The sequence below is a fragment of the Castor canadensis genome, chromosome 4 (genome assembly GCF_047511655.1).
Source record: "Castor canadensis chromosome 4, mCasCan1.hap1v2, whole genome shotgun sequence".
NCBI classification, from domain to species: Eukaryota; Metazoa; Chordata; class Mammalia; order Rodentia; family Castoridae; genus Castor; species Castor canadensis.
This window is the reverse complement of record NC_133389.1, coordinates 156,946,374-157,090,552: the sequence shown is the minus strand read 5'-3', so window position 1 is coordinate 157,090,552 and position 144,179 is coordinate 156,946,374. Positions and strand designations below refer to the sequence as shown.

The 144,179-nt window shown below is 38.6% G+C and overlaps 3 protein-coding genes across 12 annotated transcripts; 2 read left to right on the top strand and 1 right to left on the bottom strand.

Moving 5' to 3' along the window:
* The first annotated feature begins 45,332 nt into the window (after positions 1–45,332).
* Mettl21a (methyltransferase 21A, HSPA lysine) lies at positions 45,333–56,355 on the top strand. Of its 7 annotated transcripts, XM_074071570.1 has the most exons (5): positions 46,309–47,163; positions 48,999–49,110; positions 50,254–50,290; positions 51,221–51,290; positions 55,083–55,245. In XM_074071570.1, the coding sequence occupies exons 1-5, from the start codon at positions 47,017–47,019 to the stop codon at positions 55,092–55,094; spliced, it is 378 nt and encodes a 125-aa protein (XP_073927671.1). In that variant the 5' UTR covers positions 46,309–47,016; the 3' UTR covers positions 55,095–55,245. The 7 variants fall into 7 exon arrangements, 6 of the variants coding, with proteins under 6 accessions (XP_020027830.2, XP_073927671.1, XP_020027831.2 ...); XM_020172241.2 differs by lacking the exons at positions 50,254–50,290; positions 51,221–51,290 and adding an exon at positions 45,333–45,455 and having other exon boundaries at positions 46,988–47,163; positions 55,083–56,355; XR_002212909.2 differs by lacking the exons at positions 50,254–50,290; positions 51,221–51,290 and adding an exon at positions 53,390–53,636 and having other exon boundaries at positions 46,313–47,163; positions 55,083–55,212.
* A 6,085-nt stretch (positions 56,356–62,440) lies between these two features.
* Positions 62,441–122,210, bottom strand: Creb1 (cAMP responsive element binding protein 1). 4 transcript variants are annotated; one of them, XM_074071568.1, is made up of 9 exons: positions 122,104–122,210; positions 103,633–103,754; positions 97,998–98,144; positions 97,189–97,230; positions 90,410–90,510; positions 87,576–87,718; positions 83,796–83,978; positions 81,733–81,883; positions 62,441–68,572 (listed from the first exon to the last, which is right to left on the bottom strand). In XM_074071568.1, the coding sequence occupies exons 2-9, from the start codon at positions 103,744–103,746 to the stop codon at positions 68,428–68,430; spliced, it is 1,026 nt and encodes a 341-aa protein (XP_073927669.1). In that variant the 5' UTR covers positions 103,747–103,754; positions 122,104–122,210; the 3' UTR covers positions 62,441–68,427. The 4 variants fall into 4 exon arrangements, with proteins under 4 accessions (XP_073927669.1, XP_020027823.1, XP_020027824.1 ...); XM_020172234.2 differs by having other exon boundaries at positions 121,988–122,125; XM_020172235.2 differs by lacking the exon at positions 97,189–97,230 and having other exon boundaries at positions 121,988–122,125.
* LOC109691947 (thymosin beta-10-like) lies at positions 113,107–113,734 on the top strand. Its single transcript, XM_074071572.1, has one exon. The coding sequence runs from the start codon at positions 113,541–113,543 to the stop codon at positions 113,652–113,654; it is 114 nt and encodes a 37-aa protein (XP_073927673.1). The 5' UTR covers positions 113,107–113,540; the 3' UTR covers positions 113,655–113,734.
* Positions 122,211–144,179: the final 21,969 nt, after the last annotated feature.

Here is a 144,179-nt window from a genome sequence, read left to right as displayed (position 1 = left end):
TTCAGTATAGCTAATATAAGCTAATGAAAATTACATATAAATAAATAAAAGCATGATGCAGTAGTCCCAAAGAGGGAAAAATGTTATAGGTGTCTGTTGCCCAACGATGTGAATATAGTTAACACTGCTATACTATATACTCAGTAATTTTTAAGATGGGAAATTAAGCCGGGCAATAGTGGCTCACTCCTATAATCCTTAGTTACTCAGGAGGCAGGGATCAGGGGGATCGTGTTTCAAAACCTGCTTGCTCCAGGTTTCAAGCCAGTTTCAAATAGTTCATGAGACCCTATCTCGAAAATACCCAACACAAAACAGGGCTGGTAGAGTGGCTCAAGTGGTAGAGCACCTGTTTAACAAGCATGAAGCCCTGAGTTTAAACCCCAGTATTGCCACAAAAAAAAGATGGTAAGATAAATATTGTAGATTTTTTAAAACTCACAATTAAACATAAAAACAGAGCAGGCATGGTACTACCTGATTGCACTCTCATCTACTTGGGAGGCTGAGACAGGAGGATCACTTGAGTGTAAGATTTCAAGGCCAACATAGTGAGACCAGATCTCAAGAAGAAATAAAAAATAAGTGCTCTCTTTGGGTTTCCAAGTGGCTTATGCTGCTATGCATTTCCCCTGAAAGCTGTATAAACTTTTTTAATGTGACTGTGTTTTATCTAGAAATGTTAGTGTTTGCAGTGGGAAGAGTTGTGTGGAACACTTGAAATTTGTAGTGGGAACAGTTGCCTCAGCTGGATGTCAGGTCACCAGATGAGGAGCTTTCTAGACAACAGCCTCTCAGATTCCAGAGGCACAGCATGCCAAAAGAGGTCAGTCCTTATCAACAGTTAGATCATCTATATATGTTTTCCAATTTTTCACTTTTAAAAATAAATTCAAGGCTCTTCCTGTATGACACCATGATCCTGACTTCCTCAAATTCTTCATTGGATAGAAGTGATCTCAGAATGTCATCTTTCAGATGTGTTAAGGTGGACAAAAAGACTGTACTTGTGATCTTCTTAGACACTCTCTGAAGACACCCTCAACTCCAAACCACTGTCAAGTCTCTAAAAAGTAAATGCAACAAGAGAAAACTAGATTTACTTCCTATATCTTTCCCAAGATTTTCCTTGTGATTCATTGCCCAGTGCAGTCTCACCCATATGAGACATGGTTTGTGAAGTATGTGCTATAGTTGCTCAGTTAGGAAAATGACGGGGCTTCTTCCCCCATCACAAGTGCAATCCTGAGCTTGTGAAAGAGCTCGAGAAAGGAAAATGGAAACCTACCTTAATGGGGCACCCTTAACCTTGTGTCTCTTCAGGCTGGTGGCCTCTTTGGCTCCTGAGATCCCCAGGGTGTGTGTCCACTTTTTTCTTATTGGTGGTGATAAATTTAAGAGGTGGGGGCTAGATACAAATAAGTATGATCCAGGGGCCATTCAGTGATTGGTAGGTTCTGATTTTAATTTATATTACTTAAATGAGTTTTCTATTATTGTTACTACCATTATTAATTATTACTATTATTAAGACAGGGTCTTGCTGTGTATCCCAGGGTGACCTGGAACTTGCTATGTAGGCCAGGCTGTCCTCAAACTCATGATCTGCTTCGGCCTCCTGAGTGGTAGAATTACAGGTATGTGTCACCATACCTGGTTTAAAATTACTTTTTTTTTCTTAACAAATTTTGTTTCTTGCTGTGTAGAACACTGCAAGACATTTGTAAGCTTCTGTTGTCATGTGCCACCTCACTGAAGGGAGTCATTACTCCTCTATTTACTTCACTGGAGAGGCTGCCCAGTGCTAAAGGCAGGGCTGTAGGCCCTCATGTGTCATGGCACCCTCAGCCTGCCCACTGGGGGAACCTGGGGCAACTCGGTAAGGCACTGATCTGAAATCTTCCATGACTTGGATTTTATTCATGACTTTAATCCAGCAACTCTCTCTAAACGTTCTCTCTCTTAGCTCAATAGATGACTCTAACCCTCTCATTTCACCTCCTCCATATCTCAGTTCCACCACTACCGAAATTCTCACACATGCCACTGCCTTACCACCATAAATCTTCCCCTTTTTGTTCCTGAAGTGAACCTAGATGGGCTTTCACATAGCTGACTGCACGTTTATCACTTGGGCTTATGTTGTTGACCATGGCTATAATCTAAGTGATAGCAGATGAACCCATATGATTCATGCAGGAATGGTAGGAATGACTGTGACAAATCGTTGGAAAGACAAACATTACTTTGTACCTCACTTGTGATGGGAAAATGGTCAATCATGCATAAGGCACGTGAATTTGTTGGGCTGGTGTGGTAATAATGGGACACTGCAGATTCTTCTCACATTATGATAATAGCTTTATTGCATATTAGCCGTTGTCATTTATTGCTTGCTAGGCCTATAAAAACTGAAAAGAGCATATTATGTCTTGACCGGCTGACTTGAATTTGTGATTTATTTGACCAGAAATGTGCCCTCTAACCATGGCACTTTGGCTTATGGTCATAGTTGGCTTAACAATAAATTAAAAAACATAATTAGACAGCACTCAGGTCATAATTAGATGGCTACTTCACTAAATTAGAATTTCTAATTTGGTCATTTATTTTAGGGCAAAACTCTGCTTGAGTTTTGATTTTTCTTCTGTAACTTTATAAACGTTCTGCAGATTAAGTCAAAAGGGCAAACTAGGTAATTAAAAGGCCATGACATCTCTTCAAATTGCTTCAGCCGTGAGAAGAAAGTTCTGTCTAGAATTACATGTAGAGATGTCAGAATGAGGAAGTGGCAGGCAGACAAGAAGGAAGGAGCTGTGGTATAAAAACGAAAAGAACTGTTGGCAACAGAAGATGGGAGGAGGACAGAGGCCTGGTCCTCAGATCAGCCTCTGTCCTCTGACCTGCAATAGTGGTACAGCATCAGTACAAAGAGGACACGAGAGAAATGGATCTCCATGGTAATGACACCGAGGGGTGGCTGGTATGTACTGTGGGTAGGGACAGTCTGGGATAGGCTATAAGGAGGGAGCAATGGAACCTGGCAGGAAAAAAGTAATTTTGAGTTGGGAGTATCAATTTATTCACTGTGCATGACAGATATATTGGACCTGATTTAAAATCCCGCCCCATAAATTTTTTTAAACGTTTTTTTTAATCAGGTGATTGATTGAGACTTGGACAATGACTATTAGGAGTGAGAAGAGGTGGGAAATTACAGGTTTTATTTTAGAGTCTAATTAGAAAACCTTGACTAGACACAACATGAAAAATGAGAAGGATTTAACAAAGCCAGAAGCTGAAAAAATGATGAAGTGATAAAAAAAACCCCACTAAGGCTGGAGGAGTGCTCACATGCTTGTACACCTGCCTAGCAAGTGTGAGGCCCTGAGTTCAACCACCAGTACTACCAAACCAAACCAAGGTAACCAACCAAACAAAAAAACACGGAACACCCTCAAATTATATTTCTCCTAGCACTTGAACCTTTTCAAAATTCACTCTTGCAAGGTAATCTTCAAAATATTCAAAAATATTTTCCATTTAATGACTGTCAAAGAACTATTGATTTCCAATGTGGGCTGTTTCTCCACAAACAAACAATTCTATTACAGGGAGGATATACAAAATAACTTAAGAGTTATCATTTTTCTCTTCCTTTGCTCTGTGTTCCCTTTCCTTCCTTTTTCCTCTCTTCCTGAGCAAGTCGTTCCCAAAGCTATCTGAAGGACAAGGTGAGGCATTTGCTCCCTGTGGTGGGCGCAGTGGAGCGTGGGGAGCCATGAAGGCCCAGCGTGGGGCACAGGAGTCTGAGCAGAGTGAGAAGGGCTCCCCTCTGGGGGGAGTCCTAACTTTAGTTCCCCAATGGAGGGAAGGAGCATCTTCATAGGAAGGTGGTTAGATGTAGTCAGGGTGGGGTCCTTACCTCAGTAGAGTCAGAAGATTGGATTACCAGATGCTGTGGTTTGAATGTGTACCCCAAAGTTCACGTATTGGACTTCATCAATTCACAAGTTGATGGTGTTCGGGGTGGGGCCTCTAGACATAATTAGAGTTAGATGAGATCATGAGGCTGGGGCTCCCATGATGATTAGTGGCTTTATAAGAAAAGGAAGAGACCCTGAGTGCACAGCAGTCTCCTGCTACAGTGTTATAACACAGCAAAACTATCCTACCCTGACACCAGCACCTTAGCATTGAACTTCCTAGCGTCCAGAACTGTGAAAAGTAAATTTATTTTCTTTATATAAATTACCCAGTTTGAGGCTTTCTGTCATAATGGAAGACAACTGGTTAAGACACCAGAATTCAGACATAAAAGCCAATAAACACAACACTCATTTAAATTTGAATTTCAGATAAAAAAATGAATAATTTTTAGCATAAGTAGGTCCCAAATCATGCATGCATTATTCGTGGTTTATTTGAAATTGAAGTCTAACTGGGCAACCTGTATTTTTTCCTGACAACTCTATGAGGAGGGGCATCCACACAGCGGGTAATCTGTATGGGGTGCTGAGTTTAGGTGGGCAAGGAAGCCATCTGGTAGGCATCAACAACAGAAAGGCCGAATGGGAACAGAGGAGAAAAAGCACAGGTGCTGGAGACAAGTAACAGAGGCATGAGATTTCTCGGGCTGCCATTACAATTTTCCACAAAGTCAGGGGCTTCAGACAACAGAAATTTATTCTCTCAGAGCTCTGAAGGGCAAAAGTCTGAAATCAAGATGTCTATAGGTTGGGCTACCCCAAAGGTTCTGAGGAGAATCCTTGTTTCTTCCAGTTTCTGGTGACTCCAGACATTCCTTGGCTTTTGACTGCCAAACTCCAATCACTGGTGGAATTTTATACATCTCCTTTTTTCTCTGTGCATCTCATCTCTTACAAGGATACTTGTCATCAGATTTAGGACCTGCCCAGATAATCTAGGATGATCTTCATTTCCAGATCCTTAATTTAATAACATCTGTAAAGTCTCCTTGCCATGAAGAATAATGTGTTCATAGGTCTGGGACTAGAACATGGGTACATTTGGGGAAAGTTGGCATTCTGCCTACCAAGTTTTCCCTTTCCCCTGAATTTTTTAATCCCCCAGGGATTCCCCAACCTGGCTGGAGCCTCCCTTTCCAACACGGGTTTTCTCAAGTGCCTTACTCACACCTCTGAACTTCCAGTGCCACCTCCTCTTCTTCCATTCTAAATCCTACCCACCACCAGTCCCAGTCCCTTCGTAAAGTCTTCCCAGGTCATCCAGCCCAGAGAGAGCCTCCCAAATCCCATTGCATTCAGTAGTTGCAACATTCATTTTGTGAATACTCTGCCTTACTCTCATGTGTGAGTCCTTGCATACATGCTGAATGCATGAGCTATCAGGTCATAAGCAAATTGATAGCCATGACTAGTGCTACTTTCTAACCCAGGGTTGCAGAGCAGTTGAGGGGCAATATATAGCAAGAAAGAAAAGGAGAGAAAAGTCCAAGAACCTCAGAGTACAGCGCTTCCCAGAGTTCCCTCTGTTTCCTTACTTTAGAGAAACACTAGTTTATCTTCCCCCTCTCACAATTCGTATGTTGAAAACCTAGTCCGTGGTGTGATGGTTTTAGGAGTTGGGGCCTTTGGGAAGTGATTAAGTCATAGGGCAGAGCCCTCTTGAATGGGGTTAGTGCCCTGAAAAAGAGGTCATGAAGCGCTGCCTTGCCACTTCCACCGTGTGAGCATAGAGAGAACATACTATTTATTAGGCAAAAGGTGGGCCCTTGTCAGACACCAAAGCTGCAGGCACCTTGCTCTTGGACGCCCCAATTCAGAACTGTGAGAAATAAATTTCTCTTGTCCATAAGCCACCCAGTCAGTGGTATTTTGTTATAGCAGCTCAAACAAGTTCAGTCACTCCTGCAAAAACACGCCAGCAGCAAGGGATCTTGTCGTCACTTGGAGCCAGCGCCATTGATAACTTTCAGGTTTTGCCTTGCACCCTTTCTGTCTAATTTCTCATGCTCTCTTGGTACTACCTGTGTGTATGGCCAACAGAGCCTTCAGAGACTCTACCAGCCCTTCTGCAAAATGCTCTGGCCACTTGATCTTCCTTCTAGTCATCAGGGCCTAGAGAGGGTGGGACAGAAGTGAGGAGGCTCTCAGGCCCTCTCACTTTGCCTCATGATGGCATTCTTCACAAGCTGGGGCCTTCTTTAATTTAAGCACCATGTTATTTACTGGCTGGACTCTTTTTGTTTATTTTTTAGGGTTTTGGAGGGGAGGTTTAGGGTTCCAGCTTGGGTTACTCTTATCTTACCCCATAAGATGGATATCATAGTGTGTCACTAAATCTTAGTTGATGATAATTACTTTCTGAAAATAAATGTTTTTACTTTAATATTAATAGTTAGAAAAAGTATCATTACTAGAGCATTCCGCTCATCAGTGAATAGCATTCATTGAATAGTCATTCCTGGTCAAAGGTGGGGGAGCAGAACACTGCAGGCTACTTTTGGTCTTATGATTCTAGCTATTGGCCAGAAGTTCACATTAACAGACACACCCATAAAATGCTCTCTGTTGTTTCACACTTATGACAGAAGGGTTGAAACCTTTTTTATAAAAAAAAAATTTGACAAACATTTAATATTGGAACCGTTTGCTGGGTTTTGGTGAAATAAATAGATGAAATAAGAAACAGGCTTGGCCATCCATGAACAATAAGGCGTGAACACAGAGAGCTTCACAAGAACTATTTCAGGCATCCCTTCTGACTCACCACTGGTGATAGATTGGGCCTTAGACCAAGAAAAACTAAACTCAAGATTAAAAAAAAAAAGTCCTTTCAACTCACTGGGCAGAGAACCAAAACTAAACTTCTCAGGTTTTAGATAACATTACGAAGAATCTTTACAGATTATATATTTGTTCTTGTAGCAATGAAAACCTTTTTCTGTGTTTGTAGTTAAGTGCTGCTTCTAAGAGTGTCATTTTAATTTGGATATAGATGTGGGTTTTTGCTTGTGTTCACTTGTAGAGGATAAATATGTAACTTCCTCCTCCCTTTGGGGAAAAAAAATCAGGAAGGAACTTAAATACAAGGCTTTTCCTCCCATTTTACATTCAAACTTGTCTTACAGGAAATGAACAAATAGTGATTCTCAAATATAACATTGTACTTCTCTGTGCTGTAGTTCAAAAAAGAGCTTTACAGGAATTTCGTGTGTTCCGGAAGTTGAGATTTGAAGGACAAATAGGAAACTTAGACTTTTCATTTCCTGTAGAATAAATGACAAACTCCTTGGCCTAACATTTAGGATCTGTGAAATCTCATCCCAGCTCATTCGCAACTTTTCCTGCATCCATTCTCACTCCACGTGCCCAGCAGTGTCCTGGGAATTATGAAGAATATTATTTCCATGCTTTTGGGGGAAGGCTCCTGAGATGCCCTTTTATCTCTTCTTTCTGCCCTAGTTCTACTGCTAAAATCCCCATATATTTAGGTCCATCGTCAAAGAAAAGGCATTCATAAAGCCTCCCTCTCACCAACCTCCATAGCAGAATTTCCCTTTCCTTCTTAGTATTCATAATTTTCTATAATTAAGAGTTGCTTCTTCTGTAATCAGAAATAAGAACTAAAATAAAATATGATCACAACTTTTTTGAAGAGGGCAAGACATTCTTTCACAGCCGAGTGCTGGTGGCTCACGCCTGTAATCCAGCTACTCAGCAGGCGGACATCAGGATAGCAGTCTGAAGCCAGCCCTAGGCAAATAGTTTTCAAGACCCTATCTCAAAAAAAAAAAAAAAAAAAGGAACAACAACAAAAAAAAAACAAAACAAAAAACCCAACAACAAAACAGGGCTGACAGAGTAGCTCAAGTGGTAAGATCATTTGCCTAGCAAGTGTGAAGCCCTGAGTTCAAATCCCAATGCTGCCAAAAAAAGAAAATTCTTTCAGAAGAATTCATACCTCTAAACATAATAACAGCAACAAGTTGTAAATTACAGTCAGCATAGTAAGCGCTAACAAGACATAAAGTTTGTCCAATAAATTGCAAATATTTTTTTCTTTTTCTAAAATGATAATTTTTAAAAAGAATAATATGTGTGTGGTGGTACCTGCCTGTAATCCCAACACTTGGAAGACTGAGGCAGGAGGATTGAAAGTTTGAGGCCAGCTTTGCTACACAGTGAGACCCTATCTCAAAGAAACCAAAGGCTCAGGATAGAGCTCAGTGATAGAATGCTTGGTTAGCATGCATGAGGTCCTGAGTTTGATCCCTGGCACTGCAAAAGTAATAATTATATTTATGGAATGGGTGGAAAAGCATTAAAGACCTAGAATTATCTTAATAAAACAAATGGATGTCACTTATAATAAGAAAAATCATGGCTTTCAGTAAGTTGACCCTGGTGGAGAGGAAAGATTGAATGGTCCCATGCAGCTGCTGGGAATTCCTTTATTTATTTATTTATTTATTGTTGGGACTAGGTTTGAACTCAGGGCTTTGTGCTAACAAAGCCAGCACTCTACTTGAGCCACTCTTCAGGCCATTTGCTCTGGTTATTTTGGAAATGGTGTTTTGAGAACTATTTGCCTGGACTGGCCTCAAACTGCATTCCTACCCATCTCAGCCTCCCAAGTAGCCAGAATAACAGGAGTGAGCCACTAGTACCTGACAGGAATTACTTTTATTCCAGAGACTTATTTTTTCACTTCGACTGGAATTACTTTTATTCCAGGGACTTTTTCTTATCTTTTCACTTTGGCTGGTATTGGTTGCTTTTTATCATCGTTTGGTGAGGCAGAGAAACAAACTCTACAGGCTGTGAACTCTGACCCTTGATAGCCTTTGTTTTGCCATTCTTTATAGCACAGAGTGCATCAAACATTATTTCAGCGTAGAAAACGAGCATGAGTGTGAGACCTTCTATGTAGATTTTGGCAATTTAGTGTTTGACGTATTAGCCAGAGCAATCAGGAAAGAGGAAAAAAGAAAAGGGATACAAATAGGAAAGGAAGAAGTCAGTTATCTCTACTTGCAGATAATATGATCCTATTCTTAAAAGACCCTAGGACTAGAGATATAGTTCTAGTAGCAGAGTGGTTGCCTGGCAAGCACAAGGCCTTAAGTTCAAAACTCCAGAATAGCAAAAAAAAAAAACCTCAAATATTTCACCAAAAATCTCTTGGAGCTGATAAACACTTCAAAATCAGCATACAAAAATCAATAGCTTTCCTATATACCGATAACTAACATGTGAGAAAGAAATCAGAAAAATAATTTTATTCACAATAGCCTCAAAAACAAATTAAATACCTGGAAATAAAGACCTCTACACTGAAGACTATAAAATGATTAAGAAAGAAATAGAAGATACAAGAACAGAAATCCTCCCATGTTTGTTGATTATACAAATTAATATTGTAAGATTACTGAAAGCACTCTGTAGATTCAAAATTCTAATCTCCATCAAAATTCCAATGCCATTTGTCTCAGAAATAGAAAATCAATCCTAAAGTCCATATGGAAGCATAAAAGACCCCAAATAACCAAAGCAATCCTGAGAAAATGGAGCATTTCTAAATGTCTCACAATATCTGACTTCAAATTATACAATAGAGCCATAGTAACATAAGTAGCATGGCACTGGCACAAGAACAGACATGTAGACCAGTGGAACAGAACAGAAAACTCAGAAATAAAGCTACAGCACTATAGATATCTGATTTTCCACAAAGGTGCCAAAAACATATATTGGAGAAAAGGCAGCTTCTTCAACAATTGATGTTGGGTGGGTATCTACGTGTTGTAGAGGCTGAAAGTGGATCCCTCTCCTCCTGTACAAATATCAATTCAAAATGGATCAGTGATCTTAATGTGGTGAAAATCCTGTGTGGCACAGCCAGCAAGGCATATCCTGCCTTGGGAAAAAAGCTCATTGGCTGTTTTTTTGTTTTTTTTTTTTTCTTTCTCTCAACAAGACAGAACATCAATTAGAATCAAACTCTGTGACATCCTGGACTCCCTAACCCGTGGAAAGCCTCCCTATGCCACGCCAATTCTCCCTGCCAGCTGGTTCCAAATCTGCTTGCGTGAATCTGCAGAATGAACAGGTGAGCATCACATCACGTGTGACTCCCTTACCCACCCCCCAAGAACGTAATCCAGTGCAACCCCTGGGCAGACTGAACCCTTTCCCTCCCCAAAAAACTGAAAAGCATAAACAGTGAACTGTAATCTAATACTGGCAGTGGAGGTGGGGGTGGAATGCTGAACCTGCCCCAGAGAACAGGGATGGGGCAAGGAACCAAACCCTCAGTGCCAAACAAACGAATGTGGAAAAGCAACAAAGGCTGACAGTGGGGTGGGGCAACAAGCTAACCTCCCAGAGGAGCCACTGGCACCCAGCAAAGGTCAGGAGAGGCACAAAGGCTGAGAGTGGGGGTGAGGTGACAAGCCCACCTCCCCAAGCGGGGTAGGTGGTGCATCCCAGAGCTGATCTCATGGGACAGAGGGCAGTATTCAAAACTGAATTGCCCCACCTTGCTGAGGGAGAAGCTGACCAAACAGAGTTGCAGCTGAAGGGCAACACAGCTGCTACCTGATGAAAACAACAACAGCTCTGACCACCCTGCACAAACTGGCAGTGAGTTACCTCAGCTCCCAATTGTAACTTGCCCTGTGGACAGAAAGAACCAAATACTAATACAAGCCAGTCACCTGGTAAGACCACATTAGATCTCCCACTTGGATGCCAATACCAGGATTGGATGCCCAAGGAATAATTCCAGAACTTTTACCAAAAGACTAAACTTTTTGTTGTTCCTGTACCTGTTTTTTTTTCTGTATTTTTAATGTCACCATCACTATTTTCTTATCCCTATTCTTACCCTCTTTGCTTTCCTTCCTTTTCCTGTGCTACAATCCATTGTTCTCCCCCCACTACTCTTTCTGCCCCTTCTCATCTACTCTCTCCTCATCTTCACTTCCCTCTTCTATCTTCCCTAACCTGTCACCACATTACCCCTCCCTCCTATACACTCACCACCTGCTGACTAGCCTACTGTACCAACTGTACAAAATTGCAGGATCCCCTGCCATCCCTGACACAAGCACCCTCCACTACAACAGAAATATATCTCCCCCCACACAAGGGCCACAAAATCCAGCAGCCCCCATATCTCTTCCCCCATCCACCCACCCTATTTCCCACCCCATTTCCCAACCCACCCTTTTTAGTGCCACCTTTATCAATACCCAAATTCCTATATCTAGCCTAATAACCATTAACCCCCCAACTCCCACTGTTTATAGATATTATCACCAAGGGGTTTTCTATATAATATGTAAACAACTGGTCTGGCATTGAACCTGTGAATTTGTTATTGCTAAATTATACCTCTAGGCCAGGGACAGAAAGAGCACATCAACCTAGCTAACAATCAAGTCAGTCACAACACAAAAACTAAATCAAGGGAAAGAAAACAGGCAATTAAAACCTCCAACTAGCCTATCAAGAATATAGCTGCACATTACCAAGTGGAGCAATGGGAAGAATAAGAAGTGGTGGAAACCACACTCCTCAAAAAAAATAATTCTATAAAGGATTCAGTGGGAAATGAAGAAAATGGATACCCAGTTCCTGACCCAACAAAATGATAAATGCCACTCAGGAGCCCGGTGACACCCACAAAAAAAAAAACCTCAAAGAGATAATCTTGGCAGAAATAACTGAGAAATTCATGGAAAAGATACTAGACATGGTTAACCAGAATGGACAAGATGCACTGAAGAAATTTCAAGACAGCAAAAATAAAGAACATGAGAAGACACAAAATAAATAAATGAACTTAGAGAGGACTTCAACAAACACCAGAGTGAAACAAAGGACACTATAAAAAGAGAGATACATGAATTAAAGATGACAATACAAAATACAAAAGAGGCATTGAACAAAGATATGGAAAACCTCAGGAAAAAAAGAATCAAAATAAAAAGTCCCTTAGTCAAACAAAAAACACAGTGGAAGGCTACTCCAGCAGACTAGAACAAGTGGAAGACAGAATCTCAGAACTAAAAGATAAAATAGAAATTAAAGAAAAAACAGAAGAAATCTTAGTCAAACAACTCAAGAGCTGTGAAAGGAATATGCAACAACTCAGCGACTTCATCAAAAATCTAAATCTGAGAATCATGGGCATTGAAGAAGGAGAAGAGGTGTAAGCAAAAGGAATATATAATATATTCAATAAAATAATAACAGAAAATGTCCCAAATCTCAAGAAAGTTTTGCCCATTCAGGTACAGGAAGCCTCCAGGACACCAAACAGACTTACCAAAATAGAACCTCCCCATGGCATATTATCATTAAAACAATAAGCACAGAGAACAGAGAAAGAATATTGAAGGCTGTAAGAGAGAAAAAACAAATAACATATAAAGGTAAACGCATCAGAATAACAGCAGATTTCTCAACAGAAACCTTAAAAGCAAAGAAGGGCATGGAGTGAGGTATTTAGGGCCCTGAATGAAAATAATTTCAGCTCTAGGATACTCTACCCAGCAAAACTATCATTCAGAATTGATGGAGCAATAAAAATCTTCCACAGTAAACAGAAACTAAAACAATATATGACCACGAAGCCACCACTACAGAAGATTCTACAAGGAATTCTGCACACAGAAGATGAAAACAAACAAAACCACAAGAGGATAGGCAGTATTAAACCACAGAAGGAAAGACAAGTAATCAGAGAGGAACACTGATTAAGCTGCACACAATCAAATCCTTAAACAATAAAAACAACTAAATGGCAGGAATCACCATATACCTATCAATACTAACACTGAATGTTAACAGACTCAACTCCCCGATCAAAAGACACCATTTGGCAAACTGGATTAAAAAGGAAGATCTGACAATCTGTTGTTTACAAGAGACCCTCTTTTTTTTTTTCATTTTTCTTTTATTATTCATATGTCCATACAAGGCTTGGTTCATTTCTCCCCCCTGCCCCCACCCCCTCCCTTACCACCCACTCCGCCCCCTCCCTCTTCCCCCCCCTCAATACCCAGCAGAAACTATTTTGCCCTTATTTCTAATTTTGTTGTAGAGAGAGTATAAGCAATAATAGGAAGGAACAAGGGTTTTTGCTGGTTGAGATAAGGATAGCTATACAGGGCATTGACTCACATTGATTTCCTGTGCGTGGGTGTTACCTTCTAGGTTAATTCTTTTTGATCTAACCTTTAGAGACCCTCTTATTGACAGAAATAAATACTGGCTTACAAGTTATGGAAACAGCCAAGATGCCCCACTACTGATGAATGGATTAAGAAAATGTGGTATTTATACACAATGGAATTTTATGCAGCCATGAAGAAGAACGAAATGTAATCACTCGCTGATAAATGGATGGAAGTGGAGAACATCATTCTGAGTGAGGTTAGTCTGGCCCAAAAGACCAAAAATCGTATGTTCTCCCTCATATGTGGACATTAGATCAAGGGCAAACACAACAAGGGGATTGGACTTTGAGCACATGATAAAAGTGAGAGCACACAAGGGAGGGGTGAGGATAGGTAAGACACCTAAAAAACCAGACAGCTTTTGTTGCCCTCAATGCAGAGAAACTAAAGCAGATACTTTAAAGCAACTGAGGCCAATAGGAGAAGGGGACCAGGAACTAGAGAAAAGTTTAGATCAAAAAGAATTAACCTAGAAGGTAACACACATGCACAGGAAATCAATGTGAGTCAACTCCCTGTATAGCTATCCTTATCTCAACTAGCAAAAACCCTTGTTCCTTCCTATTATTGCTTATACTCTCTCTACAACAAAATTAGAGATAAGGGCAAAATAGTTTCTGCCAGGGAGTGAGGGGGTGGGGGGAGAAGGAGGGGACGGGGGGGTGATGGGTAAGGAGGGGAAGGGGGTGAAAATGACCCAAACATTGTTTGCACATATGAATTAAAAAAATAATAATATAAATAAATACTGGCTTAGGGTGAAAGGCTGGAAGAAGATTTACCAAGCCAGTGTTCCCCCAAAGCAAGCAGGAGTAGTGATACTTGTGTCAGATAAAGTAGACTTCAAACTTACATTGGTCAAAGTAGACAAAGGACACTTAGTACTAATAAAAGGGGCAATACATCAAAAGGAAATAACAATGTTAACCTATATGCACCCAATGTCAGTGCACCCAATTTCATCAAATACACACTAAAGAACTTAAAAGCACATATAGACCCCAACACAGTAGTAGTGGGAGACTTTATTAGCCCTCTCTCATCAATACATAGGTCATCCAAACAAAAAAACAACAAAGAAATCCTAGAACTAAACGACATCATAAATCAAATGGACCTAACTGATATCTACAGAATATTTCATCCAACAACAGCACAATATACATTCTTCTCAGCAGCCCATGGAACTTTCTCCAAAATAGATCATATCTTAAGACACAAAGCAAGCAGCCCAAACAATGTATATACATATGAGTATATGTAAAAGTGATAAAAAACTATTAAAAAAATCTTTATGTAAGACTTGAAACTACTACAGGAAATCATAGGTAAAACACTTGATGATACAGGTACAGGCAGTGACTCTGAATAGGATTCCAATTGCTCAGGAAATAAGAGCAAGAATTGACAAACTGGTTGCATCAAATTAAAAATCTTTTGCACATGAAAGGAAATAAACACCAGAGTGAAGAGACAGCCTACTGAATAGGAGAAAATATTTGTCAGCTATTCATTGGACAAAGAATATAGAGTTCAAAATACTAAAAAATCCAAATTGTTCAATTAATAAATGGGTCAATGAATTGAACAGGTGTCAAAAAATTACAAATGGGCAATAAATACATAAAGAAATGTTCAACATTCTTAGCCACAAAGAAAAATGCAAATCAAAACCACATTGAGATTCCATCTCCTCCCAGTCAGAATGGCTATTATCAAGAAAACAAACAATAAAAAATGCTGGTAAGGGCCAAAGAACACATGAAAAATGCTCACCATCTCTAGCAATAAAGGAAATGCAAACTAAAACCACACTAAGATTCCACCTCACCCCTGTTAGAATAGCCATCATTAGCAACACCACCAACAACAGGTGTTGGCGAGGATGCAGGGGAAAAAGGAACCCTCTTACACTGTTGGTGGGAATGCAAACTAGTACAACCACTCTGGAAAAAAATTTGGAGGCTACTTAAAAAGCTAAACATTGATCTACCATTTGATCCAGCAATACCACTCTTGGGGATATACCCAAAAGACTGTGACACAGGTTACTCCAGAGGCACCTGCACACCCATGTTTATTGTGGCACTATTCACAATAGCCAAGTTATGGAAACAGCCAAGATGCCCCACTACTGATGAATCGATTAAGAAAATGTGCTATCTATACACAATGGAATTTTTTATGCAGCCATGAAGAAGAACGAAATGTTATCATTTGCTGGTAAATGGATGGAATTGGAGAACATCATTCTGAGTGAGGTTAGTCTGGCCCAAAAGACCAAAAATCATATGTTCTCCCTCATATGTGGACATTAGATCAAGGGCAAACACAACAAGGGGATTGGACTTTGAGCACATGATAAAAGCAAGAGCACACAAGGGAGGGGTGAGGATAGGTAAGACACCTAAAAAATTAGCTAGCATTTGTTGCCCTCAACGCAGAGAAACTAAAGCAGATACCTTAAAAGCAACTGATGCCAATAGGAAAAGGGGACCAGGAACTAGAGAAAAGGTGAGATCAAAAAGAATTAACCTAGAAGGTAACACACACGCACAGGAAATCAATGTGAGTCAATGCCCTGTATAGCTATCCTTATCTCAACTAGCAAAAACCCTTGGTCCTTCCTATTATTGCTTATACTCTCTCTTCAACAAAATTAGAGATAAGGGCAAAATAGGGGTGGGGGGGAGAGGGAGGGAGCGGAGTGGGTGGTAAGGGAGGGGGTGGGGGCAGGGGGGAGAAATGTCCCAAGCATTGTATGCACATATGAATAAAAAAAAATGTTGATAAGGATGGAGGGGAGCCCTTCATATACTGTTAGTGGGAGTGTAAATAAGTACAGCCGCTATGAAAATTAGTGTGGCGGTTTCTCTAAAACTAAAATTACAACTACAATATGATCCTGCTCTACCACTCCTTGGCATCTATCCAAAGGACTGTAAGTCAGCAGGGAACTGTTTTGGGGGGAGGGTGGAAGCCAACAGGAGGGAGAGGGTGAAAAGAGAGGGTGATAGAAGGGTGAATATGGTTGAAGTGGTTCATATGCATGTTTGAAAATAGAATTAAACCTATTAAAAGTTGTAAAAAAGGAAGGCCAGAGGGATAAGAAAGAGTAATGAAAGCTGAATTAGATCTAATGTGTTATATGACTGTATGAAAATATGACAATGAAGCCTGTTTGTACAATTAATATATGCTAATTTAAAGAAAAAATTGATTAGCAAAAAAAAAAGAAAATCACATACTAATGGGAGATTTTTTAAATGACAAATTAATGAATGCCATGTTCCTATAAATTTTCCTCAAATTTATATATGATTTAATGCAAATGTTAATAAAACTTTAATGTGACTTTAAGTTTAGCGAAATGAAGTGAAATTTATTGAGAAAAATGAAACGAGATTTAAAACATATTTTGAAAAAAGAATGCAGTGGGACTCATTCTACTGATATTAAGACATATAAAAGCTATAATAAAGCCGAAAGTCTTGGAAGATGATTAAAGAGGTAAATTAATAGAACAGAGAAGGAAACTCAGAAATAAATGCAATTATGTATGACACCTTAGTAAATGATAATGAGAAAAGAATGGATTTTCAAAAAATGGTGAGCAATTTTTAGCTCCTTAAAAAGAAGCTCCTCACTTGATAATAAAATGTTTGAAATCAAAAGTAGAACAACAGTAAAATTTTTAAAGTAGAAAAATGAATATCAAATATTGGAGAAGAGAGTTCTTTAAGGTGAAAAGCAAGATTAGCAATCAAAAATGGAGTGAATGAATATTTGGCTACATGAGCCCCAAACTTTTGCATATTAAATACAAGCAGAATTAATCAACTGATATGCAGCAGAATGCTATAACTGGTTCAGAAAGCATAATGCAAGTAGCTGTATAATAAGAAACAAACAAAAAAATGGCTCAGTGGAAAGAGCTAGATTGCAGCTGAGTACCTGCTGCCCTTGCCTTCTGACACCAGCACTTTCATTCCCACTGATTAGTGAATCTTAAGTGTGCAGCATCCAGCACAGAACCTTGAGGGAGGGGTGAGGGCTCCCTCATGTGATGGGAGACTGAAAAAGAAGGTTGGACACCCATTGCTTAGAGCCATTGGATCATAGGAAGCTGTGGAAACCAGCAAGCAAGGTCAAAGACACAGTCTGGGGTAGTGATGGAATCTGTGATGTCTAATTTCAAAGACAGGAATACCAAAATACTACTGCGCTCCTCCTTCTGACATGGAGTCCCAGGCTGCTGTGCGGAGAGAAGAAATATTGCCAGGTACCAAGTGGTGAGAATGATAGGAAAGGGAATTATAAAAAAATAAAATAAAAAACTAAAACTCCACTCAAAAGGAGACTCTTTCAAAGTAGAATCCAAAGCCACATTAAAATGTCTAACATAAGAAAAAGTATAAACCCTACCTTCCCAATTGGAACATGAATTCACTTGAACTAAAGTTGTTTGTGGAAACTGTTTGATAAGAAATTGAAAATGAAATGACTGAATTTATGATGCTCAAAGGGATAAATGAAGATATTCCTTTCCATTAAAAAAGAACATGATAGCATGACACAAAGATTTAATAATAAAATAAGAAACAGGATGATTTGAAAGTGCTTTAGTTTTGCAATGAAAAGGTTCTGGAGATGTGTTGCGCCATGATGAGAACATACTTACACCACTGAACTCTACACCTGAGGATGATTAAGATGGTAACTGTTATGCTATGTGTTTTTTTTTTTTTTTGATACAATAAAAAATACTAGCTCTGACCCCCAGCAATTCCAGTTTAATTTCTCGGTAGTATAGGCAGAATGGGGAGGGAACTGGATTTTTCCAGCTTCCTAGGTGATTTTAATGTGTAGCTAAAGAGAAAACCACTTAGAGACTCATTTAAAACAAAGCCAAAGCCATGTGAATCTGGAAAAAAAATTTTTTTAAGGGATGGGAGAGAGTATGTCTGGAAGTATGTAAGAGAGCTGTATGGCAAATATAGAAATAGAACAAATGCTCCAGTGAAAGCCAGTGTAGCAGTTCCTGATATTGGACAAAACGGAATTTGAAGCAAAAACTTAGATAAGAAGGGTCATACATTATAATAAAGGGAGGGTAGAATCAGGTTCGATCATAAATTTGTATGTACCTAACAACATAGTTCTAAAACATATAAAGCAAAAACTGACCGAATGAAAAGGAAAGAGAAATCCAAAATCACGAGGTAAAATGTTTTAACATTTTTATCAGAAACTATTTAACCCAAGGGATAAAAAAAAAAACTCCTTAGGAAGGAGTTAGACTATTTAGAGAATAACAATTAATGAGCTACCTGGCAGGGATGTAGAGACTCCTGAAACTGGTAGGCAGAGTATGTTTATTCTTTTCACAAACACATGAAACAATTATGAAAGTTTACCTCATACAAGGTCACAAAGTAAGTTTCCACAGGACCTCTCCATGTGGCTAGTTCGAGCTTCCCACAGCATAATGGCTTCAGAAAAGTTAAATTTAAATTGTGATACAGGGCGCCAAGAGAGACTCTTCCAAGAGTGGATGTTCTCTACTGAGACCTGGGCACAGAAACCAGCATAGTCACAACCACTTCTACTGTATTCTATTTATCAGGACAGATGAAAAACCCGCCCAGATTGCAGGGGGGCGGGGACAGAGACTGCACATCTTGACAGGAGGGAGTGATAAAGAATGAGTAGCCATCTTTAATCTGCAGAAGGATGGCAGACCAAATGGATAAAATCTCCATTATTCTTGAGGATGGGCTATCTGCAGGGTGAGTGACTGGCAGTTTCTATCCTGGGTGTGCCCAAGTTCCATCTCCATGAGCATGTGATTGTTTAGGGCAGGGAGAGCAGGACATCTTGATGACAGTCCCACTAAGCACATGCAATGGGGGAGTGGTAATTCCCCAAAAGAAAATCAAAGCATTTCATCACAAGAAGGCGAACAGGTACCACAGAGGTTAGAAAAAAAAAGTCTGCCTCAGATATTTATTGGTTTCTTTGTTGTTTTAAATCTATTTTTGTCCAAAGTGAGAATTTTCATAGTAACCCACTGTCCTCATATTCTTTCACACCTAAAACACTTGCAGAGAAGCTAGGCTCTGTGGCAGGGACTGAAGAAGAATCAGTCATGGAGTTACCCTTGAGTGTTCCCTCTCTGGTTGAGGGAAAAAGACAGAGGAAATAACAGTCACATCAGAAAGGAGACATTGCCATAAGGGGCACAGATAAAAAGTGCTCTGGAAATTTAGAAACAAGGGAGATTACTTCCAGCTGCACCCTTAATTACATGCTGTCCCCAACATCTCTGGTGCTGTTGTTTGTCTAGTTATTGACTCCAATTTTGGTTGAGCAGCAGCAAAGCAGTCACACCAAACAATTCACTGTGCTGCTTCTTCTCCCCAACACACATGGTGCATCCTCCAAGGCAGGGCTGGAGAAGTCACTTGGCATATGGCCAAGGTTGATATCTATAGGCTTAAGAATAACGGTTTCTACAGAGAATGTCAGTCATCGGAATAAAGCCCGTAACAAAGTAGGCTTTTATTAGCTTACTAATATTTTTTCTTCAATACCTTAAACAAAATAGGAAATTCAAAGTGATAGATAAAAAAAAGATTACTTTTCTCTATTTTCAACTGTCCCCCCACCCCAGTAGGAAAGGCCTTACTTTCCTGTTTTCAATTACTGTCATGGGTGTGTTCTTTCACCTTGGCTATGTAGAAACGTGAAAGGTAATCACCTGCAACAGTAAAACACACCTCAGGGGTGTGGACCCATCATACAGTAATCTCAGGTTTCTTTGTACAGGCATATCAGAGTATCAGCTTTTGGCATCACTTCCAAGTCTTTCTGAAAAACTATGATTCCTTTTTTAGTTTCTTCTTTTTAAATGACAGATGGTTAGGAAATATCTTCTTTGCTCTTGTAATTATTTTCCCCAGTTTTTCTCCATTAAACAGCAATTACTCTCATGCATAATCTTGCTAAGTAGTTATTTTCTAGCTCCTGAAGAGAACAATCACAGTGAATGTTATTCATCTTATGTACTGTGTGGTTTTGCTCAGTGTGAAATTTCTACTGAATATAATTTGTACCACAGTAACTAATGCAGGCGCTTAAACATTGCTGATGGTTATTTTTTTTTAAGTGGACCAAATTTTCTGATGAAGCATTCATCTGTTTTATGAAGAGTACTTTTCCTGGACTCTATCTGAAAGTACCTTTAAAGAGAAATTAAAAATGTTACTAGCATATTATCAAATATTTTCCAAGGGAGAGGTGGTGTGAGAAATCTTTTTTTTTTTTAGTTGAAACATCTCACATTTATGTCATGCTAAGCAGTTTACAAAACATGTAAATTATCTGCTTTGTAGGAAAGTAAAACCCCTTCTAAATTTACTTCTTAATGCTAGCAATATTGAGAACAATTTACATTTTATCAAAAGACTTTATATAGATTTAACAAGTATGTAAGTGAAGTCCTAGAAAAATATCAGAAAACAGAAAAAGCGGTTATGATGTCTACAGGAATTATCACTATTTGAGCTTGGAAGCAATAAATGAAATATCACAAGACAAAAGCAAGGCATTTGATCATCTGTAAATTGTAATATTAAAGGTGATGTTTACAAGCAACATTATTTTATGAAAAGTCATTCATGATTAATTTAGGAGAAATAACTCCTGGCCTTTGGCATTCACCAATGACCACATTTCACAGATAATTCTATTAGCTAATGACATACAAAATTACTCAACAAAATTTTGTTGCGTCAAAATTTGAATTGTGCTGAGAGTATAGTATGCCTGACAGAGTCTGTCACTAGAATGTATCCCCACTGACTCTGCTTTGGTCTATTTGTGCTACTACAATAACTGGGTAATTTATAAAGAACAAAAATTTAAATGAAGAACAAAAATTTATTTCCTAACGTCTGGAGACTGGAAAGTCCCAGATCAAGCATAGACAGCATGGTTGGCTGGTGAAGGCTCAATCTCTGCTCCCAAGATGGCGCCTTGAATGCCTCATCCTCTGCAGAAGACACACTGTGTCCTCACATGGCAGAAAATGACAAGACGAAAGGGAGGAACTCAGATTGTCAAAGTTTTTTATAAGGACATCTAAATACCATTCAGAAGAGTTCCATGCTCATGATTTAATCATCTCTGCAAGACGCTGCCTCTTAATACTGCTACTTTGGCAACTATGTTTCAAGACATGAATTTTGGAGGGTATACACTTTCAAACCATAGCAGACCTCCCAGCACTTGAATTTCAGCATGTCATTGTCCTTCTCACTCACTTATCGTGACACACACTGACCTCCAGAAGTCACATACTAGTGCATTTGTACAAAGGAAAGTATTTGCTATCACAGTGTTTCTTAAATGTTGAAATTCAAAAAGGTCTTACCCACAGAGAACATCATTCCTGGAAAACTCCGTAGAATGGAGGTAAAAGAAAGATAAATAGGAAGCCAATGGGTTTCTGGAGACAGTTTCCATATCAGGACTCTCTAGTTGGTTTAGGGGAATTGCAACTTTGAACATAAATGACAGTATTCAAGGGCATCAATGCTACTATAAAAAAAGAAGAGGCTGACAACCCTTTCCTGCTGTCACAATCACAAGCTAGTTGATGTGAATTCCTGATGATGAGTTTTTTATACTCAGCTGTCTTTGCAGCAGTATGGGTAACAGGCCATGCTAGACAATGCCCAGAATCACCCAGCCAGGCAGTGTCCGTGATTATACACCTCAGACATAATGATAGTGGTTCCCAGCCACTCCTGCATTCCTGAGTGCTGCCACATCTCCTTCCTGTTTCTCTCTGGGCCTGTCCCACCCTTATCAGTGCATGTCTGGACTCTCTCAGGCCCTCTAAATAGTCTCCAGGTTCCAGTCTGTTCCACCAGCACCTGTGGAACACATCCCTCACAGGTACTGCTGAAAGTGCAGGGGTGGGCAAATGGGCCTCTATCCTACCCCTCTAAACCCCTCCAGGGAACGGCTCATTGCCTTCAGGAGTCTGTTCCCAGTTCTTCACTGTCACCCCACGCTCTGGTCTTCAGCCTCTTTCCCCACCTTTCACCTCTCATCCTTCCCTCTGGAGAAATGAGGCCACTGAGTGTCCTTACAGGAGGGTACCTGCGTGTTTTTTTCCTGACGGAAGTCCCCCTCCTACCCTCAGTGCAGATTAACTCTTAGGGCAAAACCTACTTCTGACAGAAAGAAACATTACCTTGAGGGAGTTACATTCTAGAAACCTTCTCTCACCATATTCCATAGCAACCTCTTCCCCAACAAGCATAGCTGGATTCTCCTTCCTCTGGACCATCAGTTTACTTGTGTGCAAGACTGATCACACAGATTTGTGATTTTTCTTCATTATCTGCACCTCACCATCTTCAGCGACTACCCTCATAAACTCCTTAAGGGCTGGAACCAAAGATAATATTTAATTTTTAAAATTCCAGAACCTACAATGGGGACTGCCGTGTGACGTATTGGTAACTATTTTTAGAAGGAAGGAAGGAAGTTTGGTGGGTAGAAGGGTGGTAGAAGGGCAAGGAGGCACCAAGGGAGACCGGACCAGGCTTCTCCTCTGTCCTGCCTGATGCTGTGCTGCTGGCACTTTGCTCATGGCCAGAGGATTTCATGTGGCCATCAGTTGGCTGCACTCAGGCCTCATGGAAATCCTATCTCTATTTCCAAAGCTAAACAAACATTCCCTACTCTTCTGCTTCCAGCTGTGGGACCCAAAAGGGGGCTTCCATCCGGGACAGCACACTGATAGGCCAACATTTTCTGGCAACTGTGCCGATCAAGCCTTGGGTTACTGAGAGAGAGCTTCCATTTACAGCTATGTCCCTGTCAGCCAACACACAAAGGCGTCCAGGTGTGGAACCACATTCCAGCCTCTTTCCAGACCTGTGAGAAAGGAGTTAAGATCCTGCTTTTCTAATGAGGAGAACAAGACTCAGCCAGGATTCTAGCCCACTTTCTTCTGCCAAGGCCATGCTCTGATGATTATACCATGACACCTCAAAGTTGGAGCCTTCTGAGATTAACAATACTGGTTGGAATAATTGCAGTCACATGTAGCTTAACGATGGGAATACGTTCTGAGATGTGTCATTACGCACTTTTGTCATTGTGGAGCAGCATAGAGTGTGCACACACAGACCTAGATGGTATAGACCAGTCACTCAGAGACAGTAAATGTGGGGGATGTGAGGCTGCTGGTGGTAGAACATGGCATGTTGTTTTCCAGTGAGTTCTTTTAGTTTAGAGGGCGTACACTCTAAAATAACAAACAGTATAGTAAGCAAATTAGTAACATAGTCAGTTATTATCATTATCAAGTATTTTGTAACTATTCCTAATGTGCTGATCTTTTTACAACTTGGAGCGCAGTGGGTTTTTTATACCAGCATCACCACAAACACTTGGGTAATGCATTGTGCTGCCTTTTTTTTTTTTTTTTGGAGGTACTGGAGTTTGAACTCAGGGACTTATATTTACTAGACAGGCACTCTTGCCTCTTGAGCACTCTGCCAGCCATTTTTGGGGGATGAGATTTTTTGAGATGGGGTCTTGAGAACTGTTTGCCTGGGGCTGGTTTCAAACTAAGATCCTCCTGATCTCTGCCTCCCAAGTAGCTAGGATTACAGGCATGAGCCACCAGCACCCGGCATGCATTGTGCTTCGATGCCACCAGGTGACGGGTTTTTTCAGCTGCATTATAATCTTATGAGACCACCCTTGTATGTATGACACACCGTCATTGACAAACATTCTTTTGTGGCATGTGACCGTATTTGTGAGTCATACACTGTATAGTTCATCCACCTAGAGGCTTTTAGGGTGGGGAGATGTCTTACAGACCATCTTATCTATTCCTCTTGTTTTATAAATGAGGATGTTGACAATTTGATAGAGTTTGTACACTGAACAGTGAATAGAATAAGTGATAAAATCATGCTTGGGTAAAGATTCTTACCAATTTGATTTTGTGACAGCTTTTCTTTCCTGAATATTAGAGCAATACAAGTTCAGAGTTGAAAAAATTAAAAGCTAGATAAAATCATAAATTAAAAATGGCCTGTGTTTTATAGTTCAATAACACTGTTACATTGGTAAGCATGACCTGAGACTTAGTTCACGGGTGCTTCATTTACGGACTTAGTAAACAGATATATTTATGAGAAGAACGCTTATATATTTATCTATCTACATGTACCTGTATTGTATATAAATGTAAATAGTTATATAAATATAAATATAAAGAGTTGGCATTATATTCTTTATAAGATGTGGTATTCTTGTGGCATTTTATTTTGTTTATTTTATTAAAATTCTCTATAATTTTTTAAGTGATGGAAGGATTTTTTACCATAATCAGTGAGTAATAGTCTCTCACTGGAAAAAAAAAAGCATTAAAATATGTAATTCCAAAATAAGAACTACCCATTATCTCATCACCTAGAGAGAAATATCACTGGTGACATGTTGACTTCTGTGAGGGGCAGGGGGTTTGTTTTTCTTCTATTTGTACTTAAGTATTTTCCTCTTAAGACCAGTAGAACAGACATTTTAAATTCTTAATACATTTTACCAAATTGTTTTATAGAAAGTTGATTCTAATTTGTACCATCAGTGAGTGAGAATGTTTATCATAATATCTTCACCAAATTTATTGGCTTTGTTTTTAAAGTTTTTGCTAATTTTATAATGGAAAAATGGTTGTAATTGTGAAGTTCTTAAAAATTGGTTGCTGTGAAAATTATTGCTTGTTTATAATTGTCTGATTTTATGGAGCAAATAAGATTAAGTATGTGATATTAGGAATTCTATATAATTAAGTTCCAGTTTATGGCATGCCTATTTATACTCTTTTAAACAAGGATAACATTTGATTAAATGTAATTTCGCAAAGCTGCATGACATTGGATAGGATCAAAAGAAGAAGAAAGAACTAGATACGGCAGAGCCTCGAGTAAAACTTCCAGAGCAGAGTTTTACCTTCTTCAAATCTATTGTTTTGTTTATTTGCCTGTTTATTTCCTACCATGTTAAAAAAAAAAAAAAGCGAGGTGGGGAGAGAGCAAACATTTTGATGCAGCACAGAGCAAAATGGTCAGATCCACTGGCAATCAGAATTTCTGAAATGCTCTACATGGGTATACTTTGAGGCTACAACTGCTTTGTAGGCTTGTCCACTGGAGACATGATTCCCAGAACACCAAAATTGCAAAGCTAATCAAATGCAGAAACAGATCATTTCTAGCCCACTTACTGCCCTCCTAAGCATCCCCAATGCTGACGCCTATCCCTCCTGGTACTTCAAAAAGTTTTAAAATAAATATTTATGCCAGTTAAATTTCTAGTATGAAAGATACGCCATTGTTGACCCTAGTATTATGGTTGCACTGTTGGAGCGGAAGGAAAATAACATTTGTGGAATGTCTGTGTGTGCGTGTGGCAGAGGGGCTGGGGGGGACACACAGTATTTAAAGTCCACAGCCCTGAGAAGGCTCCTCTTCCCTACCTGAGGGGTGGCACAGCTGGTGTGTGATGTCACTGTCTAAGGCTACCTTTGGCATCTCTAGATAACTATGTGAGACAATCCTGGAAGAAGGGGAGCAAGAGTGAAGTGGAAATTCTGGACTGCATTTCATAAACAACAAGACACATGGGAACAAGTGGGAAATTTTGGAATCTGTTACAGCCTGTGACTGCAACGTGATGCTGTCATTAGTGTTGCCATCTGAAAAATAAGATCCCTTCATACTGAATGCATTTTCTGGTCTGTGACTCCTTGTCAGCCATCAATGCTATCATTGTTCTGAGGCTTTTGTGTTAAAAATGAAAGACAGTAATGATAATGGAAGAATGGAATTCAAACTCTTTCTCGTGACATTCAGGCCCTAGATAGCAGGGCTCTAAGTAGCCTTTGAAACCTGACCTCTCTCCTGTGCAAAAACGAGTACTGGACACTCTTTCCCCACAGTCATGCATCATATTTTATTAGTTCTGGTCACACCATCTGGAATGCTGCTCTTTTTAAGCCTATCTGGCAATCTGGCAGTCAATCAAGGATCATCTCAAACGTGACTTCCTCATGACATTTCTCTCCCTTGGATGCCTGCAGAGTTTCCTCCATTACCATCCGCCCCCCCCCCACCCCGCAAGATCTGTATGTTGGTTAATCAATGAGTTTACATTGAGATTTCATAATCATTCAGAGACCATAGTTTATATTAAGATTTACTCTTGGTATTGTTTATTAGTGGATTTGGACAAATTTGTAATTATGTGTACCCACCATGATAGTTCCATTCAAAGTATTTCCACTGTGCAAAAAATCCTCCCTGTCATTCCTTCCTGTCTGCCTACCTACCTGCAACTGCTGGTCTTTTTACTGTCTTCATAGTTTTGCCTTTTCCAGTAGGTTATGTAGTTAGAATTACACAGTAGATTGTAGATTGGCTTCTTTCACTTATGAATATGCATTTAAGGCTCCTCTGTGCCTTCTCAGCTTGATAGTTCTTTTCCTTTCAGTGCTAAATAATATTCCATTGTGCGGAGGTATCACAGTTTATCCACTGACCTGCTGAAGGACCTCTTGCTTCCAAGTTTTGGCAATTATGAAAAAGTTTCTGTACACATCTGTGTGCAGAGTTTTGTGTGGACATAAAAATTTTAGCTCCTTTAGGTAAACCTCAAGAAGCACCATCATTGGGTTATACAGCAAGAGTGTGGTTCATTTTGTAAGAAATTGCCAGTCTTCCACAGTGGTTGTACCATTTTCTATTCTTACCAGCAATGAATGAGAGTTCTGGTTGCTCCACACCCTGGTCAGCAATTGGTATGGCTGTCGTTCTGGACTTGGCCATTGTGCCATGTTGATAGCGGTGTCTCATTGTCATTATAATGTACATTTCCTTTATGTCACGTGACATGAAACACCTTATATATGCTCATTTGTCATCTGTATCTTCTCTTTGGTGAGGTGTCTCTGAAGGTCTTTAGTCCATTTTTTTTTTAACCCAGTCCTTTGCTTCCTTATTGCTGAGTTTTGAGAGTATTTTGTATCTCCAGGCCCCACCCTGGGAAGGAAAAAAGAGTTCTTTGTGTACTTTGCATATCAATCTTTAATCAGATATACTTTTTGAAAATATTTTCTTGAGCTGGGGATGTAGCTCAGTGGTATAGTGTTTGCCTAGTACGTGCAAAGGGGCTGAGTTCAATCCCAGAGCTACAAAAAAAAAAACCCATATTTTCTACCAGTCTGTGGATTGTCTTCTCATTTTCTTTCACAAAGCAGAGTTTTTAATTTTAATGAAGTCCACCTTAGCACTTTTTTTCATGGATCATGACTGTGGCGTTGTATCTTAAAAGCCATCATTACTCAAGTTTATCTAGATTTTCCTCCTGTCATCATCTGGAAGATTTATAGTTTTGTGGTTTTTTTTTTTTTTTTTTTGGTGGTATTGGGATTTGAACTCAAGGCCTCATGCTTGCTAGGCAGGTGCTCTACCACTTGAGCCACATGTCCTGCATAGTTTTGCGTTTTACCTTTAAATATTTGATCCATTTTGTGGAGGGTACAAGGTAACAAGGTATATATGTAGATTCTTTTTTTTTTTTTGGCAGTACTGGGGCTTGAACTCAGGGCCTCATGTTTGCTAAGCTACTAGGCAGGTGCTCTTCCACTTGAGCCACTCCATCAGCCCTTTTTCATGTTGGGTATTTTTGAGGTAGGGGGCTCACAAACTATTTGCCTGGTCTGGCTTCGAACTGCAATCCACCTGATCTCTGCTTCCTGAGTACTAGGATTATAGGTGTGAGTCACCAGCATCTGTTTGTGTGTGTGTGTGTGTGTGTGTGTGTGTTTTGTTGTTGTATGTGGGTGTCAGTCATTTCAACATTTCTTGGAAGATTATTTTTTTCCTAGCACTTGGGAGTCTAAGGCAGGAGGATCACAAGTTCAAGTCCAGCCTAGGCTGCATAGTGAGACCCTGTTGATCCCCCTGCCACCCTCCCCCCAATGACTATATTTGCTCCATTGAATTTTCTTTGCTCTTTTGTTAAGTCAATTGCCTGTATTTATTTGGGCCTGCTTCTGGGTTCTCCATTCTGTTCTATTACATTATTTATCCACTCCTTGGCTGATAACACACTGTCTTGATTACTGCAGCTTGAAGTTGGGCAGTAGTCAGTCCTCCAGCCCTGTTCTTCTCCTTCAATATTATGCGGGTTGTTCAGGTTCTTCTGCCTCCTCAGTACTAAGAGGTCGGGTTGTTGATTCCCGTAAAGCAATTTGTTGGGATTGTGTTTGGCTTTGTGTTGGATGTGTACATTATGTTGGGAAGCTCTGACATCTATATATCTACCCGCAAACTTGGACTATCTAACCACTTATTTAATCTTTCTGATAAGGGTTCTTTGAAGGTAGACGCTACATTCTGCACAGAATGAATGTCAGAGGCCTCGCTCCAGCCTGGTCCTGCCTTCACTACTGTGGACTCGTTGAAGAGAAGTGACCCACGTACCAGGAACTATGCTGGCTGATAGCTTGCATCCAGGTGTGGCTGCCTGACTTGCTCTTAATGAAATGAAAGTAATGGGTTTCATTTCTGGGTGGGGTGATTTAAGAAATGGTCATGCTGCTGGGCGCCAATGGCTCACGCCTCTAATCCTAGCTACTTGGGAGGCTGAGATTGGGAAGGTCGCTGTTTGAGCCCCAGCCCAGGCAAATAGTTCACAAGACCCCATCTCCAAAATAACCAGAGCAAAATGGGCTGGAGGTTTGACTCAAGTGGTAGAGCACCTGCTTTACAACCTTGAAGCCCTGAGTTCAACAATCTCCCCCTACCAGTCGTACCAAAGTGGGGGAAAAAAGAGAGAGAGAAAGAAATGGTCATGCTTTCTTCACTCTTTTTCCCCTTCACTGGTTTGAAATAGAAATAGAAACTTTCATGTCCTCCAAGGCAGCAGGAGCTCAAGATATATGATCTTGGGTCACTGGATCATCTCTGACCTAAAACAGTATATTTGTGCTGTTGAGTGAAATAAACGTTCACTGGGTAAGCCTCGGTGATCTAATGTCTTATTTCTTACAGAGGTAGAGCCCTTTCCCTGACTAATACGTTCATATATTAGATACTCAAAAAGTGTTTATTAAATTGAACTAAAAATTCAGTGACAAATGGAAGGAAAATATAAATTAAACTGTTAGAAGGTACTTTGAGATATCTGACAACATCAAAACATTCTTCCCATATTATTTTGGAGGTATTACTGAAAAAGAGTGCTTTCTCTCTCAAGTCATTCATTTTACATGGTAAGCATTTACACTTTGGGATCTGTTGTCACTTTGTTCTTGGCAAAGAGAAAATAAGATGTTTTGAGAACTAATGGTCATTCTGGTAGAATGCGGATGCCAAGTTTTCTTCTAGTTATGTGAGCCAGATGGCATAACTGTGAACAAATAATGGCAGGATGAAAGCAATTTCTTTTTGATTGTCAGATACTTGGGTCTGATTTACATAATTAGTAAAAAGGGGCCCTGGGCCAACAGCACTCCATACACACTCCAATTTGTCTTTCACTCTAGAGTCATGTTGTTATTGCTGGTATTATTTCTGAGGTTGAGCTAAGTCCTAAAAAAGGGGGCATCCATTAGTCCAAGCCCTAACTGTCCTCGGGCCCAAGGAAGATTGAGTCATCAGACATCCAAGTTCAATTTCAGCTTAATTCAGTATGATTGAATATTGTGTTAGAATACTAGAACCTATAGCTTAGAGAATAAGAAGGAAGAGATAATGTAACCAAAAATTTGACATACAGGCTCCTTCCTTTCTTTCTTCCTCCCTCCCTCCTTTCTTTCTTTCCTTCCTTCCTTCCTCCCTCCCTTCCTTCCTCCCTTCCTCCCTTCCTTCCTCCATCCCTTCCTCCCTCCCTTCCTTCCTCCCTTCCTCCTTTCCTTCCTCCCTTCTTTCCTTCCTCCCTTTCTCCCTTCCTTCCTCCCTTCCTCCCTTCCTCCCTCGCTTCCTTCCTTCTTCTTTCCTCTTTTGTTTGGAGGTACTTTGTAATCTCCTTTCAGAGTGCTTTTTTTTTAACCTCATTAACTCAACTTATTTTTCCTCCATCTCAACAAACAAGCTTCCAATAGAGCTGAGTTCAGAGACATTTTCTTATGATTTATCATTATGTCTAGATTGTTTGATTTAGCTGCCTGGCATACTGTACCACCAGACTGTTTGTTATAAGACATGCTAGAGAGCTTGTATACATTCGTTTTTGAGAGTTTCTTCCAAATATGAACCATGCTTTCTGATAGCAAGTGGACTAATGATGATGTTGACCTAATTGGAAAACCCACTAGAGAGTTCTAAAAATCAAAATTGATGTACTAAGTCACAACCACATTCCCAAGAATGAAATTAGCTAAGTTGAAAATAAAATATCAGAGTGCGTGACAGTAGTAGTTACAGTAATAGTGTTACAGTGGTGGGTAAATATCAACTCCTAAAACTTCTTTTTTTTGGCAGCACTAGGGTTTGAACTGAGGGCCTCATGCTTGTGAGGCAGGCACTTTATCATGTAAGCCACTCTGCCCACCCATGAGACTTCTATTTAAGTTGTTCTCTGTCATTATGTACTAAGAGGTAAAGTAAAATACTTCTTAGTGGGGTTGCAGTCAAAAAGTTTAAAATCCATTGATTTGGTAGTTGTTTTTCAGATTATTTTTGAATTTAAATTTTAACTCTCTATTGTTGGGGTTTCTTGGGGAGAAAGGAGAAGGCTGGTGGAGTTGCCCAAGTGGTAGAGAGCCTGCCTAACAAGCCTGAGGCCCTGAGTTCAAACCCCAGTACTGTAAAAAACAAACAAACCAATAAATATGGGTAAAATGAATGTGTTTTAATAGCAGCTTTTGAATATTTTTAAAATCTTTATATACTAATTTGATTATTTCCATGTGAAAATCCCCCAAGAAGAAATTGATGAGAAGGTGGAGTTTTATATATATATATATATATATATATATATTTTTTTTTTTTTTTTTTTTTTTTTCCAAATTACTTTTGCCAACTGCCACTCCCACTGGGTACATGGGAGTTGCCTCTTCCCTACCCTGGCCCACTGCTGACTTGTTTAAATCTACATAGGTGACAACTGACAAACAGGGCATTCTTACAGCTTTCATGCACGTTTCTTGTGGACAAATATGTTGAACCTTTTGAGGTCTTCAGCTATTTCTCTTCCTCGATCAGCAGAAACACATCAATGTGGGAAGGAGAGATGATCTCTGAGTTCCAGGGGGCTGTACGCTGGGGCTGTGCAGGGAGTGAAAGGGCCATCTTGGGGGTTGTCCCAATCCATCTGCTTTTGAGGCTATCTCACAGGGTAGCTTAGTCAGGACCTGCCCAGTGCTATTAGCGTGCTTCACAGTGATCCAATCAGGTAAATGATTTATATCCCATCATACCGTGTAAACGTGTAATTTCTCCACACAAAGAAACAGACATGCAAAATAACGGAGAAACTAAAATAATAAAAGTAACAACATACAAAGAGAGGTCAGGAGGGAATTTCTTCCCAGAAAAATTACTACCAAGTGTTTTCACGGCAATATTTTTCCCTAAAGAAATAAAGAGGGGGAGGATAAACAGAGAGAATGAAGAAGGGCAAGTATGGTGGAGGTACTTTGTATGCGTGTATGAAAATTGAACAGTGAAACCTGAGGAAATTATTCTAAGAAGGAGAGGAGAGGGAAGGGAGTGAGGGAGGATGATAGGGAGGATGACTCTAATTAAGATACATCATAAGAACATATCTAAACATCACAATAAAACCCCCTGTACAACTAATATATGCTAAGAAAAAGAAAAAGAAAATCCTCCAATAGCTTTTAGTTGAAATGAGGTCAGGATGAGGGCCCTGAGATGCCACCCTAAAAGACTGCTGTATTAAGAAGGTCAAGAGGCTTTGGAGCAGACAGCTGGATTTGAACTCACTTTGGACTTCTGGTCTGCCACACACTAGCAGTGTGATCTTAGCATTGAGAGTTTTTGTTCATAAAGAGAGGATATGATCTCATTACCTTATAGCAATATAGTATCCAGCCACATCTTATTCTTGTCACTTGAACAACCCACAAGCCCTCCACCTCTTGTTCTTATTCATAGTTTTACTTTCTGCAGTTTCAGGAACCTTGGCCAACTATGCTTCAAAGATACTAAGTGAAAAATTCCATAAACAATAGCTACATTTTAAATTGTATGTCATTTAGGGTAGTGGAATAAAATCTTGCTCTGCCCTTTCCATCCCAGGTAGGACACAAGTCATCCCTTCGTCTAGTTTATCCACACTGTAAATGCCACCTGAGCCATCTCAGTTATTAGATTCACGGTCAGGGTATTGCAATGATTACTGCACATTTTATGTGCCCCAAAGTGCAAGAGTAGTGAGGCTGGCAATTTGGATGTGCCAAAGAGAAGCCATAAAGGGCTTCCTTAGAGTGAAAAAGTGAAAGTACTATAAGATATTGAGGGAGAGACAGAGGGAGGGAGGGAGAGGGGAGAGAGAGAGTTAAAGAGAGAAAGAGAGAGATAAAGAGAGAAAGAGAGAGATAGAGAGAGAGACTACTGGGGTCTCATGCTTGCTTGGTAGACACACTACACTTAAGCCATTCTTCTTTCCCTTTTTTGTAGTACTGAGTTTTTTTTAACTCAGGGCCTACACATAGAGCCACTCCACCAGCCCTTTTTTGTGTTGGGTTTTTTCGAGATAGGGTCTCAAGGACCTATTTGCCCAGCTGGATTCAAACCTCAATTCTCCTGCTTTCTGCCTCCTGAGAAGCTAGGATTAAAGCCTGGTCGTTTTTAAGACAGGGTCTCACTTTATGTATCTCTGCCTAGCTGGCTATAGCAGTGATATGCACAGCCATGCGTTGAGATGAGGTCTCGTGACCTTTCTGCCTGGGATTGGCCTCAAACCATGATCCTCCCATTGCTGCCTTCCAATTAGCTAGAATTCGAAGCTTGAACTATAAAAAAAAAAAAATTCTTAATCTTGAAACATGTATTAGAAAAATCAGTGCTGCATGTGATCACTCCACGTCCACAATTCAACTTTTCCTCAGGTCCTTCTACAATGTGATTGTCATCAGAATTATTTTGGCATCATCGAAAGATGACTTTTTTATTTTCATTTTTTAATTATAGCTAACTGATGTTCTAGAAATTTTCATGCACAGCAAAACACATCCCCACGCTTACTGAAGAACCTGCTGTGGGAGAAAGCGTCTCCATCCTGCTCTTTCTGTTCAAAATGTCTTTGCTCCCGGTTCAGTTCTGTAAATACAGATTTATATTTAGACTCTCTTCGAGTCTCCATATGTTCCTTCTGAAAACATGTCCTATTAAGGAATTTCAAATGTTGCTCTCTTAGAGAAATACTGAGCGAACATGACCTTACTCAGTAGGCTTGTCTGCCAGTGGCTCCATGACTGAGCCAGGAGCCAGAAAAGTCCCTCGCAGAGACTTCTGCATGTTGTTCTGTTTTTCTGGAACCCTTGCTGCTGATGACCAGAGAAAGCCAAACATGGGATCTGTGGAGGACTACTTAAGTCCCTGGAGCTCAGCCTCTCCTCGCCTTCTTCGCTTGGCCAGGTGCTGCTCTGAGGTGGGGTGTGGAGGAGGTGAAAGGGGGAGTCATGGCACCAGGGGCAAGAGAGTAAGCAGGAGAGGCAGAAGCCACGATGTCTGGGCTCACCAGGGGCAAAGCTGAGGCCCCTGGCTCCTCACATGCGGTCTTTCAAATGAGTTGAGCCTGGCCACCTCACAAGCATCAGGCCGCACGTGCTGTCAGGGAGGCTACTTACATTTGATTGAAACAGTGGCCCAGGTCAGGGGAAGAGTTTGTGAGCCAGTGAGACTGGCCCTGGGGTCCTTCAGCAGCCTTTGGGAATCACTCTGGGCCTCGATCTCATCTCTAAAGGCAGGCTAGCGTTACCTACATCACAGTGTCACAAGTGTGCATTTGGCATTTTCCTTCTGGGAGAAGCTCTCCTTTGCTCCCTGTGCTGTAAGAGTTACATGACAGGCCTGCACGGATCCGGGACATTGGAACTCAGTTGTATAGGTCACTAGGTATTCATAGGTGCATTTGCCTGCAGATAGAAGCCATGTCTTTCACCCTCTTCTCCCTCCCTAAATAAAGGGATATTTTGATCTGAGCTTTACTCATTGTTTTGTTTATCATCTTGTTTAGAACTGAGAGAAGAAAAACAACGTGATATTAATCAGTGTTTCCTCAGAGACCCCAAGAAGACTGTAAAGGAACGAAGCAAGCAGGTAAGAAGACCACAAGGAGTTGAGGGACAGTGGCCAGCTGAAGAGACAACGTCCTGCCCAAAGGGGATGGAGTGACTCACTCTAGCTCACTGCTTCCTCATGGGCACATGGACCCACCTTGGCCAGACATTTCAGATTTTTCTAAAGAAATCCAGAGATTTTGGTTTTTATCTGACACCTTCCTACTTTTAAAAAATATTGACAACCAAACCAAACAAACAACATAATACTGTCATGTGCTGGTGATTCACACCTGCAATCCTAGCTACTCAGGAGGCAGAGATCAGGAGGATTTCCGTTTGAAGCCAGCCCAGGCAAATAGTTTGTGAGACCCCCCATCTCAAAAAAAAAAAAACTTCACAAAAAAGGGCTGGCTCAAAAAACAAACAAACAAACAAACAAACCATGTCCCAAGTCTGTGTGGGACAAACAGGACACATCTGTGGGCCCCAGCTGTCAGCTCAAAGTCAGGTACGGTCCTGTGGGAAGGAGCACTGCTGTAACATTTGAGTTATTGTGGAACCACGAGCTAGCACTTTCATTTGAGAATTTACTCTTCTCATTTTGAGGGTGTATCTTTTGTTCTGACTTACTTAAAATGTACCACTTTTTACCCCCAAATTAACAACCAAGACTATGAAAAAGTCAATGCCTCCATTCCCTTCCTTGGAATGGTCAGAAGATAGACAGTCCATAGCTTCCTGCCCAAACGTGCCTGTGGATAACCCTAAATCCCGGTTATTAAGACACATGCAAATAATAAAAGTGGCTATAATCCTTCAGTATCGTTAACTCTAAGATGTTTAACAGGTAGGACATGAACTTAAAAAATTCTCACAGTGAGATGAGGAATGCTGCAATTAGTATTCATTCATTTACTAAAAAAAATTTTTTTTGGCAGTTTGGGAGATTCGATCTCAGGGCCTCGCACTTGCTAGGCAGGCGCTCTACCACTTGAGCCACACCCCTACCCCTTTTTGCTTTTGGATAATTTGGGGATAGAGTCTCCGTGCCTGGGCCGACTGGATTGCAATCCTCCTACTTACTCCTCCCGTATTGCTGGGATGATAGATGCACACCACCATGCCCAGCTTATCAGATGAGATGGGGTCTCGAGAACTCTTTGCCTGGGCTAGCCTGGAACCTCAGTCTTCCGGCTCTCCACCTCCTGAGTAGTGGGGATTACAAGTGAAAGCCACCACGCCTGGCCTTCAACAAAGAATCATTCAGCATTGTTCATCTAAAAGCCGCAGATGTGAATGCAGACTGTGTACCAGCACACAAGTTCTGGAAGCTTCTTCCCAGGCTGCTGCTTCTGTTGTGTAGCTGCACAAGATCTTTAGGCACAGCTGCAGTCATCAGGCAGCGGTGACCAAATGCCACTTCATCAGCAGAGCCGCTGTCTGGTTCTCTTCTGCGGTGAGGTCCTGTGGGGGCACTGTGATTGCAGAGAACTGGACAGGTGGTGGCCAGCGCACCTGTATCAGAGAACTTACACAGTGTCATTGCTCCACGGCACCGACCTGAGCTCAATTCCTTAAGGCTTTCTGACTGTCCTTATGACAACGCTGGCTGCGTATTAGCACTGTCAAGGGTAGCCACCTCACCCTGGGGTCACCCAGCATTCTCTGATTCACACGGGTAGTGATGATGGAGAAATGGCTGGAACTCCCCATGGGTGGAAGTTGTGGGGAGTTTTGGCACTTTGAGGGGCTCAGCCTTGTGCTGACTTCCCCCGTTGGCCTATCTTGTGCCAATTCACCTTTGGTTGTAGCAGGTCGGCTGTCAGCTTCTCTCTTCTGCCTGGGAGATTTTGCACACTCTGCTTTCCCTAGCACTTTAGGTAGTTGTTTCTTTCTGATCTTTTAAATTTCAACTTAAGTCTCACTTCCTTAGGCCCCGCTCCTTCCCCCAACTCAAATGGCCTGCCCTTGTGTGTTAGTGAAGACACATAAGGCTAACTGCAATACTGAATAGTGACAGCCAAGCAGTGACTCAGGAATCCGGCTCCTCCAGTTTGCTGGCTTCTGAGGGCGTGCAGTTGGGGACAGGGCTTTCAGGCAGGTGTCCTATGGCCCACATTCCATTGGCCGGAATGCAGGAATTTGCCCTAAAGTCATTGGAAGGGAAATTAGCCTTGCTTTCCATAGATTATTTCATTCAGTCATCACATCAAGCCTATGAGGAAACTAGTAATATGACACCCATTTTATGGATAGGACATGGAGACTTACAAAGGCTAACTGACTCACCCAAAGTCACGCAGTAAGAACTGGGATTAGAGTGCAGGGTACCAAGCCACTATGAACACACTGCCGAATCAATAGCACATCACTGGTATTTTTATATTCAGCATTAGCAGTATTCTTATGCCAGGTGTGGTGGCGCACATATATAATCCCAGCTACTTGGGCAGTGGAGATGGGAAGATCATGGTCTGAGGCCATTTGAAAAATAATTACAGCAAAAAGGCCTGGGACATGGCTCAAGTGGTAGAGCCTGCCTAGTAAGCACAGGGCCCTGAGTTCAAACCCCATTACTGCCAAAAAGGAACAAATAAAAAGTTTTTTTTTTAGATTTTTTTTTTTTTTGACTCAAGGGCTACCCCTCGAGTCACTCCACCAGCCTTTTTTTGTTGATGTTGTTTTTGGAGATAGGGTCTTGAGAACTATTTGCCTGGGGCTGGCTTCAAACCACCATCCTCCTGATCTCTGCCTCCTGAGTAGCTAGGATGACAGGTGTGAGCCGTCAGCACCCGACCCAATAATAGTTTAGACAGAGATAGTTTTGTAAGAAGGCTAGGTAAAAGTTTAGGTCAGTGGTCTTCAAAGGAGGTCTGCAGCTTCTTGGGAACACTGATACCTTTTTAGAGGATCTGCAAGATTAAAATTGTTTTTATAATAATAATAATATGTTATTTATCTTTTTCATTCTCATTCTCTCATGATGTCAATGCATAAGGGAGGAATGACTGTTACTTTTAGCTAGCAAAAATTCTCTCTCTCTCTCTCTCTCTCTCTCTTTTTCTTTTTATAATACTGGGGTTTGAACTCAGGGCCTTGTACTTGCTAGGCAAGTACCATAACCACTTGAGCCATGCCTCCAACCTGATTGTTACTGACAGTTTATTATGTTAAATTGCAACTTCTTAAAAATAATACTATAAATACAATAAATATCAGTAGATACAACGTACATAAAGAAAAGTTCTTTGGGGTGCTCATTAATTTTAAAGCCTATATTGAATCCCCAGACCAAAAGGTAAAAAGTTTGAGAACTGCCACGTGTCTTCTGATAGTTTAATCTCCATCTAGCATATAAAAATTAAGTCTCAGTTTAAAAAAAACTTTAAAAAAATATGTCTTGGCCATGTGCTGGTGGCTTATACCTGTAATCTTAGCTACTTGGAGGACTGAGATCAGGAGGATCATGATTCTAGGCTAGCCCTGGCAAAAATTTGAGAACCCATCTCAACCAATAGCTGGACACCATGGCATACCCCTGTAATCCCATGCTACACCAAAGGCTGAGATCAGAAGAATCATAGTTTGAGACCAGCCTGGGCAAAAAAGTTTTCGAGACCCCCATCTCAATGAAAAAAGCTGGGCATAGTAGTGCATACCTGTCACTCCAGCAATGGTGGGGAGCATAAAACAGAGGATTGTGGTTCAAGCCTGGGCAACAAAAACAAGACCCTATCTCCAAAATTACCTTAGCAAAATGGGCTGGAGGGGTGGATCAAGTGTAGAGCACCTGTTTAGCAAACATGAAATCCCAAGTTCAAGTCCCAGTACTACTAAAAATAAAAAAAGTACTCAAGCATTTTGAAAACTAAACTTTTAAATGGTAAATTAAAAAACAGTAAACCAGAAAAATTATCTAAATTTGCTATGAGTTGATAATAGCTGAGTCCTAAAGAGAAGGTAATTGCCATGTGCGAGAGTTATATGGGGTGATTGATGTTTTACCCCAATCACCCCTACTTTCCAGCCCTCCAAGGATGTAGACGTTACTATCATTCCATTTTTAAAAAGAGCAGCAGAAGTTGATCTTTACAGGATTGAGAACTCAGACACTGAGCCAATACCCCACACACTCCACCAACCTCCCTTGTCAGTTTCCATTATACAAATTGTGAATTTTAAACAGACTCAGTTAAAAAAATATTTTCATTAAATTTTGTCCTCATTTGTTTCTCTTTACAGCTTTGGTTGCTGACTTGTGGGTTTAACTGTCCCCTACCACTCCCCCGAACAGATGCTGAAGTCCTCATCATCCATACTTGTGAATGTGACTTTGCAAATACAGGTGTGCCTTGTTTTTCGATGGGGTATGTCCCAATAAACCAAACATAAGTTGAAAATATCATAAAGTCAAAATGCATTGAATGCACCTAACCTTCTAACATGACAGAGAGCAGCGCGGTACGTTGAGTTAATAATTCATAATAATACTTTGTTCATATCCCGCCCCCTCCCCCACCCCACCATTGTGTGGTTGACTGGACTGTGGCTGGCTGCCACTGTCCTGCATCTCAAGAAAGTGTCTTACCAAATGTTGTTAGCTTGGGGAAAAGATTAAAATTTGAAATTTGAAGTATGGTTTCTACTAAAGGCACATTACTTTCACATCACCACAACATTGAAAAATTGTAAATGGAATCACTCTAAGTTGGGGACCATGTCGTCAAGTAAAGATGAGGTGGCACTGAAGTAGTGTGGGAACTAAACTCTTTGACTCATGTCCTTGTAAGGAGAGGCACGTTTGGAGACAGATACACAGGGAGAAGATAGCCAATGAAGACTGGGGTTCTGGTGCCACAGCCAAGGAATGCCTAGGGCCACCAGAAGCCTCAAGAGGAGAAAGGATTCTTCCTAGAACCTTTGGAGGATGTGTGATCCTGCTGATTTGATTTTGGACTTCCAAACTCAGAATTTTTTTTTTTTTTTTTTTTTTTTTGCCACATTGGTCCTTCCTTTGTTATGGCAATCCTGGGAATTAATAAGTGACTCCCTGGGCTGCAGCTCAACTGAACCCAAGAGCTGAAGAATGGAGCCTCTTCCATTGCAGAAATGCTGTGGCAGGAGAGATCTCCATGAGTGACTGATGACCTGAACAGACTGAGCTCATAATTTGGTCTGGGTCCTAAACCTATTTTGATGGTCTACTTTTAGACTAAGCTCATTGAGGGTCTTAGAAACAGAATAACAAGACATTGCCTGCAATAGGAAAAGGGGACCAGGAACTAGAGAAAAGGTTAGATCAAAAAGAATTAACCTAGAAGGTAACACCCACACACAGGAAATCAATGTGAGTCAATGCCCTGTATAGCTATCCTTATCTCAACCAGCAAAACCCCTTGTTCCTTCCTATTATTGCTTATACTCTCTCTACAACAAAATTAGAGATAAGGGCAAAATAGTTTCTGCTGGGTATTGAGGGGGGGAGCGGGAGGGGGTGGAGTGGGTGGTAAGGGAGGGGGTGGGGGCAGAGGGGAGAAATGAACCAAGCCTTGTATGCACATATGAATAATAAAAGAAAAATGAAAAAAAAAAAAAAAAAAAAAAAAAAAAGACATTGCCTGAAATAACTTTCTGGAACAAGATATAAAGAAAAAAATAAGGCAGATCTTTGCACTTGACATAATAAACTTGTAGGCAAAGGGGACCCTCTAAAATGCATAGCTGTGAAGATAGTGTGCAGGCGGGGTGAGGGCAGTGGGTTTGCGGAGGAGAGAGCAGCAAAGTGGTGATCTGCTAAGGCAGAATACTGACCAATCGTGGGCAACAGGAGTCCAGGGGTGTCCTGCCCAGCTCGGGATGCACCCCTCAGCCACCTCTGTGGCGACCTCCTGCCTGCTGATGTTGGTACCTGGGCAGGAACTTGGCAGCCAGTCTAGAAATATCGAGTTTGGCTTCAGGGAAGAAAAGAAGGGTTGAGGGAGAAACAAGAAGACTACTATGCATGCTGTATTCTAAAATTCAGACAAATAAGCCAAACAATGGCAAGCAACACAAACCCTCCACAGGGTCTCCAATCCAAGACAGACTATAACCCACTGCAGAGGATGTCATGGTGAAGGTAGAGTAGAAGGAAACCATGGGCTTCTTCCTTGGGGTTCTCTCCCCAGCACCCCCAGAGACAGTCCTTTGAAGATTACCATTGAAGGCAGAGGCACTTTGGTCACCACAGTCACCTGGGATTAATTACATGAGAAGAAATTAAACAAAAGAAAAATACGGGCACTAAAGCAGATAAAGGGGTTTAGTGCGACTCGACTCTCAGGTTACAAATCCTGATTACTGGGAAAAAGCTGGTGCAATAGGCAAGAGTGAGAAATAAGCAAAAGCTAAAATGTAGTAAATGCTTAGGGCACACTGACCACTATCTTAGGCTCTGAGTACGTGTTCACTACCTTCCTCTTCACAGTAAGTCAGTGGGCTCTAGTACTATCCCCAGTCTGCAGATGAGAGAATACAGGCAGGCGTTAAGTCCAGTTTTTCAACTCCAAACTTGTTTCCTTAATTCTTGTGCTGGACTAGGTTACCAACCACATGTGACACAGTGCTTGACAAGCCTTTATACATGCTGTGAGGTGGGTTTTATTACCAGCCCCACTCTTCAGACCAAGAAACCAAAGCTCAAGGAGTTTTAGCGTCTCACCCAAAGACATAGGATTAAAGAATAGCAGGTGCCAAGTCCAGTCATTTGCTCCTGGTGAGCATAGTGAGGAGCTGAATGTCTTTGCAACACAGCTCATTGTTAAGATCAGGTTGTGAGGGTGAATATCATGGCCAGTTAGCATCACCAAATCGTGTTTATATTTTGTCTACATTATTCCTGAAAAACAAACAAAAATCAGTCCATTAGGAGTCTGGTTGTATGTCATGTACTCAAGCCAGCTTAAGGAAGAAAGGGAAAATTATCAGATTACCCTGGTATCCCATGGAGCCCAAGAATCCAGGTGTATCCCGGAAAGGCTCAAGAAAAGAAAGTCATTGGGAAACTTGCCCCAAGCTTCTGTAGGCATCTGCTCTCTGCAGACTGGCTTCTCCATTTATACAGCACTCTGATGACAGCCTCACACTGGTGTGACTTTATAACTTCTTTGTTCAAGGGACCAGCCAGTCAGACTGAATGTATTAGGATTGTTTTTCTTCTACAGAGGGAGGGAGAGAGGGAGAAAGAAAGGGAGGGAGGGAGGGAAGAGGAGAATAAGAGAGAGAAAGAGAGAGAGAGAATAAGAGAGAGAGAGAGAGAGAGAGAGAGAGAGAGAGAGAGAGAGAGAGAGAGAGAGAGAGAGAAGCAACTCGGGCTTAAGCTAATTGGGGAATTTAATGGCTCACATAATGGAAAATTCTATGTGAGTTTGATCCAGGTGGTCATAGGGCACTGTGAGGCAGCTTCTCCCATCACCAGGACCTCAATGGTTACATCCTTTGCTGGTTCAGTCTTCTTGAGACCATATGACCAACAGGACCTCCAGGCTTCTCTCCTTCAATAGGCTGGTTCTCCGAGAGCCCCAACCGGCCCCAGGCTGGCTGTGGTTAAGCTTTGTTTTAGTCACATGTCACTTCTAAACCATAAATGGCCAGATGGGAGGAATGTGCTCATTGGCCAGGCCTGGGACATGTGCCTGGTCATGGATCTGGGGCTGAGGTTAGACTACCCCAAATATATAACCTCAACAGCAAGCGTTATACAAAGCGTACTGCTCACTGGGAACAGTTCGAAGCAGATAACTCGTTTTAGCCTCAGGTTATTACCTTCCTGTATCATCATCACATTACCCGTATTTTACACATGGAGAAGTCGAGACACAAGCCCTCATAGCTAATAGATAATCTCCAACTTTTGATGGTTCAGCTTCACAGTGGTGCAAAACTGTACGCATTTAGTGAAAACAGTGCTCTGAATTTTGAATTTGGAGCTTTTCCAGGCTAATGATACATGTGGTCCGATCCTCCCTCAAGATGCTGGGCAGAAGAGAGAGCCACAGCTTCCAGTCATCCCCGTGACCGTGAGAGGAAACAGCTGATACTCTGGAGTGTTCTGTGTTGTTAGGGTATGATATTTGTCAAGCTAGGAGTATTCAATGCATTTTCAGCGTATGGTATTTCCAGCCTACGAGGAGTTTACCAGGATGTAACCACTCTGTAAGCTGAGGAGAATTTATAAATTGCAGAGTTGGGAGCTGACCCAGAATTTGGACTCCAGAAGCTGGGCTCTTGACCATTAGCAGAAGGAAAATAGATGCTGGGTAGGCAAACACAACAGATCTCCAACAACCACTCTCAATTCTTGTTCTTCAGAGAGAATTATTTACCCAGAACGGGGTTGAGTATCCACCTTGGCGAGAGTGGGGAGAGGAGAGAAGAATCAAGTTGTACCAAGGCGGCTGCTTCTACTGTGACCTCGAACATGGACTAGTTTCAGAAAACAGGAGGGACAAAAGAATAAGTGCCTTTCTACCATTATTCCTTGGTGAGGTGTCACATGATGGGGAGTTTTAGTCTTGCAGTTAAAAGTAAAAAGCTGTTGGGCAGGGAGCTTTCCTTTACCCTCCAAAGATCTGATAATGGAGTGTATGAAATAAACTGACAGTAGAGAACAGGAGAAAAGGGGTACAAATTTATTATGAACATGGGGAAAACATAGAAAGAAAAGTGAATACTCCGGAACCTGGAAGCTGGGTGACAGAAAGCAACAGAGGTGTGGGACTTCTTGGGGGAGTTAGTGACGAGAAGCTGTGGGAAGGAGACAGGAGGAAATGGATGGTGTATAAAGGTTATCTTGTTATGCTCAAAGCCTCTCAGGTAATGCAGTTTGTTTCAAGGGGGTCCTGTCAGAAGACCAGACAGAGTCCATCTGGGCAAGGGAATGACTTCCAGGCTCTCCTGTGATTCCATCTTCCCTGTTTGAAGAGCTTTCCAGGGGAGAGAGGATCGTGACTACTGTTTTCTCTTCTGGAGGATCTGTCCAAAGACCCAAAGAGATGAAGGAAATTCAGAGAAAGCCCGCTAGCATCTCCTGATCCTCAGGTGTCCTCAGTAGAAAGTAATCAGCACCCCAAGACTCCCCATTTTTTGTGCCACTCCCCAAACTTCTTTGCTGTCAACCAAAGGCCTCTGTTTGTATACTTGTATTCTACCCACCCCAAATTCTGCTTCCCACAGGGACTAAGTGTGTTGGAAGGAGTCCAGCAATTTAAAGGTGCACAGGGATTCCATGCCCTGGAGGAGGGAGACACCTGCGCATGCTCCCTGTGTGGTTCAAATGGCCCAGAAGAAAGGAGCCCAGACCACCTTTCTGTAAAGCAAAAACACAATTGCATAAATTGTCATGTGATTAAGATGCACTTGGGATAACTCACAGAAAATGCAAAAAGCGAATCTACTCTTTTACATATCCCCAGCAAGGCTGTCAATGCAGTACTGACTTCAGTTATTAGAATGCAGTTTGATAAGGCTTTGAGTCACCTTGGGCTGATTTGGCTCTGGGGCCCAGGTGGAGGGCAAGGACTGAAGTCCTTATGAGCTAGGCAGATCTCAGAAGGAGTATCCACTTTGCTGTGAACATCTTTTTAGGTAAACTAAGTAAGTGTCATGTGGCAAATGTCTTAGGTTAGTAGAGTGCTGGAGATGCTTTAAAATCACATAGATATATATCATATATAAATTATATATGATTAATATATTATATATATGATATATATATATATAGTATATATATGATTTCAGTAGAAAAATTCCTTCTCAGGAAAAAGGAATAGCAAGGTGCAGACTCTCCTGGGATGTAGGGAGAGTTAGTACTTACTAGATAGAGATCATCCCATTTAAAGTGTCAGAGGCGGAATTTATTATTTATTTGTTGATTGATTTAGTGGCACTGGGATTTGAACTCAGGGCCTCACACATGCTAGGCAGGCGCTCTTACTGCTTGAGCAGTGCGCCAGTCCTTTTTATTTGTGATTTTTTTTTTTTTTTCGGAGATAGGTCACCGAAACTATTTGCCCAGGGCTGGCTTCCCCCTGATCTCTGCCTCTTGAGTAGCTAGGATGACAGGTGTGAGCCTGCGCCCCAGGCTCAGAGGCAGAATTTAAACTTTCAAGGTTTCTCTGGCCACAAAGCTACACTTTTTCTTGTGCCTAACTCTGGCCCAAGGGAAAGGGATAGGGAGAAAGAAAAAAAGGGGACGAAAACAAGGGGAAGAAAGAGTTTTTCTTCTTTTGCTTAACAGGTAATAATTGTACATGGGCTGGAGCACGGCTCAAGTGGGAGGGCGCCTGCCTAGAAAGTGTAAAGCCCTGAGTGCAAAACCCAATTCCACCAAAAAATTGTACATATTAATGGGGTTCAGTAGGATATTTTAACACACTCATACAGGATGCACGGATCAAATCAGAGTAATTAGCATGTCTTTTAGCATGTATTTTGGCGGTAGTTGGGTTTGATAGCCCAAGAAGACATTTTAAACAGGCAAAGTTGAGGCAGAAGCAGCACGGAGCCCTGGAGGACGTAGTGGAGAAAGGGGATACTAAAGCAAAAAAGGGAGAGAAAAAGGAAAAAATAACGAGGGTAAAGACTCTCACTGGTGGTCGACAAGGTTCACCTTAAGTCACCATGGCAGCCGCTGGCCGCAGCCCTCTGCCCGCCGGGAAGGCCGTCTGGGGGGCGGGCGCGCCCCCTGCGGGCGGGGAGAGGGGACGACCGAGAGTGCGCGCCCGGAGCCCCAGGACCTGTCAACGCTCCGCCCCGCGCACGCCAACACCCGGAGCGGGGGCCGCCTCCTGCTAAGAGCTGCGGGCTGAGAATCCCCGGGAGTGCAGTCCTGGTGAGGTAGGAGGGAACGGGTCAAGGTTGGGGAAAGAAGGCAAACTTCCAAAAGCAGGATGCAGGCCCTCCACGGTCACCCCCTTTGGTGCTCACTACGGGGGCTCTCCGGGGCTTGCGAACTGGGGTCTCCAGGGCCTGAGGGCCATCGGCACCTCACACATCAAATATGGGTGCCCGGAGGAGGGCCACGAGGGCGTCGGAGTCCGCAGCAACTGCTCAGGTCAGGGTCTGGGGCCCCCGCGCGTCCCACTGCCAGCTGGACCCGCTGGACCCACTAGGTCCGTGAAAAAATGCAAACCAGGCGCCACGTGCCCACTCCCGGTCCATCCTTAGGGAATACTTTGTGACTTTTCCACTGTTGTCACCAGGCAGGCGATTACACCGATTCGGACCCCACTTTGATGACACAGGGACGAATGGGTGACCAGGCATTCTTCGGACCCAACTTTCACCCACTAACTGGCCACCTTTAAAGGCTGTAACAATCAGGCAAAACGCACAAGCGACAGAGAACCAGCAGAAGAGCACATCCGGTGCGAGGCGGGTGGCACCCCGCGCCCTCCCTCCGCCCTCAGGAAACGGACCCGGGACCTCGCAAGCGTCCCTCCGGGACCTCGCAAGCGTCCCTCCGCGACCCTCAGCGCGCGGGGACCGCGGTTCCGGCGAGGGAGGTGGGCCGGGAGCACCGGAAGTGCACGTCTCGGGGACCCGCCTCCCGCCGCCATCTGCGGCCGCTGCTCTTGCGCCGGCCGCGGGCGGGGGACGCGCGGTGCGCGCGGCCCGCGAATGCGCGTGTCCCTCGAGCGCGCGTGGGGCGGCCTGCGCGTGCCTTCTGCTCTCCGCCCAGAGGCTCGCGTGGGCCCCGAGGACTCTGGACCGCTCTCGTATCCCACTCCCGCCCCTGACGGGTTCCCGAAGCGGTGGGACCCGCGTGGAGGAAGGGCGCACCTGTCGGCCCTTTAGGAAGCCGACAGGTTTGGGGACCTCCGGGAGGCTGCCGAGCCCCGCGGCCGCTCTCTCCTCGGGGCGACTCGGACGTCCAGTGTCCAGGAAGTGGTACCGGTGTCAATCCGGCTGCGGTCAAGAGGCAGGATAAACCGTTCTCAGCTAGCCTCAGTGCAGGTTCGGCCCCACTGTTGTCACCATTGGACGCAACGACTTTAGGGCAGCTGGCCACAGCAGTAGTCGCGGCTGAGCAGGCGCTTTGGGGCCCTGCGCGGTCACCGTCGCTTTGCGCGCGGTTGTGCAGCTCCGAATCCACGCGGTGGAAACAGCGGCGTGTGCAGGACATCCTATAGTTGGAGCTTCTGGGTGGTTCTGCCCTAAGATATCATCTGTATACACGAATTCAGAGCCCAGTGTCACTTCCCGTAGACCTTGAGGAAGAGCCACTTTGAAGGAGTTAGACTTCTTGCAGCCTGTTTTTTTGTTTTTTTTTTGAACTTGGAAAACAGCCTTAGCAATCGTTTGAAGTTACTTAAGATACAAGATACGCACTTCTGGCCGTACTCACCCAGGATTGTTTTGCACAACAGGTCTCAGCAAAGGGCAGGACTCAGGCGAAATGGCCCTGGTTCCCTATGAAGAGCCCACGGGGATAGGGCTCCAGAGGTTCCACAAGCCTCTTGCGACCTTCTCCTTTGCAAACCACACGATCCAGATTTGCCAGGACTGGAGGCAGCTGGGGGTCGCGGCAGTGGTGTGGGATGCGGTAAGTAACTGAAAACACGCACACTTAATTACAAGACTGGTCTTTATTTAAAAAGGACAGATAGCCACTTTATTGAGATATAATTCTCATACCGTGTACTACACCTATTTAAAGAACACAAATTCGGGAGGGGGTGGGGGCAGGGGGGAGAAATGATCCAAGCCTTGTATGCACATATGAAAAAAAAAAACCACACAAATTCTGTTAAAATTTTTTTTAGTATATTCCTTAAATATACTAAAAATAATATGCAACCCTCATCACCTCAATTTTAAATATTTACATCACCCCAAACTCCTTTCTGTACCAGGCACTCCTTGTCCCCTCCCCCATACATAGCATTTTAAAAGAGGTCATAGAGAGCACAGAGAAAAATGACCCACCAGTAATTACCTAGTGGGAACAAGACTGAAAAGAAAGCTGGCCCACTGGCTGCTTTGAACACCACTAAGTTAGTCTTTTAAACTATGTAAAGTGACAAAACCCAAAATGAACAGCATGGCTTTCCCCCCCACCCACAGTTATTAAAAAGGTTGCAGAATTATAATTGCTTTTCTACTTTTATGTATTTTTGGGTGGCACTGGGGTTTGAACTCAAGGCTTCTTACTTACTAGGCAGGTGCTCTATGGCTTGAGCCAAACCTCCAGACATTTTTTTCTCTGGCTATTTTTGAGATGGGATCTCTCCTTTTCCCCAGGCTGACCTGGACTGAGATTCTCCTATTTTGTTTCCTCTGTAGCTGGATGAGAGGCCCACTTCACCCGCTTAGCTTTTTTCTGTTGAGATGGGGATCTTCTAAACTTTTTTTGCCTAGACTGGCCTGGAGCCATGATCCTTCCTGTCTCAGCATCCCAGGTAGCTGGGATTACAGGCTTGAGTCTCCTGGCCTAGCTGCTTTTCTACTTCTGGTGGTGACTTGGGTCCTCAACCCCTAGATCCACACCTAGGATTGGGGAAAGTGGGGCCCAAATCATGTTGAATAAATGACTGGCATAAATACAACTTTACACTCCTGACATTGTATTAGGAAGGTAGAGAAACATTTAGGAATAAAAATATGAGTAGATTCTAACCTACTAATAACCACTTCTAGGAATCCAGTTCAACGTAACTACTTGAAAACTAATCCCATAATAAGTAATAGAGGTAAATTATGAGAAACAGGACCAAGAATGCTCAAGAAGAATGGGAACTGCCAATTACGCGAGTATGTAGTGGTGAAAACCAGATTACAGTAAAAATTCCATTAATGCGAAGCAGTTCTTTTTGTAGGATTGTGAGCAAATGTTACTCATGTATCAAGTTCCAAAACCTTGGCTAAAATTTAACCTTTTGATACCTCAGACATATAGCAAGGGCGCTTGTGAGGCTAAGGTGGCCAGTGACACAGTTCAGGGAGCCTGGGGTACTTTGCTGCTTTTCTTCCCTCTAGGTAAGGTTGTCCTTGCTGACCTGAGCTAGGTTTAGGAACTGGACATTGCTTTAAAGTCACAGAGATTGTTCCAGAATAGTTTTGTAAACACTCAGTGTAAAAGTTCTTTGATACGGTAAGAAGGTAAGCTTTCCAGATTCAGGCCCCTAGATGGCCTGTGTGACTCCTCAGCAGCTGCTCCAGCCCCTCACAGGGGTGTCTGGGGGCACAATGTGTCCGTGCTTGTCTGCATGTCCTCCCAGGCGGCAGCAGGTTAGCTAAGTTCCCGTGTGAGTCGGTGAGCTGGAAATGGCACCTTGCAGAGGGTGGGGCGTGATCTCTTCCTGCCAGTGCACAGCCAGCCTGACACCCTCCAGCTCTCGTACTTGCTGATGTTAACCTTAACCCTGTGTTTTGACCCAGGCCATCGTTCTTGCCACATATCTGGAGATGGACGCTATGGAGCTCAGGGGCTGCTCTGCTGTGGAGCTGGGAGCCGGCTCGGGGCTGGTGGGCATAGTGGCTGCCCTGCTGGGTGAGTGGTGCGCTGGCTCGCTCCCTAGTGAGCAGGACTCATGGAGGGGTGCATTTGCTTTCTTAGCGTGAAACCCATTACTAGTTCTCCCCTTACTGGGTTAATTTCTTTCCCCTGTGCTTACAAGTTCGAGCCACCTGCTTGCGTCTCAACTCCTGAGAAATTGCAGGCTAATTTCTTCTCTCTCTCTCATCCTGTTATTTAGCATCTCCTGGGAGATTGCCTTGCACCCTTTAATTCTGTGTGCCAATAATATAATCTTATGGCAACTTTGATTTCAAGAAGAATAACCTAATCCGTGTTGATAGTTTCTTCAGTTCAAAGAGCTTAAGCCCACACACTGTCAGATTTAACTCTGGGAGGTAGGTGGTGCAGCAGTCTTTCCATTTATTGCCGAGACAACTGCTTTTTCTCTTCTAGGAAGGATTGGCCCTTTCAAAGGTTGCGACGTCTTATTTTAAGAAATTGTATTAACAAGCTGTGGTGGTTCACAACTGTAATCATCTTGGTAGGCTGAAGCAAGAGGATCATGAGTTTGATGTCAGCCTGAGCACTACATATTAAGACCTTGTCCCATTTTATTTATTTATATTTAAATAATTTTATTTTAAAATTTATATTTTGATTGTTTCATTTAGTTACACTATAAGTCAATAAAAATAAATTGTGTTTGGGTGGAGTGGCTCACTCATGTAATCCCAGTTACTCCAGAGGTAGAGACTGGAGGGATTGCAGTTTAAAGCCAGCTTGAGCAAAAAGTTAGAGATCCCATATCACCAAGTAAGCCAGGTATGGTGATGCATGTCTGTGATCCCAGCTACTTGGGAGATAAAGGTAGGAGGAATTTGGACTGAGACTGGACCAGGCAAAAATGCCAGACCCTATCAGAAAACTAACTGAAGTAAAAAGGGCTCAAGTGCCTGCCTACCAAGCTTGAGGCCCTGAGTTCCAAACCCCAGTACTGAAAAAAAAATCAGATTAATGGTCCACAGTTACGAATTGACATCAAAGTATGTCTTTTTTTGAGGCAGGGCCTTGCTCCTTAGGCATAGCTGGCCTGGAACTCATAATCCTCCTGACGTGTAACCACCACACCTGGCTTAACCTTTGTTGTTTTTTGTTTTGTTTTGTTTTCCTTGGCAGTACGGAGATTTGAACTCGGGGCCTTGCACATTACTAGGTAGGTGCTCTACCACTTGAGCCATGCCCCCAGCCCAGCCTTTGTCATTTTTTTGTTTGATACACAGACATTAATTTAGGCCTAGGTCTCACTACATTGGCTAGGATGGCCTGGAGCTTGTGGCCTTCTCCCAAGTAGCTGGGATTACAGGTACGCTCCACTGGGCCTGATTGGCCTAGCACATTTTAATGTTTTTCTTATATTATTTGCTGTTGGCCTCTTTCTACAACTTCTGACTCATACAATTTAAGCTACTCAGTGAGAGGATAGGCCAGCTTCTAAAGTATAAAATACAGTGTTCCTCACCTCAGTACTGCCACCCAGGGCTCTTGTTACCATGCAGTTTCTGGTTCAAACCCTGCATTTGTTAACAAGCTTCTAGGTTGATAATGCTGGATTGCTGGTTCTCAGACACACTTTGCTGTTGAAGGTCTGGAATTTCCAAGCATTTTGAACTCATCATTTTGCCTACAGATGTTCTAGGACCTGCTAAAGCCCCTCTTCTGTTCTGCCCCTTCTTCTGATAACTTACTCTTTTTCAGCATTCCTTTTTCTGATTACGCTGCTTTCTGAAATCTGATAAGGAGTGTGCGAAGGGGTGATGGTTAAAAGAATCCCCCAATTGGCTCCCATCTCATCTAGAGCCACAGCCTCTAAGTCATTGATGGTCCCTTGCTGGTCCTCTGCCTTTCGTTCTCGTTGCGTGAGCCTTAGAACATTCCATGTATGCTAAGTATCTCGGCTGAACATTCTCAGTCTCATTCTTACAGCACCCCTGCGTGGTAAGTAAGTAGACCCCACCTACTCAGAGTTGTCCTCAAGTGGTGATATGAACGGTGAACAGAGCGCAAGTGCTTGCCCAAGGTCACAAAGCTAGTGGAGTGGTTAAAATTTGAATCTGGTTCTGACTCTCAAAACTCTGGTTCTTAGGTTGAAAAATCTCCCCAACCTTTATGTTACTTGGGAACTGTTTATAGAAGGAAAACCTCCCATCTCGAAGGTAGGATTCTGTAAGTTGTGTTGGGCATGGGGAATCCGTGAGTTCATGCCCAGCCTGGGGACCACTGTCTGAAAAATAAAGTGCTCGGGAAGAAATTGCCTTTTACTTTTCTATAATTCAAGTGCAAGTCTCTGCTGAACTTTTGACGTGCATAAGTGAAAGCCACACCTCTGTGCCTTGCTACTTCCCAGCACCTCAGAGAACATCTGTTAAGACCCGAACTCTTCTTCTCTTCCCAGTTCTCTCGTTCCTCCTCCTCTGTGCTGAGTTACTCTCTGTCCAAGTGGTCATCTGGGGCAACTCCTGTAGTCTCCCACCCCCGCTCCCCTGAGTCCTGCTGATTCTGTCTTTTAACCATTTATCAAATCCTTTTCTCCCTTTCTATTCCACTGCCTGGCTGGGGACCTCACCGTGTGACTCCTGCATGACTCCAGCACCCTCCCACCTTTTCTGTCTCTGCTTTGTCTCTCAAACCCTCTTTCTCAATAGCTGTCCGAGTATCCTGTCTAAAAGGCGACATCATGGGGTGGCCTGTGTTTGAACATTGGCCTTCCCAATGCCTTTCTGCAGGACAGATCCAGGATTGTTAGCAAGGCTTTGCAATCTCATCTTGCCCAACCCTGTTGCGCCTTTTGCCTTGAGGGCTCTTTCTCCACCCCCTTCTCCAGAGTCTCCCTTTGACCTGTGTTCCTCTTGAGGAATTTTTCTTTCATGACCAGGGGTTTCCTAGGCGGGCCCATGTTCCTATTATTTTGCTTCTCACACTGCATCACAATTATGTCTACGTGTCCCTCTGAGGACTTCCTTGCTTATCTTTGAATCTGCAGCACCTAGTATGTACTTGAATATTTGAATAAATGAGGGTGTTGCCTGCAAAGTAAAACTAGAAGTGATGGCACACATTTATACATATTTTTCCACTTCCTAAGTGAGTGACAGCCTGGTATATGTGTGTTTGGGTCCATTTCCTTTAGTCTTTTAGAAACGAAGGATTGTGTCACTTCCCCTCTACCCAGCACACACCTCACAGTCAGTCTTTTGTTTTTTTGAAACAGGGTCTTGTTATGCAGCCCAGGTTGGCCTGAAACTCACTGTGTATCCTAAAGTGGCTCAGGACTAAGGATCTTCCTGCTTCAAGTGCTGGGATTACAGATGTGTGCCACCACACTCAGCTAATGGATAGTTTATCACCATCTGCATGTGTCATCAACAGCAGGCCTGTTTTAGTTTTATCTTGTTCACTAAGCTGAAAACAACCCAGCTTTCCCCATCCTGGGCTGGGCTACTGCAGCTGAGTTTGGCTGGAGGGAGCACTGCCGCCAGGTCTCACTTTCAGTTCACAATTGGGAGTCTCAGAGGGGTGCTTTTTTTTTTTTATTGTTATGCTGGGTGGGGGTACATTGGAGCATTTCCAAAAGTTCTTGCAGTGTATCAAATATATCATACTTGAATTCACCCTGGCCACTGCTCTTTTATCCTCCCTCTCTCGATTCCCGGAACAGTTTCAACAGATACCATTTTGACCCCTACTTTTGAGGCTATTGTAAATGGAATTGTTTTACTATATTCTTTCTCAGTTTGTTTATTGTTGGTGTATAGAATGGCTACTGATTTTTGTAAGTTGATTTTGGATCCTGCTACATTACTGAAGCTGTTTATGGTGTCAGAGAGTTTTTGGGTGGAGTTTTTTGGGGCTTTAAGGTGAAAGATCGTGTCATCTGCGAATAAGGATAGTTTGACTACTTATTTACCTATTTGTATTCCTTTTATTTCTTCTTCTTGCCTTATTGCTGTGGCTAGGAATTCTAGGCTATGTTGAATAGCAGTGGGGAGGGTGGGCACCCTTGTCTCATCCCTGACTTTAGGGGAAATGGTTTCAGTTTTTCCCCATTAAGTATGACTTTGGCTCTCGGTTTGTTGTATGTAGCCTTTATAATGTTGAGGTACATTCCTTCTATTCCTAGTTTCTCAGAGAGGCTCTTGACACCACTGGGCAATCACATCTACTTGTCATACTCTGGTACAGGACTTTTCCTGTTGGTTTTCAGCCTTGGTCTTTCCATTCTGTCTCTCAGCTAATGATACTTCTTTTCCCACAGAGAAGACCGAAGACTTCTGCATCCTCCTGCCATGGCCTCTCCCCGCCTGTGTCTGCATCCAGACCCTCTGCCTTTAGGCTGGTGTTGAAATTTCTGTCTTGCCTGAGGCTGGTGCCATACCTGTGCCTTAGCTCCTGTCCTGTTCCTATTCACGGACATTGGTCCTGCATTGATACTTCTTTCCCCTTTCTACCTGATCATTTCCATCTGCGTACAAATGTGCTGTTAGTTCTTCCACCTTAGCAAGGTAAGAAATATAAACCTCTTCTGTAGCTGGTTCTAGGTCTCTGGCAGGATAACCCTGGAATATCTTGTCACCAGAGAGCAAGAAAGCTAGGGTTGTGTCAGAGGCCACAGGCAGAGGATGGGACAACTTGAACATCAATGACAATAACCTGAATGGTTAACCCATGTGTTCACAACAATGAAATTTATTTAAGTATCTTTGGAGGATGCTGAGAAACTCTTAATTTTGAAATCTGGTTTATGAAGGGTAACGGAGAAGCAAAATTTATGTCGCCTTTCCTATTCAGACAATTCCTCTGTGAAATGTGTACTACTTGTCGTTAGGGAAGTTTCTACCAAATGCAAAAAGAATATGATGCACTGTGATCCTCAGTCCTGAGCAGTGTGATCGCTCAGTCACAAAAATAGAGCCTACCAGACCAGATAGTATTATGTCTTGATGAAGAAGGCACTATTACCTGTGAAACAGTCCCATTCAAACATCCTACTCAAAGCACACGAATTCTCAGGAGATACAGAGGACAGAGACGCACGCTAAACTGCACAAAAATGCAATCAGCAAAGCCCAGACTGTGGGAAACTACAGGACAGATGAGTTTCTTCCCTAAATTGCAAAGGAGAAAAAGGATGGAAAGGAACTGATAGATTTCAAAGTAGACCTAAGGCAGATGTCTGTGATCTCAGCACAGACTCCTTCCCTGTGATTTCTCTGACCTCATTCTCTGTTCCAGTCATGCCTGTCTCCATGCTTAGCCCCGCTAATCCTTTGCACCTGGTCTTGCATCTGCCAGGAAGGTTTTTCCCCTGCTATCATTTGGTCGTTTTCTCACTCCTTTTAGGCCTTTACCCATGTCACCTCAGTGAGGCCTCGGCTGTCTCTCTGATCTACTCTCACTCTAATTTCCCTTCCTGACATTTCATGCCTCTCTTTCCTGCTTTGTTTTTTTTCCTTAGCTCATATCATGAACTAACATCATGAATATTCTTTTTTAAAAAAAAATCTTGCTGGGTGTGATGTTGCACACCTGTGGTCTCAGCACTTGGGAGGCAGCTTCTGTGATTCTTTTTAAAACTTTAACCCCACCGAACAGCCTTTCCCTCATTTGATATTTTCTCATTTTTGGATTCTGTTTTCCCTGAGTCCTCGTGACGTGAAGATCATGACCTAGAGGATAGAGTGTAGTGACAGATACGTAGGAAGGGTGGGCCGGGTCTGCTGTGTCACTTGGTGACTTCAGCTTCAGCAAGAGGCAAATCAGAGGTCTGCCCTTCCCAGCAGGCAATGCAGGAGGAGGTGATGTAGTGGGCTGTCCGTGAAGGGCGTGGGGTTCTGCGTGTCGGGGAGTATTTAGACGCGCTCTGTGTTTAACCTGTGTCCTCTCTGCCCTCTGAATTTACTGATGTGCACACTACTTTTTACCTATTTATTTTTTGTCCTATGTTGTAGGTGCTCATGTGACTATCACGGATCGACAGGTAGTACTAGAATTTCTGAAATCAAATGTTCGAGCCAACTTACCTCCCCACATCCAACCCAAGGTTGTTGTTAAGGAGCTGACGTGGGGACAGAATTTGGGGAGTTTTCCACCCGGAGAATTTGACTTGATTCTTGGAGCTGATATCATATATTTAGAAGAAACATTCACAGACCTTCTTCAAACACTGGAACACCTCTGCAGCGACCACTCTGTGATTCTTTTAGCTTGCCGAATTCGCTATGAACGTGACACCAACTTCTTAGCCATGCTGGAGAGGCGGTTCACTGTGGGTAAGGTTCACTATGATCCCGAGAAAGACGTGCACATCTACAAAGCACGGAGGACAAGCCAGAGAGAGGACTTATAGGTGGTTGTACACTGGCCGTGTCTTAGACTGAAATTCTAACCGTATTTAATGAAATGACTTACTGCATAAGTCTGTCTGATCAAAACTTCTCAAGGGACAAAGCCTGTGTGCATGCAGTTTTTTGTTTTTGTTTTGGAAATCCTGGGATTTGAAGTCAGGGCCTTGTGCTTACCTGTTAGGTGCTCTACCACTTGAGCCATGCCCCCAGTTCCCTTTTATGTTTCATTTTTCAAATAGGGTCTTCTGTTTATGCCCCAGGCTGGTGTGAACCCTCACTGTCCTATTTATTGTCCCACATAGCTTGGGAAGATAGGCATGAACCACCACACTTAGCTATTGTTTGAGATGGGGGTCTTGCTAACTTTTTGCCCAGTCTGGCCTTTGAACTGTGATTCTCCTGATCTCTGCCTCTCAAGTGACTAGAATTATAGGCGTGCGCCACCGGCATCTCTTTTTTTGGCAGTACTGGAATTTTCACTCAGTACCTTTCGTTTGTCAGGCAGGCACTCATTGTATCACTTTAGCCTCTCCCACATTCCTCTTTTGCTTTAGTTATTTTTCAGATAGGGTCTTGCACTTTTTGCCTGGAGACAGCCTCAGTCTGCAGTCCTCTTACCTATGTTTCTGGTATAGCTGGGATTACATGCACTACCATGCCTGGCTTGTTTGTTGAGATTGAGGTCTCCCTTTTTGCCCAGATTGACCTTGATCCTCCCAATCTCTAACTCCCAAGTAGCTGGGATTACAGGACTGCACCACTACACCTGGCCACATGTGCAGTTTTAAAACAAAGCAGTGCTTTGTTCCGTTGCTGTGGTTTTGACAATATTTTACTCTCTAGAATTCAATTAACATTAAATGACAGTGAGATTTTGGCCTATGTTGTTTCTTTATCATGTGTTGCTCCCTGTTTTTTTTTTTTTTTGGTGGGGACTGGGGTTCAAACTCAGGGCTTCATACTTGTAAAGCAGGTGCTCTACCACTTTGTGCACTGCTTCCCTTTTATGATATAAGGAAGGAAGGGGTGGTATAAAGTTGTTTTTGAGCTAGTGAGCTTGTATTAATTCGGGAGGTGAAATCATGCAATTTATTTTAAATATATTCTCAGATGTCTGTTTATCCCACTTTTATAATTTTCTGAATATAAAACAAGGCATTGAACAACATACATTATGCCATGGTTTTTTTTACTCCATTTCAGGTTTAGGTACCTAAACAAAGGAATAAGTAAAAATAAAATTTTAGATTTTGGAAGCACCTAGAAAATGTTGTCTTCATCTCAGAAGCCGTGGTTTTGCCACTTCTCCTGTGTTTTGAATATTGCTTTCCACACCTTCTTCTTATGCATACGGTAGCAATAAAAAGTTTTAAATTTCATCCCTCTGCAAAAGGCCAGCTCCCCCCATGTGAGCTCATGGTCAGGCCCACGTGTTTCTGCCTCTTCCATGGCTGCTTTCCCAGTGTGTTGTATATCATAACCAAATACTGAAGAGGATGAATTCCATTTAGACTGCGTTAATCTTTTTGTTTCGTTTATGTTTTACAGTGCTGGGGATCGAACCTAGGGCTTTGCACATGCTAGGCAAGCACTCTACCACTAAGCTAGTCCCCAGCAAGAGAGTTTTGAACTTTGGGTTAAATGGTTGTTATCCTTTTATGATTATCTTTGTCAGATTTTATGAATGAAGTCATTGTATGTGAACTTTTCTTTTTACAATGCAACAGCTTAAGAAAAAGGTTAAATAAATTTAGACCACAAGAATATTATATACCATATCTCAACATGGTATTTGGTACTAGAAATAGATTTGTTTCACGAAATAGTAAGACCTCCTTTTAAACCTTTTACTGAATATTTTGGATGTGAGAGTATCTAATAATTTATACTCTACATTTATTTAAAATGGTCGTTTTACTTTAATAAAGGTGAACCAAAAACTGCGAGCATTGTGTGATACACGAGTTCAACACGGTTCTGATAAATGCATGTGAAAGGAAATGTCCACAGCTTACTGAATCTACCAGATGCCAGTGCTGTCCCATGAACACGACCGTCTCTCAAGCAAAATAAAAGGCTAGCAGTGTCACCAGCACTGTAATAGAAACCCAGTCCCATTTAGCTGTTACTAGAAATGAATGTATCAATTGAAGTTCAGTTTCTTTACTAAGATCTCTGACTTTGGAGCTAGGTATTAGTGGGGTGGAGTGGAGGTAAAGACGCCTAGATGCCCCACCAGGTAAAGTACCCTACTACTGGGTTACATATTACATTTTTATACCATATTAACTAAGAATTAGAAAAGGTTATAAGTTTTTTTCTTTCTTTTCCCCCACAAATAGAACACGCAAGAAAAAAAATCATCAGAAATAGTTTTTGTTTGACAAGTGACTTTTATGGGCTTTGGGTTTTGAATGTTTCAGGTCTGGTTTCCTGGGGAATCAGACTAAGCCATGGAGGTTAGGGTGTAGAGAGTTTTTGGGACTGCTCCCCCAATGAACAATGAGGGGGTGGGAGAAGCGGGACTGGGATGGAGGTAGAAACGGCTGGAACGCACCTCATTCTTTACAGCTGGGATGGCCCTGTAGTTAGGCCATATTGAAGCCACGGGACCAGGCTTTATACTCTGGTGTGGACTAGTCATTGGATATATGGGGCACAACCTTGGGCTGAAAGCCACCTGGAGGGGACCAGTTGATTCATTAGCCACCTACATGTCCAGAAACTGGGGAGTGAGTGCTTCAGAAGTGTGCAGAGGAGGGGAACGAGCAAGTACCAGAAGCATACCGTAGTCCAGTACAGTCTCAGTGAAGTTGTGACATACTTTTTATGTAGGTTAAAAAGTACTAATTCATCCTATAAGTGCATATTTAAAATGTGCTTACTGTGTCAAGTTAAAGACAGAAATGTATTTTGAATCTTTTTTAAAAAAGAGTAAGACTCATCTCTCACATTGCTGTTTCTTTGAACTGTAATTCATTGTGCACCAGTAACTTCCCCCCAACTAATTCAAAGATGTTATGCTAAAATGTCTATGTAACATCAGGCTAAGCATCCCACTACAAAGAGTGCTGTTGTTTTCTAAGGACTCCCTCTTGCACGCAGGTAGCTTCTTTAGTTCATGACTGAACTACCTGGAGTCTTGCTACCATCTCCAGATAGCTTCTAGCAGAACATTTATTTTTTTACACAAGGACCAAAATTCTAGTTCATCAAAATACTTGCTAACTGAACACTAGATACTTTGGGGGCAAATAATTGTTTGGAATGTCTCTTAGCAAATACAGTTTATGCTCTAGAAGACTATATACTTTAAGTGTTTACATAGTGCCTTGTTCATAAACACTGCCTCATGAAGAGATGCCTTACAGTTGAGTTACCTTATGGAATCACCCAGTATCTATCTGTGCTTCCTTTCTCCTTGCTCTGGGCATTTTCTCAGGGATATTAAAATAAAAAAGTTTGCTCTCAAGAAAATTTCCAGAAAATTTATGTAAGGTACACCTCCAACAATCAATACCATTTAGTTGCTATATTTTTATTTTTTCTTTAAAGCTTTTCTTGAGGTGGGGCAGTGCTGGGACTTCAACCCAGAGCCTCAGGCATGCAAAACAAGTGATCTACAGGAGCCACATCCCCAGACCCTATCTGTTGCACTTTGTGGGAAGCATTTTCTACCAGTTCTTAAATTAGCAAAACACGTAAAACCTTAGAGCACTTTAAAAAAGAACTATATAATGCACTCAGAATTGGTAAGTGGAGCTAGCTATAGGGCCTGACTTAAGAGCTGTTAAGAGTCATGTGTTCTAATGTTAGAGAAAACAGTCCTAAGTTTCTATCCCCTAGAACCCCCATCGAGAGAGAAATAGTCAAGTTCTCTGCCAATCAGGTGAGTCACTGCAGTATGAATCTGGCTCTGTTCTATTGGTGCTCATACAAACAGCACATCTGGGCAGTTCTCAGCTCAGTTTTAATATCTGAGGATTTGGTAGTTGTTTCTTTCCTCTCTAAAATCACAGTACACTTTTATCTCTATGACCGGAGAAGGTTGAAGATTTTAGTAACACTAGAAAAGATGGCATGTTGAAAAATTTAGTTTCTTTGCAGAGAACAATTGTTTCTGCAGATTAGAAAACAATGTAACAGGTTACAATGGGTAGCCTACTTAATTCATAACTTTGTGTAAAACTGGTCTGCTATTTCTAATTTTTCTTAAAAAAAGAAAGAAAATCTCATAGATGGTAAAGTTTGACATAAAAAAATGCTTAAGGGTTTGGGGACAAAGGTCAGTGGCAGAGCACTTGTCTAGCACTGCAAATGCCTAGTTACAGTCCCCAGCACTGCAAAACACTTGATTAAGAAAAAGAAAAAGGGGGTGGGGTTTGGGGAATGCAGCTCAGTGGCAGAGAGCTGGCCCTGCATGCTCTCTGGGCTCAAATCACCAGCATCATAAAACCAAACAAAACAACTCCCCCCACCCCCCCAAAAAAATGTAGGTCACTTAAGGAAAAATCTTCAAGTATGAAGAAAACAATACTTGAGAAATAATTCCTATTTCTCAGCATTTACCCTGGAGATAGATGTACTAGTTGTATGTATAAACTTGTATCTAGTTACTATCTTGGTCAAGTTTATATCCATATTAACGGGAACAGTTTATAATCCACCCTGTGTTGTAAAAAAAAAAAACAATATAATTTGTATTTGAATTCAAACACCAGCATTGTCAAAAATAATTAAAAGACTAAATAAAGAGCAAAGCACTTGAACAGGTATTTTCCCAAAGCTATGCAGACGGCCAACAGAAACATGCTCCACATTTGTCAAGAGACTGCAACCCAAAAACCAGTGAGTTCACTTCACACTCATGAGAATGGCTATAATTAAACAATGGCAAAAGTGTGGGTGAGAATGTGGAGGAATCGGAACCTCCACAGCCGGAGTAATGGTGCGTGTACTGAGGGAAAGTTCAGTAGTTCCTCATAAAGTTAAGCAGAGTTGCCACAGAACAAAGCAACTCTACTCGCTGGTATATACTTCAAGAATTAAAATAGGGACTGAAATACTTGTACCCAAATGTGCACAGTAACAATGACTAAACAGTGGAAACGCAAATGTCCATCAACAGCTGTGTGGGTAAACTTATCTACACAGATTACTCTTCAGCTATTAAAAAGCCCAAAGTACCGATATATGCTACCATGTGTGCGAATCTCAAAAAATGTTAAATGAAAGAAGTCAGATACAAAAGTCTTGCACACGAGAGTTCATTTATTTAAAATATCTACAATCAGTTAATCGATAGAGAAAACAGACTGGTGGTTGCTAGGTAGGGGGAGGCAGTGGGGTTAAATGTTTTATTTTGGAGTGATGAAAATATTTGGGAACTGGATAGATGTGGTTACATAGCATTTGTGATTGCACAATCTTTTAACTGTTGACTTTAAAAATGTTATCATGTAGTCAGGCGCTGGTGGCTCACACCTGTAATCCTAACTACTCAGGAGACAGAGATCAGGAAGATCATGGTTCAGGGCCAGCCTGGGTAAATAGTTCATGAGACCCTGTGTCAAAAACAAACAAACAAAAAATCACAAAAAAGGGCTGGCTTAAATGGTACAGTGCCTGCCTAGCAAGCGTGAGTTCAAAACCCAGTACTACCACACATACTACCATGTGAATTTCACCTCAATCAAAAAGCAAAAATAGTATTCACACTCCTGGAAACTGCCCTTTTCTTTCACAAGATGTTAGGCCCTCATTTGACCAGTATTCTTAAGATGTGGAGCAATCAAAATGCAGTGAGCAAGATGGTGCTGATTAAAGTAGTTGCTTTCCTAGGTTTGCCCTAAGCAATTTAGTGGACAGTGGCCCGACTTGCAAGATGGAAAGCCAGCTGAAGGAACAGACTCAGAGGAGAAATTAGTTGGCACCTGTGTTTTGCAATCTGAGTGGAAGTAACCACTGAGTTGTGAATTCAGTGGGGAAAAAAAGGGCTATCATTGTATAAAGGCATTAGGATTTATTTTTGGATGTATGAGACTATTGAGGAAAGGGGCATTTCTGTCACTCCAGTGCCAAGAAATGTCAATGAATTTGTCAAATGACAGCAAAGATGTGAAGAGACAATTTGTAACTTGATTTTCCTGGAGGTTTAAGCACTTGAATGTGGCTGGCAAGTAGGATGACCTCAGGTTCTAACATACTCAGCATAACCCTGGTTTGTGCTTGTCCCCTTGAAACTGGTATCACCCTTTTACTCCTGAAAATGTGTTTATGCCATAAATTATCTGGCTACTCTTTGCACAAGGGGCAAAAAAATGAAATCCATGCAATTCTTTCAACAGTGACAGGTGTGCCAAGCTTAATAAATGTTATCTCAGCAATTAAAGAATACACAGTACTTAATAATAAATGTGACTGCTTATTTTCAGAAGTTCCAGATTATTTCAGATTAGTATAGCATCTTCATTATTCTTATGCCATAAGCAAAATTAACCACATCCTTTTTTCTTCTTCTTTTTTTTTTGGAGACAGTCTCCCTATGCAGCCCAATCTGGCCTTGAACTTTTCATCCTTCTGTCTCAGCCTCCGGAGTGCTGAGAAGACTGAAGTGTATGACCAGTCTCCAGCTTCCCTTCCATTTTATATGACACGAGAGACAGATGGTCATATGTCTCCACTGGTTATTTCAACAGGCAGGAACATCTTCAAATCCTCAAACAGGCACTGTTCAATCTTACTGAAAAAAAGAAATCTCATGCTAAAAATGTGGAGTTCAGTAAGATTAAGTAACTGAGGACACACTCTTGTTGCTTGAGTTACAATTTTCTATTGTTATGCAACACAAGCTATTCTCATTTAACAAAATCAATAAACCTAAGTTCAAGGAAACAAGACCTAACACTACTAGCAAGAAATAAAATATAAGGAGCTCCCAAACCCCAAAAAAGAGACTTACAGAGTTTTTAAAAGCATGTTTATGTGACTGCACATAAATGTTTGTGTAAAAACGGCATTATGACAGTTGATACCACAAAGATTACAGTAAGAAAAAGCACTTTATAACAATATTTCACAAATTCACAAGGATCACTTCAATATACAAAGCAATTGCTACCATTCTGAACACAAAGCAGCTAATATGTACATGGTGTTAATAAAATGCATTGTAACTCAGCACATTTTTTTCCTTTATACATAAAGCACAAAAAATTTTGGTAAAAAAATTGAAACAGGGATGTCTGTAGAATGTAGGGAATTTTACTAAAATGTATTTCCCTCATTGTAGTTATTTAGTATTCAACTCCAATAGAAACATCAGAGTTAAAAAATTGATACCCTGTTTTGTGCTAATAGTTTGGGGGAGGTAATCTTTATCCCAATCCTTAAGGAAAAAAAATAAAAAACCAAACACCTTTCTAGGAACTTCCCTGGTTATTTTACTTCTAAAAAGTTTCAAGTGACACATCTGGGTTAGAAATAATTCCTTTTGCTGGGGAAGGAGAGGATTACAAGTGATGTGTACAAATCAGCCAAGGACAATTTACATGAGAAACTGCTAACTAGCACTCTGTTTTGCCACTCCTAACAAATCTATACTCACAGAAAAATGTTGACAAATTATTTCCCACTTTTTAATATAAATAATTTTATTACATATACATTGGAGTGGCACCTGGATAAAAATACATCTATAAAGCATTTACCAATTTAATTTTAAAACATAAGAAAATAAAACCTCCCAACACAATGATAGATCATTTCACGTGGCCTTAGAATTAACATAGGATCATTATCTGCAAGGATTTTCTTCTTTAAACTCATATTGACTCTGACACCTCTGAGATGCCTCTCAGACAGAAGCTTAGAAATGCCACACCTCCATAAGCAGGTATTCAATAATGTCTAGAAAGTAGGTAAAATTTCAATTTTGACCCTTCTCAAAAGATACTTCCTGTAGATTATTTTCTTTCCTTTAACTTGCTGGTGAGACTAATTTAAAATGTTTTAAATTAAATGTTTTAAACATTTAAATGTTTTACCCAGCTGGGACCTGCACCCACAGTACCAGAATGCAGACAGATCAATATTTTCTCTCTGTGCTAAACAACTCTGCCTGTTTATAATGTCAACTTGCTTTACAGGCTTTGTTCTATTTTTTTTTCGTTTTTCTTTTTTTAAAAAATAAATTTCAAGCTAAAACACCTGAAATATATAATTCCTCCATTCAAATGTTATCTGGTCCCTCTTAAGTTTGTCTGCCCCCTGAGGACACATACAAAGGCTTAAGCTACATTCACGAATCAGTAAGAACGTATCATAAGCAGATGAGACAGATGGAGCTTCAGCACCCTGTTTGATTTGTTTGAAATTCTTCCACACTGACTCAACATCATGATATGTTCAACACCTCAAGGATTGATGCCTCTCTTGATTATTGATTCTAGAAAGTCAAGGAAACCAGTTCCGAATACGCACAGTGACTACGTAGTCAACTTTAAAAAAGTCAACATTACTAACATCTAAAGGAATCAAGATGTATGTGACCTACCAAACAAAAAGTTCTAGTTGTGCTTTGTACAACTGAGTGAACAAATCGATTCCATTAATTCTTCACAATTTACTTCCCCCTTAACTGAAACCGGTCAAATTCAGGCAGCATTTCTTTGATGTTAAAGCCAATTTAAAAGGAAAATAATTCAGTAAAAATGATTATTACATGTGATCTCCCATGATGACAATAGTTAATTGCTTCTAAAATCTTATTATTCTAGATTATTTTGGCATATTATAGATACCATCAGAATTGGGGTGAGGATAAAATTTCATTTACAACTGGAAATATTGTTCAGTTATTTTTTCTTCTATCTTTATCCATGATGAAAAAGCATGAGCCCATCTTTTAATTTAACTGGTATAATCAAATCTATTTTCCACATATTTTGCTTTTACAGCACTTTTAAGGCTAGCTTTTAGTTGCTAAGATATTTTAATCAATGAAAAGCTTCCATTAAAAAAGTCGTATGATCTGAAGAGAGGAGAAGAGACTAAAATATCAATTGATAATTAAATGAGGGAATTTTCTAAGTCACTAATACCCAAAGTGGGTCATGTTTAAAAGTGCAAGTTACACCAAACATTTACAAAGAATTACTGTAAATACAATCCAAATAAATATACAACTTTTGTATTAGGTCATGGGAAATAATATTCCAGAAATTTTCAGTTACAGAGTCCACAAAATAAAGTCTTTTGTAAGTCACTGAAAAGGCATGTAGCCACATTTCTAATATATTAGTCTTTTTAAATCCTGCAAAATGATGCAGCCTTTGGTAAACAGAGGCCAATTTATGTTAACAGCTGGCTGTGGCTGATCACAGAATTAAAAACTTACTAACTACAAAAAAGAAGACATCTAGATTCAAGTCACTTCGAGGAAGTAAAAGCATCCTGATTTATACAAACTTGTGTGTGTCTAAACCCTAAGCCTTTGTATGATTCCACGTCACCCCAAATAATCAAGAATAGGGAGTAGTCCTGAGAGACAGAGATAAACTTTTAGCCAGATGACTTCTGATGGGATAGCCTGTCTGAATGGTATTGTGCTTTCAGACACTAGCACTGCTGCTGACCTGCCATCAAAATGCATTTCCTGACAAAATTTCCGCTCAAACGAAAACACTAAAATTCCTCCCCCAGGGTGAGTTTTGAGAAGTCAGTGGTTCCTTTCAAATGCTATTTTCAAAATGTTCTTACCACTGTTGTAGCTGCCAGAGACAAAGCAGAAAAACCAAGTAGTTTTTTCTTTTTTTGGGGGGAAGGGAGGGAAGCTTTCAAGTAACTAGTAACATATTTAAAAGCATCAATCCAAAAAAAAACAAAAAAAACAAAAAAACTAGGAAGAAAAATTGAAGATAAAAATCAATCATGAGTGCTGGAGAAATGCAGTCATAGAAACTACCAGAAGGGATGCAATAGAACACACAAAAATGTAAGTTTCATCTGACCTCAGTATACTATAATACTCAGCATTCCTGACTTATAAGCTCTCAGAGCTTTAGATTATATACTATGTATGTATATATGTACACATATATTACACAAATGCCATTTCCCCAATTCCCTCTCCACCCACCCCTGGTATCTAAACAGAGCACCTATGACAATATTATGGTTGCCAATATGGTACTTGAGTTTAAAAAGAATGAACTTAAAATTGTATCTCACCTCATTGTTTTAATTATGTGAACACATTGAAGCTAGCCCTTTCTAAACCACTTTTCAGTTAAACACTATCAAAGCTTGAAAACTCATTAGCAGTAATATATCAAAAATAAACCCCTCCCCACTTCATTTTTATTAGAGTTAATCTGTCCTATAGATAAAAGTGCCACATGGCCCTATATTTGCAAAGTGAGCAATACCAAATTGCTATTTTCTAGGCAAATCAATAGCGTATGTACAGATTCCTATGATGACATACTCATTCCCTTTTGGCCAATATGAAGAGAAAAACATTTATTTCTGATAATGTGGCCACGTAAGTTCTTGGCTACAAGATTTAAAAAAAAAAAAAAATCACATCATTTTCTTAGTAAAGATTCTCCAAGCTACAACCTTCAAACCACTTTTTTAGTCTAATTCTCGTATTAAAAAAAAAAAGCCTGCACATAAGATGCTTGATTTCAATCTGTATTAACTGAAATCTTCACATCTAAGTGTCTAAAGCAGATTTAGCAACATAATACATTTCTCAGCTTACTATTAAGTAACTGATTTCAAACCAGTGCAATCATCCTTAAGGTATAAAGGACCAGGTCTTCATAACTTATAAATCCACCCAGCTAACAGAAATGTGATTGCCTTGATTCATCAGGGAGTAAGAGGACCACCAACTTCCTAAGTAAGAAGAAAGCCTCAACTTTTGAAAAAAAAAAGCTTTAGAAATTACAAATTGCTATACTCCAGGTAATTTTCATGTACTATTATAAATAGTATGACATTTAAAATGTTCAATCTGACATTTTGACTCACTGTGAAATGACTCCAGCTTGTGAACAGATTTTACTTGGTTTCTACACAACCAAATTTAGAAAATGACATAGCTATCCTGGTATACAAACAGTTTTTATGCTATCATTTCCCCATTTGCTCAGCAGGACAAACATCAAACTTTACAGTCATTTGAAAGCCTTCTTGAGAATCTGGTGAACTGTCCAAATATAAAGACTACATCATTCAATTGTCAGAATGATGTTCCTTCATAAACTCTGTTCATCCTTGAAAAAAGACAACGGTCTGTTACAAACAAAAATACATTTACAAATATTAATTAAAACTCTTTACTTTTAAAAATGGCCCCAATAACATGCACTTATGTCTGCATGTTTTGTTACATTACAACTTTAAATAACCCATGACTAAATATAAAACATTTTCTAAGTTTAACTTTTAAAAAATGTATTTCCTTTTGAAATGAGAAATTATAATCTAACGTTATGTCAGTTTTCAATTTCAAAACTCCACCTTGGTCTCATTTTTCTTTTAAAGGATAACTTTTACATGTATCAGGCTTAGTGAATAAAATGAGTAATTAATAATTAAAAATATCATTGGACACAATGTATGATAAACATAAACACAGACTATTATAGTCAGCAATTAAACTAGGTAGCTTCTTCATAAATGACAAAGGCTTTGATAGCATTTTGGAAAGGTTTAACTACCCTTTTTAGGAGAAAACAAAAGTGTTTTGCAAGAATGACAATCCAAGTATTGCAGTATAGTAGACATTCAAATGTCTGCAGAAATTACTTTCCTTGTGCATATCTAACACAGTACTTTCTAGAACCACATCCTTATAAATTCTTTCATTTAAAAAATTTGCTAGAGATTCTCTGGTTAAATTACGTTAACATGGAAAAGATTTAAAATTTGGTATTTTTCTATAACAAATGTTTTGCTTTATTTAATATCTTAAAGGCTTTCCTATTGGTGGCACACTATAAGTGCAAAGGGCAACAGTAAATTAGAAGTATCTTTTAAGTAAATGAGTGACAATATAAATATCTTTGAAGGCAAGGACAAAAACTTTTATTTAAAAACCTTGTTATATAACTCAAGGGGCTGGTTCCCTAGTCAGTATCTTTTTACTAAGATTTAGTAATAACTAAAATAAGCTTTGTACTTTTACTTACTACAGTTTAATTTAAATTCAAATGCCATGCTTTTTCATTCAGTTGGTTACTTCTTTTAATGTATTCAAAAATGATGAACACATACAGAACTGAATTAAGAAGCAACAACTGCCCTATGGAGAGCTGTGGTTAATACAGAAGGTTTTTAGTACCAAAGAAAAGAACAGACATAGAAAGTTCTCCAAATTCATTCCTAATTTCTTCAACATCATACTAAAATTATATTTTACAGGGTGTGTCTTTTAATAATTTTACATAATCCACAATGAAAATGTGAAAACATGTCAATTTGGCAATCAACACTTCTTCATTGCACCTTACTTACTTTATGCATGCGGCCCACACATTACTTCAGCTCAAGAGGCTGGGGTAATTCTGTCCCTAAGGCAATCAAGGAGGTCAGCACAAACCTTGAAATCATTTAAAAAAGATTTCATTTTCCTCATTTTCCCCCAACAATTTACAAGTAAACAAATGATTACTTCTTGAGGAGGGTGGGAGTTGGAAAGCAGAAGTCTCTTCATGATTCCTGGTGCTGAAAGTTTCTTGAGGGGAGAAGTGGAGGCAGGTGTTGGACATTCACAGTTTAATGCAAAAGCACAAATGAATGAAATTCTGTAGTTGCTTTCAGGCAGTTTTGCGCATAGAAAAAAAGAAATGTTTAGAAAATAAAATGTTTATTTTGTCTTTCTGGTTGTGTCCAATCCAGTCCATTTTCTACCATAACAGGTGAAAATTTAAATCCCAAATTAATCTGATTTGTGGCAGTAAAGGTCTTTAAGTGCTTTTAGCTCCTCAATCAGTGTCTTGTTTTGGTTTTCAAGCACTGCCACTCTGTTTTCTAAACATTTCACATATTCTTTCTTCTTTCTACGACATTCTCGTGCTGCTTCCCTACAAATATAAAAGGACAGGAAAGATTATGCAAATGACTGTTGTTTCCCTTATTTTGATTTTTTGGTAAAGAAACAGCTCAAAGGAACAAACGTTTTAGTAAATATGAGGCATTTAAATAATGACTCTGAAACTGACTTACATCAGTTTAATTTTAATATATCATAGAAGGCTGACCCAAAAATAAGCATGGAAACGGCATAAACAAATCAGAGTTAAATGATCACTTACGAGTTCATTATAGAGTTCAAGTTTTGTTATACCTACAAAACTTGAAATTCTATATCAGTAACAAATATTACATATATAAAAATATTAAAGCTAAATTTCAGTGGGAAAAACATTCCTTAAATAGAGAAATCTTATAATTCATCATTTTAGAGCATTTAAGAAAATGTAACATATCAGAGCAGTCTCTTCAATAAATGCTCTTGGAAAAAGTGGTTATTTACATGTAGAATAATGAAATTGCTCCCCTTACCTTATACCACATACAAAAATTAACTCCAAATGGATCAAATGCCTAAACTTAAGACCTAAAACTTCTAAAAGAAAATAGGGGTTGGTCGCTGTTGGGTTACGCCTGTAATCCTAGTTAGTTGGAAGGCAGAGATCAGGAGGACTGTTCAAAGCCAGCCCTGGGAATAGTTCGTGAGATTGTATCTTGAAAATACCTAACACAAAAGAGGGCTGGAGGAGTGGCTCAAGTGGTAGAGCGCCTGTCTAGCAAGTGTGATGCCCTGAGTTCAAAACTCTGGTACTGGAAGAAAAAAAAAAGAAAAAGGGAAAAACTTTCTGAAGTTGAATTTGGCAGTGATTTCTTAGATATGACACTGAAAGCATAAGCAACCAAAACAGATACATGCCACTATATCAAACTAAAAAACTTCTGTACATCTAAGGACACAGTATATAATGAAAAGGCAATTTTCAGAATGAGAGAAAATGTTCACAAATCATTTGAGGGGTTAATATCAGAAAATATAACGAACTATAACTTGACAACAAAATATTCACATTAAAAAAGGGGCATATAAGTTGTTTAGACATTTCTCTGATGGAGATATACAAATGACTAACAAACATATAGAAAGATGCTCAACATCACTAATTATTAGGGAAATGAAAATCAAAGTCATAAGACAAAACCCCACAATCATAAAGGATGGCTATTATAAAAAACTATCACTGTAAACAGAAAATACTGACAAGGATGTGAAGAAACTAGAACACTTTTGAACTGTTACTGGGAATGGAAAATGGTATGACTACTATGGAAAATGGAATGGGGTATTTCTCAAAAAATTACTAATAGAATTAGCCATATAATCCATCAATCTCACTTCTTACTACATACTCAAAAGAACTGGTAACAAAATCTCAAAGAGATATATCTGTACTCCACAATTCATAGAAGCATTATTCCTAACAGTTAAGAGGTAGAAGCAACCCGTGTCCACTGATGGATGGATAAGGAAAATGTGACATATATCTATTATCTATCTACATATATGTAAAATGGAATATTCAATATTAAAAGGAAATCCTGATATATGCCATAATATGGATGAATCTTGAAGACAATAACTGAAATAAGCTAGTCACAAAAATATAAAAACTGTACATTTCCACTTTAAACTCACAGAAGAAACAAGACTAGAATGATGGCTGCCAGGGACTGGGGTAGGTGAAAATGGGGATATGTTTATATCCCCATGTTTAATGGATACAGGGTTTCAGTTTTGCAAGATGAAAATATTCTGGCGATCTGTTGTACCATGATGTGAATATACTTAATAAACACCACTGACCTATATACTTAAAAATGGTTAGGACTAAATTGTATGATATGTTGATTAAAAATAAATATAAAAATCTAACAGACTAAAAACAATAAAAATTATTCTTTAGCAAGCTGAAAACTATAAGCTAATAAACTTCTTTAGCTCTATGTGATCAAAAGCCACATCTTATTTTTTATATCCTTAGGTACTTGCACAGGGAATAGTATAAGGTAGGTACTTATTCAGTGATTGTAAGAGTTGAAAGCAAAAAGATTCTAAGCCTGTAAAACATGAATAATAGCAATTTATAATCAATCACTTATAACAGGGGCAGGTATAATACAGCAGTTAAAAGCATCTTCAGTCCCAGATTCCTGGGTATAAGTGGTTCTATCCCTCATCAAACATGTAAAGCAGATGCGAATTACTTAACCTTGGTTTCCTGACTATAAAAAAAGAGATGAGAATGTTATCCATCTCAAAAGGTTTATGAGGAATAAATTAATTATTATATGTGAAGCACATCAAGTAGTATCTATTACAAACGTTAGCTGTTAGCTATTACTATTTCTACTTAACACAAATGATAATCTGTTAATGGTAGTATTAATTTCATTAATGTTTCCTTTTTCATATAGCCTATTAATTCAAAAGAGCATCTGCTTCTAATTCAAGCTGATTTTTTGTGAAAAAGTCAAACGTAAAACTACATGTAACATGTTATTCATAATGGGAGTTATAGACTGTATATAATCCATTGCATCACTTTATCAGTGGAGAAAATTTTTTTGGAAATGGGTTAAAAATGACCTAATATTTCGCTGAATGGTAACGAAGGTAGTAAATCAAGAGGTGCTTTGGGGTCAAGAGGAAAATGGTGATCTAAAAGGGAGGACAGTGGGAATGATTCAGAGATCAATTTAGATGTTCTGTATTTGGTGGATTCTAACAATGGTGAGGACATGTAGGATGTCTGTGTTTTTACAAAAGTCTAAATTCAGCCAAGGTTGACCAATTTTGTTTCTTTTCTTTTTCCTCTTCATTACCTGAGAGCTTATGGTCCACAGTAGGTTTCCCCATGTGAATATACTGTAACTACATGTTAGCTTCCAAAGTTAAATTAATGTGATGCTATAGGTTAGTCCTTCCCAACTTTGTACCATCACAGCCATATACTACATTATAGGTACCTCAGACATTGCATGACCACTTGGATCTTTTCAATGTACTGTGAACTGAGGACAATCTTCAAAGAGGAATTCCATACAGCATGTCTTAAACAATATTGAATATATTTCAAGTAACACTGTCTTGTAGAATGATGCTCAACTTAGTCACAGTTTAAAATAAACTGGGACATAAATTTGATATATGATATACTATCAAGAGTTCTAAACTGAGTCCGAGTTCAGATCTTAGCACTGACAAGGGTAGTTTCTAGCAGGTCCCTTCCACTTTTCTTTAAAAAGGGGAAAAAAAAAAAAAAGAGAACTCTTCTTAAACCAGAGTATAGGTTAGCTTTGCATTAAGATACATGCAAAGTCAGGGAATAAATGTGGTATGTCATTCTAAAGCCATCAATTTTAACCAATAAGGTGACATTTTAATATCAAATCAAACACCACAGAATAGAGTATAAAACTCAAATGAATCTCTACATTTTAAAGAAATCTCTAACTTGGAAATTGCATCTGAAAGCTTCTCAAAAATTTATCTAAATATCTTTAAAAACAAAGGAGAATAAAAGGACCCAGCCCAGGGACTAGACTGGTAACTCTGTGCAAAGATTAAAGTGACTTCTGATGTCTATTCCAGTTTTAAAAAAAAAAAAGGAAGACTTTATTTTTGGCAGTACTGAGGTGTTTGAACTCAAGGACTAGCAATTGCTAGTGCGTTACTGCTTGAGTCACACTCCCAGCCAAAAATAAGAGGATTTTATGATTCCAAACATTTATGTAAACAGATGACCTATAAGTTCCAAAATTGATTTACATAGTTTTAGAAAAAAGGTTTTTGTTTTGAACTCAGGGCTTTATGCATAAAAACAGGCATTCTCCTTCTTGAGCCCCACACTTCCAGTCCAATTTGCTCTGGTTATGTTGGAGATGGGGTCTTGTGAACTATTTACCTGGCCCTGGCTGTGAACTGCGATCCTTCCAGTATCAGCCTCCCAAGTAGCTATTGGTGCTTGGCTCTTAGTTCTTTTGTATTTGTTTCACCATCCACCTCCTATGTTTACTAAAATAATTCTTTCCCTCTATAATATTATTTTACTTATTCCTTCCTTTTTCAGCATCTTTAATCCTTCTGTTTTCTTGGTTTTGTCTTCAAATTTGTACAGTTTTGGCCAGGTGGGTGGTGGATGCATGTAATCCCAGTATTTGGGAGGCTGAGCCAAGAGGCTTGAGAGTTCAAGGTAGCCTGGACTACCAGTTTGTGCTACATGGTGAGACTCTGTCTCACCAAGAAACAAACTTACACAGGTCTTTTCAGTCTTCATCTATCTGTATTACATCAATTAAAAAAATATGTGCACTGGTTCTGGCTTCTGTCCCAGAATGTACACAACTAAAATGTTAGTTCTCTACATCCTACTCACGTTACCTTTGTTATCACAAAGGTAAAGAGGACAACCAAAATCTAAGGAGACAATGCCTCAGGAAGGGAGGGCACAAAAACACATGCTCATCTGAAATAGAGGCACTGGTACGATGGTAAAAAAGAATTTTTTTTTTTACCATTTCGTCTAATATAGGTGAAAATTTGATGAAGGCCAGAGTATAAGCTAGTGAGTCAGGGTGCAACTAGTAACTGTGTGCTTTTTCTCCAGGAACTCCATCAGCCACTCAGAAAAGACTGCAAAGAATCCTAGTATCCACTGTGACATAGACACTTCCTTGATAGGAAGTAACAGCAGTTGAGGGGGAAGCACAAGAAACTGTCCATTATAGAAGTTTTTTTTTTTTTTTTTTTATGAGACAGGGTTGGATATTCCTGCCTCTGCCTCCTAAATGTCGGGATTACAGGCAAGCACTAGCCTGCCTACTTGCACAAAAGTCTTAAAATCCCTGAAGCGAAGGGCAACACTGCTGGCCTTAGAACACTGGTGAGCACTCACTATAGCAGGGGGAAATGTGAGTAGCCCTATTTGTTAAGGACAGGCAAGAGAAGACACACAAATCCAAGACTAAGGAAGTACAGTGTATGCCTATGATTGAGCCTTAATCTGAACAGATTCTTCTCTATCCATGGAAAAATTAACTCCAAATAGCAAGTAAAAACAGAGACGGATAGACCCCATGTAAGGCACAGTACAGATACTGCTCTGGAAACTACTACTCACTCTAGAAACAACCTAGTTTTCCAGGCATATGAAGCCAGTGGTACAATAACGGCAACTAACAGAACAGCCCAACTCCTTCTCTAGATTGTGGCAAACTTTGTTGTTTCTCATAGTCTAATATCCTATGCAGTTTGGCTAACTTTCAACTCCAGTGTCCAGTTCTGCCCTAGAATCTTCTCTGCTACAAATACTACAAAGCACTTGAGTAAGCAAGAGAATTCATACTCCACACTCCCAATAAACAGCAATCATCAGAACTAGACCCAGGTATGATACAGACGTTAAGATTAACTATGACCAACATGATAAAGGCTCTAACAAAAAAGGCAGGTGACATGTACAACCAGATGAATCATTTCGGCAGTGAGATGGAAACTAAAGAAAGAATGCTTTTGACCTATCATAATACAGTTTGATACAGATGAAGAATGAGTGAACCTAAAGACAAGACAACAGAAATTAACCAAATTGAAAAATAAAGAGGAAAAAAAATAAGGGGAAAAGAACATAAAAAGAGCAGTGGGATAGTCTCTAACGTGTAACAGAATCTCAGAAGAGAGAGAAAACAGGGCAGAAAAATAAGAAAATGTAACTGCTAATTTTCCAAAATTAATGACAGACATTAAGCCACAAATCCAAGAACACTAGGATAAATGTGGGGGTGAGGAGGGGAAGAAAGAAAGCAACGTATCATTTGGAATTGCTCAAGATCAAAGGCAAAGAAAACTTTAAAGGCATCTAGTAAAAAAGGGAAGCATTATATACATACAGATTTCTTGTAAGAACCCATGCAAATTCTAATGGAGTGCCTTTAAAATGCTGTGAGAGAAAAGTAACAATCAATACAGAATTCTAGACCCAGCAAAAATATTGTTCAAATATGACAATGAAGTAAGTCTTTCTTAACTAAGAATGGAGGGTATTCACTGCCAGCAGATCCCCAAAACAAAAGAAAAAAAACCCAACACACACACACACACACACACACACACACACACACAAAATGGGCAAAATATCTAAATAGATTTTGTACCTAAGAAAATACACAGATGGCAAATAAGCACTTACAATATGCTGAACACTGTTAGTTACCAGGGAAATGCACAAGTAAAACTACAAGGAAGAAGACGAGGAGGAATATGTATAATAATTTTTATTCCTCCCAAATTTCAAGATGAAAAACATCTATACAATGAAATATTTAGTGATAATGCCCCCATTCAAGCAACATTATGAATGAACTTTAAGTGCATTTTACTAGGTGAAAAAAGTAGATCTAAAAGACTATTTACTGTATGATTCCACTTAATATGAGATTCAGAGAAAGGTGAAAACTCCTAAGAATGGAAAGCAGTTCAGTGAATTCCAAGGGCTGAGTGAAGAGGTAGAGGCTTACTATGAAAGGGGATAGCAAGGCAGTATTTTTAGCATTTGGTGGTAAATACGTGACACCAAACATTTGTCAAACCTATAAAACTATAAAGCGTAAAGACCGAACTCAGCAATATGCAAATTTAAAAAGAAAACCAAAATGTTGGGGAATCCCAAAATTGAGTAAAGATGGTGACAAATCTAAGCACATTACAAATGCAGTAAAATAAATAATCTCACTTCTCTAGAGAAGATCAGATCTCAACATCTTTGGAAAACAGTACTTTCACAAATCATACAAGGCTGAAAATAAAAAATGTCCACAAAACACTGTACTGTAATTAGCAAATGTGTTTCTCATTCAGGTACGTTACCAACTCTGACATTATTTTATATACTGGAGTTAAACAAACATGTAAGCCAAGCTTGTTAGAAAAAGAAGCTACAAGTAAGTGGAGAGAGGAAGGCTAAAATAAACCTTGTGGTTACATATTAGTCAAACGCGTAACTATGATTCTTATTTTAGGTATATACGGAGAAATAAGGATATGTGTATGCATGTGTTAGCTAGCCCCATCTTTGTGAGAAACCCCCGCTGCCAAGAGCTTACCTAGTACCCAGTTCTTGATTTCTAAATATCATTTTCCTATAAGAGGCAACTTAGGTGTGGTGGCTTATACCTGCAATCCTGGCACTCAGAAGGCTGAGCAGGAAGACTGTTTGCACCAGCCAGACCCTGTCTCAAAAAAACAAAACAAAACAAAGTGGTGGATCTCCTGCCTAGCAAAAGAGTGAGGTCCTCTACACTACAAAAACCAAACAAAACCAAACCAAAAGTAAGTAGAGCTCAGAGAAATGGCTGATTTCAAGGCTAAGTAAGAAAAGCACAAAATGAGAAGGTAAGTTTAGGTAATCTGATAATGCCAGAAAGTAAGGATGTACTTTTAAAAAGAGGTGGCAGGGGGAACAAGTCAAAAGAACAAAGAAGAGTTCCGAATGGCCCAAGTTGGAATAATCTGAGTCACATAATAAATGATGGATTATCCAAATGACTGGATTATAACTGTTCCCCATCCCCAAATAACTATGACTCTCTGTTGGTATAAATAAATGGAGTAGGGACAGGAGAAACAGAAAATTCCTGTTAGAACATCACAGTAATAAATTAGCGTGGGTAAGATTTACCAACAAATATAAGTTAAGCATTCCTAATTCAGAAATCCAAAATCTGAAACTTTTTGAGTATTGATTTCAGATGAGGGATGCTCAATTGTTAAAGTCTATGCAAATATCCCCATACCAGAAAAATACTAAAATCAAGAATCTTTAAATTTTTATGGAGAACTTGTAGTCCCATACATTTCAAGTAAGGAATACTTATTTGTACTAAAATTAGTGGACAAAACATAAAGGAGAAAGATATTTGGCAGCTATGCCCTGAAACATACCAATCAGTGTGGTGGTTGCAGCATGTGATCACAAATCTTTGGTATTCTCCCTTCTAGGAGATGGGAATTTAACTTTCTTCCCTTGAGTATGGGCTGAACTCAGTGAAACTGCTTCTTAGGAATGCAGTATACAAAAAAGAACATTGTTAACTCTTATAGAGAGATGCATGGACAGCACTTACACAAAATGATCAAAGTTGGTATCACCAGTAATAAGTCGTGCTGGTATGTGCTCCCTGGTATGATGTGATGGAAGGGCACAGCACACCACTGTAGGATTTTCCCCAAAACCTATTACCTCAATTTAATCATAAGACAGTATCAGGCAAATCCAAACTGAGAATATTCTAAAAGAAGCCAGATCCCTAATGACAAGGCTATCAAAGACAAGGAAAGAGAAACTTTCAGATTGGAAGAGATGTGACAACTAAATGCAACATAGTTCCTAAAATGAATTCTGAAACAGAAGAGGAATATAAGTAAAAAAACTACAGAAATCTGAATAAAAGTAAAATTCATTTAACAGTATTACACCAATATATTTCTTAGTTTTGATAAATATTAAAATGTGTATATGCTAAAATTAAAATGTAGTATGCTAAAATTAGAGAAAATGGAATGAAAGGTATCTGGAACTCAGTACAATTTTTGTAGTTCTTTTGCAGATATAACATTATTTCAAATTAAAAGATTAAAGTTATTAAAATGTTTGTGTGTGCATATCTCTCTATATTTTATGCTAGGGAAAATAGTACATTAACATTTTAGATGCTACAATTAGAGGTTATGAAATTTTTAACTTATGCTATCTAATTTACTTTTTTGAGCATGTTTTTCTTGGGCAATAATTTTAAAAAATCTTAATATACTCTCTTTTGGAGCCTGCTTTGTCCACTAAGAGCATCTCCCCATTGTAATAAAAACGTATCTATTTTCATTCTTAATGGACAACTGTACACAGATTTAAACTTCATTTACATCAAATACACTTTAGTTGTCTGGAATTTTAAATATTTTTTACCCTATTCATTTTCTGCAAACCTGACTATTGATATTCTCAATTCTAATGACATTTTTTGGTAAAAAGTTTCAAGTTTATTGTTTGCTTTGTTACAGCATTTTTTTTTTTTTTTGCTAAATGAGCAGAACTTTCCAATTTTTATATGCATATATTTGCTTAACATTTTCCTGTATTACTTTTGTTTTTTAAAAAAATCTGCTGTTAAAATCCCCTCTGTACTCAGGGAGTTATATAAAGATAAAGGTGGGGCTGGTAGAGTGGCTCAAATGATGGAGGGCCTGTCTAGCAAGTGTGAAGCTCTGAGTTCAAACCCCAGTACTGCCAAAAAAAAAAGATAAAGGTGGTAAACTATATTATTTTCACAATTGTTTCCTTCCTCCTCCCTGTGGGAAGAATTCCTATTCATGTTTCACTGGCTTTGGACCTGTCCTTGCCTGTGTATGTCCACTGGACATTAGCAGACATGATGTGTACCAGAGTCAAAGCAGATGCTTTAAAAAGTATTACCCTTTTCCTCTTACCACAAGAAAGGCATGTCTCAAAGGTGTTGCTGCTCTTTCGGCTGGAATCCATCACAAGATGACACATGAAGATGGGATATGAAGGCAAGCTACTAGCCAACTGACTTGGAGCTGCAAAGTCTAACTTGTAAGTGAGAAAGAAATTTTGTTGTTCTAAAACACTGAAATTTTGTGACTGTCACTGCAGCAACACAAATTAATATGGCAACCATTTATATTTTCTTTCAGAATGTTAACCACTAATTTTGATTTTAGAATTAATGGCAATTTAGACAGTGTGGAATTCTGGGTCAATTTTTACCCATCCAAGTCTAAGTAAGACAGGCTGCCTAATGTATATAAGAATAGCATCCTAGTGATTGAGTAAATCTGAGAGGAAAGTGCTTCTCTAAATTTTCCACTGGAGTACTATGAGGGTTATGGAGCATAGGTCAAGACAACCATGGTGGTGTGAATTTCTTTTGAATCTCTTATTTTACCTAAAAAATGTTTATTTCTTCAATCCCTAAGCAAAGGAACATGCAAGGAAAGCATTCCACATATACTTTTTGGTGCTGCTTATCCTAGCAAACTGCCATGTGCTCTGGTTAGAGGTATAGCAGTGAAGCAACATGGTCACAGGTGGCACCTGACAGATTCAAATCTTAACAGGTGGGACCTTTTGGAAAATACTTAGCTTCTGTTATTTACCTTCTCCCCTTCTATAAAGTGAGAATGAGATCTTACTTCACTTTTGGTGGAATTAATAATACATATAAAGAATCTAAGTATAGTGCCCAATGCATCTGGGACTTACATAAATAGTACCTCAGAATATACAGATCTAGGAGGAATCAACATGTATATAGTTGATGCCTAAATACATAACTATGAATGAAAGTTCCAAGGAAAAATTGGAAAGTAGTCAGAAAAGCAGTTGATCAATTCAGAAAAGGGTTTAAGAAAATGAGCAGTCAAGTGTTGGATACTTCATAGAGGTAAAATTAAATGAAAATAGGCTGGGTGCCAGTGGCTCACACCTGTAATCCCAGCTACTCAGGAGGCAGAGATGGGAAGGATTGTGGTTTGAAGCCAGCCTGGGCAAATAGTTCCAGAGACCCTATTCCTCAAAAAAGCCCTTCACATAAAAAGGGCGGAGTGGCTCAAGGTGTAGGCCCTGAGTTCAAACCCTAGTACTGCAAACAAAACAAAATAAAACAAAGCAAAACAAAAAATCCCCCTAAAACAGAACACTAGACTTTCCAGATAGGGAGGGGAATCAGTACCTTTGAATAGGCATATTAAGTGGTATGAGTTCAACAGAAGCCAGGTTCCAGGGAAGCTGAAAAAGTAGAAATAGCAGTAACCTGGTAATGAAGGAAAAAGGGAACGAAGGCAGAATCTCTGGGGAGTTTCCTCTTTAAGAAAAGTGTAGCTAAATCTGAGCAAAAGTATTTTGATCAGAGTCCATGGTTAAGTCAGATAGCTTCCCTAAAGATCTCATATAAACAAAGATTGTTAGGAACTATAGTCCTATCTGTAACTGGTATGTGCTGGGTGGGGTACAGGTAATGGAAGGTGTTATAGTTTGATCCGGAATGTCCCCTAAAGGCACATGTGTTGAAGGCTTGGTCCCCATATGTAGCAATGTTCAGAGGTGGGGCTTTTGGAAGTGACTGAATTATGAGGGCTCTCACTTCATCAATTGATTAATCCACAGATGGATTCATAGTGTGATGAGCTATTGAGAGATGAGGAAATTTAGGAGGTGGACCTAGTTGAAGGGAAAGGAAACGTGTGCCCTCAGTGGCTAACTCTTGTTCCTAATCTGACCCTCTTTCTCGCTGGAGCTGCTTTGCTCTACCACATGTTCCCTACCATGATGTTATGGCTCACTATGGGGCTCAGAAGCAATAGATCCAAGTAACCCTCTGATGAAACTGTGAGCTAAAACAAACCTTTCCTCTAAATTGATTTCTTAGGTACTTACTTACAGTAATGGAAAGGGAATGCTAAATCTGAAAAAAAAAATCAATAGCAAAAAAAAAGGAAATTTGGCCTGTTGGTCAACAAGTTTTCACAAATGGGTGGTGCTCTGGGCTGGACTCAACAACACAGCAGGTAGGAAGCTACAATACTGCCTCCTCATGCACTACAATTAAAATGCTTCTGTAGCCTTTTCTCTATAAAGGGTAAACACTGTTTTTCCACAGGACCAAACTACACAGACATAATCTGAAGTCCTTTTGTTGTATTCAAAATCAAAAGGACTTATTTTCTGATTGCTCTGCTATGGCTACTTAGAACTGTTTTCTTTAGGATGTGCTGTTGTCTTATACCAAGACTTTGCTTCATACTTCTTAAAAAGGGCTAAGCATTTCCTTACAAATATTTTAACACAGAACAGATTCAAACGCATAGTTTTAAGTGACATTTTAAAATACACGTCAGTATGAATGCAGGCTTTATGTTCTATTTATTAAAGAAAATTGTCACTGGGCCTCTTTCCAACTTTTCCCACAATACCTCAGAATGGTTCTGCCACTTCTCACAGTTTACATGTAGTTTATTAACACTGTGACAGCTAACAATATTTTAAGAACAAAGAGGCTGATCTGATGAAATGAGAAACTGCTCACCTGTGCAATGCCCATATGTGCAGATAAACAATAACCAAAAAAAAAAAAAAAAAAACTGCTCAAAAAAGAAACACTTCAAAGGAGCACTATAGCTGCAAAGTGCTTTCAGAGGTATAAAACATGACCCTTAGAACATGGGTGGGGTGTGGGGGAATCTTATTTTACAAAGGAGAAAATTGAGGTTTAGAAGGTTAATAGGCTCTCTCAAAGTCACAGCTAAGGTACAGAGCCAAAACTTGAAGCTAGATATTTCAAGTACAATCTGTTTCTTTCACTTTATCACAGTATTTAAAATATCTTGGGGTGAAATTGAAAGTTTTACTAATTTCAAACTTTTTATAACTTTATTTTCATTTTCTTCTCTTTGCCACTATCATAGTAAAATCAATGCTAAATATTTACTAACTTACTTTTCTGAGTAACATGGTACTCTTATTAATCTATTTTCAAAGAATCTTTAGATGTTAAATTATTACCATTCTGAGAATGGAATGGCCATTATATATTTACTACAAATAAAATTTAACATTTAATAACACACATAAGATACTCTTTATTATTAGCATATTATAGTTGTACAGGGGGTACATTGTGACATTTATGTAAGTGCTTACAATATACCCTAATTAGATTCACTCCCTCTAAGGAGCAGGAGTGTTCTTTTTTTGGGGTAGTCTGAGGTTTGAACTCAGGCCTTTGCCTTGCAGAGATCAGATGTTCTACTGCTTGAGCCACATCTACAGTCCAGATACTCTTGAGCTTTTTAAAAAATGCTACTCAAGAAAAAAAATTAAAAAAAATAAATAACCCATTTAGTTGGTTGGAGTTAAGTACAAGCATAACAAAGCTGTGGGGAAACTACATGAAAGAAAACTGCTTTATGATTTAAGACCGACCCACAATCACATGAGCAGCTTATTTAGTAAGTTTTAGTCAGATCAAGTCTGAAAAAAATTCAATACGGAGATCCTATGATCAGCAGATGTAAAGACACACTAGTAGAATTGCTGATGTTCTCAACCCACAGTTATGTGTGTAAACGGAATACACGTACCTGTTCTTCATCAGACGAACCTCTCTTTTTCGTGCTGCTTCTTCGGCTGGCTGTGTAGGAAGTGCTGGGGAGGATGCCATAACAACTCCAGGGGCAATGGTACTAGTAGGTGCTGTGCGAATCTGGTATGTTTGTACATCTCCAGAGGCAGCTGCAAAGAAGAACAGTGAACAAGGTGTAAGACAGAGTCTCACTGTGTGTGTCAATCATCAATGTAAACATACTTTTTGGATTAGAAGAGAAACAAGGAACAGATGATTCTGGCTAAAATGTTGAAAAAAAAATCAGCACTCTTTGTGTCATTACTGAGAAATAAATCCCAATTTACTGTATTAGTACAGACAACTTGGGTAAAAGATGCCTTAACCTATTATCTGCTGGAGCTCATATTTATCTTTCATTGCAATGCAGGTCTATTCTGTGTTTAACATGCTTACCAACCTTAAGTCTAAAAGGGAAGTAGGGCACAGCTTGGATGATCTTCCTAGAGAGAGTATAGTCCTCAATGTCCTCCTTTGATATTGGTAAATTCATATTAAAAAATTTCAAGTAGACTCTTGCCACGACATAAAAACGACCATGATTTTTCATAAAATAGCAAAATGGAAGAGAAAATAAAGCATTACGGTCAACTATCATAAATTTCTAATTCAAACAAAATTCAAGTATGAAAAAGTGTACTAGTTGATGCCATTATATTATTTGTAAACATATAGTCTTAATGTAAATGATAATGGCTAAATAAACGTAAGATGAAATTTTTCTAACTTAACAATCTTCCATTTGTGAAAAGTAAAGACAACCACTATTTGCTAAACAGCTTTTATAAACAGCTTAATAACCTCTTCTAATAAAGAACCTAACATTGAGAAAATTTGAAGGTTCTTCATAAAATTATCCACATTAGATATCAGTATCAATTAAGTTGTGTAGTTTGAGTGGAAAAGATTTATATACTAAACATGTTACCATCTTCAAACTGACGTTCAGAATTCAAATTCACTGACATCCTGCTTTACAATTTTTGAGTACCTGCATGTAAAGTGAAAAGGTGTTTTACTCCCATTAATAAGCAAATGTTTTTCAAATAGCATATGTTTAATAACAGAATATATTCTGTAAACATTAGGGCTCTTTAAATAAATTATGACTCTCTAATTGGTGTTTTAGGATTACCCAAAAGTAACTATCCATGGTGAAGGGATACAGTTGTCATTACCTAATACAGGCAAAAGGTATATTGTTATTAACGAAAATATTTTTTAAAAATTTACTATTTCCTTAATCTATTGATTTTTATCTGGCATAAATTATATTTTGTAAACATTCAAAGAATTCAACAAAAAAGGTGAATTCCTTCCATAGATTCCTACAATAAATATTTTAAAAATTAAATAAAAAAAAAACAGAAAAAGCTATTTCTGTAACTCACGAAGGATGTACTTTCTCTACAAAGAACAGATTTTCATACTAGCGTATGACCATTTAGAATATTTTCAGTTGAAGTAAGTTAGAAAAAGCAATCTAAATTTCCTCTGAATAAAAAGTAGAGGAACAGAATCCTAAACCTCCAAAGATTCTTACCAGTGACTTAACAACTTTCACTGGACACATGAGAAAGAACCCCACATGAAAATAAAAACAGAACAGAACAACAACAACAAAAAAACCCCAAAACAAAACAGAAGCCTAGAGAGGTTGGGTCTTGTTCAAGGTCACAAAGCAGATACATGAAGAGTCAGATCTAGAATTCCTTTTCCTAACTCCTGATTTGTTGTCTTTCCTTTTAACCTCCCCTGTTTCTCCTACCCCAAATAGTAAATATGTCAGAGACAGATATATTTAATAGTTGTTTTTATGCCATGACATTTTGGTCCAACTAGAATAATGGAAAATATCTATTTATTTGTTAAACATATACCTAAATATTTATTATCTCAATCAATATTGAAGAAAAATTAACTATATTTTTATAGAGCTTTGTAGCACGATACTTACTTTTTCTGAGTTTATAAAGTATTTTTCAAAGAATTTACCACCTTGTGAATTCTAAATTCCCTTACCTTGAACAACAACTTGGTTGCTGGGCACTAAGATCTGCTGCCCATCAGTGGTCTGTGCATACTGTAGAATGGTAGTACCCGGCTGAGTGGCGGCGGCATTGGTCATGGTTAGTGTTTGCAGGCCCTGTACCCCATCGGTACCATTGTTAGCCAGTTGTATTGCTCCTCCCTGGGTAATGGCAACTAAAACCCAATGGAGTTTATTGTTACAAATTTAAATACTACTGCATAAAACTTTAAAAAACATACACTAAATTCAATATAGAAAAATCTACAAGATACAGTCTAGAAGAAGTTATAGCAAATACCACTAAGAAAGATTTGGAATGTTCCAGTACCTTTCTACTCAGGAAAACCACATCAAATTTCTATAACACAAACATACTCTATAAATTACATTATAATTTTATAATAATAATGCCTGCTAGTAAATTTTTAAAAATCAGACTAAATGGGAAAATGTTAAATTCCTTTTGAATTTGAGTCTGAGATCCTACTTTATGATCCATACTTTCCTTTATTCTAGCATTAACTACATAATATATTGTTTAATATTTATTGTTCCAATAGGAAACAAATTACTTGAAGATAGGAAATGTGATTTTCTTCTTTACTTTCATGCACTCAGCACAGTGGTATGCATGTAAGAGGCACCCAATAAATCACTGTGTTGAAGTACAATTAATAAAGTTGCTCATTAGAGCAACATTTCTAACTCTCTCAGCATTTGACAAGGTATAGCATTGTCAAAATTGCCATGTGTGGTGGTATGTGACTGTAGTCTCAGTTACTCAGGAGGTTGAGGCAGGAGGATCATTTGAGCCCAGGAGTCCAAGATCAGCCTGGGCAACATAGAAAGAAAAAAGGAAGAGTGCTGGGGATGTAGCTCAGTGGTACAGCACTTACCCAGAATGAGTAAGGGCTTTATCCATAGCACTGAGGTGGGGGTGGGGGTAGGGGAAGCATTTACTATGGATTTTAGTTGTTATCACATGAGTCTCATGGAATCTAAAATTAGAGCTCAAGATCATCAGTTGGAGCCAGGTGCTGGTGGCTCACACATGTAATCCTAGTTACTCAGGAGGCAGAGATCAGGAGGATCTCAGTTGGAAGCCAGTTTGGGCAAATAGTTCACAAGACCCTATCTCGAAAATACCCAACACAAAAAAGGGCTGTTGGAGTGGCTCAGTGGTAGAATACCTGTCTAGCAAGCAGAAGGCCCTGAGTTCAGACCCTACTATCTACAACCACCATTTAGAAAAAAATATACTGTAATTTCTAAGTTACATATCTTAGTATTCTAATATAGGAGCCTTTGTTGATTATTTACTAATTAACCACATGTGCCATTTATTTGTTAAAAGGAAATTAAGTAGCATTCATATGGATAGAAATTTCACTTCAAAAAAAGAGACATCACCTTTATGCTACAGTACATGGTCAAAGTTAATAAAAAGACCAATTATTATAATTTGGAAGATATAATCCTTTAGATACTAGCATTGAAAAATGTGGTTGAATCCCTTAGACAAATTTCTTTACTAAGGGTCAAGACTTACTGAATGAGAAAAACCAAAAATCATAGTACACATAAAACTCCCTAATGGACTGTAACTGAATTAAGGAGACAAGTAAAAAATGTGAGATCAACATGTCTGACTTAAATATGTTACTGTCCATCAGAAGAGAATTAGTTTGTATATAATTGTCAGCAAGCTCTGGGACACTGTCATCTGTCAAGTCATCTGTGCATGGAAAATTGATTATCTACTGGTTAATCAAGAAATAGGAAGAGTTAATGGTTATTACTTGGCTAGTTCAGCAAAATGACACTTGTAGAAATTAACAAGTTAACATATAATCCATTCTCTTTCGTTAATCTCAAAAGTTTTTACTTATGTTAGACAAGGGGAAAAATGGAATGTCTAAGAATGATTCTAAAATAAATTTTGCATGGTTAGTTGAAAAAAAACAGAAGGTTAACAGAATCAAACCACAATTTCTTATATAGAGTGATAAGCAAATTCCACTGTATTTAACATACCACTTTTTCTTGGCTACCTAGCATTGAGCTCAAGGCAGGAGAAACAAACTACATAGGAAAAGACAGGGACTCTAGTATAAATTCTATCACTAAGGGCTGGAGGTGTGGCTCAAGCTGTAGAGCACCTGTTTTGCAAGCATGAAGCTGAGTTCAAACTCCAGTCCAACCAAAATAAAATAAATAAATAAATATAAAAAATTTAATTCTTATATTAAACCATTACTGGAGTTTTATTAATTGAATTCTGACAGCCGTACTTCATAAGAAATATATAAATGTTGCTGTACATGTGAGTATCTACTATACTGCTTCTTAACCAAGAACATATTGTTAAATCACTTCCACAAACCCACGTGTATGTATACAGAGAGGTTAATGGATAAAGATGATGAACAAAGCCTTAAAAATCTCAAAGTATTAATTTCTGAAAAGTAGTAATTTTTCAGTTGCTGGAGGTGTGCAAAATTAAACATCTAGGGGATGATGGTACTTCTCTAAACTTCACTTCCCTCTTTCAGATTCTGTTATGTCTCTTTCCTCAAGAGCATGCTTTCTAGTTCAAGTGAGAATATCTGCAGTAGGGAACCCGTGTTGCTGACAAGACTATGTCATATCCCTTAGATATGCTGAAGTAGGGGAAAATAAATGTCATGTATCAATATAGAAGACAGATCTTGAATAACTAAGATTAGCTGGATATGAAGCTATCTTAAAAATATACACACACAGATAAAGGCATAGAGATTCACTTCTTTCTATTGGCCAACAAAGAATTTAAGAAGGAAAAAAAGACAGCTAAATTCACTGAGATTAGATAGTAAACAAGTAACTTAGCCAAAAATGCCTCCTTCTACATGCTATCAAAAGTTTCAGCTTTGGAAGAGTTAACATTTTCCTACTTGGAAATCTGTTTTTAGTACTGTTGGAATGCAAATTATAGGTAGGCAAACCAACAAATTAGTAACCTGGCATCTTGTATGAGGTTCACTGAAAGGCAAAGGTAAAGGAAAATGAGAGTAGAAAGTACCATTCACACAAATGCCTTTAATTAAACAAAAGCAGAATTCAAAAGTACTGTATAATAGATGTAGGTGAAAGATAAGAAAAATAGGTAAGATACATCTAAGTGACAGACCACAGGGACATGAAATGGAAACTAATAATTTTGTAAAACAAACCCTTTGTTTCTTTGAGCCAAAAAGCAAAGTGTCCTGCTAATTTTAGCAGACCTTACATTTACATAATAATTCACTATACTACATTTTGTATGAAAAGAATTAATAATCAAATGCGCTATAACTATAACTAAGCCATCCTTACTCAAACATTAACTATGAAGATTTTTAAATGCTACTTTTAGAAGCTAAGACAAATAGATGAACTAATTTGGGGCTTAAATATAGTCAAAGAATGATTTCTTTTCTTTATCTGAAAAAAACTCATATTCTCTGTTAACATTACATGAGGACTAAAATTTAGTTGTTCCCAAACACTCCAGATTTTGTGCATCTACACAAAAGAAAATGTAAGGGGTTTACACACTTGAATAATCCTAAATAAAACTCTGAAGAAAAGAAAACATTTCCATTACAGAGCTATGTATATCGAATAGTACGGGAGATATAACAATGGCAACAAGAATGAGAAAAGACCTGACAGTAATATGAGTTGTTTGAAGAGAATATAACAATTAGTTTTTCTTCTCACTTTTCAAAACAGAAATATCTATTACTCACTATATTGTCCACTGCTGGTTTGGTAAATTGGAGTTGGCACCGTTACAGTGGTGATAGCAGGGGCTGATGTCTCCTCTTCAGATTTCTCTTCTTCAATCCTTGGCACTCCTGGTGCATCAGAAGATAAGTCATTCAAAATTTTCCTAGAAAAGTAGAAAACTGTATTAATTAAAATAAAAGTAAAAATTATGGCTAAGTACAAAGAACATGGATTAGGAAACTGGCAGAAAGCTGCTACTGCTTAGGATAGAAGTTTAAAATTCATGCATTATTAAGAATAAATCCTAAAGGAATCAGGGATGTCAAATATAAGATCTAGAAAGAACAAAATACACAAAAACTACATGTTTATATGTGTGTGTATGTATCTGGCTTTGTCTTGTTTTATATTTTAGGTTTTTTTCTGTGACTGGGGTTTGAACACAGGGCTTCTCACTTGCAAAGCAGGTGCTCTACTGGTTGAGCTATACCTCCATTCTGTATTTTTATTTGTTTACATAGTATCTTACTATGTAGCCCAGGGTGGCCTCAAATTCACACTGCTTCAGCTTCCCGAGTGCTGAGATTGCAAGCGTGTACCACCCTGCTCAGAGGCTCAGCTTTATATGTATGTATTTGTAGGTATGTATACAGAAAATTATAACATGAAGATTTATTTCCTATTGTGGATTATTGAGAGTTTAACATATTCCTATAGAATGCAAAGTAATCTAGTTTTCTTTTGCATGACAATCCAAACACATGAAGCAAGAGATTATTCTTAGACTTGCCTTTCTGGTTTTTTCAAATTACTGTTCTGGACCATCATGGTCACAGTCCCTGGATACAGCTTTCTCTTAATGTATATTCTAGATGTGTCTGAGCAATGGGATTAATTCCCTCCCTTAACCTACATAATAAGTGGCTTTTAAAATTTGGCAACCAAATCACATTAATGATAACTTAAAGAGCAATAAATATAATTTTTTTTGTTTTGGCTAGTACTGGGGTTTGAACTCAGGGTCTTGTTGGCAGGTACCCTACTACTTGAGCCATGCCCCCAGCCTTTTTTGCTTTAGTTATTTTTTGAGTAAGTTTTGCATTTTTTCCTGGTGCCAGACTGGACCTCCATCCTCCTATTTAGGCCTCTGCATAGCTGGAATTACAGATGTACACCACCACACCCAGCTTAATGATTGATATGGGGAAAGGGGTTGGTCTTGTTAACTTTTTCCCCAGTCTGGCTTTGATCTCTGCCTCTCAAGTAGCTGGGATTACAGGTGCGAGCCACCATGCCCTGTCTACCTTTTTCAAATGATTTCTAAGTCAAGAGTTTGAAAAACTAATTTTATACTCAATTTTGTAAATTTTACAATTATACTATAGTTTCATTCTACTTCCTTTGGCTGCTATGATCTCTCCAAGTGCTTATTTTTTCATTTATCAGGGTACTTCTTAACCCTTAAGGTTCTGTCATTTGCAAACTGAATAAGCATGGCTCCTATGGTAAAGATACCAAGATGAATGGGACCAGGCTGAGCATTATCTTATTATTATCTTGTATTATCAATTAATCTCTATTTCTCTAATCTTACAAGCATATTATAGGAACTTTGTTAAGTATCTTGCTACAACCAAAATATAGAGGTTAGGATTCAGGAATTCATAAACTGAAAATAATGGTACTCAGTGTTAAAGTCTGATTATAAGGGAAGATAGTATCTTTCATGACTCTTTTACCAATGTCTAGTCTCATAGCACTTTCCATTTTATTAAAGAATACTTAAAATGATGTTGGCTAGGATTTATGCTACAAGTCAATTAAGGCAAGTAAGAGATTTTTCTTTTCAATACAAAGCTTATATAAGTCTACAGCTAAGCTTTGCCTTGAGTTCACATAGAGAAGCTATGTCGTTTCTTAATACTTTGTTGGAACTGTTTCAAGATCAAAGGTGTTAACATATTAACATGAAATATACTTCAAAGTTAAAATCTAACACTAGCTATATTTAAAACAAAAGAAATTATGAGTATATAACACATACCTAGTAACATAAAAATTCTTGACATCAAAATCAATTTATTGACAGTCCTTAATAGCTCTTTATTGACAGAATCCTTAATTTGTAAGAATAGAGCTTATTTTAATTAGCTTATTTAGCTTAGTAGCCAACTAACTGTATTACTACATTAAAAAATAGGAATATATATAAACATACATGATTTAGGCTAAAACAAGAATTTATTAAACTTTAAAGTAAGTTTGCTAAGATTTGCAGCACTACCTTGCTTGAATATATTTAATATGGAGTGAGTTTCTGCATATAATAAATGGTTTTGAGTCTACTGTGGAGGTAGGGCATAGACTAGGCAACACTGATAGCTGAACAAAAGAACTACAGTAGGATATCCCTAACTCTAGAGGATGGCAGCAAAGCACCACTCTGAAACAACTACTGAATTAATGTAAGTCATTATCTGCTAAGTACTCTGCCATAAACAATGTTTTACAAGCGTGTAGCTAAGTAGATAAATAACACAGAACCAGAACATGTAACTAGAAAATGGTACAATCTTATCCAATGTATTTCAAAATTTTTAACCAAAAAGCAGCAGCCAGCACTGTCTACACAAACAGAAGCAGAAAGAAACATGAGTGTTTATCCAGGACTGTTCGAAGTAAGAAGTAATCTTACTCTGTAGGATAAACTTCAATTTATTTTGAAGAAGTAACTGAAGGAGAAGAGAAGTAATATATAAGGTACTGGCTTGAGCAACTCTAACTGGCTTTCGGACATCTCTTTATCTACAACTAGCTTCTTGTGCATCTTTGCTCTTAACTATTAACTCCATACCTGTAGGAAGGTCTCCTTGAAAGAATTTCCCTTCGTTTTTGGGAATCAGTTACACTATCTACTGATTCCTGTGAATCTTCACTTTCTGCAATAGTTGAAATCTGAAAATAAAGAAGAACTTTATCTTGATAATCAAATTTAGTTCCCATAAAATCTTATGAACGTTAAGAAAAAGTCAAATACAAAAGGACTTACATACTTCAGCTTTAGATGGGAGAAAACCAAACCAATCATTCTCCCCTCTCCTTTACTTACCCTATAGACTATTTAAGATGAAGTCAAAGAAACTAAAGCATTTATGCTGAAAACATTTTTCTTTAATTTCTTTCAGGACTCCAAGTAATCAATCCTGAATGCATCAGTATTGTTAGATTTTTCTTATAGTTGTTAGAACAAAAATAAAGCTTGTGATATTATGGAAAGAATGAAAAACAAAGCAGTTGGTCCTAAGTCTATAGAATGACTATATATTTCCCTTTAACTACTGTATAAACATTTATATATTTACAACTATATAAATAAAATCAGTGATCCCTTACCACATTCCAGGCAGTTGCTTCTGGTAAATTAGTAAAAAGTTTTCTATTACATATAGACATGTTTCGAAGCTGGCATTCTATAATTATTTTTTTATTTTTAAAACAGTACTGGGGTTTGAACTCATGGCCTCACACTTGCTAGGCAGGCACTCTACCAGTCCTTTTTGTGTGTGTTAGGTAATTTGAGACAGGGTCTCGCTTTTTGCCCATGCTGGTCTTAAACTTCAATCTCTGCCTCCTGAATAGCTAGAATTACAGATCTCTGGCCCCTCTATAATAATTTTTAAGCAAAAATTCAAGGGAGAAGAAATATGCTTTTTTGGTAAGTATTCTTAGACTGAAAGGAAATGAAGATAAATAAGTAAATAAAGATTCTACATGGGGTAACAGAAACTAGAATTTACTGACAGCTTACTATGTGCTTAGCGCTATGCTAAAGCACTCATGTACATTACTTACATTGTAATACCAGGCACCAGACAGGTGCTCTCAGTATTATATCCATTTCATAGAGGAAGAACTAAGGTACAAGAGGTTAGGTACCTCATCCTAATCACAAAGCTAGAAAGTAGTGCAGCCCCTTCAAATACTTAGAATGTCTACTTTAGATATCTTTACCAGCATGTAAATCCTGATGATGGTTCCAGTCTCAAACAGTGTTGCCAGAAGCAACAATCCCGTAACATTTTTAGACCTCTTCTAGACTAGAAGTGTACTCACCTAAGTATTTTTGTCTGTCAAATTTATACTGCCAGGATTCTCTAGTCTTATACTGCAAGAGCCTCATGCTCTTTCCTGAGCTAGGTGCACATGTTGCTGCTACAATGAGAATTACATTTAACCAAGACAAAAGGGCCTGTGTGGTTAGCTCCACATCAAAATATATGACAATGGCAGTAAGAAAAGACATATTCAGAGGTATGTGAGAAATTCCAAAGGATAAATGTGGTCCGAGCCTATTCATCTGACAGTGTTTTGAGACATGCAGGCTCACTTTATAACAAAGTAAATGCCCCTATTGGAATCCTTTAAAGTGTAAGTATACTTTGAAAGACTTAAAAGTCAACAGACTACAATGAATGAGTCTAGAAATGACAGGGAAAAAAGATGAGCAAAGCTGAACTTATTTATTCTTGGCAGAGTAAATAATGCTATAGATTACTGCCAAGAAGCATAAAGAAAAATGTCTCACAGCTGCTGTATACAGCTTAATCAGCAGTCTGCACAAACTCTTGCAGGATAGAGCAGATCAGGAACTGTGAAAAAAACCTTAACCGAACATCAGAAACGTAAGGAACAGTAAGACTAAACTCAACGTGAACAGTTCTGTGACAAAAGTTATTTACCTCTATTAATATTCCACTCAGAATCTACTCATCTCTGTGGATTTCTTTGCCTTCTGCTTGACTATTACATATGCCCCATCTTTACAACTGTCTTTGTTTTTGGAGAAAGGGTCTTGCTATGCAGTCCAGGTTGGCCTCAAGCTGGTGATCCCCCTGCTTCAGTCTCCAAGTGCTGGTATTATAGGCATGTACCACCACACGTGGCTCTAATAATCATCTCTGACAAACATAAAGTGACTTAGAACACTTCCTTCCAAGTTGAAACTCATTAAAACAAGCTGAACTACACACAGATTTTTGGGTTTGAAATGAAATAAACAAATGTTCTTTTTCAGAGGTATGTTATCTTTAGTGTTTTTTTCCTAAACTCAGTGGATCCATGGCCCTTAAAAGAAAAAGGCTGCCCTTCTCCAATCTAAAAGATTGTCAATTTGGACAGAAAGAATTAACTTACCACTATTTAGTGACTATACCTTTTTAATATGAAAGGAATTCATACTATTCAAAACCACATAATGAATTTAACATTCCCTCAATGGGAAAACTATTCAGGAAGAACTATGAAGCCCAATTCCTATGGACTGTTTTAACAAAAATAAAATAAAAGAACAAAACAAAATCAGACTGCCATACAGAGTACTAACACTAAGAATAAGCCTACTGTAAAGTATGGACTTTGGTTAATTATGATGTGTCAATGTAGGCTTATCAATTTCAATAAATGTAGCAATCTTGTGGGGGGAAGAGAGAATGGGGAAATCTCTTTATCTTCCTCTCAATTTTGCTGTGAACCTAAAGCTGCCCTGAAAAAATAAAACCTTAAGGAAAAAAAAACAAACAAAACTCATACCGGACCCATATTTTTGAGACTAATAAAAATCCCGTCAAGAGCCCATTTTATGATTATTAATTATAGTTATATATATTTAAGAGATTAGGTATCAAGGATGATTATATTCCAATGACAGAACCCCTTCCTCCAGTCTTTAACTCCTGCCATCTGTCTTACTAACCTTCTCCTGAGTTCCTTAAATAGGCCTTCAATTTTGGCCACTTGTGACAGTCAAGATATTTTCAAAAAGCCAGACCACTATTTGTAGATATCATGCATTAGGTCTGTATTTCTCAGCTTTGATTTTTTTTTTTTAAACTTATACCTCCTGTTTATGAGGGAAAAAAAATTCTTGTTTTTATCATTTGAAGTATCAAAATAAACTATACAGTGAATAGAAAGAAAGCAACAGTAAAGCATTCTTAGATATTTTCTAAAACTACACAGTCCTGTGGAAGTACCTTCCCTAGGTAAGGTTGAGACTCATGATTTAGACAATTTTTTATCTTAATGGACCAAGAAAACTTAGTAAAAGTCCAGAATATTGACCTTAAAACTCTTTTCATCTGCAGATCTCCTTTATAAATAAGGAAATTTCATATGGCATATATTTCTTCTTTATAAATTTTAAGTGTGTTGTTTATATTATAAAACAACAGTTCTTAAAGACAGAATAAGTGTAAATATCTTTTTGGCAGTACTGGGATTTGAACTAAGGGATTCAGGCTTCTTAGGCAGACACCTCCAGACCTAAATATTAATTTTTTACATTTATTAAAGGTGAATTATTTTTCACTAATTGTGAGAATGATGTAACTGAGTATGCTCCATTAAAAGACCGTTTATTATCCTTTTAGTAGTGATTAAGAAGTATGGTTCTAGACTTAAGTTTTTAGAAATGTGATTTAATATCTGATAGTTCTGAAAAAGGGAACTGACAATATGCAGATAACAAAAATAAGTACAGTTTAGGTTGTGCTTAAAAAATAAAACAATCATTTTCCATTTTCATCCACCATTATGCAAGGTGCTAGTGAGACTAGTCTAGTGTGTTTTTACTCCCTGGCTCTAAGTTAGCTATTGCACGCAGGCAGGAAGGTGCTACAATTTCCTATTTTTAATAAGTTTAATACTCACTGAAACCAGGGTTTCTGAACAATTTAGAAAACTCAATTTCTCGAGTGTTTAGAGAATACAAACTTAAACTGTTTGCAGTGAAAAAAAAAAGTATGTTAACAGTTCAAACATTTATTTTCAGAATGCTCTCTCCACAACATAAGTTTCTGTCAAAAAATAATTACTCTCTTATTCATAGTTAAAATACTACTTTTTCCCAGAAGGGATAGTTCAAACATACCTGTTAGGTAAAATATCCCCTCCTTGCTTGTTATCATTAAGAAGATCAGAAACTTTGAACACTTGTTTTACATTAAAAAAAATAATAATAAAGTACCCATTCTTAAGTTAGACAACTCTTAAATACTTTGCTATATAATAATCATTGAACATCTATGATGCACAAGATTTTTTACTGCTGTCTCCATCCTATTACAAAGTAGTAAAAGGATTCTATCAAAAATTTCATTTCCTATTCCTATGCTTACTGTATTCAGCAGCATCTTGCTATTCCTTCATTTTCAAGGAATCCCAAGCACCCTCTCATTTCCAACCCTTTGGATTGCTTTTACTACCTGATTGGCTAAGCTACCTTCACTGCCTTCCAATCTCGGTTCACCATGCTCCCCAGTCACCTTGCGATAAATAGAGTACTCTTCTCCTCATGTCTTTCTTTTTATTAATCTCTCCAGCACTTATCCTCACCTGACATATTTTATTTTTTCATAGTCTGTCTTTCTTCACTCAAATGTGATCTTCATGAGACTAGAGATGTATTGTTTGTTCACTGCTGCCTTTGATAGCACCTAGAACAATGACTGGCACATAGCATGTGATCAATAAACATTTGTTGAAGAAATGGATGTAATAATTTAAAGTAATATAATCTACAAATTCTCATTTTGGCACTTTTAAACTGCACTCATTAAAACATGGCCAAAACTAATGAATGAAAAGTGAAGCCTGCAACTATCAAACCCTATTACTTTGTAACTCTCATTATTTTTGTGAGGATTTTCACATAATCTGTGAGAGGTGATATATACATACACATAAATATAATGCCAAGCTGTATTATAAAATATCAGTACAGCTTTGTTTCAAATATGTTTAAATTAATATACACATATAAATTAACATACACAATATACACACACATACACAGAATTCTTAGTATCTTACTCTCCCTTCAAGAGAAATACACCTTGTATATTTTGGAAACTTTCTTATGTAATACTAATATCCTGCTATGGGGTTCAGTTCCATTCCTTGTTTGATCACATTTTCTGATGTAAACTGTTACATCAGAAAATGTGATCAAACATTTAGCCAGCTAAAATGACCATTAAAGGTTAATAGATTCTCCATGGCTTAGGGCCTTTAAATAAATTAAAAAAAATGTACACACACACACACACATATGTATGTATTTGTGTCTATGAAATCTAGGCTTTAAGAAGTACAACTTTTCTCTTTTATTTTGCAAATACACATATTTTGAATTATAATCATAGCTCATCTTAATGTGATTTCTCTCCCCCTCCCCTCCCTGTACTGGGGTTTGAACTCAGCCTTGTGTTTGCTACACAAGCAAATGCTCTACCACCTGAGCCATACCTCCAGCCCTGGAAAATGTGTTTTTAAAAAGCAGAATACTTATTTCTACAAAGCTAATAATGGCTATCTAATCTCAGGTTCAAATTATGTTGTCCCCAAATAATAGATCAATACAATCAACTATCACATACTATAACCAAAAACTGTAATTTTTACAAGTCCAGTGTAATTTTTATGTGGTGTGTGTTTTTTTTTTAAATGGAAAAACCTTCTGCAAGTGAAAGAAAGTAAAAGTTGACATGGTCAAGGTCATTTGAGGTCACTTCACTTACTACTATCCAAACTAGGTCTGGAATCTTAGGTCTCCTCCTAGCAGGTCAAGTTCTTTACACTATGATTGAGAGAAGGATATGGATGGGATAGAATAGAGAATGGTATGGTAGTACAGTAGCATTCACCAAAATAAAAACTAAGGCAAAAGACTACTGTTGAGTGATTATGAGTCCACAGAAATTCTTAAGACTTTTATTTGGATAACACTATCTCTTACTTGTTAACAAACAAAGCCATACCCAAAATCTTATAGAAATTCACACAACTTGATGATTTCACATGAAAATATTCTTTTCCCCACTTTTTAGGTAAAGTATTGAAGCAAACAAAAAGCACAAGGACAGAATGTACTAGAGAAAGAAAGAACAGCTCAATAGCTTGGTATACTATGTCTGACAATTATCTAATATATCCTTTGATGACATTAATAGAATGCTTCCAGGACAAAGGAGGTACCTCTCGCCTCTACAAATTAACAACAAGTTCTAGCTATGATACTCAAGGAAAACACAATAGTTCTCACTCAGAAGAAAACGACCAGGATGATGAGGAATCAAAGGTTATAACCAGATCATAAAAGGCTGAAGAAAGCTAGGAATCTGTTTAGTCTGGAAATTTTCTTATAAAAAGGAGGAATATAGGGTATGGGGAAGAGGAAGAAGAAAAGGAATTAAAACTTGCTACTCTAGTTTATAAGGATAAAAGTGGGATCACCAGGTGAAAAATTTAGGATGATATATTCCAGCTCACCACAGGAAAGAACATTTTAGCAACCAAATCTAATTGTAAATAGATTATCTCAGGAAAGAGGTAATCACTTTCTCTGAAAGTAATGCTGGACTACCATTAGGAAGAGAACAAATGTTACATAGTAGAATCAAGCAATAGACCAAAGGCTGAGTAGGTTACAAGTGTGGCCAAGACCCAGAAGACCTCTACAGCTTTTACTCAAACCTTCAAATTCCATGTTAATAGAGAAGGACAAAGACACAAAGAATAATTTCTCACCTTCCTTTCTAATAATAGTTTTCTTCAAATCTAGGACCTAGGACTCACCTGAGTTCCGGAGAAAAGTCTTTTTAAGTCCTTACAGGAAGACTGTGAAGCAAAAAATATGAAATGGAAGGCTGGGGTTATGGCCTACTTGAATGAAATGTTCTTTCTTTTTTTTCTTTTCTTTTCTTTTCCTTTTTCCAATAAGCTCAATCGCAAAGATCTATACTGTTCTTGCTTCTCTACAGTTAGGTAGAATAGTCACCTTCAGAGGTTTAAAGTGCCTTTATTCCCTTTGGATCCAAACCAAAGGACCAAACTCTCCAAAGAATAAGGTATTATGCATAGTATTATCACCTGCTTTTAAGCTGTACCTTCTGAATATATTATTATTACAAAATTATATATTCTAACTGAAAGTCCTAAACATAGCCAATATTACAAATGTTTCATGTGGTCTTTAAGTATTTTTCAGGTAAGGTTATTAATTTCCTATCATGTTTTTTCCATTCAAAATGTAGGTTTAGCAAGTAATTACAAAGTTATTATTTTTGTATCTTAATTTTCCTTTATTGAGGTACATCAGTCCTCCTACATTTCCCAAACATTTCCACTTTATCTCATGTACTTAACTATTCTCCCCCAATTGAAAAAAAATTTTTTTGGTAGCTTAAGAAAAGTAATTTTGAGTCTGGTTCTTGGGTATATATATTGTTATACATAAGGTGACTATATATAGGTGCAGCACATTCCTTTACTATGAAATAAACTCTCAACTACATGTGTCCTTATTTTCACAACTAATGAAAGGAGACAGAAATGGCTATAAACAACAGTTATAAAAGTATATGCAGAACTCTTTAGACACATACCTGAACTGTCTGGACTTGTGGAGACTGAATAACTGATGGCTGGGCCGCCTGAATAACTCCATGGACTTGAACTGTCTGCCCATTGGGCAGCTGTACTAAAGTTACGGTGGGAGCAGATGATGTTGCATGAGCTGCTGGCATAGATACCTATGGTGTTGAACATGGAAAAAAAATTACCATCAGATACCGCCTTAGGAATATTCAGGTTCAATACAAAGTAATGTTTAGAAGCAAAAATATGATCTTTCTGCCTGGTATGTATATAAAAAAAAAAAAAAACCCTCCATATATCCCTATACTCCACTTTTCAACTTCTCCCAAATGACAAAAAAAAAAAAAATCACATAATAACAAAGTATGTAACACAGACTTCCTCTGAACACTAGGTACCACTTTATTTGTATGGTGCTTTACATTTTCCCAACTGCTTTTATACCCAATTTGTCATCTTACTCTTTGAAGAAATTCAAAACTAAGCAATAAGGATTATCTCCATTTTAAAGACAAAAATAATAACTGCTCAACAGATATCCAAGGTCAACAGATATATGCTGGCTATGAAGAAACATAAAAGTCCTCTAAACAAACCATGTTCTAAAATCTTAATTGTTCTGAAATTTGGGCAAAACTGACCTAATTAAATCTAAAACAAATACACATCTTAAAATATGCAGCTTAGTTTTCTATATTAAGCAAACACATCTTCTTATTAATGAGAAAGTATTAATATGTATTACAGTTGAAAATTTTCAATTCCTCTCGTCCTCAAAAGTCACCAAACTGGTAAAAGGTGATGTTTTAAGAATTTGTTTTCATTTGAATGAAGGGCAAGGCTGAAAAAATTATAAGAGAAACCTCTTTCTGCTAAAGCACAAAGATGACAATTTTAATGAGTCCACATCCAAGTTATAAGGGCCTTTAAGTCACACATGTTTATCAGATGGTATTTGTTGTTCCTATGCTTCAACACATTCAAGGTAGGAATTTTATTTGCTCATTTGGTAAACAGTTACTGGGACCTTTTTGCCAGGAACAATATTTAAACTAATGCTACAAAAGTGAGAAAGACAGAGGTCCCTGACTTCAAAGAAATTATCAGCATGAATATGTGGAATAATGAGATTTTCTAAGAGAAAAATGGGCATATTATGGTGAGCTACCCAATGAGACCTAAGAGAGGAGGCTACAAAGAATGTGAACTTGGAACAAAGAATATCATGATTTGCAAGGGAGAAAAGCACAAACTTTTAGGCAGAGAGGCTATACTGACAAAAGCATGGTCTATATGTGGTGCAGTGGAATAAACAGTAGTTCTGTACTACTGGAGCACATAAAAGTGTGTCAAGGTATGATGCAGGAAGTAGAAAAGATACAGTAACAGAGGTGGGCAGGGACCAAATGACTTATCATAAGAACTTGCATTTTATTTTGAGAGCACTGGGGAAATCACTGAAGGGCTTCTGAACTCCTGAATATCACGTTGAAGCTTGTATTTTACATAGATCACTTTACTGGTAGCACAACAGTCAAAAATCTCAGGGAGAGAAAAACTGGAAGTAGAGAGACCATGAGAAAACATATATAATAGCTAAATGATGATGATGGCCAGATACAGAGCATAAGTGCTAGGAATGGGAGTGAGAGAAAATGTGGAAGCAGACCAATACGAACTTTATGAATGACTGTCTAAGAAGGAAGAGGAGGAATCAATGATGAGAAAACTATGTCTTCAACTGAAACAGATAATGCAAGGAGGACAGATTTTAGGTGGTTGGGGTTGTGGTAGAAGATAACAGAAATGATCCAACATCTGAATTTGGAGACCTATTCAGGAGACAGCGAAATATTTGACTCTGATGTTTGGGGCAAAAATTCTTCAGCACATAGATTAAAACCAGGAGCTTCCATCTTTGAATAGTTAGGAAACCCTTCCTTACTAATCACATTCACACTGGCCACTTTTAAGTCTGCTTAATTTTACCTGGTTCTTAAAACGTGGTCCTTGGATTACCTGCATTTGGAGTCAGAATCTAAGAGAGAGCCAGGGAGCCAGGGAATACTTCCCCTACACTGAAGTTTATAAAACGCAGAACACAGATCAAAATAAAAATCCCTTTCATTCCACCAGAGCTAATCATTGTTAATATTTCTGTTGTAGCTCGTCTACATTTTTTTGGGTGATGGTTCTGGGGTTTGAACTTAGGGCCTCGACTTTGCTGGGCAGGCACTCTACTACTTCAATCATACTCTGAACCCACCTAGATGGATTTTTAAGGCACATGGGGCACTCAGTTTTTACAACACACTATTATGGAACCTATTTTACCTTTAAATCCATAATATATATCTTTCTATACTATTAATAATCTTCTTTCATTGTCTTAATAGCTATATGATGGAAAAAGTACACAACTTGTTTGATAAACTCATTATAAGATACTTAAGTTTCCTATAACACGAAAGCTACAATGATCATTCTTTTACTTTTTACTTAAATCTATAAAAAATTACATGTATATAGTCAAAACCAAAGAGTATTTTTTCTACTTTAAATTTTAAAAGTAAAATAAGATTATCATTAGATTGACTTTCTTCCTTTACTATTTAGATTGAATTTGTCTCTTCCTATTGAACAAATCACAATCATCACGCACTTATTTGACAATTTTAATAATTTTCTTAGTATTTAAAGGCTGACATTTAAAAAAGTAACCAGAATCAGCATTAAAAAATTATGTAAAAAATGTCTCATGTATTTTAAGAAACTTGGATTATAAAAAAAGAAAAGAAAAAAAAGAAAAATTGCTGTTAACTGGGAATAAAAAGAACTGAAAGATTATAAATAAAATGGAAACAGATACTATGCTGCCTAGAACTCAAACTTGATCATGTCATTCCTCTTTTAAGTTTTCAGTGCTAGAGGGTTTGCTGATAAAGATGGTAAGTTGAATATGTGCACATCATTTTGTTCCTTCCTGAATCCCCAATTAAGTTTCACAAAATTGGTTTCATTTTTATAGGTATAATCACACAGACACAGAAGAATGGAAGATGAAGTAACAGTAATAGAGTTTTAGAAGCTAGAGAGCAGATGGATGAATGGTAATGAATTGGGAAGACTTTAGAAAGCCAATTCAAGAGCTGGAAGCAAGAAAAGACTCATTTGCACTACAAAAATCAAGACACTCAGGATCTACAGCACTCTAGAAGGTAAAGAAAGGCTAAAAATAAGGAAGGCTGGTTGAAGGCTCTTGAAGAAGCAATTGAATCTCTTCCCCAACTCCCTGTGGAAGAATAATCCACCCCAGTTTAAGAGAAAAATGAGTATTTATTCTATGGAGAAATGGTCTCTTAACAGTCTAACACCAGGCATTGGTAGCTGCGGTTCTAGCCCTCTTCTCTTACTTGGCTTCCAGGCCTTTTTCCTGTAAGCAGGGAAAGTCTCTAGGGGACCTAATCAACTCTAAGGAAGACCGAAAAGATACTGACAGTAGGATCACCATAAATGCCCTATAGTGAAGCTCACAGCTAATAGGCCCCAAATACTCCCAATACAGCTTTATTCCTGTATTTATCTGGTGCTGAGGACTGAACTCAGGTACTTACATATGCTAAGCACATTGCTGTATAACTGAGCTACAACGCCCCACCTTTTGGTACCCCCTACTTTTAATCCTGAACAGATAACTACAAATTATCAAACATTTGAAGCCTCTAGTATGAAAGATGGGGACCAAAACAAATGGAAATGGGGCAGGAAACTGTACCGAAGAAAATCTATGTGGGGAGAAGAAACTTGAAACAATAAAAAAAATCTAACATTTTCAGAGATAAAATAATGCCTTTTAGAAACACAGGATGCTGTTAAAACACAAAAGGACTATTCACACAAAAATGGAAATCTTGGAAACACGATAGTAGAAATAAATAATTCAACAGATGAGTTGGAATGTGTTGAGGAAAACTTCCAGAAAGTAGAGCAAAAAGATGGAAAACTGGAGAATAGAAAATACAGCCCTAGAGGTATAAATAACTTTTGAATCATAAGGATCCTAGAGAGAAAAGGAGGGGGAGGGAGGACACCAGCCAAATCATTTAAGGAAATTTCCCAGAATTAAAGACATTGAGTTTTCACTATAAAAAGTCCACTAAATAAACATGGTAAAAACTGATACAATTGATTCAATTTATCAACACCCAGGATAATGAAATCTTAAAGTACTGTGACCTAAGAGATTTTATAAGATACCAGGCATACAAAATAAAATGTTTTCAAATAACATTAGAGGAAGTTGATTATGGATCAATGCTTTCAAAATGCCAAAATAAAAAAAGCTTTTATGAAGAGTTTTTCACCTAGTTAAAGCTTCTTTCTTAAGACACCGCTGGATAAATATGCTCTACAGTATCAAGAATGCAAACTCCACTAGGGTAAAAGGAATTCCCAGGATGACTCTAGATAGTAGACTGTGACAGAATATTCTAACCAAACAGATATGTTAAGGACTGTCATCACCAAAATGCCTACTGGCATCACATCTTCTTTTTATCAGAGGGAAGAATGCTTAGATGGGTTCAGATTCTTATCTGCTTGTTATCTTGAACCTGTATTGACCAAGCCCTGCCTCATCTGAGTATATTCACTTATCTCCAACTCTATTCACCTTTGTCTTACTCTAGAGTGCTGGAAGTAGCCACTGGTGATATTTGAAGAAAACACAAAGCAGCCCACTCTTTCTCACTTTATTTCTGCTGGAGCTCCAGTATCTGGCCAGTATTTTAACCCAGTCAGACAGCACCCCTAACCCCAACTGTATTCACCCCTCTATTTCTCAAGTGACCTCCTTAGCTAAGTCACTTCCCTAGTGACTTCCCTAGCAGCTTTTAAACTTTTGGAAAATTGAAGCTAGACATAGCAGAGATTCTGCTAGGATTATTTTGTCTTGGGAGCATTCACCTTAAAAGAGGAAATACCACATTCTTACCCATTAGGTTTCTATTTCTTACTTGGTTTTTATATTAACACCTTTCTACTCTTATCTGGGTAGAGAGCTGATAATAAAGGAAAAATACTGAGAAGAAAAAGTTCAATAAAATTTATACCCTTAAAAACAGAATGTTTAAGACAAAGACAAAATAAAGAATCAAGAATTATATTTAAAATACACAGCAAAGAAAGAAAAAAGTATGCAGGAAAGAAAAACTACTGTCAGCCTTAAAATTTTCTTGCATGTTAATTTATTTATTGTATTTTTTAGTGTAAGCATAAACTTAACCTTTCAAATTATCTATACCTCCACTTCCCAAAATAGATGAATATGAAAAAAGGCAGTCATCAGAGTCAAAGCTTTATTCCTTGTTTGAAAGAGCCAATTAATTTATGTCAGTTAAAATGTAATTTATTTCTGGATCATGTAACTATAAATACTATATTAGTGTTTAATGATGCATTTTACTATTGTTACTATATTAATACTATCATTTCTAAACATAGATTAATACTAAAACTGAATAGAAATTTTGATCCTAAGAACATTTCTGCTCATTTATGTATCTCTGCCATAACAACTAAATTCTCTTAGAAACATATTTCTCTTGGAAGAGACAGAGCTTGGAATCTCTCCACATTTTATACCTGGGCTAATGTGGCAATCTGTGGCTGGGCTTGAACTGTCATTTGTTGATTTTCAGCTTCTGTTACAGCTGCATCTCCACTCTGCTGGTTCTCTGCTCCAGATTCCATGGTCATTTAGTTACCTACAATAATATGGAAGAGTGTTACAAGCACTACAGTGCTTTGTGTTTTTCTGACTTTAAAGGCAAATTTTAAATTATAAATAGGTATATGTGTTGGCTAGATTAGCAAATGCACTTAAAAAGCTAGTTACAATATCATGTAGTTGAATTATTACCAAATGTGTCCAAATCTGCTGAGCTGGAGAAGTTCTAGTCACTTCAAAGAAGAAATAATTATCTTACTCCACATGAAAACAAGAAGGGATTCCTCTTTTCTCCCTACTAATGACGAGGAGGAGTGGCAACAAAAATTCTAATTTCTTTAAACTGTACCAATCAGGTACACAAAGAGGGTACAGCAGAAGAGAACTAATGACAGTCTTTGAGACAGTGGCTTCATGGTACCTCCTATAAAGGGATTTCCTTGGATAAGAAGGAAGCAGTAGAGAAATCTATAAGCTACTTCCAAGAGAGACACTGGTGGGAGGGAAAAAAAAAAATCAGTCCAAGTTTCAAGAGCCCAAATTATGGGATATAAGATAAAAAGTGAAATAAATGACCACAGAGCCAAATTAGAAGCCCCAAATACTAAAAAAGTGATGATGTTCTGATTCCTCACCCTTATTAAGTATGCAACAATTCACTATACACAACTATATATAAAGAGAGAAAAATCCCTATATAAATGCTTAATTGGACCCTGTTTTGCTAAGAGCTTAGTATGTAAGTTGGGTAATCTGGTACGGCAGCAAAAGTGGAGAGCAACTTCTAGTAGCAACAAGTTAGGTGGAGAGTATCACTATTATCATTCAGTGTCCAGCATATTACTAGATAACATTAATTTATTATTAAGGACTACCTATAATCATTCTATGAATAACACAAACATCCCAATGCTTTTCCAAAATAAATTATTTATTTTATAACTTTGGAATTGATAATCGAAATTGACATTCATCCTTATGTGATTATTATACACCATCACAATATATTACATACAGATTACTTTTATAGGGTTCTACAAAAACAAAGTGTTTTATAGCTGTTTTAGCATTAAAAATGTAAAATGAAGTATCTGGAAAAATGAATATAGTTTAGAAATACCAGAATCCACAAAACATAGACAAAGGAAATGCTCTACAGACAGACTTGACAACATCATTATTTGAAACATTCATAAAGCCCCCAAGACCTGGGAGAAATATCTGCCAATCAATCAATACTGTAACATCCAAAGTACAAAACAACTACTAGTCAATAAGAAACTCATTATTCATTGTTTCACAAAGATACAGTTCAAGGACATTCGCTATAGAATTTTTTTTATAATACAGAAAAAATGAAGACAGCATCCATCATCAGGAGAACAATTCAAGAAATTACAGCAATAAAAATGTGTCTATCACATAAAACAGAATTTCATTTATGTACTCAAAAAAAAAAAAAAAAGGAGAACAAGAGGCATGGCTCAAGAGTTCAACCTCCTGTCTGACCAAAAAAAAAAAAGGTTAACACAGTTTAAAAGGTGTATTTATGGAAAAGGTGAGGGAAATTAAACACTAAACTGTAAAGTGGTAGCTCTGAAGAAAAATAGGATTTGGAGATATACAGGATGATGACTTTCACCTTGTACTCTACAAACTTTAATGGTCAGTATTGATTAAAGCTTTTCCTTCCAATGAACATGGGTTCAGTATTACTTATACAATTTAAAAATAACTTTAATATCAGAAGTCATGTCTAGCATTTTAAAACTATGAAAACTATACTTCAATAGTGATTTTGAGATACCCATCAAACAAGTTCTTTTCAAACCCCAGATATTTTTATATGAAATTACAATTTTGTTTAAATTTTGTCTAAACTGCTTATCCTACATACCCAAATGGAAAACCCTTTTTTTTTAAAAAAGTTAAAACTATTAAATAACTTTGGTTATTATCACTTGTAATAACTTACTGATTCTGTGCCCTTTTAAACTAAGAAATTTAAGTAAAGCATCAAATGTAACAGAAAACAACAGACAAAACAGTTTACCTATCTTAAAAGGCATCTACACTTAAAACAAGATACCCAACCACCCAATAGTGGATAAATGAACCTATAAGGATAGTACCAAGTAAAGCAAGTGAGATTTTCCCCCTAAATCATCATTTTAACCAGAATAAAGATGAATAAAATTTATCATCATACTACATCCTTTGAAGCCACTTTTTTTTTAAAGTTATCGTGTAATCCATACGTAGTCTAACTCTATCATTTGATTAAAAGGAATGCAAAGCACAGCTGGGCCACATTTCTTATTGCTATTTATAATGCATCAAGACTTTATTTTTTAAATAAATTTAAGGTATAAAGCATCTTAACTTTTGTTTCAGAAAAACAGAATATTACTATATCATAATAAGAAAACAAAAAGCTAATGTAAGTAATTGTAGCTGGAAAGACATTCAAAACAGGAATGTAGATTTTCTTCCTTCTCTAATATATATATATATATTTTTTAAATCTGTGGTATTTCCAATAGCCCCCACTTTGGCTACCAATCCATTTTCAGGGTAGGGGACAGCCTTCATTTTTAGAACATTTAGCTTAAATAGATACCAACAACTGGGCAATAGCATACACACACAAAAAGAGTCTGTAATGGAAACCTTAGGCTTTAGTGCTGGTGAGAATTATTTAAGAAAGAATGCTCTTTTTAGATGAGAAACTTCAACTTAACTAAAAGAGTTACTTTACTTCTTTTGGTTTTCACCTTGAAGCTACTGAAATAACAGTTTCCCAATTGGACTACACTTGCATTTAAAGTGGAAGCATTACTGTCACACTCTGAAAGCTTTTGCTTTTTGTTTGTATCTTCAGGTGTGAGGAAAAGAGACTGCATAGTATCATGCATAGAGTTTTCAGTTTTTTTATTAACCCAGTAACAGCAATCTAGACAGTAGTGTTGTATCCAGTTACAGGATTAATTATGAAAGTCAATATGTGGGTTCCTGAAATTGTTTGAAGACTGCTATGCAAACTTTTATGGAATTTTTTTTGAAGACAATTGAATACTACATTAAAATAAGAAAGCTACCAAGTACATATGAACTCAGAATACTGCGTGAATATTGGGCCTGGAGCAATAGAAAGAACGTCTCTTAAAAATCAATTAAAAGATAATATTGGCTTGACAATTTTGTGATTTCTCTTCTTCCTATTATTCCGAATTTAAAGTTTTATTTGGGATTGATGTTTAAGATTTGTGTATTTTCACAATTTATCCTTAAGAATTAATTTAAGACTCATCTTTTAGAATCTGTGAACTTTAACAAACATCAAAATACCACCATGACAACAAGAAGCAATTTTTAAAAATCAATTCACAAAGATATACACCATTTTGCTATAATGGTCTTAAGAATCTACCTCTTAACATAGAGAGTAAAAAAAGTGATCCACAGTAGTACTATTCAGTGAATCTTGAGAGAAATAAATAATGCTGCTGTACATAGTTGGGGAAGGGAGCCTAACACTTGGAAGAAAAGCTGGATTTGTCATTAAATGGTATCATCACCAAGTGGTTGCTGGACAAAATGAATTTTTTGTTCAGTGGGACAGATTAAAAGGTCTCCTTCAATTTAAAACCCTGATTCTAGGAAGTGAGACCACAAGATGATGTTATGGACACACCTAACTACAAAGGGCATATAATATTAAGAAGACAGAGTCAGTAAAAATAGGTCACCAGCCTCCTGATTTTGGACACAGCTATTATTCATTTACATATGTTATCATGAGAGTGCAATTTGAGATATTTATAGCACTTTAAAAAAATGCTACAAGACCAGATCATTATCTATTAGTCTCTCTTTCACATGGTAGTCAACATCTCTTACTCATTACACTGCTCTGATCATAGTTATTAAATAGTCCCTTTTATTAGTTTTTCCTTTTCATTTTAGAAAGCTTTCAAGAAATTTATCTGACCAGGTTTAACAGATACTAAAAAGCTGAAACTGCAGGAAGTGTCAATGAGTGCTTTCATGACATCTGAAAGAGAATTATGTTCTGCACTAGTCAGGAGAGTGGTAGAATTCCAAAGAAACATTAAGTATGAATATAGTATTGATAAATTTGGAGAAGAGTAACTTTTCTGACAAGAAAAATGGTACAAGCAAAGGCTTGAACTATGCCTTTAGAGAAATGTGCAAGTCAGTACCTGGTATCAGACTTTGTCACAGAAACCAACAAAAAATAACCAATGATAACACAGAGTGATAACCCTAAAGCAAGAGTGAACATGAGAATGCAAAAATGATTATAATTTTTAAAATGCAACGCATTTTGCTTGTATTCTACACAGCAATAAACCAAGGGGAAATTCACAATGAAATAATCCATTTTATTTACTTCTAACAATGAAGTCTTAAATTTTATACCATATGCATTATGCGTGTATTAAAATATCATGTCTGAAGTTATTGTATGTTAGCCACTGTTCAAGCTACTGCAAATAAAGCAATGAACAAAATTAATTTTTAGAAATTACAAAGCACATATGCTAGTGTGTAGGGGGCAAAGGAGAGAAAGAAAAGTAAAATTATAAAAATTGGATGATGGGAAGTGTGTAGAAAAATAAAGTTGGGAAGATGCTGGCAGGACTTTCACTATTATAAAGGCTGACAACTGAACCCTAGCTAATAAAGTTGCATTTAAATTCACCTATTTAGCACTTACACAGTCTAATACTGAATCGGGGAACAAATTCTAACAGTATTATTTCCCGTAAGTGTACAGCAAGTAAACTCTAATCTTTATCAAACTGCAAATTAAGCTCAAAGAAAGCCAATATAGCCACTTTTGCAAACAATCACTAATCAAAACAAAAGAAGGCTGCATATCTTCACTTTGTTCGTTTTCCTAACATATTTTGACTTTCAGATGTGCCCTGTCCCTGCAATTCTCAATATTCTAGTTCAACTTTATAAAAGATCTTTTGCACTATCTAATTGGATGTTTACATCTGACAAAATTAATCCTGTTTGGGATGAAAAGCAAGTATTCAAAGAAATGAACTATGCATTTTGACCACAGAAGAAATACTGCATTCATAACTAATGAAGCATATGCTATGCTTTTAAAAATAAAGTAACCTCAATTAGAAACAAGAAAAAAACCTTCCCTTGCATGACAACAAGCCGACAACTCCTCCTGAACTCTAATACAAAATTCCAAGCTTTTAAGGAAATCATATAAGCAGAATTCCAGTTTCCAGGGTAACCTTAGCAAAAGGCGTATTTGGGCACATCATTTAAAAATTCTATGACTATTTTGCTGCCACAAATGTATTAATTAAAAAATGTTCTGCAGAAGTATACCCACAAACACCTACATGTGATACATCATAATTTCTGGTTATTTTGTTCCTGTTTTTAGTGTCACTATTTAAAAGCTGTGTTAACATATTCTTATATATATGGCTTGTCTTTTTAATTTTCTAAATTGTTATAATTAAAGTAAATAGCAAAATGCTCAGGTGCTGTACAGCAGACTTCAGCTTTCCAAGAATCAATAACCATGTTGTACTGCCTATTTTCCTTGTACAATTCTTTCTGGCTATTAACTTTGAAATATTTGTCATTTGTCTTTATTATATGTCCAATCTAGCAAAACTGAAGAAACTTAGCAATGCCCCCGGTTTCTGATGCTAATAATAGTCTACTGGTGTTCAATGCAGCATACTTCCACTGAAACCAGAGAGGAAAAAAAATAATCAAATGTCAGATGTGCGTATTTGTACAAAAACACACCCCCAACTCAACACTAACCAACTCTGACTATAAATTTTAGATTAGATTGATCATACTTTACCATAAGGTCACACACACAGCCAGAACAATCAGCATGATCAACTAAAATAAACTGTTTTCCTTATAAACCAAACTATGACAGCCTTCCAGAAAGTTTTCTGTGTTTCTATCACGATATTTCACTCTCAAATGGAGAACAATTCTGTATTTCAGCTTCTAGTCTACATAAGGCAAGAAATGCTATAATATGAAGTTAACTCTAAGACCTGAATAAGACTTTCATAAATTCTTTATATTAGTACTTAATACCAGTATAATCTCACCACTACCCTCACTACCAAAAAGTGGGTGACATACAGCCAAAGGTAATTTTTGTTTGTTTTGGTGGTCCTGAAGGTTGAATTAAAGCCTCATGCTTGCTAGACAAAATCTTTTCAATGTTATTTAATAAAATAAATTCCCTGGTTTGTTTATTGGGTTTAACTCAGTAAAACTTTAATTTCAGCATATTATTTTGTGATTTATTGCAGTTTTGTGATTATCAGAGTATTTGAATGTCATCTTTCATAAGTTTATTTTTAAAACATGTAGCTTATTTTAACAGAAATGTTATGTGATTAATGTAAACACTGCATGATTTATGATAGTTATCTCTGAGTATGTGTTAGTATCTTTCTAACAAGAAAGCTTTGTAACTTTCTCAAACTTTTTGCTCTTCTTCTTTTCCTTGCCTTGTTTTTGTACAGGTAAGACACTTTTGATTCTGCAACCAAGCTTTCATACATCTGGTCACTAAGAGACAGTGTTGCTTAGTTAGCAAAGCAGCAAACATGACTATGCACTATTTTACTTGGTAACGTTTTTATCCTGTCTCTTCCCATTCTTCTTTCCAAATACCCACCTAATACTATGTTCAGTGCTTTTTACACTTTTGAGCCTTTCAAGAAATGGCCCTGCAAAATCTGTATGAAGTGTTACTAGATTTTCAAGCTAATTTTTTAAAGCTAAAAAGGATTATAAAACTCCTACAATTACCTTTTAAAAAGCAATTTTTATGTTGACCAAAAAGTGAAGATAGTCTTCAAATTTTAAGTTCTGCTTCATAAACTAGCTCAATGCTAAAACCGTAAGGAATTAGAAGGTATGTCCTAAAGTTAAATTCTATACCCTACAAGTCTATTTACTTAACAAAATCTAACTATTATGAAAACCACTACACCCAATGGAAAACGAAGTTTTTTTTAAGTTTATGAAGCTGTTGCCCTCCCCTTCCCCACTCTACAATATTTAGAGAAACTTCTCTAGTAACAAACCATAGACACAATCCCTAAACAGTTTTTGGGTAGCTTTTGGAAAAAAAAATTGAAATGCATTCTTCGTGAATTATTTACAAATCAGATACAGAAGTGAAAATTCAGTCTTCCTGAAGTGAGGCAGCACATATTTATGGTAAGAGTCGGAAGACAGGAATTCTGATTTTAGGTGACTTTATAGAGAACTAGAGATGTTAAGAGATTTGTAGAAAATTTACTGGACTTCAGGGCTATACCACATAGCCTTTAATATTATATTTATTATATATTTACCAATAAAACTATAGATGATAAAGAAACATGCAAATCATTTTAACTGCATGTTGCTTACTAGTCAGGCAGCAAAAGAAAAAGCCTAAAAACTTAAAAGATAACAAAACATGAGACTATACTTAAAAATTGGCTATGATTAATCTATAAAACTGATAAATGAGATGCAGACAACAATACGGAGCAAATCAAATAGTATATAAAATCCGTATTGTTGTCTGCATCTATTTGCTTTGCCTTAGGGTTCACTCTTGGTGTTGTGCATTCTATTGGTGTGGACAAAAGTATGACATGCAGCCATCATTATGGTGTCATGCAGTGTGTTTTTCTTAATGTAGTTTTGATTAAAAGACTTCAAGTTCAGGTATCTTTATCTTTAATCTTGAAAGAATCAACACGAATTCCAACCTTTCTAATAGATGTACTAATTTTTACCACCATGGCACTAACTTCTGGAAAAGTTATTTTGATTAACACAATCTCATACTATTCTCATGTCTCAGAGGAGGGAAGTACTCTATTAGCAAAGGAACAGAATTAATGAAAACTCAAAGTACAAAACCTTTTTAAGCTATGGAAAATGAATTTAATTTCCTCATTTTAAAAAAAATAAACCCAATGGGCCTGATAGAACACAGCTGTGATCCCAGATACTCTGGAGGCCAAAGCAGGAGAATCTTAACTCCAATGCCAGCCTGGGCAAAGGTGGCGGAGACCCTGTTTCAAAAACAACATAAAAACAAAAGGGGCAGGGGGCACAGTTCAAGTGCTAGAGTGTTTAATTGGCATGCGCAAGGAAGATCCTGGGTTCAATTCCCAGTACTGCTGCAAGAAATAAAAAACTGTAACTACAACTTTTAATTGACCAAAGTACATTATATCTGCTTTCTTTTGAAAACTGTAACTACAACTTTTAATTGACCAAAGTACATTATATCTGCTTTCTTTTAATCTGCCCAACTGTAAAGGAGGATTGCTTTCAACCCTTCCTTTCAAATTTGTAGCCCTTTAATAGGAAATCACTCATTTCATTAAAGAAATATCATGCGACAGTCCACCATCCAGAAATGTTATGTGCCTCTTATATAATGTTGTGCTGAGAACATATAAAGCACATAAGAACCTTTCTTTCAAACGGTTTACAATCTGTTAAGAGAAAAAAGACATATTATATATGAAAGAGCTTGACAAGCATAAATTAATTCTTATGACCAATTTACCTATACATTTCCTCCAAAACAGGTATTATTTAATATTAGTGATTTAAAGTTACAAAGTTCTGTTTAGAAATGACAGGAATACAATGAATTATGTAAAAAGTAAAGCAGGAACTAGCTACTTATGGAAATCTGTCTACTGATAAAGATATGATTAATAACATAATGAAATCCATACATTTTTTCATGTTCTTGGCCAGAATATTTCCTCCAAGTGAGCTATTTATAAACCAAAACTAGTATTACTTAGGAACAAAAATTTTGGTAGCCGTTAACAAACCAAAAACCTTGAAAACTTTTTTTCACAAAGAGAGAATATTACAAAAGAATGAAAACCTGTGTCTTACCGTAAGGCCCTATAAAGCAAGTTATACCATTTAAATTCTCCAGACCAGTTTAGTCTTTTGTAAAAAATGAGTTACTATTCCCATCATGCATAAAGCTTTAAAACTGTTAATCTCCCAATACAGTTTATGAGTAATACAAATTGACATCCATAAATTCCAATAAACAGTCAAAATAAAGGTATATTCAACTAAAATGCTACCTTCAAGGTTGTCTTTTCCTAATTCCATCTTTGCTTTTTTAATAACTCAAAAAAAAGGAATATGGACACAGAACAGGGAAGACCAGAGGGAGGTGGAATATGACTCCAAAATAAACAGTAGCTTCAGTTATTCTTCACCTAGTAATGCTACTGTTTGTTGGGCTTTCGGAGATACTTAAAAAATGTTCCTAATAATTAAACAAGAATTTACATTGTATAAAATGTGGCATTAGGCTGGGTGCAGTGGCTCAAGCCTGTAATTCTACCTATTCAGGAGGCAGAGAGGGGAAGATCACAGATTGAAGCCAGCCCAAGGCGTAACACAGGACCCTATCTCAAAATTAATCAGGGCTGGTGGAATGGCAGAGTTCAATCCAAAGTAACCCTCCCAACTCCCCCCACCAAAAAGTGATACCAGGGGTGGGGGGCGTGGTTCAAGTAGTAGAACGCTTGCCTAGCAAGTGCTAGGCCTTTAATTCAAACCCCAATACTGACAAAAAACAAAGAAAAAAGACACCAGAGGCACAAGCAATAAAGAGAAAACGAGAAACCAGCAGTCATCGAAATTAAAATCTTGTGTACCTCAAAGGTACACAAGAAAGTTAGATCTCTTGCTGCAGCAAAGTGAGTGGAGCATCTGCAGATTCCGGGCTCGAAGTTTAATGGCAGACAGACTGGACAGAGGGACCATTGCCAGCTTCCATAAGGCCAAGTTGAAGAAAACGAAGACAGAGAGAGAGACCATGGAACAGGAAAAGCTGAGCGAAAGTTCCTAGGCGCAGGGAGGATTCCACTGTGTTGTCCCCCCTCCCCCCTCCTCCAAATCTATGACCTGCGGTGACGTGGAAGAGGAGCAGCCTGCAATGAACACAAGCCACATGGAACCTGAGCACTCCGTGACAGTGCCACTCGCCTGTGGGGCTCCGAGGGAAACCCAAATTGGACTGCCAATTCTCTGGTGTGTCCTAGGTTGCCATAGAAAATTACTGTATTATTAATGAAAATAAAGCACACTGCATGGCAAAAAAAAAAAAAAAAGATTAAACGACAACATGCAGAATGGGAGAAAAAATTTGTGAGCCATATATCTGATAAGGGACTTGTAACTAGAATAATAAAAAACTATTACAACTCAGCAACAAAAAGAGAAATAACCCATTTAAAAACCGGGCAAAGGATTTGAACACATAGTTCTCTGAGATACACAAAGGCCCAATAAGCACATGAAAAGATGCCTGATATCATTAGGGAAATGAAAATCAAAACCAAGTGAGCTACCTCTTTGCCCTCACTGGGATGGATATAATGAAAAAGACAGATAATAGTAAGTATTAGGGAGGAGTTGGAGAAATTAGAACCCTCATAAACTACTGTGGGAATGTAAAAAGGTGGTGTAGCTTTGGGAAACAGCCTGGTTGTCCCTCAGATGATTAAAACACAGTTAACATACAATCCAGCATTTCACTCCTAGGTATACATCCAAGAGAAAATGAGCAGCCAGAAAGCCCAAATGTCCGTAACTAGTGAATAAATGTTGGATATCTATAAAACAACTATTTGGCAACAAAAATGAATACAACATAGATGAACTCTGAAAGCATAATGTTAAGAAGCACATTACAATGGACATATATTGCATGATTCTACTTATATGCAATGCCCAGAATAGATAAATTTAGACACCAAGAAAAAAAAAAAAAAAGAGAGAGAGATCAAGGGATGATGGCTAAGAAGTATAGGGTTCCCTTGGACTAATGAAAATGTCTTAGGACTGGATATGGTGATACACCCACAACTCTATGAACATACTAAAAAACAAGTGAACTGTACACAACAAATGGGTGGACTGCATGGCATATAAATTGTATTCTAATAAACCTAATAACAATTCATCACATTGTTTCTTTTATCTTTCTCTCCTCTCATAAGAAATTTAAAGCTCCCTGCCTCATTGGGATTCCTTAAAATGTGGATCTATAGTTAATCTAACACTGTCTGCCCAATTTGGGTGCATATCAAGTTAACTCTACCTCAACATCTTCATTTTTCTTGTTCATTTCACTGCCTAGCATAACTTTCATCTACCCTTCCAAGATCTTCCATATTCAACTTAAATTTTACTTATCCCACAAAGCTTTTCTTCACTGAACTTTCTCTTCTAAACTCTAAAGCTCTTCAAGACAGTAATGAGAACTGATTCTGCCATGTATGTCACTCTTCCTTGAAATAGTCCCCCACTATACCATACATTCTTTGAGGGCAGGAGCCATATACTTAGGTTTTATTTATTTTAATTATTTACTTTTCACAGTACTGGGGCTTGAACTCAGGGTCTACACCTTCAGCCACTCCACCAGTCCTTTTTTTTGTGAAGGGCTTTTCGAGATCAGGTCTCCCAAACTATTTGCCCATGCTGGCTTCAAATTGCGATCCTACTGACCTCTGTCTCCTGTGTAGCTAGGATCACAGGTGCAAGCCACCAGCGCATGGCTCAGGCTTTATTTTTTATAGCAACTCAAACAATCTTCACTTAACATTTAGGTATTATCTCCATAAATACCTAACTAAGTTAACATTCTTCTGATTGGTTCACCAACTTTAAGAAGCTGATAGCCAAAAAATATTTAATGAGTAAATTATTAGGTTGATAAATGGCAGTACATAAAATCAATGTACTGGTTGGTCACAGCTGTGACTGATGCAAGCTGCTACTAACATAAGAAAATAACTTTAAGAGTACAGGTATTTCAGAAAAACCAGTAAATTTATTCTACTTTAGTGATGAAAAACAAGATGTTAATCAATCTCTTTAACAGAGATAAAAATCCTCAAAGATACAGTAATGTTTTATTGACCCTAGACTGCATTGAAATTTTTTTAGTTACATCTATACCGTCATATAATTACAACCAGAAACTCACATGCAGGTAATCCACGCGTTAGGAATGCACTTAAATTGATTAAAGAAATGTTTCAAAGATGATTAATCTTTGGGAGACACTTTTAGACCCAACCTCCACTCCTATACCAAAGTCATTACTTTTTATCTTCCGTTTAACTCTTCTTCAACCAAATGTCAGTCTTCTTTCAAAAACCTATCAATCCTTTAGCCCTCCTGCTCTCCTAACCTTGCCCCTTTAAGGTTATTTAGAGATCGTATATTAATCCAACACTAGGGGAAAAATCTGACAGATGCTTTTTATATTTGTTCACCTGGTCAGTCACATTTATGGTAAACAATTTCTTTCACTTCAAATCTGAAAAAAAGCAACTTAAGCATTTAAAAAAAATTACCAAGGAATACTACTGGTTTTACTTTTTCTTTTCTTTTTTTTTTTTTTGTATAGTGCTGAGGCTCAAACCCAGGCAAGCCAGGCAAATGCCTACCAGTAAGCCACACCTGCCATCCCCAACTAAGTTGAGATATGTGTAAATGGTCTCAAGAACTGATTACTTATTATAGATCATTTTTCACTTAATAACTAATTCATTAATAACTAATGTATAAAATTATAATTATCACTGGAGGTACTATATTCTACTTATCTGTTGGAATAAACACCAGAATATGAAAATTATACCATTTAAAAACTTTTTACTAGAAAGGTGAGCAAACATCTGGGCAAAATATAATAAAACATATCTTTACATATCCTTGTCTAACACAACAAAGAGAAGAATGCAAAACAAACAAAAACCAGAACTTGAAACAAGAGCACGCACATATAAGGGGAAGTGATACATTCTAAATGTGAAGAAAAACTAAATGGCTAGTATTATCCAAGTTTTATCTCAAAAACCTAAATTTATAGATCTAAAAGTGTGGAACAAGCTTAAAATTATACTTATTTCTTATAACTTTAGTAAGCTGACCAGTGCCAGGTTCTTATATATTCATTGAGCTAGCACAAATATTTTCCTTATTTATATATTTAGGACATATTGAATTGGCAAGAGAATAAAGAGCCATTTTCACATGATGAGTTTGTTGCTTTAGAATTCAATGATCTTTACTTCCACCCAAGAGGCAATTTAGTGATTCCATGACATCCAGAAACCATTTAATTTGCTGGTAGGCTGCAGAAATGTTCCAGGAGAAAAATTTTCTGCCTTTACAGATTTCAATCATTTATCCCATTCCCATCCCCCAAATCTGTAACGATGCATGCTTTGTGTACATCTTCATTACTTACCAAGTAAAAATAGCACGTATTAGTAACATTTTATATAAATGACTAGGCAAACCTCAAAATAATGGTAAAAATGCATTAAAAATTTTAGTATGCATGGGTAACAACACTGTAACACCTTGAGCACTAAAAAAAAATGACTAATCATTTTTCAAAAGATAAGTGGTATGTGTCTCTGCTGCTAAATCATTATTTTTTGTTTTTGTTACTTAGAAAATCCACAGCAAGTGTATTTTAAATATAATGTACTATAGCGTAACTTTGCTTTGAAGCGCTAAGAAGGAAAAACAAAGAGGTACTGATGCTTGTTTTGTGCTCGAGTTTAAATTGTGTATTACTTGGTCCAATTGGTTGATCAAAGATTCCCAACAGTAAAAAACAAACAAAAACCCCCTCAGTACTAAAGATTATAAGCTCAGAAAACAGCCATACATGTAACACTTATGATTTTTTTCTATTAAGGTAGAAAATATAAGACTCAATAATTACATGAATATTAGGAAAATCATCAAAGTAAGTTAATGAGTATGTAAAAAATAAATAAATGTAGGGCTGGTTAGGACACCAGACAGCTTTACCAGGTAATATTATTCTGAGTTGTCTGCTTTATTTTTTGCAGTGATGGGTAATCAAACCTCACACATGCTAGGCAGATGTTCTACAACTGAGCTGATCTCCGGCCCAATTGTCTGGTTTAAAAAAAAAAAAAAAGCCAGGCATGGTGGGACATATCTGTAATCCCAGCACCCAAGAGGCTGAGGCTGGAGGATAAAAAAAAGTTCAAGGCAAGCCTAGCCTACATAGCAAGAACCTGTCTCAAACAATACTCCTATACCACCCTCCAAAAAAAAAAAACCCCACAAAAAAGGCCTAAGAATAAAAAAAACAGGACTATATAAAGTGTCTTTTTTTTTCATTAAGAGGGAAAAATTCATAAACTTTTTGGCCAAAATAGTAATTGAAGGAAGCAATCTGATCAGGACTGTAAGAATCTCAATGAAGGAAAGGTAAAGCAGACTAAATTAACCTTGTGAGTTACCTCTTATGACACAGCTTGCCTCACCTTGACAATTTTACTAAAACTGTTACAAATTGGAGCTAAAAAAAAGAAATAAAGCAGTTCAAATATCAGCTTCCTGCCACAAGCTGTTTGCTATTTTTCATTCAAATGTAATGTTTTTCACTTAAAGAAATAAAGGCGTACTAGCAAATTCCCTTAGTTTAAAAAGTAATCGAAAAATAAAATAAGCTAACTGGTTGATACAAGTATATCCACATGAACAAATTCTTCATACTTTATTTAAAAAAAAACCAAAACTTTCCATCAACTTACAGAGCCAATTGCTAAGCCATATTAAATAAGGCTGGGGATGTGGGTGAAGAGGGGGTGACTGGGAAAGGAGTAAGATTTAGGATAGTGTGCATAGTGTGCTATCACTTGCATAAAGGCAGAAGTGCATACATCTATCTGCTTGCACAGGAAAAGACAAATAATAATTGGGCAATGCTTGGGTGAATACAGGAATTTTGCTATATTTCGTTTTGAATTGTGGACCATCTAAATGATTTTTTTCCAAAAACAAAACCAAGACTACAAAAAAAAAAAAAGCAAGCAAGCTAATACTGCTTTTTACTTCATCAAAGATAATCTCTTTCCTTTGACTGCTTTCTTACGACAAATATTCTGCATTGTTACTGTATTCCCAACAGTTTCTTGAGAAAAAGACAGTGAAATTCATCTTTGGATTTGTGGCACCTTTGACCCAATGTATAAAACATAGTAGGGTATGGAGAAGTTAAGAAACTTGCAGAAGGTCTCACAAGTTGGAAGCTAAATTAAAGCTAAGATGAATAGCTATAATTAGTTGAAGACCTACCTCAGGGAAGGTACTTTCTATTTATCTCACAACCCTGAAAGTAGGTATTATTATAATTTTAGAGATAAGAAAATTTCCCTAGGTCACAAAATTCATTGAGGGTGGGCACATGACAGGACTGGCATTGTTACGATGAAAACTAAGGTCCATGATTATTCCAAACCAGACACTTTCAACTACATTCTTTGTCACAATAAATACTAAAAAAATATTTGAACTGCCATAAACTATTATTTCAAGTAATACTGTGGGAAAGATGAATGTGCACGTGGGCAAGAAAAAAAATCCTACATTTTTCTATTCCCTGACAATTGCTACATTCTTAAATTCAGATGTGGGCTCTAACTATGCATGAGAAGCCGTATTAGGAAATAAGATCAAATATCAAGAAAGATGTTTGCAAGACTTTATCACAAGCTGGCTATAAGCAAGTTCTACAGCTGTCTGCTGAGGTATTTATGGAGTAAATAAAATTATAAATCTTATTGTAAACATTAAAGTTACAAGTAAATGATGTTCTTTACTGTAAGTTTTTAAAATGAGGTGAAGTGGAAAATACATACTTGGTTTTTTACAACTATATTGTACTCAAACAAAACAAAGAATCTTAGGATAAGAGACAAAAATAAAAAGAAACCAAAATTTCTGGTCAGACCTAACCAAGAATAGGAGTTTCTGACAAAAGAAAAATGAGTTTTTGGACCAGTTTTCAGTTTCCTTAAGTTAAAAAAAAAAAATCATTCAAAATTCATTCATTAGAACTAGAGTTGTAAATTCCAAAAGAAGTGTTTTTTTTTTAATTCTTTAGACGAATTCTGTCAAAGAATTCATCTTTCTAAATGCATGTATCCATGACAAAGGAGAGGAGGGGCAGGGAGAAGGAACAGAAGATCCAGTTGTAATTTTTACAGACCCCAGGGAGAGTGCATAGGTACAATTTAGTACCAGGTACCAGGTTAATGTTCAAACACTAAGGAATATAAAAGTTTGAAAAGTTCTACCTGAAATTGCTAATAATCACAAATTATCAACCTGTAAATACAACTGAAGAGATCTTTTGGTCAAAACTGAAGAAAGAACACATCGAAAACTTTTTTTTTAAATCTTCTAAGAAAAGAGTCATTCTCACATATTGTCTATAGGGGAAAATTTCTAGTTTGCAGGAAATCTTTTAAGAAAAAACAGTATTGTACCATCATCAATACTATATATACTTTCTTCAGTGTTTGGGAATAAAATTGATCCTTAAGGAAAACCGCCTTGTATTTTATCTTCTTAATTTTCTTGGCAATGAGAAATTCCTAAAGTGGTCTTTAAAATACTAGGAATGCAAAGTAGGTTTTGAAAAAGTGGGTTGGATACATAAAATCAGAAGACACTACTTCTACCAATCAATATTTCTAACCAGAAGCCTCCTATGTACCAACCACTATTCAATTACAAATGACAATAAACTTCTTAAAATTACATCTGTTCACCTAAAACAGCTATTTGGGGCCTTACTTTTAAATTAGGAAATGAGCAGTTTGTGTACAAGATTTCCATTGGTGGCAACCAAAAGTATCTTACACTGAATCTTTAGAAGGGAGACCCGATGCAAACTGAAGCTAGAATGAAATTCTAACTTCTTGAGAAGGTATGACAAATTTAAATAGGTCATACTGCAGGTCCTTTATAAATGTCTTTTAATCTTTGATATGTCGGTGACTTTTTTGCGGCCCCTTTCCCCAATAAGTGAAGAAAAAAGTCTTGAGTCTTGTGGCTTAAATTGTCACCAATCCCAGACTTGGGTTACCTACTGCTTGAGAAAAATAATGGATATTTTTAGCGCCTATTTTTATAATTCGAATTAAACCAATTTCTCATTAAAGTTCAGACAGAAATGTGTGTGAAACGTGGTTGGGGGTGCGCAGGAGTAAGGGGAGAAACCAGACGCCTCAAACACCCTTGGCAAAATTGGTCCCCCCACCCCCTCGCAAAAAAAAAAAAGTGATGCAAAACAAAAGTACTCGGGCTAATCGCTTCTACGAGGAGTTTCAGGATGAGAGACCTCGAAGTGATTATTAACCTTATTGAAAAGGGTTAAAACCGAAACTGTTTGCAAACACGAAGCTTCCCTTTTACTCGATCCCAACAGTTGCTTTTAAAAGTTGTTCCAAATATTTTTCTTAGCACTCCTTTCCTCTCAAAAAGAATGCATTTCCATGACTACCGACTTTTTATTTGGGGGGGGAGGGCTGGTGGTGGTGGTGGTGGTGAGGCAGAGTCAAAAACGCCCTTAAAAAACACGAGGTTTCGGCAAGTGAGCAGCCAGGGGCAGAAAACAGCGTCTCCCCCAACGGTGTGGGAGCGGGGGACAGGCGAGAATAAAACACAGCACGAGAGCAAACCTCAGGTTTCCAACTTTATTGCACAAAGCGCGCGGAGAGCAGGTCGGACGTGGCCGCCCGTCCCCTCGCCGAGCCGCCCCGGCCGCCACCGGGAAGGCAGAGGCACCTTCACCTCCTCTGCCCTCAACTCCTGCCTTCTTCCTCCTCCACCCCCCACGGACACCCGGCGGCCGCAGCCCGGGAGTACAGCCGGGCCCGGGCGGGTCGAGCCGTGCCGAGCGGGCGGCCTCCCCCGGGGCGGCCCCGGCCCCGGCTCCGCGCCCGATCCGACCCGGCCCGGCCCGGCCCAGCGGCGGCGGCGGGAACGCGGGCGCCAGCTCGCCGCGGCCGCCCGCCCGCTCACACCCCCGGCCGCCGGCTCTCACCCCGCCCGCCAGCCCGGCCGCTCGCCCGCCGCCCCCCGCCATGAGCGCCGCCGCTGGCTGCAGGCAGAGTCGCTGCCGCCCGGCCGCCGCTGGCTCCAGTCCGCCGCCATTATTCTTTGTTCGCTGCGAGCGGCGGCGATGTTGTGGGGCTCGGGCGGAGGCTCCATCTTTACCGCGGCCCCTCCTGCGAGGGGAAGGCCCCGAGCGCGGGTGTCCGGCGCCTCCCCGTCCCCCCTCCGTCCCCCCGGCTCTCTCCGGCTCCTGCCTCCTCCTCCTGCTCCTCTTACCGGTGGTACAAGCTCCTCCGTCACTGCTTTCGTTCGCGGCCCGGATCTCGCTGGAGTTTTATTCTCTCCCCCACGTAACACACCGCGTCAAACTACACCTCCGCCGCGTCACTCACCAACACTCCGCTTCTCCCAGCCGCCCGGGCCACAGGCAGCAGCAGCCGCCGCCGACTGAGGAGCCGCAGCCAGGGAGCCAGCCAGCGCCGCCCAGTGCCGAGTGCGCAGCGGCCGCACACGGAAACAGCCGAAGTCGGTCCGGAGCAGTTCGAGCGGCCCCGCCCCCGCCCTGGCAGCGGAATTTACCGAACGCCTTCGGCTTCCTTCGGGCGAGGTGGAGAAGTTAGGCTAGGAGGAAAAGCGAAGGCGGGCTGAGACCTGTTCCCGGAGAAGCCGGTCAAGCCCCACCCGAGGGGGTTCGAATACTTAAAACCCCGCGGCGGAAATTTGAAGGAAACGGGGTTTGTGTGTGGCCATGTGGGGAATTCCCGAGGGTGCCGGCGACTTGATGGAAACCCCCGGAAAGCGGCGGGCTTTAGGGCGGTTGCTGCGGGCCCGGGAATTTTCAAATGCTTGCGGGGACATGGGAGACGCGCGGCCGGGGTCGGGACGCGGCTGCAGAGCGGGAGCCGGGCGGGCGGAGCAAGAAAGGGCTGCATCTCTGCAGACACCCTGGGACCGGGCCAGGGCCGGATGCGGACTCGCGAGGCCTCGGGCATGGTTTTCCCGATCTGCTCGCTGCGAGAATTAGCGGAGAACTGCGATGGCGGAGCTCATGACACCTCGCGAGGTTCAGCCCCGCAGCAGACAGCCAAGGCTCTGGGTTACAGGGGCCGCCCCCGGAGGCCTCTGAACAACGACCTGCCTTCACCAAGGCTGCTCTTCGACTCGAAATATGCTCAGCCCTCCTTCCCGCCCTTCTTCAGGCAACATCCTGTGTTGATTTCTTTTCTCAGCCGTTTTCCGCAGCAGTGGCTTGCTGCACCCTTGTCTTCTTCACCCACCCCCACCCTAAATCTGACCGTGTGGCTTCCGCAGCCTCAAAACTACTGTAGTTGCTCTCAAGGCCAGCCACTAAGTCCCCATGCTCCTTTTTATTGAACTCTAAAGTCCTCTCTCTGGACAAAGTCGTGTAATTCTGTCCCTCTGGACTCGACCCCTTAGTGACTTCTGTTACACCGAAAGAGTTGCCCTTCCTGTGCTCTAGGTCCCAGCCCTTCCTGCTTTCTCAGGGACACCATACTGAACACTGTTCTTGTTTTTTCAACTTTCCTTCTCTGCCAGCTCTTTCTGACTAGTGTTTTAATTAGGCTAATGTCTCTCATTTCTTGAAAAGATTTCTGTCCTCCCTAAATCCCTAGCCAACTCTGTCTCTTACCCCATGATGTTCTTTCATATCCCTCTCCAGTCCAGCTTCTATCCCTACCAGTCACCTGTAGCGACTCTGATTTGTCACAAACAAGTTTTATATCTGTTAATCCAGATCGGGGATCAGTTCTTGTTTTAAAAGACCTTGTCCCTGCATTTGACACGGTTGGCCATTCCCTCTTCCAGATATACTCTTTCCAATGCTCTTCTGTCAGTTTTCCTCTTACCTCTGTTCCTTGACAACTAGCGTCCTCTTTATCCATCTTCTATGTTAGAATCTGCTGAGCTGAGCTCTGGTCTTCTGAGTTCCATCATGTATACTTTCCTACTGGTCTCATCTTCTTCCAATAGCTTCAAATGCCCTCTGTTAAAGAGTCTCCAATCTGTAACTCAGGCCTTGCTCTTGAACTCTAGATTAATCTTTCTGTCCTTTAGATGCCTGGGGCATGTCAAACTCAACCTGTGTATCATATTTCTTTCCAAAACCTCCTCCCATAGCCCCTGGCTCAGTAAAGGACGTTCTCAGCACATCTACTTGGTACAAGCTAGAAACCTAGCACACTCCCAGTACACATCAGTCACCTAGATTGTCTGCTTCCTGAAAAAATGGATTTGTGACCTCTCTGTTCCCATGGAATTCTTTCATCTCATTATAGTCTAAGCTTAGAGTCCTGCAGTAGTCCCCATGTACATCCTCCAAAACTGCTCTGGCTTGTTTCAGTCCATTTGCCACACTGCTGCTAGAGGAACCCTCAAAATACAAATCTGATTATGTCACTTCCCTTCTTAAATTCTTTCAGTGTCTTCCTTTTGCTTACTGAACCCTATGTAAGCTCCATTATCTGGACTTGTCTTTTCCAGCCTTTCCAACTGTTCTCCTAACTCTTTGGACTTCAGCTGTATTAGTCTTATTTTTCCAGGCTCTCACCTCAAGGCATTTACACATGCCATCTCTTTTTCAGGGAACTCTCTGTTTCAGTCCTACCAAACTATTTTATCACTTTTCTGATTATCATACTAGTAGTTATTTTTTCTAGTGTCCTTGTAATGTCTGTGCTGGAAGGATGACATCGGTATGGTTCACTTGCTTTCCCTCTCCCTTCCCATCTCATCCCTAGCAACATCACAATTGTTGTGCTTATTACATATTTATTAAATAATGAATTTCTCTGTTGTCCCAAGCAAAGTGTCTTAAAATTTTTGGGATCCAGTCCTGATACCGTCAGTGTTTGGGTCTGCTATGGTAAAGTACCATAGACTTGGTGGCTTATAAACAGACATTTATTTCTCACAGGTCTGGAGTCTGGAAGATGGAGATCAGGCTGCCAGAATGGTCAGGTTCTGGTGAGGACCTTCTCCCAGGCTGCTGATGGCCTTTTTCTCCTTGGAGCCTCTTGATGCCTAAAGAAGTCAAGGGGTCTCCAAGGTTCCTTTCTTAGGGCAGTATTTCTATTCATAAAGGCTCCACCTGCATGACCCAGTTGCCTTCCAAAAGCTCTACTTCCTTATACCATCACATTGGGGTTTTGGATTTCACCATATGAATTTTGGAGGAACACAAACATTCAGTTTATTGCACTGGCTCTGCCACTTATTAGCTAATGACTTTGGACAAATTGTTTATCCTTGTGCTTCATTTTCCCTACCTGCAAAGTAAAGATGATAGTGGCACCTACCTTATAGTGTTACTGTGATGAGTAAATGAGATAATAGATGCAAAGTGTAGTTGGAATAATGACATGTAAAAAGTGTTCATAAGAAAGTTGCCTACTATTAGTTTTACCTGGATGTCTCACCCTTATGTCAAATACATTTTCAAATCAAGTTCATTATCTTCCTCCTCTTTTTCTTACCCTGGGTCAGTACATGATACCAATGTCTTAGGATCATCTACCCATAACCTATATTTATTACCTACCAAATATGGTTTCTTTATTTTAATTTTTTTCATGTTCATTCTTTTTTATTCCCACTGACCTTCATGTAGGCCTTATTTCATCACCTCTGCTAACCTTAGGAGATTTCTAACTGCAGTCTTCCTTCCCTTACTCACTTCATCAGACCAGTGAGATTCAAAACAGTTACCATGTAATCTTGATTTCTGCTCTAGTGGCTTCTGTACTCATTCATTGAATTCTCTGTTCATCCAAGTCCAGGTTGTTTTAATAAGCATTTATGATATATTCCAGATTTAAAATCTAGTCTCTAAATTTCCTGTATTCTGCTTCAGCCTCTCCATAAACCATAGGCATGAGCCAGAAACTTTGAAGTTTTAACATTCAATTTTTGACTTTGGGATTTGGAAGATACCTCCTTTTTTTTTTTTTTTTTTTGGTTCAGTTTCTCAGTTGAAGAATATTGGGAAGAGAGTAGAGGAGAGCACATGAACATAACTTGACACAGTAAGAGATAGATAAGTATCTTTAAAGAGGCCCAGGAAGGAGGAGGGTCTCATGAGATGATTATAAAAGGCTTCAAGGAGAATGTAGTATTTGAAAGCATTTCTCTAACCACGGCTTCCTTTTTCTGCTATTTTTCTCCCTTGCTTCTGCTGTTGAACCTAGTTTTCAGGGTTCAAGTTCCATGAACGCTGCCTGTCCTAGTTCATTACCCCTCATGACTTGATTTTCTTTCCTACCTAACCCCAAGGCCATGATGACCTATTTCGTTTACCTAAAAATATCTGTGAAGTATCAACTTTGTGCCATGCACTTTTCCAGAAACTGAGGAGATAATTGAATAAAACACATCGTCTCTACTCTCAAAGGTACTAAAATCTCCATCTTTTCTACGTTGAGTCATTTATCTTACTGTTCACTCCTTTGTGTTCTCAACTAGTCTGATTGTAAATACTATGTTTACACTGACAACACTAAAAATCACATATTCCCAAATTGCTCTCCCAAATGCCAGACTCATTTAAACTCCTACCCACATATCCACTTAGATATTGTCTTAGCTTATCTTCTTCCAGAAAGCAGAACCTAAGCCAAAATCTCCTGTGTTACTATTTGCTTACAGAGTAGAATCCCAATGAAAAAATGGTGGGGAAAAGCAGTGAATTGGGAGAGGTCAAGATTCAATCAAAAAGAATGTTACGTTACTTTCCCCTTCCCCAGTGCACACATGCACACATTTTATCTGGTCTCCGAACTCCTGTAGGCAGTGGCTAAGCCTGAGGTCAGTTGGCCATTAGTAGTGGGGCAGTGGCCAAAGGGCTTATATCACTTGTGATATGAGATGCAATAGATATCTACTATATCTTCTATACCTGTAGCCTTTCCCATTTTAATTACTGAAGTTAAAACTTTTGGCTTACACTTAGAGCCCTCCTTTCTCCTACCTTTATTCCATCAGAAAACTTTGGTACCTTCAAAGTATATCCCCAAAGTGACCAATTATTACCAGTACAAGTGAGCAAGTTCCACTATACCTTCATGTCTTACCTGGATTTCTGCAATAGCAACTTAAAGAAGGCCCCTATGATGGGGGATGGGGAAGTGGCTCAAGTGCTAGAGCACCTGTCTAGCAAGCACAAGGTCCTGAGTTCAAACTCCAGTACCACCATTACCAAAAAAAAACCAAAAAATGAAGAAGACCCCCATACATCTTCCCTTGCCACACATCAGCCACACTTCAATCTTTGGCACCTTGGATGGCTCAGTGTTTTAAAGTCTTATTTTCCAAACAGCCAGAGTTAATTTCTTCTTCTTTTTACTGACAAGATGTGAAATTCTCACGAGGCTTTGATCATATGACTTAAAATTGCAATTTGACACTCATCTCTGCCACCCCATGTACATACCAGTTTTCTGGAATACCTTTACCCTATTAAGACTCTTTGTTTTCCTTTTTCCTATGGGTCTTACCTTCAAACATACTAATTTACTACTTTTTATATTTAATGTTGACTATTTCCTCTGCTAAAATATGAATTCTAAAATGCAGTATCTTTGGAGCCATGCTTTGACATTATAAATATGCTCTCTCTCTCTCTCTCTCTCTCTCCCTTGCTCCATGTATATATGCATATGTATACATATATATGTATACATGTACATATATATGTATGTATACATATGTATATATGTACATATATATGTATGTATACATATGTATATTCCCAACTTGCCTGTCTTTTAGTTTTATTTTCTTGATTGCTCCTTTCAATTAAAATGATGAAGTGTATAATGGATTTCTTATTTGGTAAGATTTTCTACAGCTATCTTAATATAATAGCTATTAGTAAATATTTCCAGATGAGGAATCAGTTGAAATCCTTGTAATTGTAATGGCAAAAATGAATGACCCAAATGTCTCTACTACTGAATAGTAAACTACTTAATTCATTGTTACTCCTTTGACAGTTATTCATGTGTCTATATACTTTATTGACCTGTGAGCTCTCTGAAGGCAAAGTTTGTTTGCTGAACTTGCATCACTAGAATCTGGCACCTAATAGGTGCTCAGTTATGTTTCTTGAGTGAGAGTGAGTGGATGGTCAATGTTTCTTCAGCCCTGGGCAAGGGAGTATGCCCTTCCTAGCTGATTCAAGCATTTGATCCACTCAGCACTTCTTCCTCTGCAGTGTCGATAAATGCTTGAAACTCTGCATAGTTGAAATCAGTGCAAGATGGTGCTACTCTCAATGCTCACTAAGTAATCTTGTGATTACAGAGAAGAAAAAACACCAGTCTGCTCATAAGTACTCCTGGTATGTTTGCCAGTTAGTTACCCATGTAAATTAATATATCAAATCTTAATATTAATTTATTGTAGAAATGCCCCAGCAAATCAGAAACTCTTGGCTTCTATTTCCCCTTACAGCTACTTTACCAATTTTTGCCTCCTTTACAGTAAATATCCTTGTAAGAGTTCTATATTCATTGTCCTAATTCCTTTCTCCCATTTTCTGTGAAACCTACTCCAGCTAGCTCTCATGCCCGGAATTCCACTATGCCTGTTCTCCATGTTGTTGGATGCAGTGGTCAGTTCCCAGTCTCTGTCTCGCCTCACCTAGCAACAGACTTTGACACAGCTGACCTCTCCCCTCCCTGCACACTTTCTTCACTTAGCTTGTAGGGCACTTTAGTCTCCTGGTTTCAGTTCTATACCATTGTTCTCAATCTCCTATGCTTATTGACCCTTAATATTGGACTATCCTGATACTCTGCCCTTGGGTTGCTTTCCTTCTGTTCCTACACTTCTCCTTTAGTGCTCTAACTCAGTCTATGGCTTTAAATATAAGCATGCTCACAACTCTGCAGTCTCTAATCCAGACCTGTATATTCAAGTACTTCAGCATCTCTGCTTGGTTGTTTAATAAACCTCTCTATTTTATCATATCCAAATCTAAATTTCTGGCTCCCCTTGTCTGTAAAAGCTTTCTCTATCAACTCTATGGAGTTGATGGCAACTCCATCAATGGACTGCTGAGACCATCTCAGAAACTATTTTTTTTCTCTTTGCAGTGCTAAAGATTGAATTTAGGGCTTCACACATGCTAGGCAAGTCCTCTACCACTAAGTCACAGCCTAGCCTCAGTAACTTTTTAAAATCATACATCCAGTTTGTTGTCATCTCCTAATGCTCTCTCACAAAATATGTAACTTATCTGCATCTCCACTGATAGTGCCACTATGCAAGCCACTATCACCTTTACTAGGGTTTTCTGCCAGCCACTCTGAGACTTCATTCTGTTTTCAACACAGCAGCCAGAACAGGCCCTTTAAAACAAAAGCAGTCCATACCATAACTCTGTTCAAAATTTTCCAGCAGCTCCCCTTCTCTCTCAGTAAAAGCTAACACTCTTAGATTAGTCCTGAGACCCCATGATTGATCTGATTTCACTTTTACTGTTATCCTCCTACCAGTCTCTGTTTAGTCACAATAACCTCCTTGTTGATCCTCAAACACTTTGGACATAGTCTTTCCTAAGGGACTTTGAACTTGTTGATTCTTTCTCCTCCTGAATGTTCCTTTCTGAAACATTCACGTCTTCCTCACCTCCTCAGACCTTTGCTCACCTGCTCCACTTCCTTGAGGCCTTTCTTTACTACACAGTAAAAATTGTTCACCCTATACCTTACCTCTCTTTTTCTTTGTTCTCCTTCTCTCCCTTTTCTGTTTTTTTCTCCATAGCACCTCTCGCTTTCTGGTATTCCATATATTAACTCATTTATTGTATTTATTATCTATACCTTCTGGGTCAGGGATTTTTGTCTCTTTTTTTCACTGCTTTAACATCTAGAGGGATGCTTGGTAAATAGTTAATACTTAAATATTTGTTGAGTGAATTCAATTGAAATTCCAGATTTATTCTCCTGGGCATTTGGTTTGCATAAGCAGGTCTTCTTCAGAATGATCACGTCTGGGTGTATTTATAAAGACTGAGCTTCTGTATTGCAGCCTGAATCACGGTTGCTCTGCCAAGGTATTACCTTCTTGTTGGACTGATTTCAACATGGCTACACTTTGCCATTTCTGTTTTGGTTCCATTATAGTGTGAAAGAGATGAGGAAAGCTCTCTGGTCTCTCCACATCTCAGGGTCAGAACTGAAAAAGCAATCAGCAAGATTCTGGTTGCTTTTAATTATTATTTCCAGTAGCAGATGGTAAGGTACTTCTACATTATCCACATGACTGAAAACAATGCCATAAACAAAGTCAAATGGCCTATTATCCTTCCTGGAAATTGCAAAAGGCCCATGGTTGGCAATTTAAAACAATATTATGGCAACAAGTAAAGAGTTATTGAATGTTTACTCTGTGCCAGACACTGTTCTAAATTCTCTTTCATGTATTAACTAATTTAATCCTCATAATAAACTCAGTGAGGAAAATATTAAGAACATTTTACAGATGAGTAACCTGAAGCCAGAGAGGAAATATGTCTGAGGTCTTAGCTCACAGTGGCAGTCAGGATGTCAACGCAGGCTGTCTGACTGGCTGCAGAGCATGCACTCTTCACCGCTGTCCTTCCCAGCCTGATTGTAGGACAAAGAGGGGGGAGGGCTTTGCTTTGAAAAGAAAGCAAAGTAATTGTAACTCCATCAGTGTTATTCCAGCATTCTGCAGCATGATAGTAACCTAAGCACTTTCTTCTGGTATTAGCTTTATTGCTGCTTTCATGCATGATACAAGAATCAAGCTAACTGGCCTCCAAGATACCTTGTTACTCTTCCTAGGCAAATAATCAGGTTCTTTGAAACTCTCTTCCAAACCCCTTCTTCTTCTTGGCTTCAGGAGCTACTGCTCTTTAGCTGAGCTCTGAAGGGAGTTATCATTAACTCTGAGACCCCTACCTAACTCCTTTCACCCCCACTCCCAGGCCAATAGCTTACTTTGGTTTAGGTACCTGTACTCTTTTTAGTTCCATCAAAGTACCTCTTATACTTCCTAGCTTCTGGCTACCTAGGCAGGTGCTCTATTATTTGAACCACCCTCAGCTTCACACTTGTTATTGTTTGTCCAGTTTCCCACTAACTGTAACCTCTGTGAGGATAGATATTGCATCTACCTTATTTATTGCTGTATCCTTAATGCCTAGCATGGTGTTTGGCACCTAGGAAGAATTCAGTACCATTTTTTAATGAACAAGAGTGGTACTTCTGTAGAATATCTACAGTCATATCCACGCATTATGGTGCATGTTTTGTGCCTAGGCTAGTCCATCTTTTTAGAAATACAAAAGATGGTTTTCTTATGGTCTGCCTTCCAGCTGCTGGGTTTTTGTGCTATGGTCCCATTGCCAATGCTATATTCCAGTTTGTAATTAGTGCCTCTTTCTGCATCAGATTCAACTGATGTTCAACTGCTTCATGACAGGTACCTCACTAGATTTATATATATATATATAAATTTAAATTGAAGTAACATTTCTGGGTTTCAGTTTCCTTGGCTATATAACCAAGATACCTAATGAACTCGTGCAAGATCAGATTGTAAGTTTGTGAATTGGGATCTGAATTTAGAACTTCTAGGTTTTTTGTTTGTTTGGCTTTTTTTTTTTTTTCAGTACTGAGGATTGACTCACAGAGCTTGAAACTTCCTAGGCATGTGTTCTAACACTTGAGCCACTCCCCTAGTCCTTTTGCTTATAGTTTCTTTTTCAAATAGGGTCTCATGAAAACCAAAACTTACCCCTTCTCCTTATTTCTTTTTCCATTTATATTCATTTTCCTCTCATTTTTATTCTATCAACTTCTTTCCTAAACAATAATGGAGTTTATGAAAACATTTCTCTGGTCTGTCCTAATTTTTTGGATAGCTTGAAGGCTTTATGAGATTTGGTTATTTCCATTGTCATTTCTGTACTCTTGTTCTATCTGTATCAGAGATGTATGTGAGAATAGTTCCAGAGATTGAAACAGGACATTTACTATTTGGTATCTTAATCAAAGAAAGTGATTGAACATGTGTTTTTTGCTCTACTCTTTCCTGACACTCCATAATAAAGGAATAAGAAAAGTTAAGCCCTATGTTAGGCAAAACAATGGTTTCTCCAAAGATGTCCTTGTGCTGATTCTTGGAAGCTCTGGCAGAGGGATTTTGCAGATGTGATTAAGTTAAGGAACTTGAGATGGAGAAATTTTCCTAGATTATTTGGATGTGCTCAAAGTAATCACAAAGATTCTTATAAGGAAAGAGGAGACGTAGGAGAGTTAGAAGTAGATAGGTAGAGCAAAGAGAGAAAAGGAGAAATTGGAATTTGCTCTGTTGTTGGCTTTGAAGGTGGAGGATGAGGCCATGAGCCAAGGAATGAAGACAGCCTCTAGAGCTACAAAAGGCAAAGAAGCAGATGGTCCCCCTAGAGTTTCCAGAAGGAGTGCAGTCCTGCCAGCTTCTTGATTTTAGCCTACTGAGACAGATTTTGGACTTCAGCCCTCCAGACTATAAAATAATAAATTTGTGTTGTTTTCAATCATTAAATTTGTTGTGATTTGTTACAGTGGTAATTAGAAAATAACACAACTCCTTACCCCACCAAGAAAAAAGGAACAGGAAAGGAGATAATAGAAGTTGAGAGAATTTTCACATTTGCAAGATGAAAAGTGAATGCAGGAAAGGTAAGGAGCTTGGCTGGCTAGAGGAAACCAATGCCTAAGTGGTTATAGAAGCAACTAGAGGCCATACCTTCTCATTCCGTTTTAGAGCCCAGGGAAAGAGCAGAGAGGGAGGCCTACAGGATATTTAACTAAATACTTAGTGGTTATAAGTCCAGTAAACAAACTGCCAACTCAAAGAAGGGTACTTTCTCATCCTGTCTTGAGAAATACAGGGTGGGGATCCTCCAAAGTCTGCTCACTGTCCAGTTACCCTCAGTGAAACCTTCCAGTTGCTAAGACCCATTCATGTACACAGAGATTTCCACTGTCATTGCAGTGCTTTATTCTTAAATATGAAAGAAAAATTCAGGATTAACATACATTTGAGAAAACTGTTCAGCATGAAAGAAAAAATAAACTGCAACTAACTAACCAACCAACCAGAAAATCTGATGTGTATGAATGTTTTGAGATGAAATTTGAACAAGCAAAAGAGAGTTTTGAATTAGTGATATGTGCTTAGAACACTTAGATAAATGAAAGAACAATTCAGTTGCTAATTCCAGAGAAAACAAAAACTTGAGTAGGAGAGGAAAAGCAGCCATAGTTTATTATATGGCTCAAATCTGACTAAAATGCAAGATCATAATAATGTAAATATTGATTGTTAACTAAAATAATGATACATAGTGTAAGGTATATGCTAGACATACATAGAGGGAAGAGAATAATAACCAAAAGTCAACAAACAATACCCAAAATAGAAATATCAAATTGCCACAATTAAAACATGTCACTTAGAGAGAAATGGCGATCAATTCCACAAAACCAACTAAAAGAATGCACAGTGGCTATCTTTGGGGAAGGGTCAATATTCAGTGGGAGGTTGGTTGACTCGTCAAGCTATAAGAATATATAAGTGTGGTACAAATAAATTCTGTTTTTAAAAAATAAAAGACTAAATGACAATCTTAAGGAGGAAAACTACAGGGGATATATTCCTGCATTTGAAACACATGAGCTTGAAAAAGATCCATGTTAAAGCATACAAGCATGAAATTTTAGAATACCAATTATAAAAAGAACTTGAAAACCTGTAGCTGGGGATTAAGGATGACATACAAAGGACTAGGAATGAGAATGGCCCTGCACTGCCTTCTCAATAACATGATTGGGAGCTGGAAGACAATGACAAATGCTTTCTAATTCTAAAATTATTTCAAATCCTGTATTCTGCTATTTTGAGACAACTAGGTCTTTGCCTATCATAAATACTGTCCCAGGAAACTGCTAGAAGGTACACATTACCCAAACTGAGAAAGAAGAACCAGGAAACAGGTAAATCTGTCACCTTAAGCTATGATGCAGAAACAGATGACATCACAGCCTGCATAGTTTACAACACAGTTTTATTACGTGCTCACACAATGTGTCCATCACGTGTAGTTATAATTATCTTTATCAGTCTCATAGACCCAGGCTAATGAAGCCTGCTTTGCTGAAACATTTCTAGTCTGTGGGAAAGGGAAAAGAGTTCGTAGATCTGTCTCTTAAGCTTCCACCTGGAATTGATGCATCATTTGCCAAAGCAAATCACATGGTCACTTCTGAGTTTCACTGGGCAGGAATGTGAAATTTTTCTGGTAGGGTGGGGCATCACATGTCATGGGCAAGCCTGATATCCATGGAATGAGAATATCCACATTATTATTTTGAGCAATAATACAATGGATCTCAAAGGCAACCCTTGCATAGAAGGCAGCAAAAGGAAAACCCAGGAACATGTATGCAACATGCTCATCATCAGCTTGGGACCAAGAGGTCCTAAGAGCTCCAGGAGGGTCAGCGCTCCCATCTATTGCTCTTCTGATAGCTTTGGTTGTTAGATGGCTGCTTCTCTGGTAGCCTTAGAAGATAGAGAGAGGTGGAATAGGAAACTGCTGTTTTCTCATCAATTTTTGGTATGAACTGAAATTTTTAAAACTACGTAATGTAATAATTTAATATATAAATTTAAACTTTTTTAAAAGATAGAAATTTCATTCTATTTTGGTGTGTGTGTGTGTGTGTGTGTGTGTGTGTGTGTGTGTGTGTGTGACTAGGCAGTGCCTCTCAATCTGTAGTTTGGAATAGTTTGTTAACAATCTGCAACAAGATAAGTACAGGGATTGAGAGTAAGCATTTTGACGAAATATTTTATGTCTGTTGAAATAATACAAGTTTGGTCAGACATGGCGCAAGCCTGTAATTACAGCACTGGAGAGGCTACGGTTGGACTGTTGTAAGTTTCAGGTCAACCTGGGCTACTTGGTGCCACCATGTCTCAAAAAAGGAAAAAAATAGTAGAGCACCTGCCTATCAAACACAAGACTCTTCAAGCCTCAGTACTGAAAAAAAAAAAAAAAACTGGGGGGCTTATAGTTTATGTTCTTGTTTTTTAAAATAATTGCTTTACTGGCAATTTGTTTTTACTATATTTTATAAGAGAATGTGTCTACAATTGATTGGAAATTTTGAAAATTTGGTCCTTCATAGTTTTAGAAACACTGGTTTAGGAAATAAAGGTAAGGATTGGGTAAGAATACTTGAGGTTTATTGTGCGAGGATGATCAGCAAATGACTAACACTAGATTTTCTGGCTATCCTTCCTCGTCCACAATTGTTTTCATCAGAAATCATGCAGAAAGAACAGAAGCATTTTGAGGTCAGCACTCCCTGTCCTGCCACAATTGTTACAATATTCTCCTCTTCTTCCACCCTGTCCACTCAGTAAAACACCTGGAGAGAACCCAAAGGAAACAGTACTATTTTCCAAGAAGCCATGGAAAAACAGCATCAGTTACCCTGAGAAAGTAGGGACCTTGAACTTTGTAAAGATAACAAGTTTACTTTTTTGTAGTCCCATCCAAATCCTGTGTTTCCTGACTGTACTGTTCTCATACAAATGTTGATAGTCGAGTATCCAAGGCCGGTAGTAATAACAGTAACTGATAGATGCTCTTGTCTTTTTAGCGGGCTTATTAGGCTTATTGCTCCTTTCCCTTCAGGCTTTATGCCCATGCTCCCAATGCTTATTAAAGGAAAGCAAAAGAAAATGTCCACAGAAGTCTTTTGGGGTTTTAAAACAGGTAATTTACCATGATAAAAGTAGACTGCAGTTTATCATAGGATGTATTTCAAAAGTACTAAAAAATATTTCTTGTTAAGAATTGTGACATTTCTGTCAATATGTGAATAAAAAGAAATGGTCAGTAATTCTGTGCTTCAATGCTGAAGTTCATGTGCATCTTGATAAAACTCTGTTCTGTTTTCGGTCAGTCATGAATGTTATCATAGTAACTGGAAAACAACCCAGCAGACTCATGCCCTAACAGGAACTATCCTGACCTAAACTCAGGTGCAGGATACCATGGTTTAAACCATTCTGGAAGCAGCATCCCATCTCTGCATATTGAAAGGCTGTCATAGCATAGCCTGTGAAGTAGTTCTTCTGTTTCCTCAAACTAATGTCCAGGTATCCAATTAGTATGTCCAGATACTTAATGAGTAGTTGTCAAGTTTTTTGTTTTGTTTTGTTTTTTCTTGGCAGAGGAGAGGGGGTACTAGGGTATAAATTCAGGATCTCATACTTGCTAGGCAGCTCTCTACCCGTGCCCACTGCTCTTTTCTGCTTCAGTTATTTTTCAGGTAGAGATCTTGTCTTTTGGCCTGGGCTGTCCTCAGACAGCAATTCTCCCAATCTCCACCACCTATGTAGCTGAGATTACAGGTATGAGCCACCCTCCAAACCTCAAGTTTCTTTTTCACACACATTTCCACCAATTGAATCTAAAAACAGAGCAAGGGAGGGCTCTGTGTATTTCAAAATCTCCCACCAAGACTTATTCCCTCTTTCTCTTCCCCTTCTTTAGGGACTTATAAAGGGGCTTTTTATGCAGATAAGGATAATAGGGAAGGGGAGAATAAATTTTCATTTATTTTTTGTTTTGCAACTTTAAATTTGTTTCCTTTGATGATAAGATTATAAAGCATTATATCTCCTTTTGGGATCCCCCAGGCAGTTTTATGAAGATATAATTGACACATAAAAATTGTTTATATTTACAATATACAAAATGATGTTTTGATATACAGCAAGCCCACCTTGTTCACAGATTTGTCAGATGCAGGTTTGACCAAGTATAGTAAAAAAATGAATAAATTTTAAAAATGAAAAGAAGCTTCAAAGCCAAAAAAGTATAGCTTCCCATGCATGTATTATGCAGTGCTCAGTCAGTCCTGCATTATCCTCAGTTGTGTTAAATGGTTGTGTGATCTGCTGTGTTTCCCTGCCCTTAACTTTGTGAAAATATGTATCACCAAAAGCAAATAGTGCCCAAGAAGCAAGGTAAAAGTTCATATACTTAGTTGAGGTAATAAAGTGAACATATGAGATTTGTTGAAAGGCAGCATGTCTTTAGTTGAAGTTTGGTGGCATTATGGGAAAAATGAACAGAGTATCTCCAGTACTGTATTGATCTCCTTATGTCCTAAGCATTGGGTGTTTTCACTCAACAGCCGTCTCCTTGGAACCACAAACCTGAAGATACCAAGGGTCTACTGTATACACGCATTGTGAAATGATTCAGTCAAATTACCAACATTTTCATCATCAAACATCTTTTTGTGATGAGAACATTTAAGATTCACTTATTAATTTTTAAGTGTATAATACATTATCAGTAACTATACTCACTTTGCTAAACAAATAGAGCTCCAGAACCAAGAGTAAATCATTTCATCTACACATGTCCCTAGGCTGCAAATGAAAATAAGAACCTTTAAAAAAAATTCAATGTCCACAATTCCTAGTGTCCCTCTTCTGTGTAGAACTGAGTTTTTATATTCCACTATTCAATGCCCCTTTTTAAAGGTCCTATCAAAAATGACAAAGAGTTATTGTTTATGTACCTTGCACTACCTACAGGGTTGCTTCTTCCAGGAAATACCTTTTAGGAATAGGACTTAGAGGGGGACAGGCATGTCTATGTCTCTGCTGCACAAGCAAATTTTACAGCATTAGATTTTGCATCTTTATTCCATCCTAATCCATTGTTTGGAGCCAATACATATGCAGTTCTGAAGATCCTTTTAGGATAAAAAGGCCCTAGCACATGTATATTCAACTATGAATGAGGACTATAAATGGAATTGAATTTCCTAGAATGTGGAATACTTGTACCCCTGGCTTTTAATAGTACAGTTTCTCAAATTCACAGAGTCTCACTAAGTAGACTTACGATTTTTTTCCAGAATGGACTATCTATTTTCCCTTTCTTCCTTTATTTAGTACAATGACTGGGGAGATCCATGGGTGGACCTGCACATACTATTGTCTAAATGTTACTGTTGAATGCTGTGTGAATGTTACTGTCTCATATCTATTCTAATGCACAGTGCTAAGTAGTTTTTGCTAACTGTGGTTTCGAGCTGAACCAGTAGAATGTTTTTGTAACTGTGCCAGAGTTTTTCATACTTTTTCCAGGAAACTGGAACTGAATCATTTTCAGAACTTTTATATAACCTAGTTGATCATCTCTACTCCAAGATTAATCAAATACCGTATGTTCTCATGGCCTATGTGATACAAGATGTGAAAAAGTTGTAACTGAAACCCTCCCTCAGTGGCTTGCTGAAGCCAGAAATGCTTATTGGAAATACCATATCATACATGAAACCAGAATACTTGAAAACATACTCTTTCTTTCTCTTTGGGCTTGCCCTGAGTTGTCCCTTCTGTGTCAGAGCTTGCTGCAATGCAGAGGCAGGGCACCTGTCATGTGGTATGAATTCTATTACCCATTCATGCAATTGTCTAGCCCTTCAGATTGTAAATGCCTCCGGGCCAGGAGCAAAGTTTTACTCATCCCTTTAGCCCCAATACCTCCTTCTATATCCGCTTATTGACCTGATCAGAGGGAACTAAAAATACAGGACACAAAAGACTGGAATCAGAGGCTTAACCTGGAACAGAGAGTGCGGCCACACTTGAAGTAACAAACGGAGCAGGCATGGGAGGCCCACACTGAAGATTTTGTTCTCTAAATTCTTGAAGGTGAGGAATTGCAGGAATACCTCATTTTATTGTGCTTTGCAGATGTGGGCTTTTTATAAATTGAAAGTCTATGGCAACCCTATGTCAAGTAAGTCTATCAGCGCCATTTTTTCAACAGTGTATGCTCACTTTACCTGTCTGTGTCACATTTTGTTAATTCTCACAAGATGCCAAACTTCTTCATTATTATTATTATTACAATTTTGACTTTCATATGTCTGTTAATGGTGACCTATAATCAGTAATATTTCATGTAATTATTATAGTTAGTTTTGAGGACGATAAACCTCATTCATACAAGAATGAAGCTTATTCAATACAATAAACATTGTATTCTGACTGTCCCACCAACTGGCTGTTCTCTCATCTCTCGCCCTCTCCTCTGGCCTCTTAGTCCTCAGACACAACAGCGTTGAAATTAGGCCAAATAATAACACTTCCATGGCCTGTAAGTGTTCTAATGAAAGGAAGGGTAACAAGTTTCTCACTTTCAATCAAAAGCTGGAAATGATTGACTTAGTGAGAAGGACATGTCAAAAGTTAACATAGATGAAAAGCTAGGCCTCTTGTATCAGCCAAGTTGCGTATGCAAAGGCTAAGTTCTTAAAGAAAATTGAAGTGCTATCCCAGTGAACACACAAATGATAAGAGAGAGAACCAAACTTACTGCTGATATGGAGAAAGGTTTGGTGGTCTGGGTACATCAAACTAGCTACAGCATTCTCTTAGCTAAAGTCTAATCCAGAGCAAGGCCCTAACTCTGTTTGATTCTCTAAACGCAGAGAGAGGCGAGGAAGCTACAGAAGGAAAGTCTGAAGCTAGTAGAGGTTGGGTCATGCGGTTTAGGGAAAGACGCTCCAGAACATAACAGGTAAGGTGAGGCAACAGGTGCTGATGTGGAAGCCACAGTGAGTTATCCAGAGATCTAGTTGAGATCCTGATGAAGGTGGCTGCACTACACAACTGATTTCAATGTAGATGAAACGGCCTTCTGGTGGAAGAGATGCCATCTAGGACTTTCATAGCTAGAGAGGAGAAGTTTGCACCTGGCTTCAGATGCCAGCCTGGTTCTCATGAGTGGCTGATGCAGCTGGTGATATCCAGCTCATCTATCCTGAAAATTCTGGGTCTTTAAGAATGACACTGAGTCTACTCATCCTGTGCTCTGTAAATGGAAGGAGACTGTATGACAGCACATCTGCTCACAACATGGCTTACTTAATATTTTAAACTCACTGTTGAGAACATTGCTTAGGGGAACACAAAGATTCCTTTCAAAATAGTACTGTTCATTGACGATGGTCACCTAGGAATTCTGATGGAGGTATACAGAGAGATTTCGTGTCTGCTAACAACATTCCTACTGTAATCATGTGCCAAGGAATAATTTTTACTTTCAAATCTTATTATTTAAGTGATACATTTCATAAGGCAATAATTGCCTTATAAATTAGTGATTCCCCTGATGGCTTTGAGCAATATACATGGAAAGCCTTCTGGAAAAGAGTCACCATTCCAGATACCATTAATCATATCAATCACATTTGTGACTCATGGAGGGAGATCAAAATATCAGTAATCCCTATGGAAGCTCACATTTTAATATTGGGATGTTTTTGAAGAGGAGAGGGGCTAGGCTAAAAGTTTAATCTTAAAAGTTAATTAAATGAGTGAAGTTTATAATATGTATATTTATTCACGGAAAGTTTATAGTATATATTTATTCATGCAAAGTTTATATAACAAAGAATAAAAAAATTATTTTGCTATTCTTTAATAACAATCAATGCCTCTTCTGAGAAAGACATTCCTCATAAAGGAATGAAAATGCTAATATTCTATTAAAAAGCACCTAATTGTTTTGCAGGCACAAGTTATGTAATTTTCCTTATCAGTTTTTGTGCCTTTTTAAATATCAATGTGTTGCATTAATAAATTTCAAGGTCTAAAATAAAAAGACAATTAAAAGAAAGAAACTAAATATTAAGGTGAGTTTGGTTCCATGAACATGAAGTAACCCTCAGAGATGACTTTGAGGGGTTCAAGTCTTCACTACAGGAAGTAACTGCAGAGGTGGTGAAAGCAGCAAGAGAACTAGAATCAGAAGTGGAGGCAGAGGCAGTGACTGAATGTCTGTAAACTCTCAATCAAACCTCAGTGCATGGAGTTGTTGGATGCATAAAGAAAATGGTGTCACGAGATGGAATTTATTGCTGGTGGAGATACAGTGAACATTGTTGAAATGACAACGAAGGTTTTAGAATGTCACAAACAGTTATGTAAGGCAGTGGCAAGGTTTGAGAGAGTTGACTCTAATTTTTGGGTGAAATGCTGTCAAACAGCATCACATAGTTCTACAGAGAACTATTTTGTGAAAGGAAGAGCCAATCAATGTGACAAACTTCACTGTTGTCTTATTTTTAAAAATTGCAGCTGGGCACTAGTGGTCTACACCATAATCCTAGCTACTCAGGAGGTGGAGATGAAGAGGACTGCCACTGTTCCAGGCCAGCCCAGTAAACAGTTCATGAGACCCTATCTTGAAAATCCCCAACATACAAAAAGGGCTGGTAGAGTGGCTCAAGTGGTAGAGCATTTGCCTAAGAAGCATGAGACCCTGAGTTTAAGCCCCAAAAAAAGAAAGTGCTGCCAAAAAAAGAAGCATGAGACCCTGAGTTTAAGCCCCCAAAAAAGAAAGTGCTGCCAAAAAAAGAAAAAAAAGAAATTGCCACAACTATCTCAATCTTTAGACACCACCACCTGATCATTTATCAGCAACCAACACCCAGGCAAGACCCTCCACTAGCAAAAAGCTTATGTCTCAGTGAAGGGCTCAGATGGTCATTAACAATTTTTAGCAAAGTATTTTTAAATTAAGGTACATCATTTTTAAACACAACACTGCTGCATAATTAAGAGACCATAGCATCGTGTAAATTTGTCTGACTTGCTTTGTTGCATATTAGCTTTATTGCGGTGGTCTTGGACTGAATCTGCAATATCTCTGAGATAGATCTGTATTAAGTAACAACTGTTGACTTAAAAATGGTACAAAGATTGTACAGGAATACAGAAAACAGATAAATTTTCTTCACTGTTTTGAGCTTTCTTTAAAAAGGGGGAGAGTGATGGTAACTACACTACAGGATTGTTGTGAAATGAAAAGATCCATATATACGGCATACCACCATCTCTAGCCCACTGTTATTTGTGATACTGGATATGATTATCCTATTTCATTGCACCCTATTAAAATAGATATTTTTATATCACTGAGAAAAGTTAATTGCCAGTTAAGTTATGACACAACTTCTTAACACTGAAATTATTTATCATATATTAAAAAATCTTTTAGACTTAGATTTTAAAAAGTTATGTTTCATTCTTGTGCCATATATAAAAAGGCAATTGAAAGCAAATCATTTCAAGAATTTTTAGAATTTTTTCATGTTCAGAGTCTAATTCTTCTAAATCATTTCTTTGGCTCAGAGACATTGGTTTCTATGCTTTTTCCTTGCACTGTTGTTGTTTGTGACATCAGGAGAGTTGGAAATAAGAAATGCAGCATATTTAAATGTGCTCCTCTGCTGAAGCCTAGATTTTCTTTCAATCCCCTGACACCCACTCTACTGAACAGTGTTTGCTCCATTTTACCAGAAAGTATGGACAGAAGGGTTTCAGACAACAAAAACATTTGTATTCTTTCTTGAATTCCTGCTCTTCCTATCCTAACCTGTTTCTTCCTCTTTCTGCCTCAGTTCATGATAGCTCTACCATGGTAGTTACTCAGCACAAAACCCTGGAGTCAGTCAGCCTTGGCTCTTCTCTGACTCTTACACCTACATCCAGCCCATCAGGGCTCTAAATCTAGAATCTGCTCTCTTCTTCTGCAACTATTCTAGCCTGGGGCATCTTTATCTCTCATCTATAATTACTTCAACAGGTTTTTCTGCTTTCTTTTTGGCCACACTACAATTCTATTCTGAACAGACTGGCCAAAGCAAAACTTGCAACTCTCAGTCAGATCATGGCTCTCCTCTACTGAAAACCCCACTTCCCATTCATGCAGAGTAAAAGCCAGCCTTTGTAATGGTCCATAGGCCCTACAAAATCAGTGCTCTTTGCTCCATTTCTTCCTCTTCATTATTTCTGGTGCCCTTTGCTCCAGAGTCACTGGCCTCTTCGCTGTTTCTCAGTCTTGCCAGGCATATTCCCGCCAATATGGTCTTTGTTCTAGCTCTTCCTTCTCTGTGGAATCTTCTTCCTCCAGGACCTGCTGAGTTAACTCCCTCACTTCTAAACTTTTCTCAAATCGCATGTTCCCATTGAAGCCTACATTGGCCACCTTATTTCAAGTGGCAACCTGAATTTCTTCCATGCCCCAGTCCACCTCATCCCTTCTAACCTACTCCACATTTTCTTCTTTCATGGCACTTATCAGTATAATGTACTATAAAATTTACTCATGTATAATAGTTTATTGCTTACTATTTGCCTTTCTTCAGAAGGGTTGGCATCTTTGATTTGTCCAGTGATGATTCCTGGGTGCTTGGAACAGTGTCTCAGGCATTCACTCAATTCTTCTTGAGTTTTACTGAATTATGATGAATCCTATGACTGAGGTCAGCACCAGTACCATGGAAGTATTGAGGAATGAATGACCCAAACAGAGAGGAGTTAATGTCTCAGCTGAACTTGTTTTTGGTTTTTTTTTTTTCAGTGCCAGGAATTGAACCCACAGCCAAGTGCTTTACCACTAAGCTATATCCCCACCCCTCAGCTGAACCTTTAAGGATAAATTGAGACCATCAAAGGAATCATGAGAAGTAATGAAATCATAGATGCAAATACTCCCTTGCTGTCTTAGTTTGGACTGATACAGCAAATACCATAAACCATATGATGCAAACAACAAACATTTATTTCTCATGGCTCTGGAGATTGCAGAAAGTCCAAGATCAAGGGACCTGGAAGTGAATTGAATTCTTCATGATATATCCTCACATGATAGAGAGAGAGAAATCTAGAGAGGTCTATGGGGGTCTCTTATAAGGGCACTTATTCCACTCCTGATGAGCCCACCTTATAACATAATTACCTTCCGAAGGTCTCACCCTGTAATGTCACTATATTGGGGGTTAGGGTTTTAGCACATGAATTTGGGGGGAACACAAACGTACAGAATACTAGACTTGGGCATTGCTTTAGGTGGACATTTGATTAGATACTACCCTATTGATTGCAATTCAGAGTATGGAACCCCATCCCATAGGTAATATCCTGTTCAGAATATTTCTTCAACAAAGCTTATTTCTGTTTGAGTATAGCCTGTTATTATAGTGAAATAACATTTCATGGCTAAATTGCATTGACAAGAATTTCAGCTTGATCAATTAAGTTACTAAATCTTGTTTTGGTCAGCAGGGTAGCCAGTAATGAAAATGCTAAGGTTCTGCTGGCCAAAATAATAGTTAATTTTCTCATTAGAGGTGTTCTTTTAACACAGACCAGGAATTATATCCAGAGATAAAGCCTTTGCTATATTGGTACACTAGGATGAAACATGAACTCATTCTTGAATCAGTTTTTTAATTTGTAATGTATGATTTATGTGTTCTTAACAATAGGTGCCAGCTGCTATCTTCATATTCTTGATAATTAGATGTCAAGCTTAGTTGTTTTTAGC

Bases quoted from the DNA above. Each gene is read 5' to 3' on its own strand.
- Creb1 (XM_074071568.1), bottom strand. From the start codon at position 103,746: ATGACCATGGAATCTGGAGCAGAGAACCAGCAGAGTGGAGATGCAGCT. The intron at 81,884-83,795 runs GTAAGGGAATTT...TCTTCTTTGCAG, and splicing joins CAACCAAGTTGTTGTTCAAG to CTGCCTCTGGAGATGTACAA. The intron at 68,573-81,732 runs GTACGTGTATTC...TTATATTTGTAG, and splicing joins GTTCGTCTGATGAAGAACAG to GGAAGCAGCACGAGAATGTC.
- LOC109691947 (XM_074071572.1), top strand. From the start codon at position 113,541: ATGGCAGACAGACTGGACAGAGGGACCATTGCCAGCTTCCATAAGGCC.
- Mettl21a (XM_020172241.2), top strand. From the start codon at position 47,017: ATGGCCCTGGTTCCCTATGAAGAGCCCACGGGGATAGGGCTCCAGAGG. The intron at 47,164-48,998 runs GTAAGTAACTGA...GTTTTGACCCAG, and splicing joins CGGCAGTGGTGTGGGATGCG to GCCATCGTTCTTGCCACATA. The intron at 49,111-55,082 runs GTGAGTGGTGCG...CCTATGTTGTAG, and splicing joins CATAGTGGCTGCCCTGCTGG to GTGCTCATGTGACTATCACG.